General features: G+C 37.2%; 10 protein-coding genes and 2 long non-coding RNA genes across 19 annotated transcripts; 7 read left to right on the top strand and 5 right to left on the bottom strand.

The window, feature by feature from the left end:
- The first annotated feature begins 49,472 nt into the window (after positions 1–49,472).
- LOC110891536 (dihydrolipoyl dehydrogenase, mitochondrial) lies at positions 49,473–51,250 on the top strand. The gene is made up of 2 exons (XM_022139245.2): positions 49,473–49,810; positions 49,880–51,250. Exons 1-2 carry the CDS (start codon positions 49,577–49,579, stop codon positions 51,140–51,142), a joined length of 1,497 nt encoding a protein of 498 aa, XP_021994937.1. The 5' UTR covers positions 49,473–49,576; the 3' UTR covers positions 51,143–51,250.
- Positions 51,251–53,404: 2,154 nt separating this feature from the next.
- Positions 53,405–55,526, top strand: LOC110891535 (30S ribosomal protein S1, chloroplastic). The gene is made up of 6 exons (XM_022139244.2): positions 53,405–53,853; positions 54,063–54,419; positions 54,490–54,771; positions 54,850–54,960; positions 55,055–55,141; positions 55,218–55,526. Exons 1-6 carry the CDS (start codon positions 53,440–53,442, stop codon positions 55,323–55,325), a joined length of 1,359 nt encoding a protein of 452 aa, XP_021994936.2. The 5' UTR covers positions 53,405–53,439; the 3' UTR covers positions 55,326–55,526.
- A 4,438-nt stretch (positions 55,527–59,964) lies between these two features.
- Positions 59,965–65,446, bottom strand: LOC110891534 (nuclear export mediator factor Nemf). Of its 6 annotated transcripts, none has more exons than XM_022139239.2 (15): positions 65,293–65,446; positions 64,922–65,087; positions 64,738–64,850; positions 64,241–64,337; positions 64,038–64,162; positions 63,427–63,961; positions 63,140–63,325; positions 62,767–63,060; positions 62,509–62,661; positions 62,266–62,420; positions 62,072–62,177; positions 61,048–61,998; positions 60,891–60,978; positions 60,504–60,812; positions 59,965–60,419 (listed from the first exon to the last, which is right to left on the bottom strand). In XM_022139239.2, the coding sequence occupies exons 2-15, from the start codon at positions 65,024–65,026 to the stop codon at positions 60,226–60,228; spliced, it is 3,411 nt and encodes a 1,136-aa protein (XP_021994931.1). In that variant the 5' UTR covers positions 65,027–65,087; positions 65,293–65,446; the 3' UTR covers positions 59,965–60,225. The 6 variants fall into 6 exon arrangements, with proteins under 6 accessions (XP_021994931.1, XP_021994935.1, XP_021994934.1 ...); XM_022139243.2 differs by having other exon boundaries at positions 60,894–60,978; XM_022139242.2 differs by having other exon boundaries at positions 64,922–65,084; positions 65,293–65,405.
- Positions 65,447–67,761: 2,315 nt separating this feature from the next.
- On the top strand, positions 67,762–71,248 carry LOC118484366. The gene is made up of 2 exons (XR_004873457.1): positions 67,762–67,832; positions 71,105–71,248. It is a non-coding gene; the product is annotated as an uncharacterized LOC118484366 (long non-coding RNA).
- A 1,769-nt stretch (positions 71,249–73,017) lies between these two features.
- On the top strand, positions 73,018–74,914 carry LOC118484365. The gene is made up of 2 exons (XM_035980408.1): positions 73,018–73,786; positions 73,933–74,914. The coding sequence occupies exons 1-2, from the start codon at positions 73,129–73,131 to the stop codon at positions 74,781–74,783; spliced, it is 1,509 nt and encodes a 502-aa protein (XP_035836301.1). The 5' UTR covers positions 73,018–73,128; the 3' UTR covers positions 74,784–74,914.
- A 231-nt stretch (positions 74,915–75,145) lies between these two features.
- Positions 75,146–76,573, top strand: LOC110891533 (F-box protein At5g49610). The gene has a single exon (XM_022139237.2). The coding sequence runs from the start codon at positions 75,250–75,252 to the stop codon at positions 76,342–76,344; it is 1,095 nt and encodes a 364-aa protein (XP_021994929.1). The 5' UTR covers positions 75,146–75,249; the 3' UTR covers positions 76,345–76,573.
- Positions 76,574–82,715: 6,142 nt separating this feature from the next.
- Positions 82,716–84,059, top strand: LOC110891532 (desiccation-related protein PCC13-62). The gene is made up of 3 exons (XM_022139236.2): positions 82,716–83,036; positions 83,187–83,412; positions 83,548–84,059. Exons 1-3 carry the CDS (start codon positions 82,738–82,740, stop codon positions 83,923–83,925), a joined length of 903 nt encoding a protein of 300 aa, XP_021994928.1. The 5' UTR covers positions 82,716–82,737; the 3' UTR covers positions 83,926–84,059.
- A 201-nt stretch (positions 84,060–84,260) lies between these two features.
- On the bottom strand, positions 84,261–89,153 carry LOC110891530 (protein REDUCED WALL ACETYLATION 2). Of its 2 annotated transcripts, none has more exons than XM_022139234.2 (16): positions 88,781–89,153; positions 87,683–87,774; positions 87,286–87,429; positions 87,137–87,193; positions 86,966–87,038; positions 86,643–86,801; positions 86,407–86,556; positions 86,068–86,323; positions 85,863–85,978; positions 85,681–85,767; positions 85,516–85,604; positions 85,345–85,407; positions 85,186–85,242; positions 84,999–85,095; positions 84,756–84,914; positions 84,261–84,551 (listed from the first exon to the last, which is right to left on the bottom strand). In XM_022139234.2, the coding sequence occupies exons 1-16, from the start codon at positions 88,811–88,813 to the stop codon at positions 84,546–84,548; spliced, it is 1,638 nt and encodes a 545-aa protein (XP_021994926.1). In that variant the 5' UTR covers positions 88,814–89,153; the 3' UTR covers positions 84,261–84,545. The 2 variants fall into 2 exon arrangements, with proteins under 2 accessions (XP_021994926.1, XP_021994927.1); XM_022139235.2 differs by having other exon boundaries at positions 87,286–87,423; positions 88,781–88,974.
- Positions 89,154–92,663: 3,510 nt separating this feature from the next.
- LOC110891529 (calcium-binding protein CP1) lies at positions 92,664–93,351 on the bottom strand. The gene has a single exon (XM_022139233.2). It carries the CDS (start codon positions 93,284–93,286, stop codon positions 92,831–92,833), a length of 456 nt encoding a protein of 151 aa, XP_021994925.1. The 5' UTR covers positions 93,287–93,351; the 3' UTR covers positions 92,664–92,830.
- Positions 93,352–99,875: 6,524 nt separating this feature from the next.
- Positions 99,876–105,966, bottom strand: LOC110891528. Of its 2 annotated transcripts, none has more exons than XM_022139232.2 (16): positions 105,656–105,965; positions 103,573–103,767; positions 103,341–103,415; positions 103,098–103,265; positions 102,745–102,911; positions 102,454–102,669; positions 102,180–102,306; positions 101,884–102,072; positions 101,697–101,783; positions 101,472–101,608; positions 101,149–101,268; positions 100,834–101,059; positions 100,657–100,716; positions 100,397–100,570; positions 100,179–100,288; positions 99,876–100,106 (listed from the first exon to the last, which is right to left on the bottom strand). In XM_022139232.2, exons 1-16 carry the CDS (start codon positions 105,830–105,832, stop codon positions 99,935–99,937), a joined length of 2,400 nt encoding a protein of 799 aa, XP_021994924.1. In that variant the 5' UTR covers positions 105,833–105,965; the 3' UTR covers positions 99,876–99,934. The 2 variants fall into 2 exon arrangements, with proteins under 2 accessions (XP_021994924.1, XP_035836300.1); XM_035980407.1 differs by having other exon boundaries at positions 99,879–100,106; positions 103,341–103,406; positions 105,656–105,966.
- Positions 105,967–107,839: 1,873 nt separating this feature from the next.
- LOC110891527 (probable protein phosphatase 2C 42) lies at positions 107,840–112,383 on the bottom strand. Its single transcript, XM_022139231.2, has 4 exons — positions 111,643–112,383; positions 110,149–110,519; positions 109,228–109,464; positions 107,840–108,274 (listed from the first exon to the last, which is right to left on the bottom strand). The coding sequence occupies exons 1-4, from the start codon at positions 111,959–111,961 to the stop codon at positions 108,056–108,058; spliced, it is 1,146 nt and encodes a 381-aa protein (XP_021994923.1). The 5' UTR covers positions 111,962–112,383; the 3' UTR covers positions 107,840–108,055.
- A 13,113-nt stretch (positions 112,384–125,496) lies between these two features.
- Positions 125,497–133,104, top strand: LOC110887515. The gene is made up of 3 exons (XR_004873456.1): positions 125,497–125,624; positions 126,150–126,203; positions 133,046–133,104. It is a non-coding gene; the product is annotated as an uncharacterized LOC110887515 (long non-coding RNA).
- The last annotated feature ends 11,075 nt before the right edge of the window (positions 133,105–144,179 follow it).

The following is a 144,179-nucleotide window of genomic DNA, read 5'->3' as shown; positions in this document are numbered from 1 at the left end:
TTGTCGGTTCGCTAAAACACTTGATCATCGCTACAAACTAATAACAAGAGTAATTGAAGGACCAAATCGGTAAATGATCTGAACATTTAAGTTTGGGTCAAACAGCCTCACCGGCTGCAAAAGCCCACTGGGCTGGTATTAAGCGGACCACCAGGCCCAACAGCAGCAGCGAAACAGCATCTGCTGTATTCGTGTTGCGAGAAAATGAAGACAAGGACCGAAAGCAGCATTTCAGCAAACTTTTTGAGCTGGGCCACCTCGGACGCGGGCCGCGTAAGCCAGGCCTGAGGCCTACGCGGGCCACCAGCGACTGGATCTGCAACTTTCATTTTTTTTATTTGTTTCTTGTTGTATTCCATTCATAATCAAACCCATGTGCTCTTATCTCAACTCTAGGGGCTGCCAACTATTTTTAAAGATGGTATTACACTTGTGATGATCTGGTTATCCTCCCCCAACACTTGTTGATCATCCATCAGCCTTCCAAATTTATAAATAGGCCAAGATTTCTTCATTTCACTTGCATATCATTCTTGAAATCTGGCTCTCTCTCAAATTCAAGAGGATCCTGGGTATTAGGGAACCTCCTCTGAGTTGATTTCAGTCCATTGGACCCTTTTTAAGTGTCCTTTCGTGACAAGTTAATATTATTTGGCCTAAAAAGTCGAAAAGTCAAGCGTTTGCGATAAACGCCTTGACTTTTAAACGGTCGAGCCATCGTTCGCAACGAACATGGCTACGTGATCGTAATTAGGTAGGTATTAAACCCTCAGAAGGGCACTTCCTAATTATCACGTTTGCTTAGTTAAATGTCGGGTCAAAGTAATTAAAACAAAAGTCAAACGAATCGATTTTTAAATAAAATTCATAACTAATGATGTAAAGGCAATAAAATCAGTTTTTTCACTTTAATAACTTGGTAAATATTAAATGAACATGTCTAGGCATATTCAACCCGACAATTCTGAGTTTAGGATCGGTTCGTAACCGAAAGTCGCAAAAGTTGACTTTTTCTTTGACTTTTAATTCTGTCCCGATTTAGCTTGTTTTAGATATGCCTTAAGGTTTCTTTAGGACCATATTATAAGATAGTAAAACCCTCTGAGGTTATACTACATGGTTCCTTATTTATCCGACTTATTTGCATGTTTCCGTTAATTGTAGCCATTTGTTGAGTGTTTTTTTTTTGGTTTCTAATCCGCATATATATCACCATTGCCGTTGATTTTCTTGACTGTATATCTCTTAAATGTCAACATATACACGTGTGATTTAGTTTACGCAGATTTTTCAATGCCGAGAACCTCGATCAGAGAGTAAAAAAGGCGTAAGATTCACAATGGTGTAAAATTAAAATGGGATATACCGGGCTAGGATTCGAGTTACAGGAATAAGGGCAAAACCAACCACCCAAGAATGGAATCGTCGAGCGAAAACACTTGACAACCTCCTAGAAGCAGCTTTTCTTGCCACGAGACCTTTCTCCATCAATTCGGAATCTGATTCCGTCACTAAACACATTCGTTAGATTGTAGCCATTTATTCAATGTTTTTTTTGTGTCTAATCCGCATATATATCACCATTGCCCTTAAATTTTCTTGACTGTATATCTCTTAAATGTCAACATATACACGTGTGTAGTTTACGAAGATTTTTCAATGCCGAGAACCTCGATCAGAGAGTAAAAAAGGCGTAAGGTTCACAATGGTGTAAAATTAAAATGTGATATACCAGGATAGGATTCGAGTTCCAGGAACAAGGGCCAAACCAACCAACCAAAAATGGAATCGTCGAGCGAAAACACTTGACAACCTCCTAGAAGAAGCTTTTCTTGCCACCAGACCTTTCTCCATCAATTAGGAATCTGATGCCGTCACTAAACACATTCCTTAAATTGTATCCATTTGTTGAGTGTTTTTTTTTGTTTCTAATCCGCATATATATCACCATTGCCCTAGATTTTCTTGACTGTATATCTCTTAAATGTCAATATATACACGTGTGATTTAGTTTACGCAGATTTTTCAATGCCGAGAACCTCGATCAGAGAGTAAAAAAGGCGTAAGATTCACAATGGTGTAAAATTAAAATGGGATATACCATGCTAGGATTCGAGTTACAGGAACAAGGGCCAAACCAACCTCCTAGAAGCAGCTTTTCTTGCCACCAGACCTTTCTCCATCAATTAGGAATCTTATGTCGTCACTAAACACATTCCTTAAATTGTAGCCATTTGTTGAGTGTTTTTTTTAGTGTCTAATCCGCATATACATCACCATTGCCCTTGATTTTCTTGACTGTATATCTCTTGAATGTCAACATATACACTTGTGATTTAGTCTACGAAGATTTTTCAGTGCCGAGAACCTCGATTAGAGAGTAAAAAAGGCGTAAGGTTCATAATGGTGTAAAATTAAAATGGGATATACCAGACTAGAATTCGAGTTACAGGAACAAGGGCCAAACCAACCACCCATGAATGGAATCGTCGAGCGAAAACACTTGACAACCTCCTAGAATAAGCTTTTCTTGCCACCAAACCTGTCTCCATCAATTAAGAATCTGATGTCGTCACTAAACACATTCCTTAAATTGTAGCCATTTGTTGAGTGTTTTTTTTTTTTGTGTCTAATCCACATATATATCACCATTGCCCTTGATTTTCTGGACTGTATATCTCTTAAATGTCAAAATATACATGTGTGATTTTGTTTACGCAGATTTTTCAATTCCGGGAACCTCGATCAGAGAGTAAATAAGTCGTAATGTTCACAAAGGTGTAAAATTAAAATGGGATATACCGGGCTAGGATTCGAGTTACAGAAATAAGGGCTAAACCAACCACCCAAGAATGGAATCGTCAAGCGAAAACACTTGACAACCTCCTAAAAGCAGCTTTTCTTGCCACGAGACCTTTCTCCATCAATAAGGAATCTGATTCCGTCACTAAACACATTCGTTAAATTGTAGCCATTTATTCAATGTTTTTTTTGTGTCTAATCCGCATATATCACCATTGCCCTTGATTTTCTTGACTGTATATCTCTTAAATATCAACATATACACGTGTGATTTAGTTTACGAAGATTTTTCAATGCCGAGAACCTCGATCAGAGAGTAAAAAAGGCGTAAGGTTCTCAATGGTGTAAAATTAAAATGGGATATACTGGGCTAGGATTCGAGTTACAGGAAAAAGGGCCAAACCAACCACCCAAGAATGTAATCGTCGAGAGAAAACATTTGACAACCTCCTAGAAGCAGCTTTTCTTGCCACCAGACCTTTCTCCATCAATTAGGAGTCTAATGCCGTCACTAAACACATTCCCTAAATTGTAGCCATTTGTTGGGTGTTTTTTTTTGTGTCTAATCCGCATATATATCACCATTCCCCTTCATTTTCTTGACTGTATATCTCTTAAATGTCAACATATACACGTGTGATTTAGTTTACAAAGATTTTTCAGTGCCGAGAACCTCGATCAGAGAGTTAAAAACGCGTAAGGTTCACAATGGTGTAAAATTAAAATGTGATATACCAGGATAGGATTCGAGTTACAGGAACAAGGGCCAAACCAACCAACCAAAAATGGAATCGTCGAGCGAAAACACTTGACAACCTTCTAGAAGAAGCTTTTCTTGCCACCAGACCTTTCTCCATCAATTAGGAATCTGATGCCGTCACTAAACACATTCCTTAAATTGTATCCATTTGTTGAGTGTTTTTTTTTTTGTTTCTAATCCACATATATATCACCATTGCCCTTGATTTTCTTGACTGTATATCTCATAAATGTCAACATATACACGTGTGATTTAGTTTACGCAGATTTTTCAAAGCCGAGAACCTCGATCAGAGAGTAAAAAAGGCGTAAGATTCACAATGGTGTAAAATTAAAATGGGATATACCAAGCTAGGATTCGAGTTACAGGAACAAGGGCCAAACCAACCTCCTAGAAGCAGCTTTTCTTGCCACCAGACCTTTCTCCATCAGTTAGGAATCTTATGTCGTCACTAAACACATTCCTTAAATTGTAGCCATTTGTTGAGTGTTTTTTTTAGTGTCTAATCCGCATATATATCACCATTGCCCTTGATTTTCTTGACTGTATATCTCTTGAATGTCAACATATACACTTATGATTTAGTCTAAGATGATTTTTCAGTGCCGAGAACCTCGATTAGAGAGTAAAAAAGGCGTAAGGTTCATAATGGTGTAAAATTAAAATGGGATATACCGGACAAGGATTCGGGTTACAGGAACAAGGGCCAAACCAACCACCCAAGAATGGAATCGTCGAGCGAAAACACTTGACAACCTCCTAGAATAAGCTTTTCTTGCCACCAAACCTTTCTCCATCAATTAAGGATCTGATGTCGTCACTAAACACATTCCTTAAATTGTAGCCATTTGTTGAGTGTTTTTTTTTTGTGTCTAAACCGCATATATATCACCATTGCCTTTGATTTTCTTGACTGTATATCTCTTAAATGTCAACATATATACGTATGATATAGTTTATGCAGATTTTTCAATGCCGAGAACCTCGATCAGAGAGTAAAAAAGGCGTAAGGTTCACAATGGTGTAAAATTAAAATGTGATATACCAGGATAGGATTCGAGTTACAGGAACAAGGGCCAAACCAACCACCCGAGAATGGAATCGTCGAGCGAAAACACTTGACAACCTCCTAGAAGCAGCTTTTCTTGCCACCAGACCTTTCTCCATCAATTAGGAATCTCATGCCGTCACTAAACGCATTCCTTAAATTGTAGCCATTTGTTGAGTGTTTTTATTTTTGGTGTCTAATCCGCATATATATCACCATTGTCCATGATTTTCTTGACTATATATCTCTTAAATGTCAACATATACACGTGTGATTTAGTTTACGAAGATTTTTCAATGCCGAGAACCTCGATCAGAGAGATAAAAAGGCGTAAGGTTCACAATGGTGTAAAATTAAAATGGGATATACCGGGCTAGGATTCGAGTTAGAGGAACAAGGGCCAAACCAACCACCCAAGAATGGAATCGTCGAGCGAAAACACTTGACACCCTCCTAAAAGCGGCTTTTCTTGCCACCAGACCTTTCTCCATCAATTAGGAATCTGATGCCGTCACTAAACACATTCCTGAAATTGTAGCCATTTGTTGAGTGTTTTTTTTTGTGTCTAATCCGCATATATATCACCATTGCCCTTGATTTTCTTGACAGAATATCTCTTAAATGTCAAAATATACACGTGTGATTTAGTTTACGCAGATTTTTCAATGCCGAGAACCTCGATCAGAGAGTAAAAAAGGCGTAAGGTTCACAATGGTGTAAAATTAAAATGGGATATACCGGGCAAGGATTGGAGTTACAAGAACAAGGGCCAAACAAACCGCCCAAGAACGGAATCGTCGAGTGAAAACACTTGACAACCTCCTAGAAGCAACTTTTCTTGCCCCCAGACCTTTCTCAATCAATTAGGAATCTTATACCGTCACCAAACACATTCCTTAAATTGTAGCCATTTGTTGAGTGTTTTTTGTTTGTGTCTAATCCTCATATATAGCACCATTGCCCTTGATTTTCTTGACTGTATATCTCTTAAATGTCAACATATACGCATGTGATTTAGTTTACGAAGATTTTTCAGAGCCGAGAACCTCGATCAGAGAGTAAAAAAGGCATAAGTTTCACAATGGTGTAAAATTAAAATGGGATATATCGGGCTAGGATTCGAGTTAGAGGAACAAGGGCCAAACCAACCACCCAAGAATGGAATCGGCGAGCGAAAACACTTGACAACCTCCTAGAAGCAGCTTTACTTGCCACCAGACCTTTCTCCATCAATTAGGAATCTCATGCCGTCACTAAACACATTCCTTAAATTGTAGCCATTTGTTGAGTGTTTTTTTTTTGTGTCTAATCCGCATATATATCACCATTTCCCTTGATTTTCTTGACTGTATATCTCTTAAATGTCAACACATACACGTGTGATTCAGTCTACGAAGATTTTTCAGTGCCGAGAACCTCGATCAGAGAGTAAAAAGGCGTAAGGAGCAAAATGGTGTAATATTAAAATGTGATATACCAGGATAGGATTCGAGTTACAGGAACAAGGGCCAAACCAACCACCTAAGAATGGAATCGCCGAGCGAAAACACTTGACAAACTCCTAAAAGCGGCTTTTCTTGCCACCAGACCTTTCTCCGTCAATTAGGAATCTAATGTCGTCACTAAACACATTCCTTAAATTGTAGCCATTTGTTGAGTGTTTTTTGTCTAATCCGCATATATATCACCATTGCCCTTGATTTTCTTGACTGTATATCTCTTAAATGTCAACATATACACGTGTGACCTAGTTTACGAAGATTTTTCAGCGCCAAGAACCTCGAGCAAAGAGTAAAAAAGGCGTAAGGTTCACAATGGTGTAAACTTAAAATGTGATATACCAGGATTGGATTCGAGTTACAGGAACAAGGGCCAAATCAACCACCCAAGAATAGAATCGTCGCGCGAAAACACTTGACAACCTCCTAAAAGCTGCTTTTCTTGCCACCAGACCTTTCTCCATCAATTAGAAATTTAATGTCATCACTAAACACATTCCTTAAATTGTAGCCATTTGTTGAGTGTTTTTTTTTTTGTGTCTAATCCGCATATATATCACCATTGCCCTTGATTTTCTTAACTGTATATCTCTTAAATGTCAACATATACACGTGTGACTTAGTTTACGAAGATTTTTCAGCGCCGAGAAACTCGATCAGAGAGTAAAAAAGGCGTAAGGTTCACAATGGTGTAAAATTAAAATGTGATATACCAGGATAGGATTCGAGTTACAGGAAAGAGGGCCAAACCAACCACCCAAGAATGGAATCGTCGAGCGAAAACACTTGACAACCTCCTAGAAGCAGCTTTTCTTGCCACCAGACCTTTGTCCATCAATTAGGAATCTCATGCCGTCACTAAACACATTCCTTAAATTGTAGCCATTTGTTGAGTGTTTTTATTTTTTGGTGTCTAATCCGCAAACATATCACCATTGTCCATGATTTTCTTGACTATATATCTCTGAAGTGTCTACATATACACGTGTGATTTAGTTTACAAAGATTTTTTAATGCCGAGAACCTCGATCAGAGAGTTAAAAAGGCGTAAGGTTCACAATGGTGTAAAATTAAAATGGGATATACCGGGCTACGATTCGAGTTAGAGGAACAAGGGCCAAACCAACCACCCAAGAATGGAATCGTCGAGCGAAAACACTTGACACCCTCCGAAAAGCGGCTTTTCTTGCCACCAGACATTTCTCCATCAATTAGGAATCTAATGCCGCACATTCCTTAAATTGTAGCCATTTGTTGAGTGTTTTTTTGTGTGTCTAATCCGCATATATATCACTATTGCCCTTGATTTTCTTGACAGTATATCTCTTAAATGTCAACATATACAAGTGTGACTTAGTTTACGAAGATTTTTCAGCGCCGAGAACCCCGATCAGAGAGTAAAAAGGCGTAAGGTTCACAATGGTGTAAAATTAAAATGTGATATACCAGGATAGGATTTGAGTTACAGGAACAAGGGCCAAACCAACCACCCAAGAATGGAATCGTCGAGCGAAAACACTCGGCACCCTCCTAAAAGCGGCTTTTCTTGCCACCAGACCTTTCTCCATCAATTAGGAATCTCATGCCGTCACTAAACGCATTCCTTAAATTGTAGCCATTTGTTGAGTGTTTTTATTTTTTGGTGTCTAATCCGCATATATATCACCATTGTCCATAATTTTCTTGACTATATATCTCTTAAATGTCAACATATACACGTGTGATTTTGTTTACGAAGATTTTTCAATGCCGAGAACCTCGATCAGAGAGTTGAACAGGCGTAAGGTTCACAATGGTGTAAAATTAAAATGGGATATACCGGGCTAGGATTCGAGTTAGAGGAACAAGGGCCAAACCAACCACCCAAGAATGGAATCGTCGAGTGAAAACACTTGACACTCTCCTAAAAGCGGCTTTTCTTGCCACCAGACCTTTCTCCATCAATTAGGAATCTGATGCCGTCACTAAACACATTCCTTTAATTATAGCCATTTGTTGAGTGTTTTTTTGTGTCTAATCCGCATATATATCACCGTTGCCCTTTATTTTCTTGACAATATATCTCTTAAATGTCAAAATATACACGTGTGATTTAGTTTACGCAGATTTTTCAATGCCGAGAACCTCGATCAGAGAGTAAAAAAGGCGTAAGGTTCACAATGGTGTAAAATTAAAATGGTGACGATGGATTTCATCACCAAATTACCAAAGACAAAGAAGGGAAACGATACAATATGGGTCATAGTTGATAGACTGACCAAGTCAGCACATTTCCTACCCATAAAGGAGACTCATAGCTCCGATGTATTAGCCCAGTTATTTGTAGACAAGATTGTAGCCCTTCATGGAGTGCCTGTGTCTATCATCCCTGATAGAGATACCAGATACACATCACACTTCTGGTGAAGCTTCCAACAATCTTTGGGTTCACGTTTGAATTTCAGTACGGCTTACCACCCTCAGACAGATGGACAGAGTGAGCGTACAATCCAAACGTTAGAAGACATGCTTCGTGCATGTGCAATCGACTTAGGTGGTAGTTGGGATAACCACCTACCATTGGTCGAATTCTCCTATAACAACAGCTGCCATACAAGCATTAAGGCTACACCTTTTGAAGCTCTATATGGTAGAAAATGTAGAACGCCCGTTTGTTGGGCAGAAGTTGGAGATGTCCAGATGACAGGACCTGATATAATATTTGAAACAACGGACAAGATTGTCCAAATTCGCGATCGATTGAAAGCTGCCCGAGACAGGCAGAAGAGCTACGCAGATTTGAAGCGTAAGCCTTTCAATTTCGAAGTAGGCGACAAGGTATTACTTAAGGTGTCACCCTGGAAGGGGGTGATGCGATTCGGTAAGAAAGGCAAACTAAGCCCGAGATATATTGGACCTTTCGAGGTAATCGAACGTGTCGGATCGGTTGCCTACAAATTAAACTTACCGGAAGAGCTCAGTGGTATCCATAATGTGTTCCACATCTGTAACCTGAAGAAGTGTTTCGCTGACGAATCATTGGTTATACCGCATACGGATGTACACATCGACGAGAGCTTAAAATTCGTTGAGAAACCTGTGTCGATCGAGGATCGACAGGTTAAGAAGCTTCGCAGGAAGTATATACCAATAGTAAAGGTAAAATGGGATGCCCGAAGAGGTCCCGAGTACACATGGGAGGTAGAGTCCATGATGAAAGAAAAGTACCCTTATTTATTTCAATAAATCTCGAGGTCGAGATTTCTTTTAAGGGGGTGAGGATGTAACACCTCGAAATTTTTGCGTCCAATGAATAAACGACACGTGTCACTTACGACAAAAGTATGGTAAACCCGGATCAAATTAAAAGATGTGTGGTAGGATTTTTAGACACGTCAACATGTTAATTTACACCTCTGAGCGACTTCATTATAAATCCCAAGACCCTAACATGAATAATGAACATCTAATATGCCTTAATCCGGTAATTACTAAAAATGATGGATGCCAAATTTGTAAGTATGGATCCTATGGAAATAATGTACATTTAATCTTCATTCATGAATCTTTACCATTATTCAAACAAATGATACATGATGGAGTAGACATAACTGGTACAAGCATGGGTTAAAGGTATTGTGCTGAAAAATTAAACTAGAAATCATGCGTTGCAAGTTGTCCATTCAAATCATGAAAGTTTTTTCTTTTTTTTTTTGCCTCTGACAAGGGCTTACGGACCGCAAGGGTCCTGCCTTACGGTCCGTAAGGTGCGAAAGGGTAAAACATTTTTCTGTCAAAGGCTTACGGACCGCAAGGGTCCTGCCTTACGGTCCGTAAGGGGTGCCCAGCGACAGTAGCTTGGCTGTTGGCTGTTACAAACGTTAAACCGACTTACCAAGATATTTTCAGCAACATGGGCGACCCCTAACAGTTAGTAGGCACTAGTAAACACTTGTAAATGATCTGGACACAATCATAGACCTAGTTGTCATGATCTAATTCATCCAAGAGTGCTATAAAAGGCCATTCATGTTGTAACAATTGTCCACACCTCATTTCTTCACTCCTGGAGCTTTCTGGAGCACAACAATCCTCTCTAAGCATCTCTGGTCATTCACTAGACTTTTGTAAGTATGTTTAACCCTTTGTGGTTTAGTTTTTGCTTAGTTATAGCTTAAAAGTCAATCTGTCGTAACTAACGATTGACTTAACGGTTAATCACAAATGGTCCAGTGATTAATCAAAACAAAGGTAGTTATATGTTGGTAATAATGTGGGCATTAAACCCCTAAAAGGGCACCCTCTGATTTCCACTCTAACTGGTCCGAATGTCGAGTCAAACTTGCTTAGAAAAGTCAACAGAATGTTATTTTGCGATTTTATGCATAATCAGTAATGTAGATGGCGTGTAACCTGTTTTAACACTCATATAACATGATAATAAGTATATTAACTAGTCTAAGCTTGTTTGATCCGACCATTTACTGTTTTGACCCGGTTCGGAACCGAAAGTCGCAAAACTTTGACTTTTGCTTTGACTTCAGTTCTGACCCGTTAAGGTATAATTTAGATATGCCTTAGGACTCTCCTAGGACCAGGTTACATGATGGTATAACCCTCTGTGACCGGTTCGTTGTTTGTCCGAGTCTTTAGCACATTTCCGCTAGATGCTTAAAAGTTGACCGTAACGCCCTTTTTACTTTAAAACGAGAATTTTGGACACGTGAAAGGACAATAACCTTAGTTATTGATTTCTAAGCATGTCCCTAAAATTTCACGTCAATCCGAGGTCCAGAATAGGAGTTATGCTAAATAGCGCACTTACGGAAACTTTAGTAATTAAATGGCGCAATTAGCATAACGCCTATCTAAACCCAAATTTCGACACCAAACCTTTTACACACTGATGTAAAATAATATTTTGGGATTTTTAAAGATTTTTAATTATTTTTAACCTGCTCATAACCTGCGGTTATGGCATCGGTTCGGTAAATACCGAATATACCATTTTCGGACATAACTTGAGTTCTTCATGGTCTTTTGACCCGATTCCAGTTGCTACTGATTTTAAATAATAAATAGAGTATTTTGGACTTTATAAACTGTTCTGGAAACTCAGATTTCCTGTAGAACTCAGAAACCTCTTTTATAATCTTTAAAATAACCGAAATACCCCTACGGGGCATATAATGGATTTAAACTCGTTACGGGCATTATGGAAGGTATCCTACTGATACCACAACCTCTTTAAAGCGCATTGACTTAGGAAACTTGTGTAGGACTCTTACGGTTACCCGTTACGCCTTTTGCGCGCACGGTTCGGCTTATGTAACTAGTTTACATAAACTAGCCGAAACGGGTCAAACCTTATCATTTTTACTTCAAAATCCAGAGTGTAGTTATATTACCCATATAAAACAAGTATTCAAACTTGTTGGGTCCAAACCACATTCCATTCCCGGTTTTCGCCTTTCACGCGATTAAACCGTAATTATCCTTTGAAAACTAACCGGTCTAAGCTAAGGCTAAATTAAAGACCCGTTAGGATTCTAATAGGTTGTTTAAACCTTCATTCCAGAGTAGGAGACCAGTAAAAGAAACTTACATTTTGTTTATTAAGGATTATTACTTGCTCAGGTAAATACTTTTAACTTATTTTCTGTTATACGGGCTTGGGTTATGGTGTATAAATTACCGCTTGTTCGGGCATTAAATCTTCCATCATATGGTGGTTAATTGAATAATTTAATAGGCCCGTTTAAATACGTTTTGTTGGCTTTACGCCTTTGGGAGCTTAATGACCATGTCCCGGATATCCTTGGTATCAATTTACGAAATGGCCATGACCCCGACACACGGGTGTAGGCGTACACCCGTAATGTGTCTATATTATTATAGTTATAACCGTTGGTTTTCCCGCCACGGCTTTGTGCTTTGTGGCGTGTCTATTAACCTTAAACCCGGCACGACCCGGGCGACCGAACGCATAGTAAACATGTAATTCTTTTACAAGATTTAATTATAAATTATCCCAAGTTATAAAGAGTTTGTGCCATGTGCATTCAAATCAATTTTATTAAACATTTTACAAAAGTGTCGGTTGAATGTATTTACCAGTGTAAACTGACGTATTTTCCCCAAAAAGATTAATGCAGGTTCTACTCGTAATAGGCTGGCCACTCCTTAGCATCGCTAGAGTCTCGCAAGCTTGGGATGCCAATATCTGTTGAACAATTATTTTTCTATCTTATTTTGATCCCCTGTGGATTATATTTCGATGATTGTGATACTTGGATATTACATTCAATAGTTGAAATATATTTATCTTTATGCTTCCGCTGTGCATTCATATATTGTGTGGTTTGACTATATTGTTGCCAACTACGTCACGGTACTCCCCCACCGGGCCCACCGGTGAAACACGTGGAAATCGGGGTGTGACAGGTTGGTATCAGAGCCAACATTGAGTGAATTAAACACTATCCTTATGTGTTTAATCTCAATGACACAATTGCACATACTTGAGTCTAGACAAGAACATAGGACAAATTCGAATTGTAATTCCAATTTGTCTTTTATTGTTATTGTGATTTAAAGATATGTTAAGCAGGAAATATGCCACTAGCAATTAGAAGAGGAGGAAGAGGCAAAGGGCCGATCACTACTCATAATGATCACGAGGCCGGACCTTTGAACATGCGAGCTCCTTCCAGCACAAGGAGCGAAGAACCTCAGAGACGTAGAAGAAACCTCTTTGAGCCAGCAAGACGGTCTACCTCACACAGTTCGACACCTTCATACCGTCATTCCTTAGGACCAGATTCGGAGAACAATCCCAGTAACCCTCAACCTTCGTTTATACCTCTCCAGCGATCTGCTTCGCACCGTTCCTATGGAGATCCTACTCCCTTCTTTCAAGGCCGATTTAACCCGGCTGATTATGTCCAAGAGCCAATAGGCTATAACTCTTTAGGACCTGAAGACCATTTCTCCGAAGATAATGCGGTAGATATGGATGAAGACACTGATCCCATAGAACCTGCAAGGGGAACTCCCAACCACTCTATCGAGATCTCTGATGGGTCATCCTTCCATGGAACACCCTATCAAGGTCCCGACAGTTTCCAGACGAGGTTCAACCAGTGTGATTGGTACTTCACACCTTCTCATCACTTCTCGCCTCATGAGCAGCAGCAGCAACAGGATCCTTCCGAGGATTCACGTTTCGTGGCAGTTACGCCACCGCCTCCTCCGCCACCAGTTCAGCAAGCACCTCCAGATCCGCCAAGGCGAAGAAGATCAGGCGCGCGGATGTCTACCCGAGGAGGGGAATTCACTTTAGCACCCCTCGCCACTTGAGTGCAAGTCACTTTCCGCCAGTGCCTGAAGAATCACAATTGGGTGAACCTTCGAACCACCCTGCAGAGGTGAATTCTGCACCAGTTGCACCACCTCCGCCACCATTCAGATATGACAATCCGATACCAGCGTACGCCGGTTCCACTGCGTACAACCCGTTTGAGCAGCCGACTCACACGCACTACAACTATAATTACGATGCCGACCCATACGTGGTAGCGGCTAATTACAATGCCCTCCATCCCGACAGAGCTTATGGAAACCTTTGGGGAACAGATTACTCAGCTCATGGGTATCCAGTGCCTCCTAGACCTCCGGTTCAACAACCGTCGCAGCAGCCACGTTTTTCTCCACTGGAGCAAGAAGAAATCCTCCACCGTTTAAACCGAGTGGAATGAGACTTTGAGCAAGAACGTAAAAGTAATCATGGATTCCTTAAAGGCCTAGCATACCTACTAAAAGGGAGGAAGAAACGAGATCATTAGTCTCTTCATGTACTATAGTATTTACTATTACAATCATGTCCCTGTGAGGACATTTGCCTTAAGTATTTTAGTCCCTGCGAGGACATTTATCGTGTTTAGTCCCTGCGTGGACAATTGCATTTCAGTCCCTGCGTGGACTTATCTTTTAGTCCCTGTGAGGACATCTATCTATGTATTTGGTCCCTGCGTGGACTTGTTTTCTGTAAACCTCTGCGTAGGTATTTATCTATTTAAAAGTCCCGTTTAGGGCAGTGTGTCACCATTATTATGATTAATGGAATATATGTTATAAATTTCATTTTTGTTATTATATACATTATTATATGAAATGGATCAAAGATCATTCCTTTTTTAAATTAATCTGCCTAAATAAAGAATCTTAATAGTGAAACCTAGCCTGGTGTCATTATAAGACCCGGCCAAGATGGTAAGACTTAATTAAAAGATTCAGATTCCAGTTAACCTCTGTAAACATGTTAACATCCTTGGCAGATGTGATTCATTAAAATCACACGCGTCATTCTTATATACGAATCCATTAAGGGATTCCAAAACCCAAATTAATGATTGGTAAATCATGGGTTAAATCGTCAATAAAGATGATCATTTATTTAAAACATCCATTAGTGATGAAGTGCCTACGGGCCATACTTATTGTCATATAAGACAAAAGACAATTGTAGTCTATAACTCCCTGTCAGAAAAGGTAAAAGGACTATGGTTCAAACCTTCATGCCTTGATTCTCTGTAATCCCGGCCTATGTTATAAAAACGTCCTTGTGACTAGGCTTTGTGCCACTAACTATATTATTTGTAAATAGGATAAGTTATATTCAAATCCTAAATAACAGTGAGTAACAAATTAACCCAATATGGTCTATGTTTACCATGGTTAATGAATTGCCATAAAAGACAATTCCATAATAAACTCCTAAATAAATCTTTGTCATTATCTTCTGTAGCAGATTCGAGTTACAATGGCTGAACCAAGTGGAGTTCATAGTCATTCGAAGGAGGATGACAATGATAACGCCCAGATTCATTTAACGGGCGCTGAATTGAAAGCTCTAGTAGACGGCGCTGTTAAGGCAGCCTTGGATCGGCAGTATGAAGAATACACCGAGTCCCGAAGCAGAACCCTATCTACACCACACTCAAAGCCAAAAACCCACTCTAAATCTCACAGCAAACCACCCTCAACTCCGACTAAGCCTAAGAAGGACGACGATAGGCACTCATCCAATGAGAATAGTGTCCACCCTAAGAAGAAAGTGGTCGATGATGCACCTCGCGCCAAGGGTTGCACGTATAAGTATTTCGTTTCCTGCAAACCCCGAGATTTTACTGGGGAAAAGGGTGCGGTGGATTGTATGACCTGGTTAGATGAGATGGATACTGTTGTAGACATCAGTGGTTGTGCTGAGAAAGACTTGGTGAAGTTTGTTTCACAGTCGTTCAAGTGTGAAGCCCTAGCATGGTGGAGATCCTTAGTTCAGGCCTCAGGGAAGGCTGTTTTGTATAGCATGACATGGGAGGAATTTATGGCTCTTATCAAGGAAAATTACTGCCCTCAGCACGAGGTTGAGAAGATAGAGTTTAACTTCTTATCGTTGGTCATGAAGAACCTGGATTGCCAGGCATATCTCACGACTTTCAACACTCTGTCGAGATTGGTTCCGTACCTTGTTACACCGGAACCCAAACGGATTGCGCGCTTCATTGGGGGTTTGGCCCCAGAAATAAAAGCTAGCGTAAAGGCTTCTAGACCTGCTACCTTTAGGTCCATGGCAGATATATCTCTGTCTCTCACGCTAGATGCAGTGAGGCAGAGATCGTTGAGAAATGCCGAAAGCGAAAAGAGGAAACGTGAGGATGATGATTCACGTAGATCCAGCAAGAAGCATCGGGGCAATCGTGACCACAAGAGGGGGTCAGAGAACAAGAAAAATGACCGACAGTCGGGCGACAAGCCCTTGTGCAAGGTTTGTCAGAAGCACCACTTTGGAAGGTGCAGGTTTGAAAAGAAATCCCCACCGAAGGCGTGTGGGATATGCAAGTCCTCTGAGCATAGGACTCTTGAGTGCAAGAAACTCAAGGATGCAACTTGTTACAGTTGCAATGAAAGGGGGCATATCAAGACGAACTGCCGGAAGATAGAAAAAAGGGCTGAAGATGGGAAGAAGACCAATGCGAGGGTCTTTCAGATGGATGTTAAAGAGGCCATCCAGAACGACAACGTTATAACCGGTACGTTTGTTATCAATGATGTATTCGCAAGAGTATTGTTTAATTCTGGAGCAGATAAATCCTTTGTTGATGATAAGTTCTACGAGTTGTTAAAATTGCCTGTTAAAACCTTGAATGTAAAATATGAAGTAGAACTAGCTGATGGGACTATGGGGACAGTTTCAACTGTTTTAGAGGGATGTGTTATATCCATTAGGAATCACTCATTTCCTTTATCCATGTTACCCTTTAAACTAGCTGGTTTCGACGTAGTGTTGGGTATGGATTGGTTATCGCATAACCAAGCCCAAATCGTGTGCAACCAGAAACAAGTGGTAATCAAGACTCCGTCTAGAGAACCACTTACCATCCAGGGAGATACTCGACATGGATTGCCTGCACATGTATCTATGCTAAAGGCATCCAGAAGTTTGAAGAAAGGATGTGTCATTTATATGGCACAGGTAACCATCGGTGAGGAGAAACCCAGAATTGAAGACATTCCAGTCATCTCCGACTATCCTGAAGTTTTCCCAGAAGAACTGCCTGGTTTGCCACCAGACAGACAAGTGGAATTCAGTATCGACATCATTCCAGGAGCTGCACCTGTCGCGAGAGCGCCTTATAGATTGGCACCCATGGAAATGAAAGAATTGAGGACGCAGCTAGATGATCTGCTGGCCAAAGGTTTTGTTAGACCAAGTTCATCTCCTTGGGGAGCGCCAATCCTGTTCGTCAAGAAGAAAGATGGTTCGATGCGTCTATGCATCGATTACCGTGAGCTGAACAAAGTGACGATCAAGAATAGGTATCCTTTGCCCAGGATCGACGACCTGTTCGATCAATTGCAAGGAGCGAGCTATTTCTCCAAGATTGACCTACGGTCAGGGTACCATCAATTGAAGGTCAAGGACGAAGACGTGCACAAAACCGCGTTTAGGACTCCATATGGTCCTTTCGAGTTCCTAGTGATGCCTTTTGGGCTCACCAATGCACCTGCCGCATTCATGGATCTCATGAATCGCGTTTGCAAGCCTTATTTGGATAAATTTGTCATTGTCTTCATCGATGACATCCTTACCTACTCAAAGAGTCAAGCTGACCACGAAAAGCATCTTCGATGTATTCTTAAACTGCTTCATCAAGAGAAGCTTTATGCCAAGTTCTCTAAATGTGACTTTTGGCTACGAGAAGTCGAGTTCCTTGGGCATGTAGTCAGCGAGCGTGGTATCCAGGTGGATCCTGCTAAAGTTGAAGCCGTCATGAACTGGCAGGAGCCGAAGACACCTACGGAAATTCGCAGTTTCCTAGGTCTAGCAGGATACTACAGACGCTTCATCGAAAACTTTTCAAGAATTGCTGCACCCCTAACTTCTTTAACTAGAAAGAAAATAAAGTTCAATTGGAGCCCTAAGCAGCAAGAAGCTTTTGATATCCTCAAACAAAAGCTGAGCAATGCTCCAGTGTTGACATTGCCAGACGGAATGGAAGAATTTGTCGTATATTGTGATGCATCGCACACCAGTATGGGTTGTGTGCTTATGCAGAGGGGCAAGGTGATTGCCTATGCTTCGCGACAATTGAAAGTGCATGAAAAGAACTACACCACCCATGACTTGGAGTTGGGTGTCGTTGTATTTGCACTAAAGTTATGGAGGCATTACCTTTATGGCATTAAATTTGTGATCTATTCTGATCACAAAAGCCTTCAGCATCTGTTCAATCAAAAAGATCTGAATATGAGGCAGAGACGTTGGATGGAAACTCTGAACGACTATGACTGTGAAATAAGATACCATCTAGGCAAGGCCAATGTAGTCGCAGATGCCTTAAGCAGGAAAGAAAGAGTGAAGCCGATAAGGATCAATGCCAAAAGCATTGAAATCAAGAACAGTCTGAACGATCGATTGTTAGCTGCACAGAAAGAAGCTGTGTTAGAAGCTAACTATCCAAACGAAAAGCTAGGGGTAACTGAGGAGCAGTTATCCTGTCGCAAAGACGGAATTCTGAGATTGAATGGGAGGATATGGGTTCCTGTTTATGGAGGTCTTCGTGACGTTATCCTCCAGGAAGCCCATAGTTCCCGATATTCCGTTCATCCTGGTGCTGATAAAATGTACTAGGACTTAAAGGCAAATTTCTGGTGGATAGGCTTGAAGAAGTCTATAGCCACCTATGTAGCAAAGTGCTTGACTTGTGCACAAGTAAAAGCCGAGCATCAAAAGCCGTCAGGCTTGCTACAACAGCCTGAACTTCCCGAGTGGAAATGGGAAATGGTGAAGATGGATTTCATCACCAAATTACCAAAGACAAAGAAGGGAAACGATACAATATGGGTAATAGTTGATAGACTGACCAAGTCAGCACCTTTCCTACCCATAAAGGAGACTCATAGCTCTGATTTATTAGCCCAGTTATTTGTAGACAAGATTGTAGCCCTTCATGGAGTGCCTGTGTCTATCATCTCTGATAGAGATACCAGATACACATCACACTTCTGGTGAAGCTTCCAACAATCTTTGGGTTCACGTTTGAATTTCAGTACGGCTTACCACCCTCAGACAGATGGACAGAGTGAGCGTACAATCCAAACGTTAGAAGACATGCTTCGTGCATGTGCAATCGACTTAGGTGGTAGTTGGGATAACCACCTACCATTGGTCGAATTCTCCTATAACAACAGCTACCATACAAGCATTAAGGCTGCACCTTTTGAAGCTCTATATGGTAGAAAATGTAGAACGCCCGTTTGTTGGGCAGAAGTTGGAGATGTCCAGATGACAGGACCTGATATAATATTTGAAACAACGGAAAAGATTGTCCAAATTCGCGATCGATTGAAAGCTGCCCGAGACAGGCAGAAGAGCTACGCAGATTTGAAGCGTAAGCCTTTCAATTTCGAAGTAGGCGACAAGGTATTACTTAAGGTGTCACCCTGGAAGGGGGTGATGCGATTCGGTAAGAAAGGCAAACTAAGCCCGAGATACATTGGACCTTTCGAGGTAATCGAACGTGTCGGATCGGTTGCCTACAAATTAAACTTACCAGAAGAGCTCAGTTGTATCCACAATGTGTTCCACATCTGTAACCTGAAGAAGTGTTTCGCTGACGAATCACTGGTTATACCGCATACGGATGTACACATCGACGAGAGCTTAAAATTCGTTGAGAAACCTGTGTCGATCGAGGATCGACAGGTTAAGAAGCTTCGCAGGAAGTATATACCAATAGTAAAGGTAAAATGGGATGCCCGTAGAGGTCCCGAGTACACGTGGGAGGTAGAGTCCATGATGAAAGAAAAGTACCCTTATTTATTTCAGTAAATCTCGAGGTCGAGATTTCTTTTAAGGGGGTGAGGATGTAACACCTCGAAATTTTTGCGTCCAATGAATAAACGACACGTGTCACTTACGACAAAAGTATGGTAAACCCGGATCAAATTAAAAGATGTGTGGTAGGATTTTTAGACACGTCGACATGTTAATTTACACCTCTGAGCGACTTCCTTATAAATCCCAAGACCCTAACATGAATAATGAACATCTAATATGCCTTAATCCGGTAATTACTAAAAATGATGGATGCCAAATTTGTAAGTATGGATCCTATGGAAATAATGTACATTTAATCTTCATTCATGAATCTTTACCATTATTCAAACAAATGATACATGATGGAGTAGACATAACTGGTACAAGCATGGGTTAAAGGCATTGTGCTGAAAAATTAAACCAGAAATCATGCGTTGCAAGTTGTCCATTCAAATCATGAAAGTTTTTTTTTTTTTTTGCCTCTGACAAGGGCTTACGGACCGCAAGGGTCCTGCCTTATGGTCCGTAAGGTGCGAAAGGGTAAAACATTTTTCTGTCAATGGCATCCGGACCGCAAGGGTCCTGCCTTACGGTCCGTAAGGGGTGCCCAGCGACAGCAGCTTGGCTGTTGGCTGTTACAAACGTTAAACCGACTTACCAAGATATTTTCAGCAACATGGGCGACCCCTAACAGTTAGTAGGCACTAGTAAACACTTGTAAATGATCTGGACACAATCATAGACCTAGTTGTCATGATCTAATTCATCCAAGAGTGCTATAAAAGGCCATTCATGTTGTAACAATTGTCCACACCTCATTTCTTCACTCCTGGAGCTTTCTGGAGCACAACAACCCTCTCTAAGCATCTCTGGTCATTCACTAGACTTTTGTAAGTATGTTTAACCCTTTGTGGTTTAGTTTTTGCTTAGTTATAGCTTAAAAGTCAATCCGTCGTAACTAACGATTGACTTAACGGTTAATCACAAATGGTCCAGTGATTAATCGAAACAAAGGTAGTTATATGTTGGTAATCATGTGGGCATTAAACCCCTAAAAGAGCACCCTCTGATTCCCACTCTAACTAGTCCGAATGTCGAGTCAAACTTGCTTAGAAAAAGTCAACAAAATGCTATTTTGCGATTTTATGCATAATCAGTAATGTAGATGGCGTGTAACCTGTTTTAACACTCATATAACATGATAATAAGTATATTAACTAGTCTAAGGTTGTTTAATCCGATCATTTACTGTTTTGACCCGGTTCGGAACCGAAAGTCGCAAAACTTTGACTTTTGCTTTGACTTCAGTTCTGACCCATTATAGTATGATTTAGATATGCCTTAGGACTCTCCTAGGACCAGGTTACATGATGGTATAACCCTCTGTGACCGGTTCGTTGTTTGTCCGAGTCTTTAGCACATTTCCGCTAGATGCTTAAAAGTTGACCGTAACGCCTTTTTTTACTTTAAAACGAGAATTTTGGACACGTGAAAGGACAATAACCTTAGTTACTGATTTCTAAGCATGTCCCTAAAATTTCACGTCAATCCGAAGTCCAGAATAGGAGTTATGCTAAATAGCGCAATTACGGAAACTTTAGTAATTAAATGGCGCAATTAGCATAACGCCTATCTAAACCCAAATTTCGACACCAAACCTTTTACACACTGATGTAAAAAAATATTTAGGGATTTTTAAAGATTTTTAATTATTTTTAACCTGCGGTTATGGCATCGGTTCGGTAAATACCGAATATACCCTTTTCGGACATAACTTGAGTTCTACATGGTCTTTTGACCCGATTCCAGTTGCTACTGATTTTAAATAATAAATAGAGTATTTTGGACTTTATAAACTGTTCTGGAAACTCAGATTTCCTGTAGAAATTAGAAACCTCTTTTATAATCTTTAAAATGACCGAAATACCCCTACGGGGCATATAATGGATTTAAACTCGTTACGGGCATTACGGAAGGTATCCTACTTATACCACAACCTCTTTAAAGCTCATTGACTTAGGAAAGTTGTGTAGGACTCTTACAGTTACCCGTTACGCCTTTTGCGCGCACGGTTCGGCTTATTTAACTAGTTTACATAAACTAGCCGAAACGGGTCAAACCTTATCATTTTTACTTCAAAATCCAGAGTGTGGTTATATTACCCATATAAAACAAGTCTTCAAACTTGTTGGGTCCAAACCACATTCCATTCCCGGTTTTCGCCTTTCACGCGATTAAACCGTAATTATCCTTTGAAAACTGCCCGGTCTAAGCTAAGGCTAAATTAAAGACCCGTTAGGATTCTAATAGGTTGTTTAAGCCTTCGTTCCAGAGTAGGAGACCAGTAAAAGAAACTTTCATTTTGTTCATTAAGGATTATTACTTGCTCAGGTAAATACTTTTAACTTATTTTCCGTTATACGGGCTTGGGTTATGGTATATAAATTATCGCTTGTTCGGGCATTAAATCTTCCATATGGTGGTTAATTGAATAATTTAATAGGCCCGTTTAAATACGTTTTGTTGGCTTACGCCTTTGGGAGCTTAATGACTATGTCCCGTATATCCTTGGCATCATTTTACGAAATTGCCACGACCCCGACACACGGGTGTAGGCGTACACCCGTAATGTGTCTATATTATTAAAGGTATAACCGTTGGTTTTCCCGCCACAGCTTTATGCTTTGTGGCGTGTCTATTAACCTTAAACCCGGCACGACCCGGGTGACCGAACGCATAGTAAACATGTAATTCTTTTACAAGATTTAATTATAAATTTTCCCAAGTTATAAAGAGTTTGTGCCATGTGCATTCAAATCAATTTTATTAAACATTTTACAAAAGTGTCGGTTGAATGTATTTACCAGTGTAAACTGACGTATTTTCCCCAAAAAGATTAATGTAGGTTCTACTCGTAATAGGCTGGCCACTCCTTAGCATCGCTACAGTCTCGCAAGCTTGGGATGCCAATATCTGTTGAACAATTATTTTCTATCTTATTTTGATCCCCTGTGGATTATAAGTCGACGATTGTGATACTTGGATATTACATTCAATAGTTGAAATATATTTATCTTTATGCTTCCGCTGTGCATTCATATATTGTGTGGTTTGACTATATTGTTGCCAACTACGTCACGGTAATCCCCCACCGGGCCCACCGGTGAAACACGTAGAAATCGGGGTGTGACACAAACCACCCAAGAATGGAATCGTCGAGCGAAAACACTTGACAACCTCCTAGAAGCAACTTTTCTTGCCCCCAGACCTTTCTCCATCAATTAGGAATCTTATACCATCACCAAACACATCCCTTAAATTGTAGCCATTTGTTGAGTGTTTTTTGTTTGGTGTCTAATCCTCATATATAGCACCATTGCCCTTGATTTTCTTTGTGATTTAGTTTACGAAGATTTTTCAATGTCGAGAACCTCGATCAGAGAGTAAAAAAGGCGTAAGGTTCACAATGGTGTAAAATTAAAATGGGATATGTCGGGTTAGGATTCGAGTTAGAGGAACAAGGGCCAAACCAACCACCCAAGAATGGAATCGGCGAGCGAAAACACTTGACAACCTCCTAGAAGCAGCTTTACTTGCCACCAGACCTTTCTCCATCAATTAGGAATCTCATGCCGTCACTAAACACATTCCTTAAATTCTAGCCATTTGTTGAGTGTTTTTTTGTGTCTAATCCGCATATATATCATCATTGCCCTTGATTTTCTTGACAGTATATCTCTTAAATGTCAAAATATACACGTGTGATTTAGTTTACGCAGAATTTTCAATGCCGAGAACCTCGATCAGAGAGTAAAAAAGGCGTAAGGTTCACAATGATGTAAAATTAAAATGGGATATACCGGGCTAGGATTCGAGTTACAAGAACAAGGGCCAAACAAACCACTCAAGAATGGAATCGTCTAGCGAAAACACTTGACAACCTCCTAGAAGCAACTTTTCTTGCCACCAGACCTTTCTCCATCAATTAGGAATCTTATTCCATCACCAAACACATTCCGTAAATTGTAGCCATTTGTTGAGTGTTTTTTGTTTGCTGTCTAATCCGCATATATAGAACCATTTCCCTTGATTTTCTTGACTGTATATCCATTAAATGTCAACATATACACATGTGATTTAGTTTACGAAGATTTTTCAAAGCTGAGAACCTCGATCAGAGAGTAAAAAAGGCGTAAGGTTCACAATGGTGTAAAATTAAAATGGGATATATCGGGCTAGGATTCGAGTTAGAGGAACAAGGGCCAAACCAACCACCCAAGAATGGAATCGTCGAGCGAAAACACTTGACAACCTCCTAGAAGCAGCTTTTCTTGCCACTAGACCTTTCTCCATCAATTATTAATCTTATACCGTCACCAAACACATTCCTTAAATTGTAGCCATTTGTTTGTTGAGTGTTTTTTGTTTGGTGTCTAATCCGCATATATAGCACCATTTCCCTTGATTTTTTTGACTGTATATCTCTTAAATGTCAACATATACACATGTGATTTAGTTTACGAAGATTTTTCAATGTCGAGAACCTCGATCAGAGAAAAAAAGGCGTAACGTTCACAATGATGTAAAATTAAAATGGGATATATCGGGCTAGGATTCGAGTTAGAAGAACAAGGGCCAAACCAACCATCCAAGAATGGAATCGTCGAGCGAAAACACTTGACAACCTCCTAGAAGCAGCTTTACTTGTCACCAGACCTTTCTCCATCAACTATGAATCTAATGTCGTCACTAAACACATTCCTTAAACTATAGCCATTTGTTGAGTGTTTTTTTTTGTCTAATCCACATATATATCACCATTGCCCTTGATTTTCTTGACTGTATATCTCTTAAATGTCAACATATACACGTGTGATTCAGTCTACGAAGATTTTTCAGTGCCGAGAACCTCGATCAGAGAGTAAAAAGGCGTAAGGTTCAAAATGGTGTAATATTAAAATGTAACATACCAGGATAGGATTCGAGTTACAGGAACAAGGGCCAAACCAACCACCAAAGAATGGAATCGTCGAGCGAAAACACTTGACAACCTCCTAGAAGAAGCTTTTCTTGCCACCAGACCTTTCTCCATCAATTAGAAATCTGATGCCGTCACTAAACACATTCCTTAAATTGTAGCCATTTGTTGAGTGTTTTTTTTTGTGTCTAATCCGCATATATATCACCATTGCCCTTGATTTTCTTGACTGTATATCTCTTAAATGTCAACATATACACGTGTGATTTAGTTTACGAAGATTTTGCAATGCCGAGAACCTAGATCTGAGAGTAAAAAAGGCGTAAGGTTCACAATAGTGTAAAATTAAAATGGGATATACCGGGCTAGGATTCGAGTTACAGGAACAAGGGCCAAACCAACCACCCAAGAATGGAATCGTCGAGCGAAAACACTTGACAACCTCCTAGAAGCAGCTTTTCTTGCCACCAGACCTTTCTCCATCAATTAGGAATCTGATGCCGTCACTAAACACATTCCTTAAATTGTAGCCATTTGTTGAGTGTTTTTTTTGTGTCTAATCCGCATATATATCACCATTGCCCTTGATTTTCTTGACTATATATCTCTTAAATGTCAACATATACACGTGTGATTTAGTTTACGAATATTTTTCAATGCCGAGAACCTCGATCAGAGAGTTAAAAAGGCGTAAGGTTCACAATGGTGTAAAATTAAAATGGGATATACCGGGCTAGGATTCGATTTAGAGGAACAAGGGGCAAACCAACCACCCAAGAATGGAATCGTCGAGCGAAAACACTTGACAACCTCCTAAAAGCGGTTTTTCTTGCCACCAGACCTTTCTCCATCAATTAGGAATCTAATGCCGTCACTAAACACATTCCTTAAGTTGTAGCCATTTGTTGAGTGTTTTTTTTAGTCTAATCCGCATATATATCACCATTGTCCTTGATTTTCTTAACTGTATATCTCTTAAATGTCAACATATACACGTGTGACTTAGTTTACGAAGATTTTCAGCGCCGAAAACCTCGATCAGAGAGTAAAAAAGGCGTAAGGTTCACAATGGTGTAAAATTAAAATGTGATGTACCAGGATAGGATTCGAGTTACAGGAACAAGGGCCAAACCAACCACCCAAGAATGGAATCGTCGAGCGAAAACACTTGACAACCTCCTAAAAGCGGCTTTTCTTGCCACCAGACCTTTCTCCATCAATTAGGAATCTAATGCCGTCACTAAACACATTCCTTAATTGTAGCCATTTGTTGACTGTTTTTTTTTGTCTAATCCGCATATATATCACCATTGCCATTGATTTTCTTAACTGTATATCTCTTAAATGTCAACATATACACGTGTGACCTAGTTTACGAAGATTTTTCAGCGCCGAGAACCTCGATCAGAGAGTAAAGAAGGCGTAAAGTTCACAATGGTGTAAAATTAAAATGTGATGTACCAGGATAGGATTCGAGTTACAGGAACAAGGGCCAAACCAACCACCCAAGAATGGAATCGTCGAGCGAAAACACTTGACAACCTCCTAAAAGCGGCCTTTCTTGCCACCAGACCTTTCACCATCAATTAGGAATCTAATGCCGTCACTAAACACATTCCTTAAATTGTAGCCATTTGTTGAGTGTTTTTTTGTGTGTCTAATCCGCATATATATCACCATTGCCCTTGATTTTCTTGACTATATATCTCTTAAATGTCAATAAATACACGTGTGACTTAGTTTACGAAGATTTTTCGGCGCCGAGAACCTCGATCAGAGAGTAAAAAAGGCGTAAGGTTCACAATGGTGTAAAATTAAAATGTGATATACCAGGATAGGATTCGAGTTACAGGAACATGGGCCAAACCAACCACCCAAGAATGGAATCGTCGAGCGAAAACACTTGACAACCTCCTAGAAGCAGCTTTTCTTGCCACCAGACCTTTCTCCATCAATTATTAATCTTATACCGTCACCAAACACATTCCTTAAATTGTAGCCATTTGTTTGTTGAGTGTTTTTTGTTTGGTGTCTAATCCGCATATATAGCACCATTGCCCTTGATTTTCTTGACTGTATATCTCTTAAATGTCAACATATACACATGTGATTTAGTTTACGAAGATTTTTCAATGTCGAGAACCTCGATCAGAGAAAAAAAGGCGTAACGTTCACAATGATGTAAAATTAAAATGGGATATATCGGACTAGGATTCGAGTTAGAAGAACAAGGGCCAAACCAACCACCCAAGAATGGAATCGTCGAGCGAAAACACTTGACAACCTCCTAGAAGCAGCTTTACTTGTCACCAGACCTTTCTCTATCAACTATGAATCTAATGTCGTCACTAGACACATTCCTTCAACTGTAGCCATTTGTTGAGTGTTTTTTTTTGTCTAATCCGCATATATATCACCATTGCCCTTGATTTTCTTGACTGTATATCTCTTAAATGTCAACATATACACGTGTGATTCAGTCTACGAAGATTTTTCAGTGCCGAGAACCTCGATCAGAGAGTAAAAAGGCGTAAGGTTCAAAATGGTGTAATATTAAAATGTGATATACCAGGATAGGATTCGAGTTACAGGAACAAGGGCCAAACCAACCACCAAAGATTGGAATCGTCGAGCGAAAACACTTGACAACCTCCTAGAAGAAGCTTTTCTTGCCACCAGACCTTTCTCCATCAATTAGAAATCTGATGCCATCACTAAACACATTCCTTAAATTGTAGCCATTTGTTGAGTGTTTTTTTTTGTGTCTAATCCGCATATATATCACCATTGCCCTTAATTTTCTTGACTGTATATCTCTTAAATGTCAACATATACACGTGTGATTTAGTTTACGCAGATTTTGCAATGCCGAGAACCTAGATCATAGAGTAAAAAAGGCGTCAGGTTCACAATAGTGTAAAATTAAAATGGGATATACCGGGCTAGGATTCGAGTTACAGGAACAATGGCCAAACCAACCACCCAAGAATGGAATCGTCGAGCAAAAACACTTGACAACCTCCTAGAAGCAGCTTTTCTTGCCACCAGACCTTTCTCCATCAATTAGGAATCTGATGCCGTCACTAAACACATTCCTTAAATTGTAGCCATTTGTTGACTGTTTTTTTTTTTTGTCTAATCCGCATATATATCACCATTGCCCTTGATTTTCTTAACTGTATATCTCTTAAATGTCAACATATACACGTGTGACCTAGTTTACAAAGATTTTTCCGCGCCGAGAACCTCGATCAGAGAGTAAAGAAGGCGTAAGGTTCACAATGGTGTAAAATTAAAATGGGATATACCGGGCTAGGATTCGATTTAGAGGAACAAGGGGCAAACCAACCACCCAAGAATGGAATCGTCGAGCGAAAACACTTGACAACCTCCTAAAAGCGGCTTTTCTTGCCACCAGACCTTTCTCCATCAATTAGGAATCTAATGCCGTCACTAAACACATTCCTTAAGTTGTAGCCATTTGTTGAGTGTTTTTTTAGTCTAATCCGCATATATATCACCATTGTCCTTGATTTTCTTAACTGTATATCTCTTAAATGTCAACATACACACGTGTGACCTAGTTTACGAAGATTTCTCAGCGCCGAAAACCTCGATCAGAGAGTAAAGAAGGCGTAAGTTTCACAATGGTGTAAAATTAAAATGTGATGTACCAGGATAGGATTCGAGTTACAGGAACAAGGGCCAAACCAACCACCCAAGAATGGAATCGTCGAGCGAAAACACTTGACAACCTCCTAAAAGCGGCTTTTCTTGCCACCAGACCTTTCTCCATCAATTAGGAATCTAATGCCGTCACTAAACACATTCCTTAAATTGTAGCCATTTGTTGACTGTTTTTTTTTGTCTAATCCGCATATATATCACCATTGCCCTTGATTTTCTTAACTGTATATCTCTTAAATGTCAACATATACACGTGTGACCTAGTTTACGAAGATTTTTCAGCGCCGAGAACCTCGATCAGAGAGTAAAGAAGGCGTAAGGTTCACAATGGTGTAAAATTAAAATGTGATGTACCAAGATAGGATTCGAGTTACAGGAACAAGGGCCAAACCAACCACCCAAGAATGGAATCGTCGAGCGAAAACACTTGACAACCTCCTAAAAGCGGCCTTTCTTGCCACCAGACCTTTCTCCATCAATTAGGAATCTAATGCCGTCACTAAACACATTCCTTAAATTGTAGCCATTTGTTGAGTGTTTTTTTGTGTGTCTAATCCGCATATATATCACCATTGCCCTTGATTTTCTTGACTATATATCTCTTAAATGTCAATATATACACGTGTGACTTAGTTTACGAAGACTTTTCGGCGCCGAGAACCTCGATCAGAGAGTAAAAAAGGCGTAAGGTTCACAATGGTGTAAAATTAAAATGTGATATACCAGGATAGGATTCGAGTTACAGGAACATGGGCCAAACCAACCACCCAAGAATGGAATCGTCGAGCGAAAACACTTGACAACCTCCTAGAAGCAGCTTTTCTTGCCACCAGACCTTTCTCCATCAATTATTAATCTTATACCGTCACCAAACACATTCCTTAAATTGTAGCCATTTGTTTGTTCAGTGTTGTTTGTTTGGTGTCTAATCCGCATATATAGCACCATTGCCCTTGATTTTCTTGACTGTATATCTCTTAAATGTCAACATATACACATGTGATTTAGTTTACGAAGATTTTTCAATGTCGAGAACCTCGATCAGAGAAAAAAAGGCGTAACGTTCATAATGATGTAAAATTAAAATGGGATATATCGGACTAGGATTCGAGTTAGAAGAACAAGGGCCAAACCAACCACCCAAGAATGGAATCGTCGAGCGAAAACACTTGACAACCTCCTCGAAGCAGCTTTACTTGTCACCAGACCTTTCTCCATCAACTATGAATCTAATGTCGTCACTAAACACATTCCTTAAACTGTAGCCATTTGTTGAGTGTTTTTTTTGTCTAATCCGCATATATATCACCATTGCCCTTGATTTTCTTGACTGTATATCTCTTAAATGTCAACATATACACGTGTGATTCAGTCTACGAAGATTTTTCAGTGCCGAGAACCTCGATCAGAGAGTAAAAAGGCGTAAGGTTCAAAATGGTGTAATATTAAAATGTGATATACCAGGATAGGATTCGATTTACAGGAACAAGGGCCAAACCAACCACCAAAGAATGGAATCGTCGAGCGAAAACACTTGACAACCTCCTAGAAGAAGCTTTTCTTGCCACCAGACCTTTCTCCATCAATTAGAAATCTGATGCCGTCACTAAACACATTCCTTAAATTGTAGCCATTTGTTGAGTGTTTTTTTTTTGTGTCTAATCCGCATATATATCACCATTGCCCTTAATTTTCTTGACTGTATATCTTTTAAATGTCAACATATACACGTGTGATTTAGTTTACGCAGATTTTGCAATGCCGAGAACCTAGATCATAGAGTAAAAAAGGCGTCAGGTTCACAATAGTGTAAAATTAAAATGGGATATACCGGGCTAGGATTCGAGTTACAGGAACAATGCCAAACCAACCACCCAAGAATGGAATCGTCGAGCAATAACACTTGAGAACCTCCTAGAAGCAGCTTTTCTTGCCACCAGACCTTTCTCCATCAATTAGGAATCTCATGCCGTCACTAAACACATTCCTTAAATTTTAGCCATTTGTTGAGTGTTTTTTTTATGTCTAATCCGCATATGTATCACCATCGCCCATGATTTTCTTGACTATATATCTCTTAAATGTCAACATATACACGTGTGATTTAGTTTACGAAGATTTTTCAATGCCGAGAACCTCGATCAGAGAGTTAAAAAGGCGTAAGGTTCACAATGGTGTAAAATTAAAATGGGATATACCGGGCTAGGATTCGATTTAGAGGAACAAGGGGCAAACCAACCACCCAAGAATAGAATCGTCGAGCGAAAACACTTGACAACCTCCTAAAAGCGGCTTTTCTTGCCACCAGAACTTTCTCCATCAATTAGGAATCTAATGCCGTCACTAAACACATTCCTTAAGTTGTAGCCATTTGTTGAGTGTTTTTTTTAGTCTAATCCGCATATATATCACCATTGCCCTTGATTTTCTTAACTGTATATCTCTTAAATGTTAACATATACACGTGTGACCTAGTTTACGAAGATTTCTCAGCGCCGAAAACCTCGATCAGAGAGTAAAGAAGGCGTAAGGTTCACAATGGTGTAAAATTAAAATGTGATGTACCAGGATAGGATTCGAGTTACAGGAACAAGGGCCAAACCAACCACCCAAGAATGGAATCGTCGAGCGAAAACACTTGACAACCTCCTAAAAGCGGCTTTTCTTGCCACCAGACCTTTCTCCATCAATTAGGAATCTAATGCCGTCACTAAACACATTCCTTAAATTGTAGCCATTTGTTGACTGTTTTTTTTGTGTAATCCGCATATATATCACCATTGCCCTTGATTTTCTTAACTGTATATCTCTTAAATGTCAACATATACACGTGTGACCTAGTTTACGAAGATATTTCAGCGCCGAGAACCTCGATCAGAGAGTAAAGAAGGCGTAAGGTTCACAATGGTGTAAAATTAAAATGTGATGTACCAGGATAGGATTCGAGTTACAGGAACAAGGGCCAAACCAACCACCCAAGAATGGAATCGTCGAGCGAAAACACTTGACAACCTCCTAAAAGCGGCCTTTCTTGCCACCAGACCTTTCTCCATCAATTAGGAATCTAATGCCGTCACTAAACACATTCCTTAAATTGTGGCCATTTGTTGAGTGTTTTTTTGTGTGTCTAATCCGCTTATATATCACCATTGCCCTTGATTTTCTTGACTATATATCTCTTAAATGTCAATATATACACGTGTGACTTAGTTTATGAAGATTTTTCGGCGCCGAGAACCTCGATCAGAGAGTAAAAAAGGCGTAAGGTTCACAATGGTGTAAAATTAAAATGTGATATACCAGGATAGGATTCGAGTTACAGGAACATGGGCCAAACCAACCACCCAAGAATGGAATCGTCGAGCGAAAACACTTGACAACCTCCTAGAAGCAGCTTTTCTTGCCACCAGACCTTTCTCCATCAATTATTAATCTTATACCGTCACCAAACACATTCCTTAAATTGTAGCCATTTGTTTGTTGAGTGTTTTTTGTTTGGTGTCTAATCCGCATATATAGCACCATTGCCCTTGATTTTCTTGACTGTATATCTCTTAAATGTCAACATATACACAGGTGATTTAGTTTACGAAGATTTTTCAATGTCGAGAACCTCGATCAGAGAAAAAAAGGCGTAACGTTCACAATGATGTAAAATTAAAATGGGATATATCGGACTAGGATTCGAGTTAGAAGAACAAGGGCCAAACCAACCACCCAAGAATGGAATCGTCGAGCGAAAACACTTGACAATCTCCTAGAAGCAGTTTTACTTGTCACCAGACCTTTCTCCATCAACTATGAATCTAATGTCGTCACTAAACACATTCCTTAAACTGTAGCCATTTGTTGAGTGTCTTTTTGTCTAATCCGCATATATATCACCATTGCCCTTGATTTTCTTGACTGTATATCTCTTAAATGTCAACATATACACGTGTGATTCAGTCTACGAAAATTTTTCAGTGCCGAGAACCTCGATCAGAGAGTAAAAAGGCGTAAGGTTCAAAATGGTGTAATATTAAAATGTGATATACCAGGATAGGATTCGAGTTACAGGAACAAGGGCCAAACCAACCACCAAAGAATGGAATCGTCGAGCGAAAACACTTGACAACCTCCTAGAAGAAGCTTTTCTTCCCACCAGACCTTTCTCCATCAATTAGAAATCTGATGCCGTCACTAAACACATTCCTTAAATTGTAGCCATTTGTTGAGTGTTTTTTTTGTGTCTAATCCGCATATATATCACCATTGCCCTTAATTTTCTTGACTGTATATCTCTTAAATGTCAACATATACACGTGTGATTTAGTTTACGCGGATTTTGCAATGCCGAGAACCTAGATCATAGAGTAAAAAAGGCGTCAGGTTCACAATAGTGTAAAATTAAAATGGGATATACCGGGCTAGGATTCGAGTTACAGGAACAATGGCCAAACCAACCACCCAAGAATGGAATCGTCGAGCAAAAACACTTGACAACCTCCTAGAAGCAGCTTTTCTTGCCACCAGAACTTTCTCCATCAAATAGGAATCTCATGCCGTCACTAAACACATTCCTTAAATTTTAGCCATTTGTTAAGTGTTTTTTTTATGTCTAATCCGCATATGTATCACCATCGCCCATGATTTTCTTGACTATATGTCTCTTAAATGTCAACATATACACGTGTGATTTAGTTTACAAAGATTTTTCAATGCCGAGAACCTCGATCAGAGAGTTAAAAAGGCGTAAGGTTCACAATGGTGTAAAATTAAAATGGGATATACCGGGCTAGGATTCGATTTAGAGGAACAAGGGGCAAACCAACCACCCAAGAATGGAATCGTCGAGCGAAAACACTTGACAACCTCCTAAAAGCGGCTTTTCTTGCCACCAGACCTTTCTCCATCAATTAGGAATCTAATGCCGTCACTAAACACATTCCTTAAGTTGTAGCCATTTGTTGAGTGTTTTTTTTAGTCTAATCCGCATATATATCACCATTGCCCTTGATTTTCTTAACTGTATATCTCTTAAATGTCAACATACACACGTGTGACCTAGTTTACGAAGATTTCTCAGCGCCGAAAACCTCGATCAGAGAGTAAAGAAGGCGTAAGGTTCACAATGGTGTAAAATTAAAATGTGATGTACCAGGATAGGATTCGAGTTACAGGAACACGGGCCAAACCAACCACCCAAGAATGGAATCGTCGAGCGAAAACACTTGACAACCTCCTAAAAGCGGCTTTTCTTGCCACCAGACCTTTCTCCATCAATTAGGAATCTAATGCCGTCACTAAACACATTCTTTAAATTGTAGCCATTTGTTGACTGTTTTTTTTTTTTTGTCTAATCCGCATATATATCACCATTGCCCTTGATTTTCTTGACTGTATATCTCTTAAATGTCAACATATACACGTGTGATTCAGTCTACGAAAATTTTTCAGTGCCGAGACCCTCGATCAGAGAGTAAAAAGGCGTAAGGTTCAAAATGGTGTAATATTAAAATGTGATATACCAGGATAGGATTCGAGTTACAAGAACAAGGGCCAAACCAACCACCAAAGAATGGAATCGTCGAGCGAAAACACTTGACAACCTCCTAGAAGAAGCTTTTCTTGCCACCAGACCTTTCTCCATCAATTAGAAATCTGATGCCGTCACTAAACACATTCCTTAAATTGTAGCCATTTGTTGAGTGTTTTTTTGTGTGTCTAATCCATATATATCACCATTGCCCTTGATTTTCTTGACTGTATATCTCTTAAATGTCAATATATACACGTGTGACTTAGTTTACGAAGATTTTTCGGCGCCGAGAACCTCGATCAGAGAGTAAAAAAGGCGTAAGGTTCACAATGGTGTAAAATTAAAATGTGATATACCAGGATAGGATTCGAGTTACAGGAACATGGGCCAAACCAACCACCCAAGAATGGAATCGTCGAGCGAAAACACTTGACAACCTCCTAGAAGCAGCTTTTCTTGCCAGCAGACCTTTCTCGATCAATTGGGAATCTCATGCCGTCACTAAACACATTCCTTAAATTGTAGCCATTTGTTGAGTGTTTTTTTGGTGTCTAAACCGCATATATATATCACCATTGCCCATGATTTTCTTGACTCTATATCTCTTAAATGTCAACATATACACGTGTGATTTAGTTTACGAAGATTTTTCAATGCCGAGAACCTTGATCAGAGAGTTAAAAAGGCGTAAGGTTCACAATGGTGTAAAATTAAAATGAGATATAACGGGCTAGGATTCGAGTTAGAGGAACAAGGGCCAGACCAACCACCCAAGAATGGAATCGTCGAGCGAAAACACTTGACAACCTCCTAAAAGCGACTTTTCTTGCCACCAGACCTTTCTCCGCATATATATCACCAGTGCCCTTGATTTTCTTGACTATATGTCTCTTAAATGTCAACATATACACATGTGATTTAGTTTACGAAGATTTTTCAATGTCGAGAACCTCGATCAGAGAGTAAAAAAGGCGTATGGTTCACAATGGTGTAAAATTATAATGGGATATACCGGGCTAGGATTCGAGTTACAGGAACAAGGGCCAAACCAACCACCCAAGAATGGAATCGTCGAGCGAAAACACTTGACAACCTCCAAGAATGGTTTGACTATAAAGTATAGGTTTATGTTTTAACGAAAAATTGGGCAGAGTTTCCTCTGTTTTTGGACGATCTCGATAACCCAAGTTGTCGATGTTATTTTCCAAAATTCAATAAAAAATAAACGAAAAAATATATTTATACGAGTTATATAACGAAAATGTATATATTTGTATACAAAGAGTCGTTTAACGTACAAGTTCAAGTAGCTAATGTTTCACGATTAAAACCGTAACTACATATATAAAATTAATAATAATAAAAAAAAATTTGTGTCGTTTAAGATTTTTACCAAGTCTTGGTTCGACAGTTGACCAGCAGTTGACCGGTTGACTTTCGTTGACCGAGTTGACTGTTGTTGACTTATGTTGACCGAACCCGAAACGTACCCGAACCGAACATGAGCCGAAACTGAACGGAACCAAAACACCACGTTGACTCGCACTCTGAATCTGACCCTTACCGTGACGGAACACAAAACCCGAGTTGACCACGCCGCGAAGAGTGAACCGTACCGGAGCCTGACCTGAGAAGACTCGAAGAACCCATTGATGACCCGAAACGAATCTGAGCTAGCCGGACCCGAATCTCCCGAACCGGCGCTGACCCGACTGAACAATGACCACACGAACTGTCACCGCCACAGTCCGAAGGCCACTGTTGTCGTCGGTCATCACCATTACCGAAATCATCATCGTTGTTTATCCTCTTCACTGATCCCGAAACCAACCCAAGCCCGAGACCGGAACCCAAACCTAAACCAGATCGGAAACAAACTCAAAACAAGAAAAAAAACTCGAACCCAGAACCAGAATCAAATCGGAACCAAAGCAGAACCTGACTTGAATTTGACGCGTAACAGAAACACTAGAGCCGTCGATTTTCGGTTCACCGGAGAAACGGTCTGCCATCGTTCACCGCCGCCGATGTCGGCTATCTCCGCCGTCTCTCTCTCTCTCTCTCTCTCTCTCTCTCTCTCTCTTCGCGTCTTCTCTTTCTCTTCGCGCCGCTGTGTGTCACCACCAGAGCGGGGGTGGTCGGCGGTTCAATCGTGGTGAAAGGATGGGGGTTTTGGTGGTGGTTTGTAGCCGAGAGGAAGAGGGTGGTTGTGCCGGAAAAACGAGCGGCCGGAGGTACGAGGGGAAGAGAGGGTGTCTGAGTGGGTGTGGTGAGGTGAGGTGGTGTGTCGTGGTGTTGTTCCCGGTGTTGGACTCACGGCCGTAGTTACTCCGGTCGCCGGAGTTCTGAGGGAGAACAGGGACCAGTTTCATCTTGTGGGGGCTAGGTTTTTTTGTAACGTAAAGAAGATGGTGGTATTTAAAGTTCTAGGGTTTAGGTGTGTGTTAGGCCTAAAGCCCGTTAGCGGCCCAATTACGTTTCTGGACCCGTTTTCGCTCACGAGCTTCTTAAAATGGCGTGTAATATTATTTTAAACTTTAAATACGTGAAATAATGTCGGTGTTCGATATTAGTCGCGTTCACTTGTCGGTCGCGTTAAAAGTGCGTAAGATGCATGGTTTTCCGTTTTTAAACCGTTTTTCGATCAGATTTCAACTGGGTTTCTAAAAATAGGAAACGAACTCGTATTTTCTAAAAACATGGAAATACGGAAATACGAGATGTTACATTTCAGCTTCCCAGCATGTGCAGCACGGGGTCGTGCCCAGCTCAACACGCCCCGTGCCTGGAGCTCTAGAGAAAAATCCTTGGTCAGGTAACTGACCACGGGCCATGCCCAGTGGACACGCCCCATGGTCAACATTCTGTTCAATTTTGATATTGGCACTCTGACCACGGGGTCGTGCCTGGACCACACGGGGTCGTGGCCAGATGCCCAGTAACACAAAAACTTGTTTTTAAACACACTTTTACACATTCAAAACAACATAAAAACTTATTTTTGGGCACATTGAGGACAATGTGTAATTTAAGTATGGAGGGAAGCTAAAACCTTGAATCTTGCAAGTCCTAATAACAAGCCTTACACAAAACTCGTATTGGAACCGCTAATCACCCCAAATCTTTTAAAAAAATTTCATTTTTTTACTTGTCTTGGTTTAATTTGGAAATTACAAGCTCTAAAAAGGTTATGTTTTTACAAATTTACAACCGATAGCATCGTGATAAAAAGAACCAAATAACAAATTATAAAAAGGCATGACAAATTTTTTTTTTTGAATTTGATTATATATACTTATTCACATCATAAACTCATTCCCACAATAAGTGAGTTTTGAGCCTTTATTGAGCATACATGCATACATCTATAAACTAAATGCTCATTTTTCGTTTCTTGTGTGAATAGCCGCTTGGTTCTTACGACTCTAGAATTAGTCAAGACGATACATTCGCGGTCCTTACCAACTTGAACCCATGTAAGTAGATGATGGAGGCATTAGGACTAACCCTTTTTTATTTCAAAACCATTGTTTTCTTCTTTTTTCTCTCCTACCAAAAATCTCCCTAGTTAACCCCTTTGAGCCTAAACCTTTCGTTTCAAAACCCGTAAAACAAACACCCATTACCCACCAAAACCTTTTTTCTTTCAAACCCATTTGTTTTAGTAAAAAGCTCGGTTATCTTGTGACATGAATATATATATAGAGAGAGTTTTGCAATAACCAAACAAGTTCCTCAAAAAAATCTTGTTTGAATATGCTTAGTGTGAATAAATGTCACAAAAACAAAAAGTTTTACGACAACCGACGCTTTTTACGTTTTTCGCCATTTCACTGACTACTAACCCAAAAACCACCTACCCTTAGCCCAAGCCTAACCCTTCCCAAAGTTCTCTTGATATTTACAAAGGCTTATAGTTAAAAAAACAGGATGTTTGATCACTTGACAAGCATATGGTAGAAGTGAGTCCCATGCCGGTATCGAGTGTTTCACAAAAATACACTTTGGCCGAGTGTTGAGTGATCTCCTGTGATGTATGTGAACTTGTATATAAATAGAATTTTAAAGAGGCATGTTATGCTCAAGTAAATAATTTTTCTTAATAAGTTGTTCTAAATAAATCATGACGAATAAGATTGTAAATAAAATAAAAACAAAATTTAATAAAGATCTTGGATTCCCGACACTCAAGATAAGCCATAAACTTCTTATCTACCTATACTATTTGGGTGTGTAAGCCACATTTAAAGAGTTTTGCTAGAGGACAAGCAAATATTCAAGTGTAAGGGTATTTGATGTGTACAAAATGCAACATATAAATTACATCAATAGAGGCATAAAACCGACCCTTTTAGTACTAATGTTGGAAAAAGCGCGTTTCTTTCTTCCTTTTAAATTTACAGGACCAAATGAGCTTAAAAGAACAAAAGGAACAAATAAGCATCCAAAAACAAACATAAATACAAGAAGAAGGAATAACGTGACATGCCCGACCCCTCGGCAGCACCTCCCAAGACAAAAACAAGAAACAGAAGCTGACCACGGGGTCGTGCCCAGCCAGGCATGGGGTGTGGTCAGCCCTGACACAAGAAGACAAAGCTTGCAGAAGCTTCTACGCCTACCACGGGGCCGTACCCAGCTCACCATGGGGCGTGGTTGTGACAACCTGTAATTAACGGCCTTCTAATTACGCGATTAACAAATGTTTAGGCGATAACAAGTAGTGTTTAAGACATAGATTAACTTAATTAGGCTCCTGGTATGCCTAGGAACGCTTATCGGCTGTTACAGTGCGCGTGTGAGGATTTTCGGGAAATCTGCTCAGCGTTAAGCAATAACGAACTAACACCAGACAAAATACTGACCATGCCGACAAATAAGAAGTTTATATGTATAACTTATACATGTGAATGTGGTTTTGCGGAAATAACATGCTTTCAGACGCCACAAAACGCGACCGTGGGAGCGCGCCGACAACGAAACGGACGCATCAGACTCGTGTATCAACTTCAAAATTGAAATATTATGACATATTTTGTTCGTAATCGAACTTTAATATCCGTACATCGTTTAAACATGATTGCATTGAGTTCATACGTGTTAAACTTAAATTTATATAATTTATATAATTGGGTTATCACATGTCTAGAAAAATTCCATACATCTGCAAGGATACATTTCATGCATTGGCGATTTTAGAAACCACTATAGGATGCGTATATGATTTGACGAACACAAACGTCGATGACATATAAATCAAAATGCTAGAGAAGCATTTTTAAGCATTATGAATATATATATATATATATATATATGAATATATATATATATATCCACACGCCAGATATTTCATATTTGTATTTCTGGGGTTTCATTTTATAAAACAAACCCATAGAGAAACCAAATTACTAAAATGGTTAAACCTCACATGTAATTAATTGCGAAAATTCCTGTACTAAAGCATCCTTTAAATAAATAGATTAACCTACAAGCCTATTTTTTTTCTTTAATGGCTATCAATACCCTACAACTAGCATGTATATATTATTTTCCAAATCATAAGAACTCATTTATTAGTTAAATTGAAAAAGCCATACTTTTATAATATGACTACACTTGTTTAAACAAAACTATTCCTTGACTTTTGTATAAAACGATTGAAGCATGCTCCAAATTCACCAACTTCTGTCCTTTGATACAAAATTACACTCCATCTAAGGTGAATGATTTCTTTTGTACAAAACCCATACCTCCTAGTTCTCTTATACAAACTTTTAACCAATCCACACCAAAACCCTTGAAGATCTCGGCTCTCACCCTCCCAAAACAGAAAATCCAAACAAGAAGCACACAACTCTTATTATTGGATAATTTCACAAGTTCATGCACCACCCTCCTAGCCTTCCAGCTTAACAAACTTGGTATGATTTAGTTTACTATCTCTAGTAATTTAACGTCATTTTATAGTTATTTCATACATCCAACATATGTGTATATTTACATATTTGATTAAACACAAATATACACTAGTTTATACTTTGGCTTTTTCCTAAATAAAAAGCATGATGTACTCTGTTTTGCTAAGCAAATTTACTAAAATGTCATAATTCAAGACTTACACAAAATTAGTTTGTTCAAGTTTACTAGATCTTAAAAAAAAAAAAAGAAAAGAAAAGCATGCCCTTCGATATTTAAAAACAAATCAGTGATTGTTGAAAGACAACATTATTTTAAAGCTTTAAATCTTGTAAACTAGAATATTGGTATTTTATACCATCTGGTGTATTTATTTTATAAATAAATATAAGAACATGAATGACAAGGTTTTGCAAAGATAATATGTACATATGAATATATAAGGTTTTACAAGAGCTTTTACTAGTTTGTGTGACGTTATATTTTTAGTAATATACTTGTTAGTTTGATATTTTGTGAACTAAATTATATTTAGATATTATTAAACATGCTCAGACAAAGAAACTCCCATGGATCTATACTTAAATATACGATCAAAACTTGTTGGAAGTTATGATATATTTTCTAGTTTTTTTGCTAATAACTTACTTGTTAAGAAGTGTTGGAAAAATTATTTGACTTTGGTTTCAAATAGTAGTATTTTCTTGTGCAAAAAAAAAAAGATGGATCTAGACCCTACTTATATTTATGGTGAAACGAATATGTATGTTAAAAGTTACATAATATTTGTTAGACAAACTAGTCATATTATATATTTTTGATAAAATATATGGCTTTAATATAGATATATGCACTTTTACCTAAAAATGGTTTTAAATATATAATTAGAATTATTGTGGAAAATGGTTATACTAAGATATATAAGTTTATGATGTTTTCGACAAACTAGTAGAGTTATATATTTCGAAGAAATATATAATTTTTTATCACAAGTTTGACTTTGGATACAAATAGTCTTTAATGGACTAGAATATATATTATGGGAGTTTAGTTTAAAAAAAAAGCAGATATAAATATGTACATCTTAAATCACTCGGAAACTAAGTCGTTTCCGAGACTTAATGTGTATCCCGATCATACATTGGATCAAATAACCATAGTTTGGTTATTTCAAATCAAGATAATAACACCTTCGTAGAGTCGTTTAGTTAACGACTCGGTAGAGCTCGGACACGTAGTTTAACTAAGTTGTTTTATTAGAAACTTATAAGTATTCCTTTGTAGGAATGTCGTAGTTGCACGCTAGCTAAATACACATTCTTGGAATGACACTACGGAATCACACTAAGCTAGCTTTGCACAGGAATGTCAAGGTGAGTTCATAACCCCCACCTTTTCTAGTTTTACATTTTTACAAATGTTTTCGGGGGTGGAAAGACATGCAAGTTTTTGCAAAAACAAACAACTTTTCGATGAACGAAAACTCATACTTTTAAATCGTTTTACGAATGGATTTCAAGGAACTTAAACGGTTTACTAACGCTTTATACTAAACATACCGGTTTTACAAAACACACGCGTATCTACGAAACGTGCATGATTTTCATGTCTAGAGACGGGAATGTCCTAGCTACAACAACGAGACTGGGTTTGTCTGCGTACGCAAAACGAGACCACCCAGTGAGTTCATGTTCCCCTTTTCTTTTAAACGTTTTCGGTTTTATAACTCTCGGGGGAAATACATGTTACTATGGTATGGTTAAGCAACAAAATGAATTAGTAGATCACGTGCGAATAGGCTGATACTTAAAGCACCATTAATCTTGTTTAAGACCACGGAACAAAGGGGGTAGATCTATCGGGTACAGGGCGAGCCCCACTCACGAGTCCTTGTGTGACCACATGGAGTTTCCTTTGTTACCCTCGCCGGGTGGACCGGTACTAAATCGCTTACGGGTTGGTGGCTTCCTATGTCGGCACACATATTAATGTCCTAGCTACACATTAATGATCAACATATTCATTTACGCTTTACATATCGGATTTCGACAGCTAAACTTTCAAATGTCTTTAAGATTCATTTGACACAAACTCACAAATACATGGATTTACAAACATTGGTAACGTTTTCAACTTATGTACAAGTAAGAGGACGAGTTGGTCCTACTTACAAAGACTCTCATGGGCTAGACTCAAAACTTTCATATATCATGTCAAGAAAATAATTTTACTATATTTTCTCAACAACTTTGAAACCGGTTATCAAAAAGATTTATTTTAAATCTTTTCAAAACAAACTATGAACTCGCTCAACTTTATGTTGACTTTTTCGCATGTTCTTTCTCAGGTAGCATTATCAAAACTATGGAACGGTTGGAATAGGAGAACCCATGGAAATTCGAGTACCTAGCAGGCGTTCACTGTTTAGAAGTCTTAACCTTTGGCTTCCGCTGTGCAATGAAGATACCGGTCCAGTCACGCCATGCTCTGATATTTCGGGGTGTGACAGATTGGTATCAGAGCATTAGGTTTCAGCGAATTAGGTTTCTGTAGAGATACCTAGGCTTTAACCTTACTTCCTCTGGGAACTTAGATTATTAAGACTTGGACACATACAGAACGCCTAGGGCTGAATATGGGTTTCCAACCGTTGCCGAAAACAATGAGTCAACACTTTTGGTTTTAAACATACACACGCGTTGTGTTGGATACACGGTACATGAAACGATTACATATAGTAAGCAAAACTTTGAGAGTTTTGGATAACATGCATTTAGGACCTTTGGAAACTTATGTCGAAACTCATTAAAGGTCCTTCCTTAGAAACCGTGACTACTCGAGCAAATACCATTATATTATGCCTTCTATGCTATTTCACTTACCCGAGCAGGTAACCTACGTGGAACGAAACGCTAGTGCACGATGATACATGAAACTCAAACTATACGTCAACGGATGTCGGAGCACATCACATTCTACGCGGAACGAAACGCTGGTGCGCGAATATACGTGAAACTTAAACTATACGTCAGCGGACGTCGAAGTACATCACACACGACTTTCGAGGCAAGGCCTTGGGGAAAACACAAATGGGCACGACAACAACGATGCTAATTCCCGTCAGTGGGAGAACTCCTAATCAAAAAGCGGCCATTTGCCACGTGATCCTGCAAATGACACGAATCATGCTGAGGTACTCTTAAACAAGATTTCATATCGATTGATGCTTAGTCTAAAGAGACTCACAACTATTGGCGCTGCAAAAGAAGTCACATGTCTTCGCATTCCCCCTACCTCATTTATTGCTATTAGGCTATGTTCGATATTCCATGGTAATGTCATTCAACAACCAGTCATCGCACGAAATTCCAGGTAAAGTCCTTACATTTCTTTTGTTGAAATTTCGACTTCTTGCATATAGTGAGTAGATTTTTGCATTTCTACTCCCCCATCATGATCATTGCATCACAAATATTTTCTTTCGTAATAGCGAATGCTCATTTGCTTCATTCTTGATGAATTCATATTTATACATGCGTTTTTTGTTACGCATGTGACTTTACTTGAAATTGTTGCTTTATCAAGTTCAAATATTATTTCGCTATACTCACTCCTTGCATTGTGATCTAGATAAACCATATTATTGCATAATGTTGACTCTTTGATACCGAGTCAACGTAACTCGTTGAAACTCCTTTCTTTTTAGCCACATACATGGTTTTCGTTGTAACCATGTCGAAATCTTCTTGTTGATACACGCAATCATTGTTGGATTGTGTTTCTACCAAGTTCAATTGGTTGAACTTGCTCGTAATATATATTCTATTCAAGGTCCCATATGATGGATTGAGGCCATCATATTCGAAATAATTCCAACAAGCACATCATTTGTTTTGAACCACAACATGCTTGTTTGGTCTTCGACTTCATTGAAACGTTTCTTTGATCACGATCACCTTGTGGTGGCGTTTTTCACAAGTTTGAAGCTTGCGCCAAAATCATTGCTCACATCATGTACGGATTTAATTATTTATTTATTTGTTTAATTATATTAAATCCGCCTTGTTGATTTATCGTATTAAATCAGTCTTAATACAATTGTGTGTTAAGACAATGGTACACAAGTTCATGTCATATTTCGGTGTGCCTCTTAACGGTTCTTTCAGCATCGATCAAACATTTTGTGATATTTATTGCTCTTTCATCTTCGCTCGAAAACATTGTTTATTTGTTTCATTATCAATTGAAAATCCTCTGATATTTGTTGGAACGAGCATTCAAAATTAACTTCGTTGAGCCTTCATTTGATTGCAAACGCGATGATACTTGTTCGGTCACCGCTATTATTGAATTATTCCATTCACTACGACACCTTGTGGCGTCGATATAAACTTGTAGCTTGCGCTAATTTTGATAAATCGTTTCCTGCGAAATTACATATGCTTTTCGTTCGACTCACCATTTAAACAGTCTTAATGCAACTATGTATTAAGACGATGATACACCAGGTTCGGTTGTATTTCATTTCGGTGTATCCTTGCAACACGTTGATTTTATTCATTTAACGGTTCGATTGTTGACAAATTATTTTTATGATTCTACTTATTTGAGTTTGTTGAATTCGAGTTTCACTTATGCAACAACCAACGCTAGATTCCGTTGGTAGTAAATTCTATCGTTTCAAAAAAATTGACTTGCAGTTAGTGAACGTTCATTTGGAATTCCACTGGTTGAATTTCCTCTTTTATTGAACCGAGTAAACCTAGTCACATTGGTGATAGTATCACAACATCTCATTCACTTGACATCGATTTCTAGAACAAAATCAGTTAAATCATTGGGTTCCTATTGATGCAAAATGTTCTTGCAATCACGTAATCTGAACAAGTTTTGGTTCGATTACACGGTCATTCACTTTGGTGTTATTCGGACTTACCTAGGAACGACACAACTCTGAGGAGATAACATAGACTAAATTTCGAGGACGAAATTTCTGCAACAGGGGGAGATTGTGACAACATGTAATTAACAGCCTTCTAATTACGCGATTAACAAATGTTTAGGCGATAACAAGTAGTGTTTAAGACATAGATTAACTTAATTAGGCTCCCGGTATGCCTAGGAACGCTTATCGGCTGTTACAGTGCGCGTATGAGGATTTTCGGGAAATCTGCTCAGCGTTAAGCAATAACGAACTAACACCGGACAAAATACTGACCATGCCGACAAATAAGAAGTTTATATGTATAACTTATACATGTGAATGTGGTTTTGCGGAAATAACATGCTTTCAGACGCCACAAAACGCGACCGTGGGAGCGCGCCGACAATGAAACAGACGCATCAGACTCGTGTATCAACTTCAAAATTGAAATATTATGACATATTTTGTTCGTAATCGAACTTTAATATCCGTACATCGTTTAAACATGATTGCATTGAGTTCATACGTGTTAAACTTAAATTTATATAATTTATATAATTGGGTTATCACATGTCTAGAAAAATTCCATACATCTGCAACATCTGCAAGGATACATTTCATGCATTGGCGATTTTAGAAACCACTATAGGATGCGTATATGATTTGACGAACACAAACGTCGATGACATATAAATCAAAATGCTAGAGAAGCATTTTTAAGCATTATGAATATATATATATATATATATATGAATATATATATATATATCCACACGCCAGATATTTCATATTTGTATTTCTGGGGTTTCATTTTATAAAACAAACCCATAGAGAAACCAAATTACTAAAATGGTTAAACCTCACATGTAATTAATTGCGAAAATTCCTGTACTAAAGCATCCTTTAAATAAATAGATTAACCTACAAGCCTATTTTTTTTCTTTAATGGCTATCAATACCCTACAACTAGCATGTATATATTATTTTCCAAATCATAAGAACTCATTTATTAGTTAAATTGAAAAAGCCATACTTTTATAATATGACTACACTTGTTTAAACAAAACTATTCCTTGACTTTTGTATAAAACGATTGAAGCATGCTCCAAATTCACCAACTTCTGTCCTTTGATACAAAATTACACTCCATCTAAGGTGAATGATTTCTTTTGTACAAAACCCATACCTCCTAGTTCTCTTATACAAACTTTTAACCAATCCACACCAAAACCCTTGAAGATCTCGGCTCTCACCCTCCCAAAACAGAAAATCCAAACAAGAAGCACACAACTCTTATTATTGGATAATTTCACAAGTTCATGCACCACCCTCCTAGCCTTCCAGCTTAACAAACTTGGTATGATTTAGTTTACTATCTCTAGTAATTTAACGTCATTTTATAGTTATTTCATACATCCAACATATGTGTATATTTACATATTTGATTAAACACAAATATACACTAGTTTATACTTTGGCTTTTTCCTAAATAAAAAGCATGATGTACTCTGTTTTGCTAAGCAAATTTACTAAAATGTCATAATTCAAGACTTACACAAAATTAGTTTGTTCAAGTTTACTAGATCTTAAAAAAAAAAAAAGAAAAGAAAAGCATGCCCTTCGATATTTAAAAACAAATCAGTGATTGTTGAAAGACAACATTATTTTAAAGCTTTAAATCTTGTAAACTAGAATATTGGTATTTTATACCATCTGGTGTATTTATTTTATAAATAAATATAAGAACATGAATGACAAGGTTTTGCAAAGATAATATGTACATATGAATATATAAGGTTTTACAAGAGCTTTTACTAGTTTGTGTGACGTTATATTTTTAGTAATATACTTGTTAGTTTGATATTTTGTGAACTAAATTATATTTAGATATTATTAAACATGCTCAGACAAAGAAACTCCCATGGATCTATACTTAAATATACGATCAAAACTTGTTGGAAGTTATGATATATTTTCTAGTTTTTTTGCTAATAACTTACTTGTTAAGAAGTGTTGGAAAAATTATTTGACTTTGGTTTCAAATAGTAGTATTTTCTTGTGCAAAAAAAAAAAAAGATGGATCTAGACCCTACTTATATTTATGGTGAAACGAATATGTATGTTAAAAGTTACATAATATTTGTTAGACAAACTAGTCATATTATATATTTTTGATAAAATATATGGCTTTAATATAGATATATGCACTTTTACCTAAAAATGGTTTTAAATATATAATTAGAATTATTGTGGAAAATGGTTATACTAAGATATATAAGTTTATGATGTTTTCGACAAACTAGTAGAGTTATATATTTCGAAGAAATATATAATTTTTTATCACAAGTTTGACTTTGGATACAAATAGTCTTTAATGGACTAGAATATATATTATGGGAGTTTAGTTTAAAAAAAAAGCAGATATAAATATGTACATCTTAAATCACTCGGAAACTAAGTCGTTTCCGAGACTTAATGTGTATCCCGATCATACATTGGATCAAATAACCATAGTTTGGTTATTTCAAATCAAGATAATAACACCTTCGTAGAGTCGTTTAGTTAACGACTCGGTAGAGCTCGGACACGTAGTTTAACTAAGTTGTTTTATTAGAAACTTATAAGTATTCCTTTGTAGGAATGTCGTAGTTGCACGCTAGCTAAATACACATTCTTGGAATGACACTACGGAATCACACTAAGCTAGCTTTGCACAGGAATGTCAAGGTGAGTTCATAACCCCCACCTTTTCTAGTTTTACATTTTTACAAATGTTTTCGGGGGTGGAAAGACATGCAAGTTTTTGCAAAAACAAACAACTTTTCGATGAACGAAAACTCATACTTTTAAATCGTTTTACGAATGGATTTCAAGGAACTTAAACGGTTTACTAACGCTTTATACTAAACATACCGGTTTTACAAAACACACGCGTATCTACGAAACGTGCATGATTTTCATGTCTAGAGACGGGAATGTCCTAGCTACAACAACGAGACTGGGTTTGTCTGCGTACGCAAAACGAGACCACCCAGTGAGTTCATGTTCCCCTTTTCTTTTAAACGTTTTCGGTTTTATAACTCTCAGGGGGAAATACATGTTACTATGGTATGGTTAAGCAACAAAATGAATTAGTAGATCACGTGCGAATAGGCTGATACTTAAAGCACCATTAATCTTGTTTAAGACCACGGAACAAAGGGGGTAGATCTATCGGGTACAGGGCGAGCCCCACTCACGAGTCCTTGTGTGACCACATGGAGTTTCCTTTGTTACCCTCGCCGGGTGGACCGGTACTAAATCGCTTACGGGTTGGTGGCTTCCTATGTCGGCACACATATTAATGTCCTAGCTACACATTAGTGATCAACATATTCATTTACGCTTTACATATCGGATTTCGACAGCTAAACTTTCAAATGTCTTTAAGATTCATTTGACACAAACTCACAAATACATGGATTTACAAACATTGGTAACGTTTTCAACTTATGTACAAGTAAGAGGACGAGTTGGTCCTACTTACAAAGACTCTCATGGGCTAGACTCAAAACTTTCATATATCATGTCAAGAAAATAATTTTACTATATTTTCTCAACAACTTTGAAACCGGTTATCAAAAAGATTTATTTTAAATCTTTTCAAAACAAACTATGAACTCGCTCAACTTTATGTTGACTTTTTCGCATGTTCTTTCTCAGGTAGCATTATCAAAACTATGGAACGGTTGGAATAGGAGAACCCATGGAAATTCGAGTACCTAGCAGGCGTTCACTGTTTAGAAGTCTTAACCTTTGGCTTCCGCTGTGCAATGAAGATACCGGTCCAGTCACGCCATGCTCTGATATTTCGGGGTGTGACAGTGGTCAACTCTTAGATTTGCATAATCTTGATAGTACAACAAAGAGTTGACCACGGGGCCGTGTCAAGAAGCCACGGGGTTGTGTGAGGCCCTCTGCTGACAGATGCAATTAATGAAGGAAGAGAAGAAGATGGCCACGGGTCGTGCCCAGTGGACACGGGGCCGTGGCCGGGCTCTGTTCTGACTATAAATAGGGGTGCTTGGTTCACTTCAAATGCATCCTTTGGCAAACCACTTCTCTCCCACTTTGCCACCACTCCACCACCACTATAACACCAACACCCACCACCATCATCCATCGTTCATCTTTAGAGTGTGTAGTAGTCTCGGGATCCAAGATTGAACGTAAGAGTTCTTGTCAATCAAAGGCCATGTTTGGCTAATCTCTTACATCACTTGGTGAAGACAAGTCTTTAACAATGATTAGCAAGTTATAGTGTCGTCCAATAGGACGGAGACACGTGGATGGTTTTAACTGGAAGGCATCTAGAAGACGTCTGTAGACTACTCGGCCCTGGGAGATGTCTGTAGACTCCTGGGAAACGTTTGGGAGACTTATCAAGACAACAAACAACCACGTGTCATGTTTGTATTGGATGACAGTACAACTTAATAATTATTCTTAAAATGACACTTCCTGTGCACCTGGATCAATAAAGCGTCTCTTCCAAAACTTGAGATGTGACGATTTTAGAAAGAAGCCATTTTCAAGATTTTCCTAATATTTTTTATAGTATGAAGAAAAGAAATTTGAAAAACAAAAATATGGGAATGGGAGTTCCAAGCCATATGGAAAATCAAGAAGAACTGAAGAAGTACCTTTTTTCTTCTCTTTCGTCCCTGTTTTTTTTTTAGAACTGGCTTCTACGTTTGTTCAAGTAGGTGGAAATGAATGGAAGTTAGGACTTCTAGACCCTCTCCCTCAATTGAGTCAATCCTACGTCATTATTATTATTATTATCATTTTAAAAAAGAAAAAACGTGAAGTTTATTTCAGTTATAACATTGACCAAAAAGGACATCGCGCGGATCCTAGGCTCCCCGTCAGCATGCAAATTAAGGGAGGGAGGAACAATATTAATATAAAAAGGGAGAAACTGGCTGGCTGGCTGCTCATCAACATCTTTGGTTTTTTTATTATATAAAATAAAATAAAACAAAGGGAATTAAACATAGACATTTAACACCCACCACCATCTTCTTCTTCTTAAGTTGACTATGGCGATGGCGAATTTGTTCAGGAGAAAGGCGACGAGAGATGTGTTGAGGTATTCGTTGTACAGAGGATTCGCCTCGGAATCTGAGGTAAACGACGTCGTTGTAATCGGAGGAGGCCCCGGTGGATACGTTGCGGCGATCAAGGCTGCTCAGCTGGGCCTCAAAACCACCTGTATTGAGAAACGTGGCGCCCTTGGTGGTACTTGCCTCAACGTCGGCTGCATCCCTTCCAAGGTAGTAATTTATTATAATCAAAATTTCATTATTACTAGTCTCATCTCATCTGATTGGTTGTTTGTTTAGGCACTTCTTCATTCTTCTCACTTGTACCACGAAGCCAAAACTAAGTTTGCAAACCATGGCGTAAAGTGTAGTGATGTTCAAGTAGATCTCCCTGCCATGATGGCCCAGAAGGACAAAGCCGTATTCAACCTGACAAAAGGTGTCGAAGCCCTTTTCAAGAAGAACAAAGTTAACTATGTCAAAGGCGCCGCCACCTTCCTGTCGCCTTCCCAGATCTCTGTTGAAGAAGAAGAAGAACAAGGGGAGAAGAAGACTGTTGTTGGCAAAAACATTATAATTGCAACCGGTTCTGATGTCAAAGGGCTACCCGGGATAACCATCGATGAGAAGCGGATCGTGTCGTCCACAGGTGCTCTGGCTTTAACACAAATACCCAACAAGCTTATAGTTATTGGAGCTGGTTATATAGGGTTGGAGATGGGCTCTGTGTGGGCCCGCCTTGGTTCGGAAGTTACTGTTGTCGAGTTTGCTCCGGTAATTGTCCCTACGATGGATGGTGAGATCCGGAGGCAGTTTCAACGCTCTTTGGAGAAGCAGAAGATGAAATTCATGCTTAATACTAAAGTGATGGGTGTTGACACTAGTAGCAGTGATGTGGTCAAGTTGACCCTTGAGCCTTCAGCGGGTGGTGGTGATCAGACGGTGCTGGAAGCGGATGTGGTTCTTGTTTCTGCTGGGAGAACTCCGTATACAGCTGGACTAGGGTTGGAGAACATAGGAGTGGAAACTGACAAGATAGGGCGAATCCCTGTGGACAGAAAGTTTTCTACGAATGTGAAAGGGGTTTACGCGATTGGGGATGTTATTCCTGGGCCTATGCTGGCTCACAGGGCAGAGGATGATGGTATTGCAGTGGCTGAGTTCATTGCTGGAAAGGAAGGGCACGTGGATTATGACAAGGTTCCAGGCGTTGTGTACACGCATCCTGAGGTGGCGTCTGTGGGGAAGACGGAGGAGCAGGTGAAGGAGTCGGGGGTGGCTTACAGGGTAGGGAAGTTCCCCATGATGGGAAACAGCAGGGCCAAGTCCATTGATGATGCGGAAGGGCTGGTGAAAGTGATAGCTGAAAAAGAAACGGACAAGATTCTTGGGGTTCATATCATGGCATCCAACGCTGGAGAGTTGATCCACGAGGCTGCTTTGGCGATAAGTTATGATGCATCGAGTGAGGATATTGCGCGCACATGCCATGCTCATCCTACATTGAGTGAGGCTTTGAAGGAGGCTGCCATGGCCACTTATGATAAACCCATTAACATCTGATACCAACCATTTTTTTTTCTTTTGCTTAATTAATCATCATGTATTTAAGATTGTTGTGTCTGTGTTTGTTTTTGTATCCAAAATAAAATCATATTCTTGCTGGTTGCAGCATCGTTTAAGGAGGTGGGAATGAACTGATGTTGAGAGGACATTGGTTTTGAGCTTCAGTTTACACCCACCATTCAATTCAGATTGTGCTTTGGGTTTGTGGTTAAACTTATGGGGTTTTAAGCATTTCAAGCAAATAGAAATCGTAAAAACTAGTCCCTCATAACTCTTAAGAATTTTGGAGGCCCATGGGAGAGTGAGCCCAGGGCCCTTCCATGAATCGGCCCCGGTAAAAACTCAAATATATGGTAATTTAGAGCATTCACAATGGAACCCTTATATTTATGTGAGTGAGGTAATTATATTTACGAAGAATGGTTGTGAGTAGTTTTGAGTGGTCGTGAGTGGAAGAGAGAGAATATATGGGAATATAAGTTATATAACTGTTTATCTGTAAAATACATGAGAAACATTGTTCATCCCTTATAATTTTTTTAATATTTCTAAAGGTGGTTGTGAGTAGAGTAGAGTAGAGAGCAAATGTAATGATAAAGGTATAAAATAGTATTTAATTAAAAAGAAGAAACAAAAAAAGTAATAATTTTTAGTATAGTTATATGAAATATAGATAAGGAATCTAATGTAAATACTCTTAGTACAAGAGAAACAAAGTATTTTGGTGTTGAAAATAACATTCTGGTTACTATTAGATATAGGCCTAATTCGTGAAATTTTGAATGGTAAAAAAACCTCTTTTAAAGGTTCCTTGTTAACAGTGGTGGCTTTGATGGTGTGTAAGAAGGACCTTCGTACAAGGCCCGTGATTTTGAAGGGCACGTGATTTTTAAGAAAAAAACCGATGTATATATGTTATTTTTTTAATAGTAAACACATACCAATTCCAATATAGGCCCATTTGCAAATCATTTTTTATGGTTTAAAATTTAGCCCACTTGACATTAGGTTTATTGAACCCAATACTAAATTGATTTTTTTTTTTAAATAATAGTAAAACATTACGGAATGACACATTTTTTCAAGCTCGAGCGAGATACGTGAATTCTCAGAGACGCCTCTACTTGTTAACCACCAATCAAACGGTCAAGAACCTTGAAACCATCATATTTTGACAACCACAGCCCTCAATATGTGTAACTAAGCTAAACTAGGGGGGGTTATTGCACGGACCTCCCGGCCGCTGGAGTGATCCCACTCCACAAGCTAGCAACGTCCCAATGCTGTCTGGCGGTGAATACCCCATCCCGAGCTGAGTCTGTTTCCCTCTGGGAAGAAGGTGGCAGAATACCCCCTACCTGGACTCGAACCCGGGTCTCTGTGAAGAGTAGAGGTGGGACTGGCCAACTGGGACACCCCAGTTGGTTGTAACTAAGCTAAACTAGAGCGTTACGTGAAACTAACCAAACTTTTATGAACCAATTCTATACTTTGGGTCTAAGTCTTGCAAAACGGGTGAGTCAAGTTGGGTGTCGGAATGAGTGTTTGGCTTGGACTAGGTTCGACTGAAAAATGAGTTCAAGTAAAAATGAGTTCGGGCTAAAAAGGCTGTTAAAAAAAGTATTAAAACGGGTCCACCCACTATATCATCGTAAGATATTTTACATATTCCAAACAATTTGGTGATGATAATATATATGTACATTTATCATATTTCAATTAGTTATAGTTGTTAGATCATAAAATAAAAGTTAGGATGTTAGGCTGTGTGCTGTGGGCTTGGTTGAGGGCGCGAACCGTGCCCCTTTGCAGGGTGTGGGTAGTGAACACCGTCACGAAGGGGCACTTGAGTAGGCTCGCGTGCTTAGGGCCGCTGAGATAATGAACAGGGGGAAACTTATGAACACGAACAAGAAATTTCGTTCAACGAACATGAACAGATGTTGTGCTGGTTCATTTATGCTCGTGAATGTTCGGTAACACTTTCGTTTATGTTCGTTTACGTTCAATAGTTCATTAGGGTTTTCAATTTGAATATTATTCAAATAATTAAAAGTTTCAAGTAATAATATATTTAATAAATATTAGTGTATTATATAACCTTTTAATATATGTTTGTTTGTGTTCATGAACGTTAGTGTTGGTTACCTAAAAGCTAAAATTAACGAACGAATAGATATCTCGTTTGGTAAGTGTTGATAAAGATGGGCGGGATAATAAATAAGGTGTAAAAGTAAATATAGGGTTTGACTGAGATGTAAAGGTAGGGTGTGGGTTGGATAACACCATAGCTGATGAGAAGTCACATAAATGAGTTGTGGTGGATTTACCGGACATACCAACCTACCTTATCTGACGACCCCAATCAATCCTCCCTCATCTCTTTCACCACACAAGCACAAGCACAAGCCATGGTGTCGTTGGCGCAGCAGATTGGTGGACTGAGGTGCCCATCTCTCTCCGACACACGCCTCTCAAGAGCAGCAGCATCCTTCAACAACAACCACAACCTGAAGAGAGCCTTCACAACCAAGGCTGCTGTTGCTGTCTCAAACGCACAGACCAGAGAGCGAATGAAACTCAAAGAGATGTTCGAAGAGGCTTACGAGCGCTGCCGCACCTCCCCCTACGAAGGCGTTGCTTTCACCGTTGAAGACTTTCACGCTGCCATCGAAAAGTATGACTACAATTCTGAAATCGGCACCAAGGTACTCACTCCCTTTCCTTTCTTAGGTTAGGTTAACATTAACTGGTGGTTATCAATAATATTTTTTCTTTTTCAACTATTTATTATTTCTTGTAATCTCAAATTAGACTCTTGCTTGCTTGCTTGCTGTGGGAAATCAATCAAACACTTAAGCCTAGAAACATTCATTCATTCATTCTTAAAGAAAGGAGATGCTCTTCATTGTTGTAGGTCAAAGGAACTGTTTTCAGTGTAGATGCCAACGGTGCAGTTGTTGATCTAACTGCCAAGTCATCCGCATTCTTGCCTATTAGGGAAGCCTGCATTCATGGCATTAAGCATGTACAAGAAGCAGGCATTGTCCCAGGTTTACGCGAGGAATTTGTTATTATCGGTGAAAATGAACATGATGACAGTTTAATTTTGAGTTTACGCCAAATTCAGTATGACTTGGCCTGGGAACGCTGCAGGCAGCTGCAAGCTGAAGATGTTGTAGTTACCGGCAAGGTCGTTGGTGCCAATAAAGGTGGAATTGTAGCTGTTGTTGAAGGCCTTCGCGGATTCGTTCCCTTCTCTCAAATTTCCTCAGTCAGTAATTTACTTTGTATAATACTCAGTTTCTTGACTGCCAACCTTTATCTAACAACATTTACTTCAGAAATCAAGTGCAGAAGAGCTGCTTGAGAAGGATCTGCCACTCAAGTTTGTGGAAGTAGATGAAGAACAATCAAGACTTGTTCTAAGCAACCGGAAGGCCATGGCTGATAGCCAAGCACAGCTTGGAATCGGCTCCGTTGTCACTGGAAGTGTTCAGAGCTTGAAACCGTACGGGGCTTTCATTGATATTGGTGGAATCAACGGTCTTCTCCATGTCAGTCAAATCAGCCATGATCGTGTATCTGACATCGCAACCGTCCTACAACCCGGTGATACCCTCAAGGTAGGTGTTGCAGTTATCTTATCTTAACACAGATCAGATAGTATGGTTTATATGTAATGGAACTTTATTTTTTGTTAGGTCATGATATTAAGCCATGACCGTGAGCGAGGCCGAGTTAGTCTATCTACTAAGAAACTGGAACCGACTCCAGGGGACATGATTCGTAACCCCAAATTGGTTTTTGAGAAGGTAGCAGCTTCTTTCTTTAGCTTCATCAGTATATCATATGTATAAAGGACTCGTGGTTAATTTGAGATGCATGTATGTTATTGTTATGTTACAGGCAGAAGAGATGGCTCAGACATTCAGGCAAAGAATCGCTCAAGCAGAAGCCATGGCACGCGCGGACATGCTTAGGTTCCAGCCGGAGGTAAGTATGGTTTTACAGAATTAAGTTTAACGTGATTCATAGAATAACTAAGAAGCATATTTTGTTTGCATTGCAGAGTGGGTTGACACTGAACTCAGACGGCATATTGGGTCCGCTGACCACAGACTTGCCCGCTGAGGGCCTGGATTTCAATGAAATTCCCCCAGTTGAAGATGAAGAATGAATAGTCTTGGCTTGACTTTATGATGTCATTCTGTATTTTGTGTCTAAATTTAATGAGAGATATAAAGAAAAGTACAGAGAGATGATCCGGTCACTAGGACATTCTTTGTTAATGAAACCAAATTCTTGCTTCAACTTGCTTTTTTTCTCGGTGAATCAGATTCAAATGGGATAGATAGACACTAATGCATGCAAAATTCTATTAAGTTATTGTTGTAATGGTATATTTTACTAGTTTATAAAAATAAGAGTAAACTGCCATTTTGGTACCTGAGGTTTGGTCACTTTTGCTATTTTAGTCTAAATTATATAATATAACAAATAGCAACTTGAGTCACCTTATACCTTCAACCGATGCGACCAACCATCACAACGGTTCATTGTTTTAATTGATAAAATGATATTGTAGTTTACAATTATGTTGAAACTGGCGCATCACCAAAAAACGCGCCCTCATATAACAATGACACCACCGTTTGAATTGATAAAATGATATTATAATGTACATTCAAATAAAATGGAGTGTAATTTTTCAATAACTGCCACCGCTCCCGCCGAAACGAAATACTGAATCGCCATCATCGTTAACTTCCCCAAATTCCTTCCTAAATAATCTCAATACCTTCCCCCAATTTAGATTGACAACAACGGTAAATTGATCTGTTCCATATCAGTGATTTCTGCAAGTGTCTGTTAGTTTCTTACATCACTGTTTAATTTCAAATCAATGTCGTTTACGTTGCCATACGGAACTGGTTTCTAATTCTTTATGGGCAATCGTCATTTATTGGGAGGAAATTGATTTAATCTTTGTTTCTGTTAGTTTTTGTATGGTTTATGCCATTCTGCAAGTGATTATTAGGGTGTATTTGCACAATATCTTATGAAGCGAGATTGTGTCTTTTTAGTGTAAAATTTACATTTGTTCATCTTTTTATACTTATGTTCATGATAACGTGATTCTTTATGAACTTTTTAATTCATCTTCTTATACTTATGTTCATGATAACATGTGTTTCTATATGAACTTTTTTATTAGATCTTCTGATTTATTCTGTTCTTCTTTGGTTCTACATCGTAGAAATCCATTTTAAGACTACGATTTTAGACTTTGGTTCGTTCGATTTTGCTTCATTCGCTTTGGCTTCAGGCGACGGTTAAATGATTTCGGTGTAGACGAACGTTTTCGATTTGGTACGTTCGGTGTAGACGTGGTTTGGATTTTGGTTCATTACGTGTGAAAGATGTTTGGTACCTCGATTATTCAGGTTTTATATGTTCATTTTTTATTTTGAATTTATGTTGCTTATCACTCAGATTTGGTTTGCTAATGATGAAAAAAATCGTCCGCATAAGAATTACTATAACCAATTGAGGAAACAAAAAATTTAGCCTCATGATGGTTTTATTGGAATAAGCCATTATCTGTTTCGTTTAATTTGAACAATAGAAATCACCGTAACCTGTGTATTATGCTTTATTGGTATAACATGATTCTTCTTCTTTATTTTTTATTCACTGTGAACAATCATAACCTGTTTTGTCAAGAGATTTATTATCTTTTATGTGAAAAAAAAAAAAAACAATCACCATATCTAACGTGCCATGATAAGTATATGATTTTTGATTACATGTGTTTTTATGTTAGTTTTTATTTTGATTACAATAAGATAAATAGGATTAACACAATATCAAACATGACTTAAAATAGGGAATTGTAAACGGTGTGGTCATAATCGAGCAATATGGTCTTCTAAACCTAGAAGAATGGATACATTGGTCGATTGAGTTTAGCGATTATTTTTAGTTTATTAAAATATGTAAACAGTGTGGTCGTAATCGAGCATCTCATATAGCGTTATAAAAAACATTCATAATCAAAATCCCGCTGCAATGCGCGGGTTGGCGTTAACTCGTTTGAAACATTTTGCATCTGGGTCCCTATGGTTTCATTTTTTTGTCATTTTGGTCCAAAAATGAAATTAGCTCATATTTCTCAAATTCGATCCTGGTATTTTGTTCTTTTCCTCAGGGGCAAAATGGTCATCATAATTTTATGAGCAAATTGCCATTTTGGTTCCCGTGGTTTGGTCAATTTTGCCTCTTTAGTCCAAATCTCAAACTTTTTGCAATTGGGTCTTTGTGGTTTCAGTTTTGTTGCCATTTTGGTCCAAAAATGAAAACAGACCAGATTTCCCTAATTAAACCCTCAACTTTTGTCCTTTTCCTCAAGGGTATTTTAGTCATTTACGTTTTATTATAACTGATTATCAATTAAAATTAATAAAACTAAATTATAAAAACTGAAACTCTCTCTCTCTCTCTCTCTCTCTCTCTCTCTCTCTCTCTCTCTCTCTCTCTCTCTCTCTCTCTCTCTCTCTCTCTCTCTCTCTCTCTCTCTCTCTCTCTCTCTCTCTCTCTCTCTCTCTCTCTCTCTCTCTCTCTCTCTCTCTCTCTCTCTCTCTCTCTCTCTCTCTCTCTCTCTCTCTCAGAACTTAATCACATACGGACTGATTCGATCAAGTTTCGATTTGACTCAGTGTGTTTCGGTGTGTTTTTGATCAGTTCGGTGTGATTTTAACAAGTTTAATCATGTTTCTTTGATTTTAAGCATGTTTCAATTTGTTTTGGTAAATGTGTTTCCTTGAATTTCATTGATAAACACATCTCAACTCATTGAAATCCAAGTACAATGAAACTGTTTTGAGGGTTTTTTTTTTTTTTTCATTTCAAATCTGAATTGTAGCTTCAATCTCAGGCACTATTAAATCTCGGAGATTTCGAGAAAAAAAAAACGAATTTAGATTTAGTTTTTGTTGTTAAATTGTAGAAGCTTTTCGAGTAGAAAATAAATGTAAAAGAAGATCGCTTTTTTTGTTAAGCGATTGAGGTTGTTGTTATTGGAGAAGAAGTCAGAGTGGGTGATAGAAAGAAAATTGCGACCGTAAATGTTCATTTGTTAGAAGAGAGTCGTCGTGGTGGCGGCGGCGGAGGCGGTGGCGGCGGCGGTGGCGGTGAAGGTGACGGTGGTGGTGGCCGGAACAAACTCGTGGGTTAGGGGCGGGTGGCCGTGGGAGGTGGGTGGTGGTAAAGCATGGTGGGTGTGGCGGAGAATGGGGTGGAGAAGATGATGGTTGCAGAGAATTGGGGTTTGGATTAGGGTTTGCTTGTGACTCATTTGGGGAAGATGAAGATTTTTTTTATTTAGTTTTATTATTAATTAATAATCATTTATAAAAAATGATAATGACCAATTTACCCCTGAAGATAAGGACAAAAAAACAAGGATTTAATTTGAGGAATATGAGCTGAATTCACTTTTGGACCAAAATGGCACAAAACTGAAACCACAGGACCAAAATGAAAGTTTTGGACTAAAGTGGCAAAACTGCCTAAACCTAAGAGACCAAAATGACAGTTTACTCTAATTTTATTATAACAGATTATTAATTAAAATTATAAAATTAATTAATCCTTTTGACCTTATAAAAGAAGCATAGACTTATCATCCCCCAAAAACCAAAACCCAAACCCTAATTCATCCTCTCCTCCAAACCCTATTCTCCTGCAAGTGAAGATCGACAATGGTGGTATGCACATGTGGAGCCCCAACCACTGAGAACAAAAGCAACAGAATTCCACACAACAACAACAAATCTTCGAATCAAAAGCAACAGAGACAATCAGAACAATAGATCAAACGAAATGATTACCGATCGTAGAGAGATTGCGATAAAACCGATCCAGAATAGGAAAAGCAGCAGTCCGGATCTGAGAACTCAACGAAGCTGGAGACTTCCAATCAACGTCGTGGCTCCACCGCGAGCGAACGGAGCGGAAAGCGGCCGATGCGGCGGTGTGAGAGCGGAACTGCAACGCGACTAGCGATAGTGACGGTGACGGAGACGACGGCGGCGGCGGAGGAGATTTAGCGGAGTAGCTCCGGCGGCCTGTTGGATGTTCAACACGATATGAATGCTTTGAAACATTTTGATGGTAAGTACTGGCGCACATTGTTTGACTACGTGTCGGTCGGAGCACGTGGCCGTATGGCTCCGGTGTATGGTCGAAAAAAGAGTGGGTGTTGCCGGAAATTGATAACGATGATATTATAAACTGCTTTGAAGGTAACTCGAATCTGTTTTGGGCTGAACACTATGAAAAAGAATGAATCTCAATGGAGAATGTGGTTTGGGTCTGAGGGAAGATGAAGTCTGTGCTTTTATATGGTCAAAAGGGGATTATTTAATTTTATTATTTTAATTGATAATGTGTTATAATAAAATTATAATGACCATTTTGCCCCTATAGAAAAGGACAAAATACCAAGATTTAATTTGAGAAATATGAGCTGATTTCATTTTTGGACCAAAATGGCAAAAAAAAAAAAACCACAGGAATCCAGATGCAAAAAGTTTCAAATTTGGACTAAAGTGGCAAAAATGACCAAACATCAGGGACCAAAATGGCAGTTTACTCTAAAAATAATTTGTAACTATATGGTATAGGTTGGACTAACAAAAGTAGTATCATCTTTACCTCTTTAAGGGTTATAAGAATAATCATTTTCTTATTGGAAGTATGAGAACAGTTTTGAGTTTATATACATCAGATTGCAAAAAAAAAAGGAAAGAAAGAAAGAAAGAAAGAAAGACCAAACATTAAACCAAAACCGGTATGAGGTGAGTAGCATATAGTCAATCAGTAACTGGCTTTCGAAAACAGAACATTATAATAGCAAAATGCTTTTGGCGTCGAAAACAGAACGTTATAATAGCAAAACACTTTTGGCGGAATGATTACTCGCAACTATACCATAAAGATTACTTTTTGCTCATCTGCATTGCCAAAATTTTAGTGTCGTGTATGTATGTTTACATTCTCCTCTCCTATCGGTAAACTTAGCTTTGTTTACTGGCTGCTTTCTTTCCTTTCTTTTGTTTCTGCTTAAGCTGAGTCAGTCCTGCTGCAGATATCTTGACGTTCCCAATAATCGCAGCCATCAACTCCGGGTCTGTACATGCCTTCATCAACTCTTTCTCTCGTTGGCTTGCTTCCGGCATGTGACCAAACAAATTCATCGCCATTTTTGCAGCTACAAACCCAAACATCATCATCATACTCCAAAAAGTAGAACAAAACAATATTCAAATTTCAAATTTTCTTTGTTGAAATTTACCTTTTCCTTTCTTTGCTGTTCCAGGGATTATCTTCACACGATATTTATATGATTGTACAGCAGCATAAGGAGCACAAACAGGCACCGCATACAAAAGAATGTCGTTTGGTAAAGGAACCCCTGTCAGATAATCCACATCATTCAATTTCTCTTTCTCGTCTTCACCAATCTCTTTTATATCATCTTCTTCCATTGCCATCCTCTCAGCTTCATTAAGCTGCGCAACTCCATTTGCGTCTTCTCGACAATCTTTAGCCAGATGCCCAACCTTTTTACACTTGTAGCATCTTTTTATAGCATCTTCATTGCCTGCATTCTCATTGAATCTCATCATATTAATCACACACTTTATATTTTCAAGGAATAATATGTATTAGTGATACATACCGCCGCCGCCTACAGGTTTCAACTCTTTGCTTGTAGCTATTGCTTCGCTTTGCGCTTCTTGTTCATAAGATTTAGCTCTTCCAGCAGACTGCAGTATTTTCACGGTTAGCCTAGTGTAAATTAATACAATATAATACAACAAATTGTTAACACTCACGGCAAGTAAAGCCATTCTGATTTTCCGTTCTTCCTCATCTTGATCCCCGTATTTTTCTTTCATCTTCTTAAGTTTACCCTTCTGACCACGACTGACCTTTCCACCACCGTCCACCATTATATTCTCAATGTTTTTCTGTTCAGCTTTATTCTTCTTTTTCTCTGCATGACCACCATCTCCGCCTTCACTAAGCTTCTTTTTCTCCACGTGACCACCATTTCCACCTTCACTATGCGTTTGTCCTTTCTTGAGCTTTCTTCTTTCCGCTTTGGAAATATAAGGCTTCTCCCTACTCACTGTTTCTTTCTTCTCCTCATTACCGTTATTATTAATATCAGATTCAGTTTGTGAGGACGGAATGAGCCCGTACTTTTTAGCAGCCGATCCAAGTTCAAGGGCTCTATCTAATAGATCCTCAAGTTCAGGGGACGCAGTTGCAGCAGACGTCTTCTCTTCAACAGAAACCTGTGCCGAATCAGAGCTAACTTCACGATTGCAGTCAACTTCAGAGGAAACATTTCCCAAGTTTTGGTTATCTGTCGATAAATCGCGATTGCAGTCAACTTCAGATGAAACATTTCCCAATTTTTGGTTATCTGTTGATAAATCAGAAACGTGCACTGGGTTTTCAGCATCTGGTGCTTCATTCTCAGAACCGGTATCCGACAGTTCTTTAAAAGGCTCGGTGTCTTCAGTCTCGTTAAGTCCTTCATCTTCACCCCTTACTCTCCTTTCGTTCAGGTGGGACCCCAATGAAGTCTCGTCTAAACGGAATAATATTCCAAAGCCCATGATTAACGGATGAGGTGGAAGAAAGTTTTTCTTTCCTCTGATCATAAAACTGCCGACCGTAAGATATTCTCCCGTAGGAGCGGTTTTGCTCACTTGGTGAGGGTATACCCACCATGCACTCGTAACGATCTTCGAGTTCCAAGCTTGGCTATGACAGACCTGCATCACAATCGTTTTTTATATACACACAGAACTTTTGTCAAATGTCAAGAAATGAATAGTTTTTACTTACAGTAAAAGATCCGGCTTGATTCAGTGTAAGGGGGGGTACAGGACTATCAGGCTTGTGATTCTTAATCACTGTGCTCGAAGCTCCGTGTAATTCTGCATGGACATACCTGTTTATCAACAAACATTGATATCAGCATAAAAAAATTCACCAAATAGCATAGATAACACCGTCAATAAATAGCAATATGCACTCACAGATCTCCTTTTGACATGTAACGCTTGACTATCATCTCATTTTGTTGAGCATCCCGTCCACTGATAACCAAATAATTCTCACTGCTGATGAACCAATTAAACTTTTCAAACCAGTGCACTTTTCGTATATGTGAAATGGCAGCAACGGATTTTTCCTGATAATTATTTCAACATAAGCATAGTTAGTAAATCTGGCACCACAGAAGCTACACATTCAGATAAAAGTGTTTAGTGTAAAATTACCTGAGAGAGTTGCTGACGTGTCTTCTTTTCAGCAGCCTTGAAGGCCTTTGCATGAGCTGTAAGAGTCTTTTCTTGTTTGCTCTCTTGTTTTTTCTTTTGCTCATACCACCGTCGAGCATTGGCATGAGCAGAAAGTGATAGATCAACTTCCACCTAAATGAAATTCACGCATATACGTCATGAGGGCTATTAATAATCAGTAGCTACTTAAGTAATAATAGAAAAGAATATGTGGATGATAGAAATTTCAAGTAAAACCTTTTCCACGGGTTGAGTAATTTCATCATCGTCCATTTCATCAAGATTGTTACTCAAAAGCAGACTCATGGAATTTCTTTCAAGATGTAATTTGTCAATAAGGCCTGCAACGGGATTTCCAGATTTCTTCTCCTCTTTGACCATCCGGGTTAAATCATCCCAATTCATACCATTTGCAAGAGCTACTCTAACAGCCAAGATAGCCGCATCCACATCTTCTAAATTGTATTCTATAAGTTCTGCCATTGTAACAGCTCGATCTACTTCTTTCTTCAGTATTTGCACACGGTTTTCCTATAACAAAAACTTAAAATTAGCTTAATTAGTAGCACTTGTGAGATTGTTTAACGAATAAATTATAATATATTAGGACCTGGTCATTGCGAATTTTGGAAAGCTTTTGCATTGCAGAACTCTCTTTTGCTTGTTGTTGCTGTTCAGCTCGCTGGCTCTCAATTTTACTGTAGAATTCATCCAATGCAGCATCAAAGGTCTCAAATTTCACAGACACCCTCAATCTGAACTGATTTAACAATAACGGGCAGAACTCATCATAAATCTGAAAAGGAGATCAAAACATGTCAATACTAACAATATGATTTGCACACGGTTTTCCTGTGATAAAATTAGTACAAACAATGACTAAAGACGAAACGTAACCTGATCAGTGCCAGATGATTCAACAGGGATGTGATCCTTTCCTATTTTCTTTTCTTGCATTAAGATGTATCCTTCGGGAATTTTGGCACCTGATATAACATCCTCCAGCCAGTCCTCAAACCTCTTAACACCTTCAGTAAGAGCCTGAATGCTACTATCCTCTAACTTCACATCCTTGGAAACTTTCAAGTTTGGAGTTAAGCTAGCATCTAATATAATATGTTCTGATAATGCCGGTCCATAACCCAAAGCTTCCCCAAGAACAACCTTCAACGTAGCTTGTTTGCCATGGGTATTATCCTTCTTTTTACTAGCATCACCTGACTTAACAGCCTTTCGATTTCCCTTTTTAGCTTGTGGTGCACCAGGTGTCTCATTTACACCTAAACCATCTTCCACATGTTCCTCAATTTGATGATTGTTGAAGGATGTTAGCGTTGACTCTAGCTTTGCACCATCAGTTCTCTCAAAGACTCTACAATTTTCAATCGGATAAGGATGCCGTGCCATGATTGCAAATCCCTTATCATCATCCCTAAATAAAGTTAGTTAGTAACCCATTGAAATATAACAAAAGGCAAGACAAAAAAGTATGATTCAGGAGTTTAAACCTGTGTGACCGCAGAAGAGTTAAAACCATGTATTCGGAATCGGTGAGTATTATGTTTCCTTGCGCATATAACTCCAATATAATGTAGTAAGCATTAGCACCAACCCCAAATTGAAAGAGAACTATCTGCTCAGACAAAATAGTAAATGAGAAGCGAACTAAGAGCGTAATCCAACAATCAATGAAGTGTAAAAAAGGCATTACCCGATCATATCCAAGCTGCCTTACATCCTCAAGCCTTCTAGTCCTTATGTGTTTTCGTAATTTAAGGGTAAACCCAGAAGGAGTATTACTTTTATCCCTGCAAACATCACCGAAACCGAATATACACTGTAGAACATTTATTCAATAAAACATTTATCCACTTACAACAACTAATGAGCTGCTCTTATATGCACACAAACATAATTATCTCTCTCCTTCCCTTGGCTAACTTAAATCGTTTGGTTTACAGAACATGGTCTATCAAAATGACTGATCATTATAGGACATGCAGCTACAGTAGTGTAACTCATAAGGTATCCGTAAAGCGCGCATCAGTTTCATACCAATTATCTAGAGTTTTGATGATGTTATACAAGGAAGGTGCCACTATACAGGGCACCGTATTTACCCTACCTAGCACGAAGACCTTGACCTTGAAGGTTTGGAAGATTGCACAGTGAGTTTACAGAATTGATCTAGAAGAAAGGAAAGGTTACCTAAGATATGCAGTGGTATGCAAGCGGACGCCGCTTTCCATGAGCAACAAAACCTTCTCACTCTCTCCAGATTCGGTAATTCCACTGCTATTCATCAACTTGAATACATATGTCTGCAGCAACAATTAATTAATTAATTACTAGCTCTGATGAATATAATCAAACAGTTAGGGTTTAGGGTGACCTTAGGAGAGAGGTCGTAGACATTAGAACAGCGCATCCCGATTAGCCGGCGTAAGCATTTCACCTCGGCGGCGACGTCCGCCGTATTCATCCGAACCTTCACCATCTCTCACGTTTGTTTGTTTGTTTGTTTGTTTGTTTGTTTTGGCACACACACCAAACGACTACTGAATATCAAGGCAAATTTGTTACTTTAATTTATCAAAAAACAATTCAATTGAAATAACTAGCTACTTGCTATTCTTCAAGACTATACAAAAACAACCTGCAAATAGATCATAAAACGAGCTGTATAAGTTACGCAATCTTAACAGGTTAGAGTGCGACGAAGGTAGAGACGATCTAATCGAAGAGCAGAGAAGGGGGCGGTACCTTGTAGGGCAGGGCAGAATGAGGAAGAAGGTGCTATTAAGGAAAAGGGGTAGTAGAATAGAAGACCTTCCTTGTCTATTTTTTCATTCAGCGACAACGATTCAGAGGGTGTTTGGGTTAGCTTACCTTGGCTTCGCTCGCTCAACTGTTCAGAAAATACCCGTTCGATTTGATACTCGGTTGTAAACGAGCCGCTCTACTCGATTCGGTTTGTAAATGAGCCAAGCATGAGTGAAGGTCTGTTCGGCTCGTTTTGGCTCGAATTATTATTTTTTTAATTAGTATATATATACACAGGGTAGGGATAGTATACAAAGTGTCTAAAGTGTGAGAAGTGTTTTAAACCATTAGATCTTTGATCTAATGGTTAAGATCAATAGGGACCAAATTATAAATTGTGTTTTACCCCTTGTACTGTTACTCAATTTTTACACCCGCCCAACTTTACAAAAATTGCAATTGTAACCCGTAGACTACAACCTATACTTTTGCAAATGCCAATGCATTGTGTTTTACATTTTTTGTAATTGTCTTTTACGCACTGCGTTTTACGAATCGTGTTTTGTCTTACTATATGTTTCCAACAGTCAAAAGACAAAGTCGGTGGAAACCCCACCAGTTTTGCCTCCCCATACTTTCACGATGTTGCAATTTTAGCCCCTTGACTTTGGTACCTTAAAAGTTTTATAAAATGGCAAATTTAGTCTCTAAACTACTACTCCATTTTACAAATAGTTTGCTTTTGACACCCCAACTTTGTGGTAGTTTCCTTTTCAGCTCCAACTTTGTTATAGTTTCCTTCTTACCCCAAAACTTTATCAAATTTTATCTTTACCCTTTCTTGAGCCCTTAAGTTTAGGAAATGCAATTTTTAACCACTTATCTTTTTATGAACTTTGTAAATGCCACTTTGACCCCTCGAGAGTTTTTGGCTTGACGATATAAATTCGAGTAAGTTGGGTCGCGTATAATACGTTATGATTGTACGATATAAATTTGATTTACGTTACGCTTTAATCCAATCGCAATGCAACTATAGGATACATTGACTTAAATCGGATATGTCAAAATGTGCGTTTTCATATGGTTAACACATCACATAACACTTGGACTAATCCGTTCGATATTTGCGAAGTACTCGCGCCGCAACACGCGCAAGTCTTATTATTATTATTATTATTATTATTATTATTATTATTATTATTATTATTATTATTATTATATATGGAACCCATTAAGTCTAACTGCTTTTTGAGTTAATCTTGACCATTCAAACTCTTTAACTTTTAATCCTGATCGTTTAAACTCACATTTTTTCTTCTAGAAGGAGCAGTCTGCAGAGGTTATACAATGCAGTTGTTTACGGTTCTGGTCATACCAAATTTTGGGTGGACAACTGCTTCTACACCCCACGTCCCTCCCCTTAATTTCGCAAAAAAAAATGCACCGCCCCTGTTATAAACTCCCCACCATCACCACCGCTCTCCCTAATTGCCATTCACTTCCCCGTCGTCATCATCAACGCCGAGTTCCGAGTCGGTGGCAAGAGTTGCTTTGGTTCACCACAGGTTGATGGAAGACAAACCTATTTGTTTTATCATTTTCCTAATGCAATTGCTACTATAAGAAGATGAAATCGAGATGGAAGACAAACCTAAAGAGGAACAGGTAACCGAGATGGATAGAAATCAGCCGGGGACAACAGATAAGAGGGTCCTGTTTATATTCTCCGACCTCTCTCTTTGTTCTTCTGACTAAAATTTTAAATTATTTGTTTTACTGAAATTGGATTCATGTGTTTTGTTGAATGAGTCCTATTCAGTGGGGAGAAAATTGAAATATATGAAACAAAAAAAGACCATGAAGAACCAACAAGCTTCAAGAAACATTATATCTAAAAGATCCACGCTTTTCTTGTGTATCTGTAGTTTTGTGTTGGATTACTCTTCACCAAAAGGTACATACACGGTCTTAGTGCTTTATATTACAAGTTTGATTCTTTTGTTTTTAAATATTAAAGAGATGCATACCAACTGTTTGATTTTATTCCTCTGAGAAAAAAATGCAGGGAAATTGGATTTGCTAGAGTTACAATTGTGATTTATGCTTAATGGGCTTTCTTTATACAACTCTTTTTGGATGCATTTCAGTCAAGAATCCCATTCCTTGTAACAATTTTGCTGATCAAATTTATGATGTCTAGTATAGTAGTTTTTTAAGTGTGACATGATTATTAGGGTGTTACAACATAGGATGGAAGGTAAAAAGTATTTGTGAGAAAGTACAAATTTCCCAACAGTTAAGTAACTTAAATGATATGAGAGGAAAACTTAGTCATTTTGCTATTCAACAAAATTCCTTGTAACACTATCACTATGCACTTTGGTAATATTATTTATCTTATTGATTTGTTAATTGTTCTCACCCTTACCTTCTGTCTCCGACTCATATTTTCATCATGTTTTATTTCTCATCAGATGGAAAAGAATCAAAGGTTGAGGTCTGAGCTTCAAAAGAGGGATCAGGAACTCGAAGACTATGTACGTGTTCTCTCTTTTCTTTTAGCATACAGCCTCATTATTTTTGCCAGTTGTATTTTTTTAATATTAAGGTCGACTTCTTTAAATTGTAACACAACACTATCAAAGCTATCAAATTTATGATATACATTTTTCCTCACACATTAGTTTGGTAATTAAGTCCTGTTTGAATTAGAATCCAGATTTGTTATGAACTTGTAATTTCGACTTATTAGTAATTAAATGCCATTATTCTATTTTCTAGGAACTTTAAGGACATAATTTCCTGTTACCGTTGCTATGCATATTGACGTCATTCCTTGTCATTAGATTGAACTTATGATTGTCATGGGTGTGACCTTGAGCTTTAATAATTTGAATAGGAAAATGGGCCTACAGTTACCTTTCTTTATTTTTTTGTTACCGGTATTATTACCATTCTGAAAGTTGTATTCTTCATCAACATCACTTTTACAAAGAATACCAGAATTAGTTGTATACTAAGATCGGTAAGAGGATTGGTATTTTATACAAATGTAAAACATTAGTAAGTCTAATCTCAATACTTGAGGCATAGAAAATGAAGAAAAAATTACGTTGATGGGTCATTTTCCATTTGTAAATTTATCTTCATACTTTCATACTGACTTATTCGAATATATATAAAATCTGCATAACAACATTTAAGAAACAAAATATAAACACGTGCTTAAGTTTTTTTTACTTAAGGCATGCAGATGGTAAGCAGGTATAAATGGACAACTAGTCACAAGTTTTTTTGTTAAACTGCCCTTTTCCACATCCATAATAATCATTAGAAAGTATTAATAGCACCAATCATAGATATCTGAAAAAAAATTTGCCTTTTTGCGTGTTAATAATCATTACATAATATTAGCAGCACCGGTTGCAGTCTGCTAGGGTTTCTTTTAGTGTAAACCGTATTTTATGCTAAGTAACTTCATTCAAGTATGAACACTGCTTATAATGATACGATTGTTCATACTTGAATGAAGTTACTTAGCATAAAATACGGTTTACACTAAAGGAAACCCTAGCAGACTGCAACCGGTGCTGCTAATATTATGTAATGATTATTAACACGCAAAAAGGCAATTTTTTTTTCAGATATCTATGATTGGTGCTATTAATACTTTCTAATGATTATTATGGATGTGGAAAAGGGCAATTTAACAAAAAAACTTGTGACTAGTTGTCCATTTATACCTGCTTACCATCTGCATGCCTTAAGTAAAAAAAACTTAAGCACGTGTTTATATTTTGTTTCTTAAATGTTGTTATGCAGATTTTATATATATTCGAATAAGTCAGTATTAAATGCCATTATTCTATTTTCTAGGAACTTTAAGGACATAATTTCCTGTTACCGTTGCTATGCATATTGACGTCATTCCTTGTCATTAGATTGAACTTATGATTGTCATGGGTGTGACCTTGAGCTTTAATAATTTGAATAGGAAAATGGGCCTACAGTTACCTTTCTTTATTTTTTTGTTACCGGTATTATTACCATTCTGAAAGTTGTATTCTTCATCAACATCACTTTTACAAAGAATACCAGAATTAGTTGTATGCTAAGATCGGTAAGAGGATTGGTATTTTATACAAATGTAAAACATTAGTAAGTCTAATCTCAATACTTGAGGCATAGAAAATGAAGAAAAATTTACGTTGATGGGTCATTTTCCATTTGTAAATTTATCTTCATACTTTCATACTGACTTATTCGAATATATATAAAATCTGCATAACAACATTTAAGAAACAAAATATAAACACGTGCTTAAGTTTTTTTTACTTAAGGCATGCAGATGGTAAGCAGGTATAAATGGACAAGTAGTCACAAGTTTTTTTGTTAAACTGCCCTTTTCCACATCCATAATAATCATTAGAAAGTATTAATAGCACCAATCATAGATATCTGAAAAAAAATTGCCTTTTTGCGTGTTAATAATCGTTACATAATATTAGCAGCACCGGTTGCAGTCTGCTAGGGTTTCCTTTAGTGTAAACCGTATTTTATGCTAAGTAACTTCATTCAAGTATGAACACTGCTTATAATGATACGATTGTTCATACTTGAATGAAGTTACTTAGCATAAAATACGGTTTACACTAAAGGAAACCCTAGCAGACTGCAACCGGTGCTGCTAATATTATGTAATGATTATTAACACGCAAAAAGGCAATTTTTTTTTCAGATATCTATGATTGGTGCTATTAATACTTTCTAATGATTATTATGGATGTGGAAAAGGGCAATTTAACAAAAAAACTTGTGACTAGTTGTCCATTTATACCTGCTTACCATCTGCATGCCTTAAGTAAAAAAACTTAAGCACGTGTTTATATTTTGTTTCTTAAATGTTGTTATGCAGATTTTATATATATTCGAATAAGTCAGTATTAAATGCCATTATTCTATTTTCTAGGAACTTTAAGGACATAATTTCCTGTTACCGTTGCTATGCATATTGACGTCATTCCTTGTCATTAGATTGAACTTATGATTGTCATGGGTGTGACCTTGAGCTTTAATAATTTGAATAGGAAAATGGGCCTACAGTTACCTTTCTTTATTTTTTTGTTACCGGTATTATTACCATTCTGAAAGTTGTATTCTTCATCAACATCACTTTTACAAAGAATACCAGAATTTGTTGTATGCTAAGATCGGTAAGAGGATTGGTATTTTATACAAATGTAAAACATTAGTAAGTCTAATCTCAATACTTGAGGCATAGAAAATGAAGAAAAATTTACGTTGATGGGTCATTTTCCATTCGTAAATTTATCTTCATACTTTCATACTGACTTATTCGAATATATATAAAATCTGCATAACAACATTTAAGAAACAAAATATAAACATGTGCTTAAGTTTTTTTTTACTTAAGGCATGCAGATGGTAAGCAGGTATAAATGGACAACTAGTCACAAGTTTTTTTGTTAAAGTGCCCTTTTCCACATCCATAATAATCATTAGAAAGTATTAATAGCACCAATCATAGATATCTGAAAAAAAAAATGCCTTTTTGCGTGTTAATAATCATTACATAATATTAGCAGCACCGGTTGCAGTCTGCTAGGGTTTCCTTTAGTGTAAACCGTATTTTATGCTAAGTAACTTCATTCAAGTATGAACACTGCTTATAATGATACGATTTTCTACATGTACTGTTGAATCCGGATATATGGGGTGCCATACTGCATACTTTTGAGCTCTGCCAATTCTTTTTCTTGTAGACGAATGAGTGTTAATTTTATGGTAGAAATCCAGAGAATTAAAGGCTGAAAATAGTCACCCCGCTGGTCATTGGAATGATAATAGCTATTTACCTCCAACAAAGAGTCCAATAGTCCTCAATAAAGATTTCAGAGAGACCCAAAAGGTTAAGGAAGCAGTTACGATGGTTCCTAGCGGTCACACAATGACAAATAATGGGGGCATGTTCTCTTCGGCATCCACATCATCATTTTCTCCTTTAAGGTATTTTAGGTTTCGGACATAAATCAACGGATCGAGTATAAGATGTCATATAATTTACCTATATCCAAACTAAGGAATTCTTCACACACACACACACACTGTAGGTATCAACCAGCACGAGAATATGATCCCCAGTTCAATGTGTCTGGACATGGGCTTGTGTCAACTTCTGAGGTACCGAATGCTGACATCCCCTTAAACCATCTATTTAGTACTGTTTTTTTAAAAGTTTTTTTTAAATAAAAACTCTTTTAGTTATAAAGTATGTCCGCAATATATATTTGCAAAGGTTGTAATTGACACTCGAGATCAGGAGCAAGAGACTTTACTGTTGAGAAAGCGTGTTGCTGACTATTCAGTCAAGGTAGGGACACTTTCGTATGCTCTTGTAGGTTTGTAGCAAATTTTATGTTAGTGTGAAACTTGAGTATTGATATTCTATTATTTCAACATTAATATAACATTTTGTTAGTAAAACTTATTTTTTGCTGTTTAGACTTGGGTATCCATCTAGATCAGGTAAAGTGGTTGGGTTGGGTAACAAGTAAAAAAGAGAGCACGGGATGGGGCGGGTAATTTGACACATTTTTGCCAAACTTATTTGTTTGTCTACAAGTAATTAGTGTCCCGATTGGATCACTAAGATTATATTATTTCAACATTAATATAATTTTTGAATAAATTATATAGGATAATTTTACATTAGAAATACAGTTTGCTTAGTGATTGACCCAACTGACCTTTCTCAAAGATGCTTCTGATGTGTACATTCATAATTGTGGTGATGTGGATTGCAGTATAGTACATTTTTTTGCGTTGCAATTCTGAAGTGTTTCTTGAGGTAGTCGTACCTGTCTAATCAAGTAAGTAATCAGATTTGGAGGCTTGGATAGTGTTGTAACCTTCAAGCATGTTGTAAATGAACATTTCAGTTGGTCTCAGAGATGTTTTGGGTCAACAGGGTTATAAGGTTTGATTGGATGATCGTTGATCCACCATTAGGCAATGTCATGATTGGAGTATTGGAGTTCAACCGTTACCATCAGAGAAGGAGATTCACTCAAAATTAGAATGGTAGGTAGGTCTGAATGGATGATCGTTGATCCACCATTAAGCAATGTCATGATTTTAGTGAAGGTAGTTCCAACTTTTATTTAAATATTTACTCAGGAGAAAAGTGTAAAAGTAGTCACTACATATATTTTGTGCACCAAGAGGTAGCTGTGTAAGTATGGAATACATTTTCACTTTTATACGAGGTTGGTTCTGTTTTATATAAGTTTTTTTGGGTTACCATATATATGATTTTTAGTAGCTGGTGTTTTTTTTTTTTTTTTGGAAAAGATGGAGTATTTGCTAATTATTAAAATCTCAATAATTTGTATAACAGGAAACTAAGCACCGTAAGTACTTGCTAATTGCATATGAACATAAACATATTAAATGGAGTCTATTAATGACAACAATAAATTTTGGTTATATTTTATTTTAAACGGGTCACTTTGGGTTGTGTTCTATTTCAGACGGGTCAATTCGGGTTGCGTTTTACTTCAAACGGGTCAATTCATGTTGCGTTTTATTTCAAACGGGTGTTATAAAAAAATTAGTTAAAAGGGGAATGGATTGAGAGTCATAATGCATGACATTAATCTAGATCCCCACTACATGGGGCGTTTTTTTAAAAAAAAAAATCAAAAAAAAAACGCCGGAAAACGCCTAGATCCCCACTACATAGGGCGTTTCCGGGCGTTTTTTTTTGAAAAAATTTTACTCCGGCGTGTTTATTAAAACGCTGAACGATTTTGAATGCCCAATCCCAACTCTCAAACGGCTAGTTTTTTCAAACGGCTAGTTTTATTTTTTTTTTTTTTTATTTCATTTCCCCCCTATATATATATACTCATTCATTTTCAACCAAAAAAATCACAAAAACCCTCTAAAAAATACAACCATTTTATAAAACACTTGATGGATTCTCCTAGTTCCATGCTAAACTATTGCTACCACGAGTTTTTTGCGGATGGCGATGGTTCAACCGATGAGGAGGTTGAGCAAGAGGCGGTTACGGGTGCTTGTAAACTAGCGATGAGATATGTCGAGCATTGTCGTCGCCCCCAAGCAAAAAAAGGTAAAAGAGGTTATATTGAACGAGACCGACGCGGGGCACACGATCGTTTGATGAAAGATTATTTTGATGAGGAGCCGACATATTCGAACGAAATGTTTAGGCGTCGTTTCCGAATGAGTAAGCGGTTATTTCTACGCATAGTCCACGACTTGGAAGCCAACTACGATTATTTTAAACAAAAAGCGGATGCGAGAGGGGAACTTGGATTTACCGGTATCCAAAAGTGTACCTCGGCGTTACGAATCCTTGCTTATGGAAACACTACCGACATCAATGACGAGTATCTAAAAATGGCGGAGAAAACAACGAGAGATAGCTTGGAGCATTTTTGTCGCGGTAAAATTCCTATACTTTACTTTTTTTTTAAACATCGAGTATGTTTACAATTTATTTTTTTAACATCGAGTATACTTTTCATTTTTTTTGTCTATGTTTACAATTCCTATAATTTATTTTTTTTTTGTCTATGTTTTTTTATAAAGGTATAATTGATGTGTACGGTGCGCGTTATCTTAGAACGCCCACATGGGACGACCTTCAAAAGATCTACGAGGTACATAATGCTGAGCATGGTTTGCCTGGTATGATCGGGAGCATAGATTGCATGCATTGGCGTTGGAATAACTGCCCGACTGCATGGCGAGGCCAACACACACGGGGTGACCAAAAAGGACCCACTATTATTCTTCAGGCGGTTGCTTCACAGGACCTTTGGGTTTGGTCGGCTTACTTTGGCGTGGTCGGGTCATGCAATGATATCAATGTTTTTGAACAATCTCCGCTGTTAGAGGAGTGGATTTCTGGCAAAGCTCCTAAAGCGTCGTTTTACGCAAATGGAAACTACTACCCTCATGGATATTATTTGAGCGACGGAATATATCCTAGGTATTCGATTTTCGTGAAGACGTATGGTGATCCTTTTGATGAAAAAAGAGCATACTTTAAAAAGGTTCAAGAGTCTTCACGAAAAGACATTGAGAGATGCTTTGGGGTTCTTAAACAACGCTGGCATTATTTGAGAAATCCTTGTCGTGCATGGAGCAAGCAAAAAATGAGAGATGCTATGTACGCGTGTATAATCATGCACAACATGATTTTGGAAGACGAAGGAAAGGCAATATGCCAGAATTATGTGCCAGAAGCCGTTCAAGAGGAGCATCCACAGGCGTCAATGGAAGAAAGAGTGAATAATGCGCGAGAGTTGCGTTACGAACCGTACCATTCCCAGTTAATGGTTGATTTGCTACACCACGCATGGTCGGTTCGGTATGTACCACCTGAGGGAGAGGAAGAAACGGAGGACGAGGGTGAAGAAAGCGAAGATGAAAACTAGTGTTTTTTTTTTTAATTCAGATTTTAATTTTTTTTATTTGTAGTATTGTATTTTTTTTATTTAACCGGATTTTATTTTTTTTATTTCTAGTATTGTATTTTTTTTATTTAATAAAGTATTTAAAGTTTAAAAAAAATAATTGGGAAATGATTGCATGGGCATTATTTGAATAATGCCCAGTATAATGCTCCTTGCTGACTAGGCTGTCACATGACACAAAACGCCCCATGGTGGGGGCATTATATTGTTTAACCACTACATGGTCTTTACATATATATAAATAGGCCCGACCCGACCCGACCCATACCTCGGTCTCCATGTTTAGGCAGTGGATAGAAAATGAATATATAACGATGGACGATGTTGTCCGTCCTTACAGCAAGCAACCAACCGAATCACAAACACCTTCCTTCCTTCCATTCACATCATCCAATTCCAATTCCCCCCTCCTATCATATCAAATGAAATGGAAACAAATCATACCTATTTCGTAGACGAAATCATCCTCGAAATCCTAGCAAGATTACCCATCAAATCCCTCATCAGAACCAAGTGCGTTTGCAAACTCTGGTACAATTTAGCCTCCCACAAATCTTTCACCCAACTCTACAATCATCTCTCTCTCAAAAACGCCATGCTTCTTCTTCAAGTCACCGATTCATCTACAGACTCCACTTCCAGTATGATCCTCCTTATCGATCACAAAAGGGGCGTTTCAGAATCCTCTTTGGATTTCATCAAAGACAGAGTCAAAATTAGGGCTTCTTGCAATGGCCTATTATGTTGTTCAAGTGTCCCTGATAAGGGTGTTTATTATGTTTGTAATCCCATGACCAGGGAGTTTAAGTTGCTTCCCAGGAGTCGGGAAAGACCCGTTACTCGCTTTTATCCCGACGGTGAAGCCACCCTTGTGGGTCTAACATGTGATTTGTTGAGTAACAGATATAACGTTGTTTTGGCTGGTTATCATAGGATGTTTGGACATAGGCCTGAGGGGAAGCTTATATGTTCCGTTTATGACTCGGGGACCAACAAGTGGCGCAAGTATGTATCCGATCAGGATGATCATGGCTTTACTCATATGAACCGAAACCAAGTTGTGTTTGTGAATGGTTCGCTTCATTGGATGACGCAGAGTTTTGCCTATATTCTTGTTCTTGATTTGAGCCTGGATTCGTGGAGAAGGATACTGTTGCCGGAGGAAATGGGATGTGGGAATGGTAGCGGGAATCGGGTTTACTTGCTGGAGTTTGATGGGAAGCTTTCAGTTATTCAGATATCGAGTGTTTGGATGAACATATGGGTGTTGCAAGATTACGGAAAGGGGAAATGGGATTTGATTGACCGGGTGAGTTTGCGATGTATTCGTGGAATGGTTCCTGGGATTTTTCCGATAAGTCAAGGGGGCGATTACGTGTTTCTTGCTGGACATAAGCAGGTTTTGGTTTATCAGAGGAAAACAAGAAGTTGGAAGGAAATGTATTCCGTGAAAAACAACTCTACGATGCCCTTGTGGTTCTCTGCACATTCCTTCCGTGGCACCATCTTTTCGTGTCGTTAAGGTGTGTTATGACTCTCTTGCTTACAGTTTATGCTGCTTTTTATGATAAATAGTAAGTGGACTTTGTTTGTTTGTAAGTTGAAGAAAATGTTTACTTTTGTAAGTAAGTTATTTGTATTGGACTACTACTTGTTTAAATCTCTCTTCACTTCAGAAGAGATGCGCCCAACTCCAAGTATGTTCGATTTTTATCGATATATGATTCAGTCTAAAATAGTGATGTAGTCAAGCGTTTTGTTATAGGATTATAAAGTTTATCATAAATGAAAGGTTTTTGGTATAAAACTCCATCCCATAGAAGATACCCACTTCCCAGTCAAAATGTCATACTCCGAATCAAACGAGCTCATGTGCCGCGGTTGGTTAGGCGGGTTGGATAATACCTCTGGAAGCAAAGCATATTTTTCTGTCAACTATTTGTTGAATTTTAAAATAGGTAATATATTAAATATGATTGAAGACTGTTACCAGAATAAAGATGCATTTTTCTCTCTCTTGTAGTTGTAATAAGACAATATGAAATGACTGAACAAAACTTAAGAGTAAATGATAAGAACTTACGAGAATATAAACTTAACTGTAGCACATGAGTCTATAAAAGACATCGGTGGTATTAAACGACCGAAGAAACATGTAAAAGAGAATAGATTATTGAAATAAAAATAAGAAACCAGGATCACTGGATCAGCAGGTTTGAAGTGGGTTAAAGGCCCCCTTTTGACCCTGTGAAATTGCAGACTTGACCGTGTCCTTCCCCCTCCCGACCTTTTTCTTATTTCTATGCCAGGATATCCATCGTTCCCATAGATGGTTGGTCTCTCTCGACCTGCCTGTACTTGGCTGTGAACCACCGCTGTTGCGATGAAGGTTCAGCGACTTTGTACTACCTCTCATCAGCTTATGCTGGCACTTGAGTGATCATTTTGTATGCCTTGTAGATTTATATCACATTGAAATGAAGAAGAACCAAGTAAAACATTAGACATACTCTGACACCACACACACGGTGAGACAGTTTGATTAAGCCACCAGCAACCCTCACACAGCCTATTATTTTTTTGGTGTTTTTGAAACTGAAATAGAATTAGGCTACAAAAGAAGACTTAAATCAGTCTGCTGAATGAGGGTTCTTGCTGCACTATTCCCTTTTGACCCACATATATCCTGAAGTAACTAGCCACCACCGTCAAATTGTACTAGTTAAAATTCAATAAGAATTAATCTTTATTTTATTAAAAGGGAGCTGATATGAATCCTTTGAGATATGTTAGGTGATAGGGTCCTGGGGCCATGGCGTGAGGTGGGAGGCGAAGCCCACATTGTCACTAAATTCTGTCAAGTTACTTATATGGCACAACTAGGTGGGAGTAGTGTTAGGATTGTGGCCTCCTAGGAAGTATCTACCCCGACAAATAAAAAATGGAACAATGAGCATACAAAACGGATAATATTGATGGTACCATGGGTCAAATAGTACAATTATATATTTTGTTGCAGGTTATCATACCATAGAGGCTTATACTATTTTATTAAAAATAAAAGAATGTTTTTTATCCATCAAACTCTTGGTTTTGAACTCTCATGTTACTCTATTAAATAGTCCATGTGGTTTTCCAAAACTTTGGATTTGGTCCCTAGCTTTCCAAAGATGGTCCTGGTGGTTTACACTTTGTGACGCATTTAGTCCCCAACTTTTGACAAAAGTACATGGATGCATAGTTGTTAATAGCGGCTATAGCGCACGCTATGTAGCCATGCGACCAAGTGTCGCTATATGGGTCTTAGCGATCAATAGCGAACTTAGCGACAGTTAGGTATTTTTTTATTTTATTTTTTATTTTTTGATGTTAATATCAATTAGATATAGCTATAAAATAGCTGGATTTATAGGTTTTTGTTAAATATACATGTAAAATAGCATATATACAAGGGTTTTTGATGTAATATACATATAAAAATTTTCAAAATTCTTTTTCTAGTGTAATCGCTATTTATAAAATAGCCGTCGCTATTTGTCGCTATTCGCTACGTAGCCTATGGGTGCCTTGTCGCTATTTGTCGCTATTCGCTATCGACAACTATGCATGGATGGTCATGTGTTTGTACTTTGTAACGCATTTAGTCTCTACTTTGGACCTCCTAAAACCTTTAGGTTTGTTGGTTGGGGACTAAATGCGTTGCAAAGTGCAAACCACAACAGCCATCCATGTACTTTTAGAAAGCTAGGGACCAAATCCAAAATTTTGGAAAACCATAGGGACTATCAGTGTACTTTACTCTAATAAATATGAACTAACAAAGACATGAGCTATCACAAATAAAGGATCTTATGTTTTCGTAAGGATAACGTGTCTATACAGCTATGAGCTTAAGTTTATGGTTGAACATTCCATCTCATAAATATGATTGAAGACTGTCACCAGAAAAAAGATATATTTTTTTCTCCCTTTGTAGTTGTAATAAGACAATATGAAGTAAACATAAGAGCTAATGATAAGAACTTATGAAAATGTAAACTAAATTGTAGCACATGAGTCTATAAAAGACATCATTGTTATTAAATGACAAAAGAAACATATAAAAGAAAATAGAAAACAATAAGCAAAAATAAAATAAAATAAGAGACCAGGATTCGCGTGTTTGAAGTGAGTCAAAGACCATATTGACCCTGTGAAATTGCAGACCTGACCAAGTCCTTCACCCCTCCCAACCTTTTTCCTCGTTTACCACCGGTGAATCCCAATTGAAGATTGTGCTTGGCTGTGAACCACCACCGCGGTTCAGGGATTCTGTACTACCTTTAATGAGACTGTGTTGGCACTTGAGTGTTCATTTAGTATGCCTTATAGGTTTCTATCACGTTGAATTGTATGAAGAAGAAGAAGAAGCAAGTAAAACATAAGACATAAGGTGAGACAAGGCGCTAGGGGTTTGAACCACCCTCACACCGGCTATTATTTTTTCGGTGTATGTGAAACTGCAATAGAAATTAGGCTACAAAGAAGATTTAAATCAGTCTGCTGAATGAGGGGTTCTTGCTGCACTTATTCCTTTTGACCCACATTGTCACTAAATTCTTTGAAGTTACTTGTATAGCATAATTAGTTCAAATTAAAAAATAAGTGTTCACAATCCAAAATATAAATAAAAAAGCGATATGAAATAACATATATTCAAATTTTAATATAACTATTTTCTCGCTATCAAAAAATTTGTAACTATTAAATAAAATATACAAGCGTATAATATTAACACGCTATACAATGTATATTATATAATAACGTACATATTTAAATAAAAATATCAAATCATAAAATGCATTCATGACCCATGTCCTATTGGTCTAGTGACTAGTGGTATGATGTCTCTCCTTACAAATGTGAGGTTGTGGGTTCAAATCCTTGCAAATGCAAGATAAAGGCGAAATTAAGGTGTTTAAAAAGTTTCTGTTCAATAGTAATTGTAATAGTAATAGTAAAATGCAGTTATGGTTCATTCAAGAAGTAGTTGAAAGTGAGCGAAAATTTTCGACACGATCCAATATATGACACGAAAATGATTATTTGAAAGAGAGATGTTGGGCCTAAGAAATACCTCGCTTCAAATATCACCAATATATTTGGAGAATGATGGTTGTGGATGAGAGAAGAACTTCACACTTTTATGTGCTTGGGTGGGAGTCGTGTCAGGATATGTGCCGCGCCAAATAAAAAGTAATTCAATGGACGGACAAAACGGGTAATATTCATGGTATGAGAGGTCGGATGGTATAATTATAAGTTTTATTGGTGGTTATAATACCATAGAGGCTTGTAGTTGTGTTCAAAATATCCGAAAACTTATATTCGGATATCCGAAACTATCCGGATCCGAATATAAAAAATAATAAAAAATAAAAATTAAACAAAAAATTGGATATTCGGATATCCGATTCACTATCCAATCAGATATCCGGTTTTGAACACCCCTACAGTATTTTATTAAAAGAGAAGAAATGTTTTTTTTTTTTTTTTTTTTATCTATCAAACTCTTAGTTTTAAACTCACATAAGTTGATAAATATGAAGGTGTCGCTTAAGTGGTGAAACAATACACCTGGTTTTGAGTATTATGCTGCTTGAGCATATGGCCACACATGGGTCATGTTTGTTCGGTCAATTTACTCTCATACGTGCTTTTGTTTTCTTTCGTGCCATATATTTATTTTTGGGAGGGGGGAGGGGTTAAATCAGTTTTGGACTTGATCACAATTATGTATTTCTTTTGTAGAAAAGTGGATTAGAGGATCCATACGGTTCAATCATTCATATGAGTAGAGAGAGAAGTTAATATTGATGGTGAACCGTCCCTTCCGGTTTGGAGAAACATAGGCGGTCGTTGTTGTGACCTCTACCATTTAGAGATATATATGTACAACAGTTTTGTCTACCAGTAGTTTAAAGAGAAGAACAAGTTTCAAAAGTTGCAATAGTCTAAATAATGCATTACAACTTTGAACTTCCTATAAGCTAATATTGATGGATGCCCAAATTGCTTAATATTATAACTTAACAACTTCATATCCTAGAAAACACTACAACTGAGATTCTAAACAATACAATTTACTTTAATAATACATAAAGCATATAGTAATTTTGAAATTGACCGTCATTTTTCTCGGTGGATATAAAGACCAATGAACCATCTATGCTCAATACTATAAAGGACAAACGTGACGCACGAGGCTCCCGCATGCGCGGTGTCCATGTGTGCCGGGCCGGACAACTTGTTACAACGCTTCTACTTAGTCATAATAGCCTTAACTGCATTAAATGATTCATTAAAACATAAAATTTTCAATAAGTTAAAGTCGATGGATTCTCAAATCGCATACATCAAATTAACACACATTAGAACCCTCTATCCTCCACTGAATAGTTCTACTTACGTCACAATAGCCTCAACAACGATAAATATTTACTAATAACCACGGAAACATGACATCATTTACACACATTAAATCCTTATCAATAGTGATTCAAATGCATAAATGGAAGGAAATATGAAACAACCATACAAAATAGGGACAAAACCAAGGAGCGTCAAGACTGTGTGTTGACTCTCCGGTCACTAGAAATTGTTGAATTTTTTTAAATAAATTCTGAGGATTTTCTTTGTTTAATATATCACAAGACCCTTGTGAGTTGGACCCCTAATTATAACCGTTTAAGAAGAAAACTTTATGAAGACCATCAATTAAAAAGTTTTGATTCTATCACTGATACAAGGATGTAGAACTAGAAAGCCATCAATATATATATATATATATATATATATATATATATATAGAATAAGGATCATGTGAGAATTAGTAGGCTAATTGAGAAACTTGAGAAGTATTCTGGACCACACATTTTCTTTAAGCTTTTCGTAATATACACATATGTATAGTTTATAATTGACTATATACATATGTGTATAATTCAATATACATATATGTATATAGTCAATTTTAAACTATACATATGTGTATATTACGAAAAGCTTAGAAAAATGTGTGGTCCAGAATGCTTCTCAAGTTTCTCATATAGGGTGGACTTCTCTTAGGATCCCTACCCTATATATATATATATATATATATATGTATATATATATATGGTAAATGTAAATGGAAAGTAAAGTCCTAAAAGAAGATAACCACCAGTCTCTTGTCTGGTTGATGTATGTAATTTGTTGAAGAGAAACAAACATCTTAACAACAACCACCAGTTTTTATTAACACCAAAAGAGAAATGAAAAAGACGACTTAATTGTCTAATCAATAGTCAAAATACAACTTAAACATTGTTGAAAAATGACTATTCATGATTCCATCAACAAAGCAAACCTTTTCTTTTCTTGAAGATGAAGAAAGGTTTAATCTAGCTTTTAATGAATTTTTCTTTTGAAATGATGAAACATTTTCTAAAGTGATTCATTGAATCACCTAATACTATATATAGTCAAGTCAGTCACAAAACTACAAGTTAGTTTCATATATCACTCACAAATATACAATTGATAAGATTAAGGAATAGTCGTATCTTGGTGCCCCTCTTTTCTATATATCTTATATCGAATTAAGTAAATCCCAGCTTGTGCTAGCTGGCATGTGGCATTCAAAAGGTTTGGGTAGGAAACTGGTGGAAACCAAGATTCGAACGTGGGTAAAACAAGAAATGAAAGTTGAGTAACTTTATAGAGACAAAAAAAAAAAAAAAAAAACTGTATGAGTAACATGTTACCTTTACGTAGAGTTTTCGTATGTGGGGACCAATTGTTTTGATATCAATTAGCATCTTACTAAATGCCAAGTGGCACGTATAAACGCCTATATAAATGATGCAAATTGCAGAGTGAATTAAATAAGTAAATCATGGCAGCAACATCCGTTGGCAGCCTGATGGTAATTACATGCATGAGCATCCTCCTTTTGGCACCTGCAGCATCCAAACTACCTAAGCCTGACATACATCTTTTAGAGTTTCCTTTGAACTTAGAGTACTTGGAAGCTGAGTTCTACTTATATGGATCCATGGGTATGGGTATGGATCAGATCCAACCCAATCTTACTGGAGGCGGACCGCCACCCGTGGGTGTAAGGAGGGCTAATCTTAGTCCTCTAGTCCGAGATATAATTGCTCAATTCGGTTACCAAGAAGTTGGCCATGTCAGGTCACCTTCAATTCAATTCCTTGTAATTTTATGTGTTACTTTCTTAAATGAAATAAATTATAATATGTATGTTTCTCAAAATAAACAATGTGTCATGAATGAAGTTGATCTCTTAATCCAGAAATGCATGTTTGTATGTATGTATCACAGAGCAATAAAAAGCACAGTGGCTGGATTTGCTAGGCCGCTGATGAATCTAAGTGCAGCGTCATTTGCAAATGTTATGAACAATGCATTCGGAAGGCCCTTACATCCACCCTTCGATCCCTATGCCAACGATATAAATTATCTGATTGCGTCCTACGTCATCCCTTATGTTGGCCTCACAGGTTATGTTGGTTCAGCTCCACTGCTCCAAACTCCTACTGCAAAAAAGGTATATGTGTATTTTTAATCAATTTGTCTTCTAAAAAATATTTTATATTAAGAAACCCATGTTTAGAAATACTCATTTTGACATAAACTTTGAATGAATCATTAACATATATGTGTTTTCTCTTCTTATTGGCAGCTTGTAGCCGGTCTTTTGGGAATAGAATCAGGGCAAGACGCGGTTCTTAGAACTCTTCTTTACCAACGGGCAAAAGAAAGGGTGATTCCATATGGTGTGACAGTAGGTGAAGTTACCGACAGGATTTCAGAGCTACGAAACAAGTTAGGTGACGCTGGCCTAAAAGATGAAGGACTCACCATCTTAGACATAGGAGGGAAGATAAGAGGAAACATTTTGTCTGCTACTAATACATACTCACTGTCATATGCTCGAACACCAGAGGAAGTATTGCGTATCGTGTATCAAACTGGAAAAGAACAACTTCCTGGAGGTTTTTTTCCTTACGGCGCTAATGGGACAATTGCTAGACAATATCTCAAGTCACCCAAAATCTGAACTTATTTTTATTATTAATTTCTCTTAATATTTGAAATAAAACATATCATATTAATGCATACTTTATAACTTACATGAGTATTGTTTCTTTTTTCTATCTCAATGAAAAACCATCTTTCTTTTTATTTCATACCCATGAAATTGCATGATGTGAAATTTATAGGCTGGAACTAAAAGAACCTTGAGATCAGTTAAGAACAGAATCCTTTGTTGTCACCGACAGTAAGCTAAAGCATTTGCTGTAGCCGATATCACCCAACAACTTGCATAATATGAGCTTTTGCAGTCGGTAAAAAAATATGGTCAATTTTCTTTTCATATATTGAAACACAAAATTTATGAAAAACAATACAATATCATGAATGCAATTGGTACTCATTGTCTTGCTCAACGACAGAACCCTAAACTTAATACACAAGTGATATGGCGACTAAAATTTCTTACTGAATAGGCATGGCACAAGGTGTTTGTTACATATATAACGGACAAACCTCGCTCACTATTTGTAGTTGAATTTCTTATCAATTACACATTCCACCTGGTCTATACAATATCATATGTCCTCTGACCCTCGATCTTCACAGTGTGATGCGGAAGCTGGTGCACTTGCAGGATCAAATTCACACCTGGTGATAGAAAATGAATCAGTTGATGATAACCCATTTGTTTCATTCATTTCTTCATGAAAATGAACAATTAAGTAAAGTCTAACTAAGTATACAATTATTTACTAATTCAAGTTAGCGAGCACGTATTCTTCTAATACTTTAATCAAATGGCTAGGCAAAAAAACTAAATTAATTGAATATTCTTTTCAGAAAGGTTGTTACCATTGCCTGAGGCAACTTCAGAAGTATAAACGATAAGGTGTAGATGACAGTCGATAAGACTACAGCTGTTATCACGTTGTACATGAGCCGCTTATCGTCTTTACCAGGTACAAAAGCAATCTTCAAAGTGTTTGTCAGTTCAAACAGCCTGTATGACACCTGCAACCAAATTCCCCCAAACCAGCTCAATATTTTACCTCACTTTAATATACATTTTCTCTAAAAACTATATAACTTATTTACCGCAACATATATAGAAGTTGTAAGCATAAAATTCAACATCGGGTAGTCAGGAATCAGAGACAGCAACAGTTTTGGCTGACCATCTGGCACTCCGGATCTGCAAAAACAACAAATAACATAATTACTCAATATTAAAAGGTAAAACTTGCTAAGATATTAAGCATCACTAAGGTGTTAGTTTACATACCTTAGCCATATGTGAATCTGAGAGATGTAGGTTTCCAAAGTGATTTTTCCCAGCCATCTAATGAATAAGGAAAACTCACGTTAAAGCTCAAGTAATAATATACTTGTTTATTAAGACGACTGGACAAAGAATTATAAAATTGGAAGAATCAGTACTTACGCCAAAAGTGTCAGGCTGTAACTACGGAAACGTTGGGTGACATTCCGAAGGGTTATATACACACTATAAGCACACAAAAAAAAAGAATCAGAACCGTAAGAAGTATAAAAAGTAAATACTATCTGAAGCCATTTGGATAACACCGATAGAGCATTTGACGAGTATACGTACGTGATGGGGATCCAGGAGGTATAAGGATGGTACTTATTGTATGTGATTTTGGGAAGCTTGTATATATATTCCAGCCACAGATAACCAACCTAAGATAAATATACAAAATTTAAGAATTTTTAATAAAGAAACAAATTATGGACACAACAATAAAGAAAGAAATACCGTCACGGATATTATCACAACAAAGGCTTTGATTGATATTCTGCGTTTGACCTCTGCTTCCTCCAGCTTTTCCATCCACCTCTCAACCTATGGTAGCAGTTAAGCAGAGTCACACACAAATATATATACGTAAGTATACACACACACACACACATATACAAGTATATATACATGGCCCTTACAGTTGGGTGGTAGTAAGCATACAGCATTCCTATAATCCATATGTAGCGATCAAGGCCAGACCGGAAATGCCATTCATGCATAACAGGGAGGTTTGGCTTTGAAGGGTCGGTGTATCCTAGTATACATACATATATACATATGTGTCAATCACTTCACTTTACAAATTTTTTTGTAATAAGAATCTGGAAACAGTAAAGCATGTACCAACAAGAAAAGTGAACGGGGCCCAAAGAAATTCAAACACTCCAGGTACCTCCCATATCAGAATGACTGTGAAAAAACAAGCTACAAATTTTGCAGCAATGACTTTTCCGTTGTCGTTGTATTTGTTGAATATACCAAGTGCCCCATAAACCAGGAGGGTGAAAAGAGTATGCATGGGGCATATGTAGTACAGCATATAACTGTTGTTAAGAACAACACAACAGAACAACACTAGAAAGTTGAGCCGCCACATCATCTGTCAAACAGTAAACATATAGCACGCTTAATTACTGCGCACACAAAAGTTTAAACAAGATAATGCAGATATGAAACATGTACCTGAGCAAACCTTGCAAGGCTGAAATCTTTGCGGATGTAATAATAAGAGAAGTTGCCGAACCCAGTCATCCAGACATATGCAGCAATAAAAATGCGAATGGCGTTGTATATTTCTGTTGCTGCGAAGTAGTGGTATAGTAAAAACAAAACCTGTAGTTAAACGATCAACAGTCAGATAACATCAATAGGTATACGCGCGCGTGTGTGTGTTATTTATATATTATATGATGAGTAACCTGCATCCAGCCTTTCCATTCCTCGGTTTGATGTCTGTTAAGATATTGAATGGATTTCCCAGAGAAAGGTGACTTATCATTATGTATCTTGAAAGAGGTAATTGCTGATACAATGATGAGAAGGAAGTACAGAAACAAGAAAAGATCCCGGTTGTAACTCTGCAAACACAAATAACGCTCAGGAAACAAGAACAAAACTAGAAATTGGTAGTGATGGATTATTAAGAAAAACAAAAACACTCTCCCAGCTTTGAATATTATTTATCAACTAACATAGAAGCTAACTAATAGTCTAATACTAATGCAATTTCATTAACTAACACCTTTTTGGAATCGCCAAAGAAGTTTGTCCGGTCACATAAGTAGAAGTAGAACATTATGATCGCAAACTCCGATCTGGAGAAAGAGAACAAAAAAGAGCATCACAATTTAGCATCTAACTTGAAACAAAAGTTAAAAAAAATGAAAACTGAAGCATAAAAATAATCACATACATAGCTCTCAATGTCAAACGATTCTCTAGCAAGAAAGACTCGTCCATAGTAATCAGCCTGTTGGAAAAAAGATTGCAATATTGCATAAGTATGAGACCATAACAAATTGATATTCAAAAGAAATAACGAGAACATGAGGGCCAAGAAACCTGACAACTGGAGATGCTATAGATGAACTATGGCTTCTAAAAGAAGCCGACTGGAGACCACCTCCTTCCAGTAAAACAGCTCTATCATCTTCTTTGACAGTGTTATTTCCCAACTCAACTAAGTTGATATCAGAATCTCTGCCACTAAAAATTAGTTATTAAATAAAAAACAAAACTACTATAGATTCCTAGGACATCAAAACTATAGCCTAGATCAATTTAAGGTACAGGATAAAAAAAAACTTTGTTATACAGCAATCTCATGCTAAATTATCGATTTCATCGCATGATCCTCATGAACAAAAACAACTCGCTACACTGTCACAGAAGCTCTTTATCACTTTATGTGACAGAACACGAGACAGAAAACAATAGGGGTTTAAAGTTTTTAGCTCACGTTTTTAAGGATGCTGCAGTTTTCTTGTGTTCCAGGAACTCTGAATATAACCAAGCTACACAAACTGGGATAACTCCAAGTAAAAATGACACCTGCAATATTCAAAACCAGAACATGGAAACGTAAATTCTTAAAACGAACCTATTTGAGCATGGATGAAAGTGTCACTCAATAATGTGTAGTAAATTCTAAAGAAGTTCAAAAGAGATGCATAACGAGTCATTCTTTACTCATAACAAGGTAATGGTCAACTATTTAGGATGGATTAATTGCCAACTCACAATTAAGTCAGCTAACAAACTTATTATATTTTAACTTAACTAAACACCTTCTGAGTTTTGAAGCAAATCAATTTGAATATCAAAACTCGTAACTAGAAATTTAATCATTCTCTAGAAACCACAAAGACCATAATCACTTGTGTTATTCAATTGACAAAGAACATGGTTCTCCCTTACACTAACACTATAGTTCATTCAAACTTGCATCAACCATGGTTTAAAAAAAAGGTCGGGGCATGCACCTTGAGTAAGAAAACGTGTATGAGGCGGCACCTCATGGGGTTATGTTTGTACGTACACCTCTGAGGGCCGAGGCGAGGCGGTAAGGAAGTTCTTTGAATGATGTTTAGTATTTTATTTTATATTTATTTTTTAATTCGGCCTAAAGGCTAGTGCCTAGTGAGGGGAAGGGAAAATGCCTAGAGGATCGATACCTTTGTTTTAAACCTGGCATCAACAATCATAGTGTAAATTCAGCAGCACACACTTGGGTAGTAGCATGTTTAAAATCCATCATCAATTATATAAACCCTAAATAAATCTACATTCCATGAGTTTTAGCAATCACATCTTGATCTATAATTACATCCTTTCTGGATCCAAAAATAAACTAATGAATGAGCCTTTGCAATAAACAGACTAAATTGAAGTCGAAGGGACTACTCATCAAACAAACAAACAAACAGACGGAAAATTCTAAATACTTGAAGCAAACGTAAAGCAATAAAACTAAAGTCAGAAGCACGGAAGGAAATACACACACTCAACCGACAAGTGAATAAGCAAATGCGTGTATTGAAATGACTGACTGACTGACCTGACCAGGCGTCAAAGGGGCACCAATCACCATTACAGATATCGGAGGATCTAGAGGGATGATGATGAACAACAATGCATTCCAAGTGTTGGCTGAAATGCCACCGACACTAAAATAGATCTGGGAGGGAGGGAGGGTTATCTACGCGGCGGATCTGATGGTTGAGTCGTTATATTAGCAGCTATTAAAAGGGTGGACATCACTTACCTAGCTACGGTCCATATGAATTATTTAGGTGAAAATCAGTATACGCCTTCATATTCCCACTTTTCACCTCTTCTAGAGTCTAATTTTTTTTTTTTTTTTTTTCTTTAAAGCAGGCTATCCGATGTATAAAATCGAAAAAAAAAAAAGAAAAAAAAAATTACTTTGCTGACAAAGTTGTGCTACTCTTGCTTCCTTCATAGATTCGCCCATGAATTGTGACTCGCACAAGATCATATGGACATAATAATGTGTCAATAGTGTTTCTTTAACCGGCCCGATAAAAATACCAAATTTCTTTATCATTAATATTTCACTTAATTTGAATATGCCACTCCACTTGCCGATTGCCATAGAAATTGGAATATTTTTCCATCCAAATTATAATCATAAAAAACATTTACAATACATTATTTCTCTACTTTTACTACTTACCTATCTATAAAATAAGATACAACGTTAATCACTCATCACCTTATCACATAACATGCTCATTTATTTTAGAGTAAATTACGTTTTTAACCCCTGTGGTTATATCATTTTTACTATATTAGCCTAAAATAAGATTTTTTAACATATTTACTCCTATGGTCTCTATAAGTAACCAATTTGGCCACTAAGTCTAGCCAAACCCCCAACTCTGGTTAATTAATTGACACATGAGTTGCACATGATGTCTAAAAATGTAATTTCCCCTCTCCCCCTTTTATGACTATAAATAAAACCCTAGATTATTTTTTTTCACTTCATCTTCTTCCTTAATTCATGGATCTTTGATGTCGGTTTTGTTAATTTTCAGATTAGCGGATTTATTTTCATGGATTTATGTGTGAATGTTTCTAGCTGCAGTTGATATAGTTTGATGATTTAGTGTTTTTGCTGTTGTCTGCTTTTGAAGTTTGTATGAATAAATGTATGCAAAACTGTGGAGGCGTATGTTTCTGTTAATGGTTTAGTTTGCATAGAGCCACAACTACCGTCAGATATGACAATCATGCGTTCATTGGTGGAGGCCGCCTTGGCTCATTTATAGTAGTGGAAATGTGTCATGGTTTGGTTCAACTGGTTTGAGCCGTACAAGATTGGCCAAATTGATCTCAGTGAGATTGATTATAAAACCGTTTAGTGGTTTGCTCAGAATTATGGTCAACCGCATCAAATTGTTTCGATTTAACTGGTTTAGCTGTTTTAAAACCAATAATAACAGCTCTAGATAAGCATATTGATATCTTCTTAATGGAATAACTGGTAAAGGTTGTTTTCAAGTGGTGATTGTTTCAGCAAATTAATTCATATGGAATCCTGAAGAAAAGTTTTTTGGGTTGAAATTAGGGTTTTGAAAGAAATCACAAAGAAGATGAATTAAGGAAGAATATGAAGTGGAAAAAAAAATAATCTAGGGTTTTATTAATAGTCATAAAAGGGGGGAGGGGAAATTACATTTTTAGACATCATGTGCAAGTCATGTGCCAATTAATTAACCAAAGTTGGGGGTTTGTTAGACTTAGGGGCCAAAATGGTTACTTATAGAGACCATGGAGGCAGATCTGTTAAAAATTCTTATTTGGGGCTAATATAATAAAAGTGATATAACCACATGGGCTAAAAACGTAATTTACTCTTTATTTTAACTAGTGGGATTCCTCACACTACGCGACGCAAACTCAGTTAGTACCAACACTCACTATAACAATCAACAGATAAAGCCCAAAAATTAAAGTCGTGATATGTCCACACATGTGTTACACCAATTGAAAACAATAAAAACGAATAGTGGTACCGGTTTCGAAAATATTGTTTCGGTAGCTATGTTGTTCGGTCAAAATTTGTTGAGTTTGTCATTGTATTGTTTTACAATGTCAAAAACTACTTTATTTTAAATGCAACTTTCTATTTTTACTGTCAAGGAAAATAAAGTAAACAAAGTTATGTATTTAGATTTTTAGAAAAAGTTACAAAATACAACAAGAATTAGAAAAAGTTAGAAAAAATACAACAAGAAATAAAAGATACTAAATAGATTTGAAGTTGTTTAGATAATGCTAAAATACTCATGTGACATGATTATTAGTTACGGTTTCACTTTTATGTATGAATATAAATGTCTAACCTTTAAATCCTGTTAGCTAAGGAAAATTTTTATACAAAACTTTCTAAAAAAGTTCAGCGAAAAAAAAAGGAAAGAAAAGTCAAAGTCGGTCCGGTTCCGTGTATGAACTTTGGTGTGACAATAATGCGATTTACTCAACATAAAAGTATATGAACTTTTCAAATTTGGTATTATACCATAACCACATATTTACAGGTCACAGACTCACTCCATGTCCAACGACTCAAAAGTGCATGGGTTACGGCCCTTTTCAACCATCAGTCTAAGGCTATAGGGTGTGGTCATGACCCATATGACCACCATGACCCTCCATATCATCACCATATCACCCACATCTAATTCACCATCTAAAACCACTACACTAAGGGTGTGGTCATGACCCAAACACTATCCCCTTATTTATTTTATAATTAATTTGTCTAAAGAAAAAGGAAAGTAAATCATGAAAAATAGAAACTAGGACCATGGTTGTCATGGTTTAATCTATGGAAACCATGGTGGATCAAGCAAGGGGGTGGTGTATTATTTTATTCATGTTCCTACATGGCAAATCATGTTCCAACCATGACCCTCACACCCTTTAGCCTAATGGAATATCATCAAGTTTCAAGACTTGTTCTTTTTTTGTGGAAACTTTTTTCTCTTTCGGTGACTCAATTTTTTAATTTCTTTCTCTATGAGTTTCTTTCTTTTTTAACGTCATAAATGCTATGGTGTTTGGTTTATGTTTTATTCATTTTTGGTTTCGGAATTTTTAGTGGCAGTATCAACTTTTTTTGTTAGAACATTTCGATATACATTTTATTAGTAACAAAGTTAACTCAAAATAAAGTATTTTTTTCAGTTTTGTAAATTATTACCAAGTATTTTTTCGGTTTATACACCAATTCAGGAATAAATCCAATAAATCTGAGAAAAACTCCTTGTGGAAATCGAACCCAAGACCTAATGGTCCTTAAATCTTATCTCACTCTTAAAATGCCACTAGACTATAATATTATGGACAATTATTACCGAGTACTGGTAGTTGGTATTTTAACGAACAGACTTGATGCCGAGCAAACAGCATTGATATCAATATTCTTTTGAGAAACAAGTTTTGCAAATAAATATTACCCCTGTTATAAATAAACTTTTTTCTTTTATTATACATAATGTTTCCTGCTAGATCTTGATTTCCACTAGTTATGTAAACAGTTAGTAATAGATTGTCCACGGACCGTTAAAAAAATAATTGTCCATGAAAAGTATATAAGTTGGTACAAGAAAAAATGATATTAGTGAAGATCATTTCTAATAAACTAACCTTACATATTTCAAATATTACAGAAAAAAAAAACACAAATACGTGGGGAATGGATTCATGATTCATATAATAATAATAACTGGGTTGATTATACAATGACTACATGTTTTATATTTGTTAGTTTAATAATTGAATTGAAATAAAATAAGTAACAGAAAAAAATATTTTAAGTTCCAATTCAATGATATTGAACGGCATGGCCCATGAACATTCATTTAGCAACAACAAATACATGTTTGAAATCAAAATAAACACAAAACAAAGAAGAAAACGAAAGCAAATCATTTATTTATATTAATTTCCGAATCACAAAAACAAAATGGGAGCTGACCTGACCTGAATTCTACATCACAATCAAAAAAATATTTTGCAAAACCTCATCCCAAATTTAGGGGATACAAAATCAAAACAATAAGTAGAGAAGAGGCATTCAAACTGCAGCCAATAATAATATTCTGAGAAATCCTTCAAACGTGACACCATCATCAGTATCTCCTCCTCCTCCGCTGCCTAAACGAACCATTGCCTTGATATCATCGTCGTTGACTTGGATTCCAGCCGAGCTAAGATAACTCCTCAGGTCTTCATGCCCTACCTTTCCGTCACCGTCTCTATCCATATCATTAAACACATCCTCCATCACACCGCCCTCCCTATTATTCTCCTTCACAACCTTCTCGAACTCCTCGTATTCTACGTAACCGTTCTTGTTCGAATCGGCCACCGTCATCATCGTGCCGATTACGTCATCGCTTGCGTCTGTGTAAAATGTCTTCAGATCCTCGTGGCTGATTTTTCCGTCATGGTCCACGTCTAAGATCTCAAATGCGGATCGTAAATCGGCCGCTTTCGTAGCCGGAGAGAGGGAGGTTCCCGTCGGACACATACCGGTTGTTTTTTGGCGGTTGAAAAAGAAGAATGAAAGGAAATTGCGCGCCAGAAATTTGGGTGGCCTGGTTGACTATTTATAATACGCAAGTCACGTGACTGATTTGATTCAATCAAACGTATTCAGCAAGTTTTATAGTTGTCCCGTTTTGGTCCATAAAGTTTTTGCAAGTTTGCAGTTGTTCCCTCGGGGTTATTTTGTTTGAATAATGGAAGGGAATTTTTCAACAGCTCTATCATTGTATTTGGCGTTGAAACTAATTGGCAGATGATGTCTGGGTCTAGTAACTTTTTTGTTTTTGTTTTTATCATCTAAAAAAACCCTAAAAATTTTAAGTAACTCAAAGCTCCCGACTTTTTTTTTTTTTTGAAAAAAATAACACATGTAATATACATATTTTTAAGAGTTTTGGGCAAAAAAAAACAAAAAAAGCGCCGAGTACTTTTTTTAAAAAAAATTAACAAGTTTCAGCAACTTCGGTGACTAACATGTGTTAGGCAAAAAATGTTGAAAGTTGCTGAAATTTGTTTTTTTTTTTTAAAAAAAAACCCTTCGGCGCTTTTTTGATTTTTTTGGCCCAAAACTCTTAAAAACATGTATATTACATGTGTTATTTTTTTCAAAAAAAAAAAAGTCGGGAGCTTTGAGTTTCTCGGGTTTCTTAAATTTTTAGGGTTTTCTATATAGTCCAACCCTATATATATATATATTAAGGAAAAGATCAAATAATATGTTTGTTTTGGCTAGAAATGATAGAAAGCAATAGGATTATGATATGTGGCAAATTTTAAAATAAAGAGAAAGGGTATTTTAGTCAATGTCAATCCTTTCTTCTTCCTTCTTCTCCCCAGTTACTTCAAAACCCACCATCTCCAACCTTTTCTTCACTTACTATCTCAATAATCACTAAATTATAGTGCGCTTTTCGTTATCAATCAATGATTCAAACACCCGATCAACGTGTTCTTCAGTTTTTTTTGAAGAAAACCCAGTTTAATTTCATTCAAAATCTCGATTTTTCCCGTGATTTCGGCGGTATTTCTCGATCTGTTCGATTCAATCGTTGATAAGTGTTTCTATCATTCAAATTTCGTCAACCGATAAAGAAATCGGCTTCGATCCATGTAAGAAATTCTTTAGTTTCATTTTCACGATCTGGGTTTTTGATTTAGTCATTGCGTTTTACGATCTTGGCGGGAGTCCGGGGGCGGCAGCCCCTGGTAGCAGGGTCCCAGGGGCGGCAGCTCGAATTTTTTTTTTCGATTAAATTGCTGTGATAAAAATGCATCAGAAAAATTAATTTTCTGTAAATTGCCTCTGAAAAACTGCATTCGTAAACTGCATTGGTTCAGACAATTCACAGCTCAGACAATTCACAGCACAGACAAAACTATTGTCATGGTTCAATGCGTTTTAAAGAGAACACTTTCTTTGGTGTTTTTAGGCAATTGAATTTTAGAACTAAAACATTTTTATGTGTTTTCTGGCCATTGCATTTTAGAAAAACACATTTTTGAAGTGTTTTTAGTCATTGCGTTTTAGGTAAAACACATTTTTAAGTGTTTTCAGTCCATTGCGTTTTACAGAGAACACTTTCTTTTGTTTTTTTAGGCAATTGCGTTTTAGAAATGAGACATTTTTAAGTGTTTTATGGCCATTGCATTTTATAAATAAGACATTTATTTTTGTTTTTGGTGCATTACGTTTTAGGTAAAACACATTTTTATGTGTTTTCAGTCAATTGCGTTTTAGAAAACAGGCATTTTAAGTGTTTTCTGGCCATTGCGTTTTAGAAATAAGACATGTGTTTGTGTTTTTGGTGCATTGCGTTCTAGGTAAAACACATTTTTTTGTGTTTTCAGTCCATTGCGTTTTAGAAACTACACTTTCTTTTAAGTTTTTAGGCTATTGCGTTTTAGAAATAACACATTTCTTTGTGTTTTCTGGTCATTGCGTTTTACAAATAAGACATTTCTTTGTGTTTTTTGTGCATTGCGTTTTAGAAAAATGTCATTTTTTAGTTTTTTTTTTCATTGCGTTTTACGCAACTGGGTTTTTTACATTGCGTTTTACGCAACTGGGTTTTCAAAAAAAATTTCGATAATATAGCAATAGTATACTCGTTTTAAAGATAAAAAACGCTCGTTTTTTGGTGTAATTTTTATAAAAAATAATGTCGTATGAAAGAATTATTAACGTTTAAAAATGAGGAGGAATTGGAGGAGAGAGAAACTATTGCCTTGGATTGACTAGAATGCCCCTAAACAAACTCACGCCCCTCTTTTCTTTCCTTCAATTTCCATCATTTAATCTTAACCCTTGATTAACTAAATGGATTATTAAGATCATTTCCTAACCTTCTTAACCAAATAAACTTCCTATTGTATCTCCACCCTATATATTAACTCAAAATTGTTACAAAACATAAGTGAGATTATGGTGTGTTTGTTTCAGTGTTTTAACTTAAAGCAATTGTTGCATATTCGAAACAAGGAAGCCGTTTTTTTAGTTTTTATTTTCTTTTCTGTGGTTTAATAGTAATATGAAGAAAAAGAAGAAGAAGATACTGATACCAATTTTAATGAATTCTTGTCATTTTTTAGCAAAGTGTCAGTTTAATCTCACTAGTTCCTCTAAAATTTTATCTCTTTTCTTCTAAGGTGAGGGTATATATATGTAACTTATTTGCAGGTAATGAAATTTTTATTTGTTCATGAGAAAATAATCTACAAGTTGTGGACGTCTGGACGACCCCCGTTGACAAAGGATTCAAACTTTGACTTTATATTAGACTAGGTTATAACCCCGTGTATTACACGAGTCGAATAAATAAATTTTATATACTAAATAATAAAAAAAATATATCTTTAAAAACCTTCTTTATTACACGGGTTGAATAAATATAATTTCACATATTAAATAATAAAAAGTTATATCTATAAGAACCATATTGTACGGGTTGAATAAATGTAATTTTATATACCAAATAAAAAAGTTATATCTTTAAAACCACATGAATTACATGAGTTGAATAAATGTAATATTTTTTACTAAAGAATAAGATAATACTTCTTAAAAAAACCTCATTTATTACATGGGTTGAATAAATGTGATTTTATATACCAAATAATAAAAAATTACATCTTAACAAATATGCGTATTACACGATTTGAATAAATGTAATTTTCTGTACGAAATAAGAAAAAATATATATACTTAAAAAACCCCGTGTATTGTACGAATTGAATAAATCTAACTTTATATATCAAATAATAAAAAGTTATATCTTAAAACACCTCATGTATTACATAGGTCGAGTAAATATAATTTTGTATAGTGAAAATAAAAATATTTAATATATTAATACAAAGTTTGGTTTTCATGATGAAAATAGATTATTATGTTATTGCAAAATTTGTTAACGAAGTCTCAATAAATGTAACCCTTTATTTAAAACTCCGTAAATATATAAATGAAAAATAATATTAGTTAATTTTATTTCAAGTTTCGTAAAATCTATTTGATACCAAACTAAACAAAACGTTCAAATATATAGTTAAGATCAAATTAGATAACTAAGTTTGAATTTGAAGTAAATAGATAAATATAAAAGTAATAATTAATTGAGTTAATTACTGTTTTCGTCCTTGTGGTTTGTCAAAAATCACTATTTCAGTCCATTAGTTTAAAAATTATGATTTCAGTCCCTGTGGTTTCACTTTCGTAACCATTTCTGTCCCCATGGTTTCAATTTCGTAACAATTTCAATCCATTATTCTGTTAATTACAGGGACTGAAATGGTTACGACATGGACTGAAATAGTGACGAAAGTGAAACCATAGTGACTAAAATCGTAATTTTTAAACTAATTGACTGAATAGTGATTTTTGACAAATCACAGGAACGAAAACAGTAATTAACTCTAGTTAATTTAAATAAATAATATTATAAATGAGAAGAAGATTAAACTAAATACTAATTATCTATAACTTATTAAACTAAATAATAGTTAATATGAGGATTATCTATAATTAACTAGAAGAGATTAAACTAAAATAATAATTATCTATAAGAGATGGCCTAATATGATGACAAGTGTCCTCAAAGTGATTTCTTTTATTATATAGTATATAGATATAGATATAGATTATTAATTTTCCCCTAAAATATGGTATTTTGTAAGTAAAGGGGGTGACATTGTAAACTGTAGATGGATAAAGGGAGTAGTTTGGATCTATATGGAAGCATGACATATGGGATGACGAACATGTATCTGTCCACAGCTCCATTCGTCACTCCCTACGAAAACTTGTTTACGGAATATTATGTCGGTATTGTTTTTATTTGGATTTTGCAGTAGATTTTTTTTATTTTAGACAAAAAAAAAACATAATGAAATTCTTTGATTCACAAACTTCTTTTTTTAATTTTAATTAAATCAGCAAAGAAAAAAACATACAATTTGAGGAATTAGATTGAAAATATATTTAAAAATTGAAATTTGAATATGAGCAATGAAATGAAAATATTTTGTTTCTTATTATTTGGATTTTTGCACTAGATTATTTTTAATTGAAAAAAAAAACATAATAAAATTGTTTGATTCACAAACTTCTTTTTTAGTTTTAATTAAAATCAGCAAAGAAAAAAATTACTACAATTTGAGGAATTAGATTGAAAATATATTTAAAAAAATTGAAATTTGAATATGAGGAATGAAATGAAAAATTATATTTTATTGAAAAAATAATTATACTTTGTTTATTAAGCTGCTAAAATACGATGAAAGTAGAGGGGGCAATCTTGACCCAAAGCCTTCCAAGTGGGTCAGTTTGGGTTGCTTTTAAAATTATATGAGTTGGTTTAGGTAAGATATTTTAACTAAATGGGTCACAATGGGTCACTTAAAATTCCACCTTATTATTTTCGGGTTAAAGCGAGTCGACAACATTAAATAAATGGGTCGATGTGGGTTAGTGTCTTAAAGAAACAGGGAAGGTTTCGGATCGGAATGGGTTTCGAGCCGGCACAAGTATCTGCACGAGACGGGTTACGACACGAAACGAGTTTTAGATCGGAACGGGTTCAGTTCAAATTGAGTTTTGGGCCGAGACGGGTTTCGGCACGACACAGGTTTTGGATCGGAACGGGGTCAGTTCGGTCGGGTTTCGGGCCGACACGGGTTTCTACACGGGACGGGTTTCGGATCGCAATTTCCGCACGAGACGAGTTTCGGGTCGGGACGAGTTTCGTACTGTTTCGAATCGAACCGTTTCGACGTGAACTGTTTCGACTAGTAATGTTTCGAATCAAACCGTTTCGACGCGAACCGTTTCGACCAGTACCATTTCGACCCGTACCGTTTCGAATCAAACCGTTTCGACCCAAACCGTTTCGACGCGTACCGTACGTAATACGTATGCGTATAATACGGTTCCAATTCGCGAATTCGCTCCATCAATTCAGCGCATCATGCTATTCAATTCTGTGAATTTCCTGCATCAATTCATTGAATTTCCTTTTTCAATTCACTGAATTTCGTTCGCCATAATAGCGAATTTTTAGGGTCAATACGTACATGGGTGTTGGTAAGAAATTCTTGTTGACGTTCTCTTCTTTCATAATCATTAGTTCATTTAGTTAAAATATAAAACAGAAACAGTTGATAGTTTTGTTACCGATCATGAACTTCATTACTACATATGCTGTTAGTTCTTATTATAAAGCTGCTGAAGTGCTGATCATGATCTTCATTACTACGCTACTAGTTGTTGTTAATAGCAAAAGTTAAAAAACTGAAATAGTGTAGATGCTGGTAAAAAAACAGATCTTTTGACTTCTTATTATAAAGTTGTTGATCATGAATTACTACATCTTTGTTATACAGTCAGTCTATGTATCATTTCTATGTATTAGTATAAAAAAAACTAACAGCTTTGAAACAGTCTATGTATTATAAAAACAACTGTATAACAACTGTACAATCTCTCTTTTTTTTTTTAAAGAAAGCAATTTTTAACCAACCCGACACGACCCGAAACCCGTTCTGACCCGACAAAATTGCCCCTGATGTACAATCTCTCTTTTTTTTAAAAGAAAGCAATTTTTAACTGACCCGACCCGAAACCCGTTCCGACCCGGACCCGTTTCGACCCGAACCAAAACAACCCTTTTTTGTAATTGACCCGTTTTGACCCATGACTCGAACCGACCCGTTTGCCAGGTCTAGATGAGAGGAATGGTGAGTTGGTGACAACAACACCATAGTGTGATGGTTAGAACTTAGAAGAGTTGGGTTTGGTTTTGTTTTCTCTACATTCACAATGGTTAGAACAATGGTGTTTCGTATCATCTTGTTGGTATGCCTGCCCGGTGACCAAACAAAAACATCATCATTTTTCTTCTTATAAAAACAGAATGCATCAGTTTTGATTTTGCTCATGAATTGGCATGGCATTGCATTGCATTGCAGATACCCCCCCTCCAACATTAATTTCTTTTCTTTAGTCTTTTAGCCAGAATGTCAACTTCCATAGGAAGCAGGACAAAAACATAGGCACTACACAAACACATATACTATGATCATTCATCACAACACAACCACCCATGCATCAAATTTTATTAAACTGTTGGGGTGTAATCGATCACTTGACAAGACATGAAAAGAAAATGACAACAAAATACGCAAAGAAACCTGCAAGAAGAATCACTGCATAAAACAGACTTTGATTAGACGACGACATTGTTGTTTGAATATACTCGATACTGCAACATTTCATCCGTTCCCTTTCATTCTCCAGTACATGATCAACATACCTGCACATGCATGTTTATATTATATTATATTCCCACATTAATAAAAACAACTCATATATCCAACAAACTTACTGCTGTGTCAGAATCGAGGTTTCAAGAATATCGCTACTGTTCATGTATGCCTCTTGTAGCCGATGATCATACAAAAGAGAAGATAAATCTACAAGCTCTTCTTCAAGGCTCTGTCATTCATTCAACAACAAAATTACAAAGTATACGTATGTTACTTTCTAATTTGTATCTATGGTAGGTATTACATGATATTATTAATATATTATTATGTAACTCACATCCAAGTATGTCTCAAGACGGTCAACTAGCTCATGAGGAAAAGGTTCAGGTAAATTGGTTTCTTTTTTGTACAACTTTTCGAGCCATAGTTGAGCGCTCGTCTTGTTCTTCTTACCCTTCACTGGTTCCCCAAGAGGGGTTCTAAGAAACTCCCCAGCAAAAGCTTCAACAGACTACAAGCAATCAGATTAAATAATTAAGCATCTTGCAATAAAAAGGAAAAAAAAAGGCACCAACCAATGCATATTTAATTATTTACCTTTGATATCTCTCGAATCTTATGAAGAGCAGAATCTACACGTGCATATATTGTATTTCGCTGTTGCCAAACGTACCAAAGGATAAAGGCATAATTCTTATAGTTTACCATGAAATTTTAATGATAATCAGTCTATATATTCACATGGAATATGAGAAAATTAAGTTAGTCTATTACCAATGCAGCATCCCGAAGTAGTTGACTAAGCTTGGAAACGTTAGAAAATGGTCCAAATGGATGGCAACCAGCTGCAAGGAGCCAATTTACGACAGGTCTTTCATGAATATGAGAAACCCTTTCATATGGTGCACTCAATCCACCCACAACAGAAGCTAATCCCGCCACTATTTGACGCTGCACTTCTGATGGAAAAACATGTATTTTTTCTGTTTCTGAGACGTAACTGTGCAATGAATTATTAAAATTATTATAACGAGTTGAAGGAAAACCGCCATAACAAGGTATCATTAATTCATTATATATATGCTTTACCTTAAAGGTATCTTTTCAGTTCCATGCTCAAGTACAATAACAACATCATTACTTGTCCACAAAAGGCTTTCGTCTTCCATCATAAGGTGTGGATCCACACCAGCTAATGATAAAACAAAGCTGCAAAACTAATTTATTTTTATGGATTTTATATACCAAAGGAAAAAAAATGAAGCAAACATCAATATGAAGGACGTCTTCTTGTGTAACATGCATGCTTCTTTTTTGTTTACGTACTAATTTCCAGTTATAATATGAAACATATATAGGAGATTCTATTTAATATGTAACAGAAAACATAATATTTTCAATTTTACACTTACACAGGAACCACTCTCGTTCCATAAGTCCGCTGCAGGTCCCCTAGTTTCTTCTGCACTTTTTTATTTTTCTGTCTCCTCGTTTTAGAGTTGTAAGGTTTGTGCTTCAGATATGAATCAGCTGGACCATCCATCCATGCCTGGGGAAAATAAAATTACTGTTTATTAGAAAATTAAATTACTGTTGAAAGCCCAAAGCATAAAGTATCTTAATTTAGAGTTAGTTACCTGGCGCATAAAAAATTTATTAGAAAGCGATGGATCCGAGACCTCAAGTAACCCAGCAGCTAGTACATCAGCAGATCTGTCCATTTCCTACCATGCATAATAACTCAAAATCAAGCAATGTACTTAAAACTTATTCTTCAGTTTTCTGTCACATGAAAAACGGCATGTGTAAGGAAATGAAATGGACCTCTTTAAGGATGGCACCATCCAAATACATCTTTGTGTGCACATGGAAACGTCCGTCCTTCTTGGTTTCCTGCAGGGAATGACCGCGCATGGCTTTCGAAACAGCAATTGCCAATTTTTCGTGAAGATGTAATGAATGTGAACCCGCTACAGTCACGACTTCTTCTCCCTTGTGCACCATGCTCTTAACCTGGAAAAGAACAACAGAAACCATAACACAAAACAAAATATATATAGTTGTAATACACCGGTCCATACGTAATGAATAAATTATTAACTTCTAGAGGAAAAACTCACCTCATCCTCAATGGCTTGAATATCTATACTGCAGTTGTGGCCTTTTTCCATGATGTTATAATGATTGTGATTTTGTAGGAAGATGATTGGTACAAGTAACCTCATTGCTAGATCTACAGTTACAAACCTGCTCAATCCACCAAATTATTAACAAAACTATTTCGTCAATATGTGCAAGTTCACTGTCAAACATTAACAAGGTAGGAGAGCCTATACGGTATCAACATATATAATCGACAAGTTAACAATATAAGTCTAGCATTTATATATAGACCTGACATCTGGAGAAACTAGATGCTGAGTTATGATCCCAATCAAGGCAGCAAGTTGGCCCACAAAGTTGTCACGTGTGGTAAACTTGTCAGCAGTGGAGCCTTTAGGATACAACACATTCCTCAAGCGTGGTATGGTTTTTGGACTAACACTTCCCTCTTCTGTTTCAAGTCTCCCGTATGTGCATGGGCCCGCTGAGATATCAACTACCACAAACCTGGATACAAGATCAAATCCGATTCAAAGGTCGATGGACAGAAGATATATGTGAAAATAAATTTAATTATTATACCTGCCAGAAGCAAGCCAAATTTGAGATGCTCCACCTCCATTATAACGGTAACGATAAATGTAACCACCCTCTTGTTTCTTAATATCTTCTTCAGTTAATCTACTAGCTGGTTTTCCATACATTAAACTATCAAGATCAATATCCTTGTTCCTAGGATCCATTCTAACCTGTAAATTAAACAAGAACAAAACATGGCATAATAATTAGATGAATATAGAAACAGCAGCAGGTGACAATGTACATTCATAACATAACTAAAAGGCATGGCCGAAATGAAGTATGAAGATGAGGGTAGCTAGAAGAAGTTGTATAAGATAAATAGTGCATAAAAAATGAAAGATAATCAGGGATACTTTATCAAAATTGGCGATAAATATTGCAGATGGAACAGGTCTGTCAATCTCTTGAGCAGAATATCCAAATTTCTCATAGTAAAACAGGTAGGAATATAACTTCTGAAATTCAGGCTCTACAGCTGCCGCGTCAATCTCGAATGCTGGTACTTCCCTTCCAAAATCAGCCTAAAACATGCAAATTAGTAGAAATTAATATTTGGCATAACGCACTATAAAACTCCAACAAGATTACTCACTTACCTCTCTGGCAGTACCAGCAGGAACCATGGCTGCTTTTAGAGCCTTTTCTAATGCTATCACGTCTGGCTGTGCAGCCTGTTAGTAAGTAGTAAAAAGAAAAACGCAACGATAACAAGATATACAGTAAAGAGGTCATTAATCACCTAACTTTCATGACATAATTTACAGAAATACATCATAATAAGTGTACATCCATCCCCTAGAAGCAATTAATTACGTAAAAAGAGCTTACTGGGACTGCATTAAACACCATGTGATGCTCAATATCTAGGGGCTCGCCGGTCTCCAAACACGAGGGCCTGTGAGTAGGGAAGCTAAGTTGAAGAAAGTCTTGCAACTTTTGAGAATCTAGTGAGTATCTATAGCCTCCATCTCCGCTAAAACCTATGAGGATAACATTTACTTCAAGCGGAACTTGAAAGGGAACCTGCATCAAAGTTCCAGAATAAGAGAATGAAAACGATGAAGGCGTCTGTTTACTATTAACTTTAGGAATGCATAGACCACACATATAGACCATAGTTATCGTAGAAAGTAGAATGGGAAGCATCAAAAATAAAGAAAAAAACAATATGTTTTGGCGCCTTTGATGTTGAACCTGATGCACATTCAATTCTCGGACACAATGAAATGTTGTGAAAACTGAACTGGGGAGTGAGGCTCCAATTGTTAACAGGTGATGTTTAGACACAGATTTTATCGTGTCTTAAAACATGTGGACCTGTTTAAGACACGAAACCTGTTAAGAAGGTGTCGTTTTGTGTCTGAAATTGCCAGCCTAGGCTCCATAAAGCACAAAAGAATACAAACTATTTTTCCAAATTATTGAATTTCTTGTTAGAAAAATAACCACTGCTTGAAAAACCACTGATTGGAAACCACTGATCAGTTTGATAAACTACTGATCAGTTTGTCTAACTACTGATGAACTTAACTACTGATCAGTTTCAGCACTGATCAGTCTAACCGCTGATCAACCACTGTCGGTTGAAGCAGTGGCAAGATGAAACAGAACCACTGATCAGAACAGTGGTTAGAAAGGTTGCAAAATTAGAAGTATAAAAGAAACAGTAAACGATTTAACCGGGCTTGTGTTTGACACAATTCCCTTAAACAGATTCGCCGTCTGTTCCCAGGGTACGCCGGTTCGAAACAGCACCGAGCGCTGCCGGACTTGAACACTTGCCTGAAAGAAAACTGGAGAATGCTGTAGAGAGAAAGATAAGAGACTGTTGATTTCGGTGTGTCTAAACTGAACGAAAAGGTTCGGTTTTATAGCCATAAAATTGTAACTGTGTTCTCAACATCATTGCAGCATATTAAAAGACCAGACTAATGGTCATTATTGCAATTATTGTATCAGTTTTAAAACTGAAACATAATGATCATTAAAAGAAATCATAACAGTCTAGAAACTGAAAAGAATGATCATAATTAAAAACGAGAATAACAGTTACGAGTCTGTGCAAAAACTGGCCTCACGCGGGCCCGGGTTTTCGGAGCTGCATTCGTGTCCGCAGGACGTGCGGGCACGCACGAGTTCAACCAAATTCCAGCTCCGAAACTCAAATTTTTTGCACCCCCCTTGCGCACGCGCGGGTAGGACTTGTGGTAAAACATGTCATAAGACTACAATTGCTTGGAGAAGCTTTTGCCTTATAAATTGCCTTTTCTTTTGTTCCCACACCAATGTGGGACAAGGTGGTTTTACCACTTGAGACTTTCCATTCACACCAAACTTCCAACATTTCTGGCCTCATGTATTTCATTCAGAGATTTTAACTTTTTTTTTGGACGGCTAACTAAATCACCGGATAAGCATCATGAGATGTGCCCTCAATCGAGCAAATGCATCCCCTCCTCCATAATGGTCAGAGTTGGATGCATACCCGATCCGCCAAGCCACTAGTTCCGGGAAAACCCGCCCGCCTGAAGGCCCACTGTGGTAAAACCCGGTTCGGCTCGGTTTTGAACTGGCGACCTCCAGAGAGGCCTAGTATTGTCACCACTAATGTAAGTGATGCTAGTGGGACCTCAAGGAAAGAAACCAAGTGATAGACCAACTTGTAAGGAGTTTTAATGAGAAGTAAAAATATGAATCTATGTAATGAGAGTGGAAAATATCTGATAAGATGCACATGATCTCTCTCCATATAGATTAATTAGTGACCTAAATAAATAAATAAAGGCCTCTTCTTTGTATGCATAGTGATATGATTCATAGAGACGTGCTATATATATATGGTTTGAATAAATGAATGTATTTATTAATTATTAACAATAGTGTACGTAGTGTGGTTAGTAATTATAATTACCTGGGCCCTCGAATGGAGCATATGATGAACATCAGATCGGACAATATCCTTGACATCTTGGAAAGCACTGTGGTGCCATTGAGGATGACCGGGATCTCTTCTGTAAGCTTTTGATGATGATTCTGAAACTCTCACTCTCAGAATTACACATAATAATAAGAAGAACGACGACCACATTATTTAAACCCTAATTATTATGATTCTTTCTTTCTGATTGATTTGAAACATCACTCGATCGGTCACCTGCATGGGAGTGAGTGAGTTAGTGATTCTTGCAACACTATTAGACCATGTGTAGTGGTAATGTGTTATAATGCCTCCACCATGGGGCATTATCCGACATGTGGCGTCCTAGTCAGCGAAGGGGCATTATAGCAAAAGTGGCGTAGTGGGGCATTATGCCAATAACCCTTTTCCAATCATTAAACAAGAAAAAAAAAAGACAAAAGTTGCTGCTGAATCAAAAAAGCAAACAGTCCCATTGGTTTAGTCAAAAAAGGTGGGTCATTATTCCAATGTCAGACACATGTGGGTAGCTCATTGGCGGGTCAACCATTCCTTAAACCAAATTGAGCGTTTTAAATAAAACGCCACCAACCAATTTTTCCAAAAAAAACGCCGGGTAACGCCCTATGTAGTGGGAGGAGGGGCGTTTTGGGGCGTTATTTTTCAATTTTTTTTAAAAATCACGCCCCACTACACATGGTCTTACTATTAATTTATTTATTTATTGTTATTATTTATAGAAATATTATAAATTGTATATAAACTACTGTCACGTTGCGGCTTGGGGGGGGGGGGATAGTGCACGGTCCTCCCAATCGCCGGAGTGATCCCACTCCGGGAGCCGCTACCCGACCAAGCTAGCTCCCCTTGCCGAGTTCTTACCCTGGGCGACATAGGCGCAAAACCATAAAAAAATAGGGTAATGGAAAAACATCAAAGGGGGCAGGCATTACATACATGACTTAATATAAAAAAGACGAAACCTTTGCGAACTTGTACCATTGCTGTGGCAAGGCCAGTTATAAATTCAAAAACTTATATCAGATATGAAACCATTAAAAAAGAATTAACATCGAAACGTTCATAAGAAAGGGTTTGGTGGAGTAGCGGTAGCATATGCTATAAGACTATGTGTTGTCAATTAACTAAACCACTACCACATCACCACCATGTAGGAAATTGATTGGTTAGATTGCAATGAGGTCCGCCTTCTCTCCCACTTTCTACCTCATTAGCATCGCCATAGGAATGGCAATAAATGTCAATGAAGCCCCACTAACAAGACGGCACGGTGTTTAACGCGCCCATGCTAACTTGGCATGAGGTGTTAATCGACAACACTCCATACACCCGAGTGAAATTTGAGTGGAAGCACCAGCTTTACATTTTATGATTATAATAATGTTGAAGGTAAGCTTGAGATATTAATTTTCTATATGGATATTTGACCTGAAATTTAAGGTTTGACGACTGATGTGCAGCAATAATATAGCTGTAACAAATAGGTAGTCCGGAACAATTTTGTAATTAGAAAACAAGTTTTTTTTTTTGGATTGGCGGTATTTTATTCAAAAAGTAGAGGACTCAAGCAAGATGCTCAAGCCATGTACAATATAGAGAGATTAAAAACACAAGGTACTGTTACATTGGAAAGCTACTAAAATTGGACTTTCATTTTTCCCAGCCGAGCTTTTGGCATCCAGCCCTTGTGACCCATAGAAAAGTCGCCGCCTTTATTTCTCCGATTGGTGCGAGCCCCCTTTTTCCTTTGAATATTGCTTTGTTCCTGATCATCCATATTGTCCAGCATGTGGCGACGAGTACTAGGTATACCACCCTTCTCGTTTGTTTAGATAAGTTGTAGATTTTGATATTGTTATGTATCAAAGTATTGAGCGAATTATAGAGAAGGCCAAAAGAGAAGAGGAAATTATCTCAAATCATCGCTACTCTTCTCATTCATCTACTGGTTACTTAAACTAGACATGTTCACAATAACCCCATATACTACTCTACAATTACACTTCAAGTCCCTCTATTATTTAACACCTAACAGGTATATTCCGCAGTTCAAAGACATGTAGTCCCGAATAATTTTGTAATTAGAATCATAAAAGTAACTATTACAAAGTCGTTCTACGTAGTATGCAATTGGCAAAAAAAGAAATTGCAGAATGATTTATGGTAAGATGATAATGATGAAGAAGATGATAACATAATGATATTACAAACAAGTTATGATTCAAGAACATTCATCCATCCATCAGATGTTTCGGTCTTTGTATTTATGGCCTCATTTAAATTAATGATAAAATAAAAACTCTATAGATAATAGAATAGAATAGAATCGAATCCTTGGTTGTCGAGTGAATCTGAATCTGAATCTGAGTGTGATTAGTGTTCCAGCGCGCTTCGAAGAGAGACATTCTGTGACGCGCCCCCGCCGCCTCCTTTACATATTTGATCATAATTTAGAAACAATACAATTACAGTTATATCATCGTGGAAGTGACGCCGCACGCGCTTGTCGATCTTCTTCAGATCAGAATATCTCATTTCTCGCTTTTTTGCAGCTTCCTGTAGAGCCGCTTTCACTAGCCTCTTTGCTATTCCCTGCAAACATCATCTCCATCAGTACGACCAACTACACACATGCAACTAATTCTATGAACCACATAACCATAAGCGTTTAACAACTACATGCTTCATGCAGAACAGGTTGCTGGTTCTAGCAGATAATCATGCCAATGCAGAGACGGTCAAACCACATGAGCAGGGAAACAAAATATACTTCTCTACTTGTATATAATGGCACTCACAAATAACACCCGTTGCGTAAAAGAGACTGTTGGACAATTGACAGTACCAGTACCAGTGCCTGTCCTAAATATATACTGCTCTAGTGGTAATACATCTTTGACCTTCATAGTCAAACTTGTATTTCCAAAGTTAGATGTATTCATTTTCGATATATCAAGTTCTTTTACAATTTTTTTAAAACGGATTCATTTTCTATTATGCTAATTGTACTTAATGATGTAGTTGCAAATTCAAGTGCTCTTGGAACTTATATGATATTAGAATTAAGATGATCATATCATATAGTATCCGTCATATATAGATATAAATTTAAACCAACAGTTTCAGTATACTGTATATTAGCCTAAAAGGTTTAATATACTTGAAACAAACCATATCCAGATGACAATGAATATAGCATTTTAGGTATCATGCACGATGAATACTTAAAACACTATTGACCAAAAGACAGCCAGACAAATGACATAACTGCCCTTGCTTGTTTCTTTAGCATGATACAAACGTGTGTTATATGTGTGTACATAAGAATTTAAGATAAGATGTGACGCGATAATTCTTATATTTGCATTACTTGTTTACTAAACATAGACCACATAACGTTACATGATCAGAAACACAACTAGTCGTACCAGTATCCTGTAAAATGCAGTTAATATGAATAATTACCCAAAACTGAAAAATATAACATAGCCAAAGAGTGTAAAAATAAAAACATAAAGGAGAAGAGAAAGGGAAGAATGTCTTACGGAGCGTGGATTATTGTGAACAATCTCCACAGCTTCTTCATTGCTCAAGTGTTCCCATAAACCATCAGAGGCAAATATAAGAAAAGAATCATTCGGGTGGATCTCATGAGTAAGGATTGTGGGAGTAGCAGACAAAATAGGCATAACCGTTGCTTCAGGAAGTCGAAACTTTTGTGCAATTGAGTCAGTATTGTATTCTGCATGTTTCATATAAACATCCCCAATGGACTTCGAAACCTGCACCACATCCAATTCTTCAATCAATATTCTACTCAATCTGTGTCGTATTTTATATAAACTCGCAACGGTTGTCACTATCTAAGCAATTAATGCGGTAAAAAATCGGATATCAGTCAACGACCGATATTTGAGATGTCGGTAATCGCGGTGGGATATCGGTAATTTTAATATCATGCAAAATTTATATATATAGCAATTTAACACTAACAATTCAGTATACTCTCCTACCATTAACAAATTAACCTTTTGCAACTTGCAAAACACTTACAGTTGTAGCAAGTAGGAACTGATTAAGACTTAAAACAAGTTAACAATTAAAACTTAAACCACTAATAGCAACAATAAGAAGAAAGACGAATTGTAGAACTAAGAAGAAAGGTACTGATATCAGGAAAATCGGTGATATATCGGTCAATATCGCCGATAATATCAGTACCGATATTTGGCACCGATATCTCACCAGGGGACCGATATATCCCAATATATCGGTGATATATCACGATATTAACTACATAGGTCACCATAAAAGATTTGGAGTCAATTAAGATTCCATTTAATTGTATACACATGCATCCCGACTTTGTATTTAGTTGAGCACAAAATCAAATCTTTATGAAAAAACCAAGAATACATACATACACTGATAACATGCATAATTCCAAAAAAAAAACTAGAAATAACCTGAATAATGCCTTTGACCCTCCAGACCCCATGCTTCATGGCAACGATATCTGGATCATGTGGGTGTAAATTTTTCAACTCATGTCTAACCTCCTCAAGATTTGCATTATGCTCTGACGACAGTTGAATAGCCGCCATACCACCCGTGCTACCAACTTTCTTACCAAGAACAGCACGAGAATCTCCAAGATTTGCAATAAAAAGAGTTTGCTGATATATTACTCCAACTAAGCAACACGATCCAACGGTTGCAATGCTAGGGCGTGTATTAAATGACTCAGATACAAGAGCAGTGAATCCATCCTCTGTTTGAAGAAACGCTCTTCTTATCGTCTCCGGGGTCACGACACCGTAATGCTCGGCAGATATTGCTGCATAAACACCAAACCTAAGAACAATGACATAAGAACTTTTACTTTTTTACACTCAAACCCTAGAGGCAGCAATTTCTACCTGTTTGCATGTAAAACTTAGCTAAAAATGGATTGTGCTGGTTAAAAAGATGAAAAATTAGTTAATGTGTACTCAAATAGTTATAACAAGCTTTATGTTTTATTTAGTAATGATACAGTTTTTAGTAACGTAGGTTCCGTGGTTGTTTTGAATACATTAAATAAAGAAATAGACAAAACGTGTTGGTGGGTCGGCTGGCTGACCTGTTATGACGTGCACATGAATAAATGTTCTGAACCAAACAGCCAAACCCGTTTAGAACCTTTACACATCCAGCCTGACCCGTCCATTTTGGCACATCTAATAAAACCCAACTTAAAGCCCCAATGTTCACTAGATTCTCGTGCTAGCTCAGTTTCTCGCCCGCCTCTCATAAAAAAAAGAATGTTCATTTGCAGTGTACTCGAACTAACAAAGCTTGTGTTATTTCAGTTGTCACATCACTGCTAACGGTAGTCATGCTTACTAATAAATATCAATATTTTGTAACGGTTGCTAATGGATAAATAAGTATATTCCAAAATCTTTGCATTTAAGAGTTAAATTTTAACAATTCAAACCGAATTAGTTACGTCAAAAAGCAGGCGTCATCTAACAACGCACACCTTCAAATCATATAAAACTTTTTCCTATATTTTGGGATAGAAAAAGACCAACTTTTCGACTCAATCACTCACCAAACATCCATACCTGCATCAACTTTCTGTATGTAGCTCATTAATAACTTCTTAGGGCAATGAATATATACTATAATCCAAACCAATATTCGCAGTTAAGAGGTGTTTGCATATAATTTTTTCTTTAAAACCAAACATACACTTAGTAGTGTTTGGCTAAGCTACTTGTGTTTATTAATGCTATCAAATGATCAGTTTTGAACAACCACTTTTATACTATCAAACTCAGATTATTAAATGTCATGGTATCATTTTCAAAATGCATATCAACCTCACAGATTGTGATCTTTGTTATATTCGTTAAAATTGTAGTCCAGGTGAATTATAACCAATATACCAACAAACAAACAAAGTAACTACAAACCTTGAAAATTCCTGAACAAATTATCGCAAACGTAACGAGCCACATCCGGCCCACCATGACCATCATAGACCCCAACAAATGTCCCGAAGGAACCCGACTCAATCTGGCTCTGGTCCTCAAGCACCTGGTTAGCCTGAACTACCGCCATAGAATACTCACCACCACCATATTTCCCAATATCTCTAAACCACAACAACCCATCTTTCTCAAAGTCAACGCCATCACCATTCCCAGCAGCAACAGCACCCGGGTTTTCGCTACTGTCGCCCTTGAATGGCTTCCAACACACAGAAAGCAGATTCATGAACCCTTCTGACATACCACATTGCTTGCACAAAATCCCCCAAAAGTTGACAACTTTTACCAAAATTAACAAATGGGTTTGCTCAAAGTATCAAACTTTTTCTCGATAATAAGAAAATACCCAAATAAAAAAGATTCAAAATTGAGCAATACCCGAATCAAAAGACGGGCTTTAATCTCCAAGAAAAAAAAAAAAGATATTAGATTCGTATGCAAATCTGGGTAACGAAAAATTGTGTTTGGGGATTGGGGAAAAGGGTTAATTGAAAAGAAAAGAAATTGAAATGAATATCATGGTGGAACCCTAATGATGATAATAAGAAAGGGGTGAGGAAGACGAATTGATTGAATTGTGTTTTGTGTGTGTTGTGTTGGGGGCGAAGTGAAGGGGGGTGGTGGTGGTTTCAATGTTTCTCCATCTTTCCGGTTTCCTGTTTACGCGTTTTTTTACGCACGACCATTAATTCTATTCAACTTCTTTGCACGTGGGGGGTTTTCTAGTCATTTCTCTAAACCTTAGGGTCTATTTATGTTCATCCTTTTTTCTCTCCTATATGAGAATGAGATGATGATTGTTTACTTTTACAAGCTACAATTTTCTTCTTTTTGGCAAAAATGTCACTTGATTTATTTATACATAAACAATCAAAACAATTTTTAACTGCAAATTTGGATCACTACGGGCACCACTAAAGTATCATTATGCCATCAGCTATCACATGATCATATCCATTTTCATTAGACTATGATGCTTATACATCAAGTCAAGAGGAAACCCAATAAATTTGAGAAAACTTTCATAGTGAGAATCTAACTCAAGACCTAATGGTCGCTAAGCCTTATTACACCCCTAAGATACCAGTAGCCTACAACACCATGGGCTAAATAAGCAAAACATGTATCGTAAAATCTCACTTATTGTAGATTTATTGATAGAATCTAAAAGTATGATGTGAACAAATATTTTTTCTACACAAGAGATAGAGATATTGTGTAGTTCTAATTTTTTTTCTTTTGATATGTATAGTATAGTAATCCAAAATATAAACCGTGGTTAATGGAATCAAAGTACTAACCCTATAAAAAATCATAATAATGATAGTGGTAACGAAAAAAGGTAGCTAAGTATAGTAGCAACAGATAAGAAATAAAAGAGAGACAACACTAAAGCAAAATTAAGGCTAACGAAAAATAACGATAAGGTAAATAAAAGTGTATAAGAAACTAAGACATCAAGACAAATATAAAACAAATCTATAGATATCATACACTCATAAAATCAAATCTAACATGAATTTGATTTATATATGTATGAGATAAAAAGTCAAAAAGAAGTTTTATGTAATTAAATATTAAGTGTTGTATTTGTAACAACTTATATAACGAACCAACACAGATGGCTTATCCTATCTAGCTTAACTTATAATCATGTGAGAACATATTAATTATTTGATGATTCTCCTTCGAAGTTGTCGATAACTTTTCTTACAGGCTAACTCACACACCCTCTATTCTATCACATTTGTTCACAATATATCACATTTTGTTACCGTTTCTATCACATTTGTTCACAATATATCACATCTTGTTACCGTTGGACCATAAGTCATCTAGTAGTTATAGTCTTGTAGATAAATACTTATAAATGTAGGATGAAACTGATTATGAGGTCAGCGAACACCGGTACATGGTTCATAACATTTTGCCTCGTCATGGGTTTGGGCGAAGATGGTTACCATTGGTCTTGATTTAGTGTTTCCAGTGGCCGGTAGCTGAGATATGGGAGAGAGTGTTTTTGCGCGACAGAGAAGTACAAATTACAGACACAAAGACTCATAGAGAGATTTGGAGATCGAGAGTGGTGTTGCCTTGCTAGCCCAATAACCTACATCACTCAGGGGTCGATAATGAACCCAGTTCTAGCCATCTTGCCAGCATCAAGCTCCTTGAGTACCTTTACATTGTTTTTGTATTGATTTATTGTTATTTTTATGTGAACGAAATGACTAAAATTATTTTTTAGAGTAGAAACAAGATGATTAAAATTATATAATTTTGATGAGGGAAAGATTCCACAAATTATTGTACCCAAAAATAGTAATATGTTTGAGACGCTTTCCATGAGAATTGGACCTTGCATCCTTCCATCTTGTGTCATTTGGTTGTGATTCTTTGTACATGTAGGGTCAAACGTTAGCTGGCAAATCTTCATATTAAAATGTTTTGTTATGAAATAAAAAAATGTAATTGATGAGAAAATAGACATTTTAATGCCTGGTGTCATATGTTGGCATCCGGGAATGGGGTCGCTAGTTAGCTACTCCTCCACACACGTACAACACAAGGAGGTCTAACAAGAAACATTTTTTGTTTCATGTCTTTCATCTACATAATTATAATAAGCTTATTAAGTTTCACTTGTTTTTGTCATGTTTTAACGTGATTCAATGAAGTTTTGTATCACCATTTATTTAGATAATCATCACATCAATGGATTAAAGTTTACAACTATAGCTTATGTCGTCTGCACCAACTAATAATATTTTAGAGGTAACTGTCATTTTTGTCCCTATAGTTTGTCCAATTTTGCCAGTTTTGGCCGAATTTCAAATTTGTATCATTTATATCCTTGACATTCTTGAAACATGTCAGTTCTGTCTAAAAAAAATATGAATTAACTGCTATTTTCATCCATGTGGTTTCTCCGGTTATTCGATTCAACCTTAGTTTTTTGGACGGAATTGGCATGTTTCAAGAATGTCAAGGATGGAAATGGTACAAATTTGAAATTTGGTCTGAATTAGTATAATTGAACAAAACACTAGGATGAAAATAACATTTAACTCAATATTTTAGTTACTTTTTAACAACTTTCATTTGGCTTTACTTTGTCTACTACTCTACTTGTTTTCTTTTATATTGTTTAAGCTCGTTATTTTAGTTTGTTAGTATTGAACATATAAATAAATGTGGAGCTGATTGCCAAAAGTTTGATGACAATAAATGTTTTTTCTATAATGATATAAATAAATTAGTGCTCTAGTGGTGACCACGAGTATTTAAGTTCCACCTATGGTGGGTCCGGGTGAGTTTCCCTATCTAGGTCTCAAGTTCGAGTCTGTGTGATAGGGGTTTCTTATTGAGGGGTTTAAATTGGAGATCTATTGTGCGAGGGGGCTCTCTAGCGCGGACCTGATTAAGACAACTTATGATAGACCTCCCGACATTCACAACTTATGATAGACCTCCCGACATTCACGAATAATTCACACCTTTCAAAAAAAAAACTAAATTTAAATACCGAAAATCTTTATTCTAATTAAGAAATATTACTAGTTTTGAGTTGTAGTGAATATTGATTTGGCAGCTGGGTACAACTTTTTGGCAGAGGTCAGGCTATAGGGTGTGATCATGACTCTCATGATCATCATGACTTTCACGATCATTATGACTCTCCACGTCAGTGTCATGCCACCCACCTCTAATCTACCATTCAAAACCACTACCCTAAGGGTGTGGTCATGACCCAAACCACCATCCCCTTATTATTATTTTTTTAATTTATATTTGTCTAAAGAAAAAGGAAATGATTTCTTAAAAAATGGAAAGGAGGACCATGGTTGCCATGGTTTAATCCATGCAAACCATGGTGGATCAGGCAAGGGGGTGGTATAGCCTTGCTTTCATGTTCCTATGTGACGAATCATGTCCTAACCATTACTCCACGCCATTTAGCCTCATATATCGGGGACGTGTTACAACTTTGGAAACATGTCTTCGAATAAGATTTAACTTAATTACATGTGTATGTATACATGTGTGTTTTTCTATAGTTATAAACTAATATCAAAATCAAGATTTCTCTATAACCACCTTCTTATTATTACCTTCTCATTTTCCCATTTCCTTAGTACGTACCCTAATTAGTCTTAGATTTTAAAAGACGAACTAGAAACAACACACCTAAGTAAAGAAAGGGTATTCGAATCTGTGAGAGAAAAGAGAGAATATGTTTATGTGTGGTTTGATTTGCTTCTCCAAAATAATCGATTATGTTATGATTATCTCATGTGTGGGAAAATGACTCGTGAGAAGTCATACCCCGATTACCGATCAATAGGGGCGAGATCAAGAGAATGATAAATCAAGTATCTGCATGAAGAGCGTTCGTCTAGCGATGAGGTAGCTCTAGATGGGCTTAAGGTAAATCAAGGGTGGAGAATGGTCATACCTTAGGGTCCAATCATCGTTAGAGACATCAATTTGTTGTCGCAGAAACTAGAGAGGGGTGTATGTTTTCTCAAAGTTTCGTTAATTGTAACACCTCGAAAATTTGTGTTCAATAAATAAACGACACGTGTCACATACGACAAAAGCATTATAAACCCGGATTTAGATAAAGATGTATGGCAGGATTTTTAAACACGTCGACATGTTAATTTATACCTCTGAACGACTTCATTATAAATCCCAAGACCCTAACATGATTAATAAACATCTAGTATACCTTTAATCCGGTGATTACTAATAATAATGGATGTCCAAATTTGCAAGAATGGATCCTATGAAAATGATGCTCAATAAAACCTTCGTTTGTGAATACTATCATTGTTCAACCCAATAATATTGCAAGATAGGTAGACACAACTGATCAAGCATGGGTAAAAAGGCCTCATACTGACATTTTCCTGGCTCAAAATAATGCTATGCAAGTTGCCTGTTCAATGCATGAAAGGTTGATTTTTTTCCTGGCTCAAAATAATGCTATGCAACTTGCCTGTTCAATGCATGAAAGGTTAATTTTTTTACCTTCTGGCAAAGGCTTACGGACCGTAAAGGTCCTGCCTTACGGTCCGTAAGGGGTGCCCAGCGACAGCAGCTTGGCTGTTGGCTGTTATAAACGTTTAACCGACTTAGTAAGATATTTTCAGCAACATGGGCGACCCCTAATAGTTCCTAGGCACTAGGAAACACTTGTAAATGATCTGGGATCAATGATAGACCTAATTGTCATGATATCAATGGATTAAGAACACTATATAAAGCCACATTGTTGCAACATTGTGTTCATTCCTTCCTTCCGCATTTGTGGAGCTTTCTGGAGCACAAGTGCCTTCTCTAAGCTTTCCTAATCGTGCATAGGACTTCAGTAAGTATGCTTGACCTTTCTTAGTTGAGTTTTTACTTAGTTTTAGCTTAAAAGTCAAACCGTCATAATTAACGGTTGACTTAACGATTAATCATTAATGGTCCAGTGATTAATCGAATCAAAGGTAGTTATAAGTTGGAAATTATGTGGGCATTAAACCCTCAAAAGGGCACCCTCTGATTCCCACTCTAACTAGATCAAATGTCGGGTCAAAGTTGTTTGGAAAAAGTCAACAGGAGCTTAATTTTTGAATTAACATGTAATTAACAATGTAGAAGGCTTGTAACCTATTTTATCACTCACATAACTTGATAATAAGTATAAGAACTGGTCTAAGCTTGTTTGATCCGACAATTTTCTGTTTTAACCCGGTTCGGAACCGAAAGTCGCAAAACTTTGACTTTTGCTTTGACTTCAGTTCTGACCCGATTTAGTATGACTTAGAAATGCCTTAGGACTCCCTTAGGACCAGGTTACATGATGGTATAACCCTCTATGGCTGGTTCGTTGTTTGTCCAAGTCATTTGCACATTTCTGTTAAATGCTTAAATGTTGACCATAATGCCCTTTTGATCACAAAACGAGAATTTTGGGAATGTGAGAGAGCAAAAATCTTTGTTACTGATTTATAAACATGTCCCTAAAGTTTCATAGCAGTTCGAGGTCCAGAATAGGAGTTATGCTAAATAGCGCAATTAAGAAACTTTTGTTAATTAAACGGCGCACTTAGCATAAAGCCTATCTGAAACCCAATTTTGACACCAAGCCTTTTACACACTGATGTAATATAATATTTTGAGATTTTTAAAGATTTTTAATTATTTTTAACCTGCTCATAACCTAAGGTTATGACCTTGATTCGGTAAATACCGAATATACCCTTTTCGGACATAAAATGAGTTCTACATAGTATTTTGACGCCAATCCAATTGATACTGATTATAAATAATAAATAAAGTATTTTGAACTATATAACCTGATCAGAAAACTCAGATTTCCTGTATAACCCGGAAATCGCTTAAAATAGCTTTTTACGCGTATTAAACGCCTAGTATAGCTTTAAAACCATTTTGTCATATAAAGACTTATTACCTACTGATGTAATTGGTTAAAGTAAGTGGTTTTACTGATTAGTTCAGACCCGAACATCAGAATTATAAATAATCTCGTTTATAGTCTTTAAAATGACCAAAATACCCCTACGGGGCTTGTATTAAGATTAAACTCGTTTTGGGCATAATGGAAGGTATCCTACTGATATCACAACCTATTTAGGGCATATTAGCTTAGGAAACCTGTAAATGACTCTCATGGTTACCCGTTACGCTTTCTGCGCGTTCGGTTCGGTTTATGTAACTAGTTTACATAAATTAGCCGAAATGGGTCAAACCTTATCGTTTTTATCTCAAAATCCAGAAGGTGTTTAGTTTACCCATATTATACAAGTCTTTAAACTTGTCGAGACTAAAACACATACTATTCCGGTCTTCGCCTAATCGTGCGTTCGAATCGTATCCTTCGTTAAAACTAACCGGTCTAAGCTTAGGCTTAATTAAAGACCCGTTAGGATTCTAATAGGTTATTATAAACCTTCGTTCCAGAATAGGAGACCCGGTAAAAGCTACCAGCACTTGCTATTTGTGATTGATACTTGCAAAGGTAAATACTTTTAACTTATTTTCCCTTATACGGGCTTGGGGTACGGTATATAGCATACCGCTTGGTCCGGCATTGAATCTTTAATCGAATAGAGATTAGATCATTGATATGCTTTGTTTTGAAATGTTTTGTTTGCTTAAAGCCATTGGGGGGTTAATGACCATGTCCCGGATATCCTTGGCATCATCTTACGAGATGGCCACGACCTGAGCACGGGGTGTAGGCGTACACCCGTCAGTGCATAAATAAATAAGTAATGTGGTGTGTCTATTGATCTTTAACCCGGACTATGGTACGGGCTACTGAACGCATAAGAAACATGAAATTCCTTTACAAGTATTATATTAAAATAATTATCCCAAGTTACAAAAGTTTGTGCCACGTGCATTCAAATCAATTTTATTAAACCTTTTTCAAAAGTGTCGGTTGAATGTATTTACCAGTGTAAACTGACGTATTGTCCCAAAAAGGTTAAGTGCAGGTACTATGCGAACTAGGCTGGATTTCTCCTAGCGTCCACAATAAGTCTCGCAAGCTTGGATGTCAACTGTTGAACAATATTTCCTATTTATTTTTGATCCCCTGTGGATTATTTTCAACTGTTTGTGATACATGATATTACAATAATATTCGGTTGAAATATATCTATCTTTTGTTTCCGCTGTGCATTTAAATATTGTGTTGTTTGACTGTAATGTTACCAACTACGTCACGATAATCCCCCACCGGGCCCACCGGTGAAACGTGTGAATATCGGGGTGTGACATTAATAATAATGCAAGTGATGTAAAGAGTTTAAGGGTTAGAATGACAATAACTTTTCATAGGATTCAAGTGGATGTTAACTAATCCACACCACTTGTTCTTCCCGATTCTCCAATCGAAAGTTGCTCTATTAAATGTTTCTCCTAAACATAAAAGATCACCATACACCAATCATTTCACTAAACAAATGTAAGGATCACCTCATATAACGTCTCACTAGATCAAAGTAGTGATTACCTTCTTCGTTTCACTAATCTCAAATTTTCAGTATGTAGTGATCACCTCTCTCTCTCACAAATCACTAATAAATGTAGTGATAATCATAGTGATCACCAAACAATTACAACACAAGAATGGAAAGATGAAATTTGCAGCACAAATCTTCTTTTTTGCTCGTTGATCTTTGATCTTCAATCTCTTTTCAATATAATGTTTGAATATCAAGAAAAATAGAGAGATAACTGTTAGATATCTATATAATATAATATATGAAAATGATTTGGAACACATGGCATGTTTTAGTGTAAGCTGTCACACCCGCTCGTCGCGGAAGCGCTGGGTGTGAGCTTAGATCAGTTCTCATTGCATTCGATAAAGTAAACATGCTATATGATTAAAGCAAACCAAGAATGTCATTGCCAAACATAGAATCAAACCACGTCACAAATTGTATGTATTGTTTACAAATCCCAAATGTATAAGTTTCACAAAATATATTTCATGAATATGTAGTTTTTCATGAATCGATGTTTTGGCTACTATATTTCCGCAAAGAGGCGACATATAGAGGGCAAATCCTCCAAAAGGTGGTATCCTTCTTGTTTTTACGATCCTTGTGTCCATGCTTGAACTTACTTTCCTGAAATATATGTAAGTTAAAAGGTCAACAAAAGTTGGTGAATTAATATGTTTTGTTTAATATCAAATGAATCTTTAAAACATTTGAAAATGCTTGTATTGAAAACCCGGTATTTGTTAATCATTAATATTTTTGCAAGGACATTAATATATGTGCCGACATAGGAAACAAGCAAACCTAGACGATGTATTGTCGATTCCCATCGACTTTGGACACAAAAGCACTTTTTAGGGTCTCACAGACCAAGAGTGGAGCTCGCCAAAACTCAATAGATCTACCACTTTTGTTCCTTGGTCTGTATCTGTGATTAATGGCTACTTGTGTATTCTAAACTATGCGCACATGATCTATGGTTATTTCATTGCCTAGCTTATCGTACCATTAGTAACCTATGCGTACTATAATGGTATTATAATAATTACACAAAAACTTAACAATTTTTTAACGGGAGTTAGTATTAGAACTCAAATTTATTATAAAATGAAAAACTTGTAAATCAAACGTACAACTTTCTAAGATTAGAAGATTGTAATTAAACTATACGAACTACTTGTATTAGTAATACTAATTATTTTTAATAATTATTAATGAAACATGGAAACAAAACCTTGATGGCCCCTATTGTTAAGTCGTAATTTCCCATTAAGTCAACAACAAAAATACTCATTTCAACTCATGACACTTAAGTCACTATTTCAATAAATTTGTTGATTCAAAATCAAGCAACTACTTAAATTTAAACTTGACTAAACTATAGGACGGCAAATGAATATATATAGAACTATTACATTAGGACAATAGTTTTTTTTTTTTTAGTGAAGGCATGACTGAGAGCCGTTTAAACAATAAAAAAAAAAGAAAAAAAATAGAACTTTGCAATCATAATACAATACTAAGAGAGTAAGAGTTATAACACTGACATTCTACCATTGTTTTGTAAAGTAATTTTGCTAAATTACATGTTAAAAACTAGTGATGCAATACGAGGTTACCTAAAAGGAGTGGTTCGATAGATTGACGGATGAGGATCCATTATTATTTGAGGTAGAAACAACAAAATGTGCAAGATACAAGAAAAAAAAGGAATTAATTAATTGTATAAATAAAGTTATAGTCTCATGCATGTGACTTTGCAAAAGTCTTATGGGCCAACATCTAGATATGGTGGACCGTGGAAGCTTCCATCGTCAGGCTGCCATATGATGGTAGTAGAGATTTTAGACGTCCCCATATCATCTTCACACAAGAAAGCGTTACAAGCAATATTCATGACCACATGTTGTCAATAGAATTCATAAAAAACAGTTATATTCATTAGCAAGACTATATCTATCTCAAAAACACGTGAAGAGATCAAGGAGATTGGTTTCCGTTTCCAATAGGGTGGGCGGAGTGGTAGCGGTGAGTCGGGCGGGGAGGGTAGTTTACCGAGGGGGGAGGTGTTGTCAGGGGTGGAGCGGTGATCGGGGATTGTCCAAGTCGGTGAATACTCACCGGGTGAGAAACCCAAAGAGAAAAGAAGTGATGGAGGAAAGAGAGAGGGTTAATGGTGGGCCCCAACCCTTTTTAACCAATAACATTTTTTTAAATTGTTTACCACTCTCTATTTTTAACCAATAACATTTTTTTAAATTGTTTACCACTCTCTATGTGTTTGACCATTGCTAGTGATTGAGTGCAAAATGAGGAGTAAAGTGCGGACTTGACATGACATAACATTATTAGTTAGAAAATTGTTTAAATACTCACCATTTGATGACCACTCCCTCCACCCTTAGGTTGGGATTTTTGTTTAATTAAGCTTTATACACAAATGAATTGTTGGTTCAGTTCTGTTTATACATGAAGGAAAACATTAAAACATGCCTGTTATAGCAGACAGTGCGTTGGAGAATCCAGTAATGGAGTTCGACATGCTTGTCATCGTGATCTGGTTCCTCCTTAGGGTGCTGACTAATGATGGGGACTTAGAAAACCGAAAAGGGACATCGGCTAGGAGATGAGGTCGAACGTAATGATGTTATGGCTAATGGGGTGTGTGTAATTGTGTAACTGAGTAACCCCTTAACCTCCACATAATTCTCCTTTTATAAGCACTCAGGAGGAAACCTAATTAGTTAATAAGGGTAATATGGTACATCAACAATTACCAACTAATTATCTTAATTGGTTATAATATATTTTGATCTCTATCATGTAAATGATTATAATGGCTATATATTAAATATTATTACATAATATATTTAATCCTTACATTCTCCCACTTAGCCGAGTAATCATTTACTATGAGTATTAGATAAGCTTGATCAGGAGTTAACACTCATTTTAGCCTTAAACAAGCACTATAGCAGAGAAATACAGCCGTTGAATCATTATGCGACTCAGGACCCCCATTAATCATACTATAGCCTTAATTTAAAACCTAATCGTCATGATCAAAATACGCGTAAGCCCTTTGTTTGACTTGTAACTTTATTTGTCTATATGCCATTATACCGGTTGAACATATTCTTATAGACATACAAAATCAAACTGAGGAAATTTCATTAACATAAAACATAAGCTAGTACAATATGCTCAAATAAGGTCTTTACTAAATCCCATATTCCGAACATGTTCTTCATAAACCTTAGGAGGGAGACGGAGACCTTTAGTCATCGGATCCGCAAGCATATCCTTAGTACTAATATACTCGATACAAAGATTATTTTCCTCAACTCGTTCACGTACAAATAGATATTTCGTATCGAGATATAAACCAGCTCCAGTCGAACTGTTACTGTTCGAGAAACTAACGGCAGCTGAATTATCACAGTAAAGCTTCAATGGTCTAGAAATGGAATTAATGATTTTAGGGTTGTAAACGAGCCGAGTCGAACCGAGCTCGACACGGCTCGAGCTCGGCTCGAACTCAATTCGAGCTGGCTCGGCTCGAGCTCGAATTTCAAATCGAGCTGAGATTTGAGGCTCGAGCTCGACTCGATTAAAATTCGAGCTAGCTCGGCTCGGCTCGATCTAGCTCGAATTAACAAAAAACCGCAAAATTTACTACTTAAAAAACCCTAAAAATGAATATTTTCATAGACTAAGGGCCATAATTGCAAATTATATTTAACCAAATGGCTAAATATGCAAGTATAAATACTTAAATCTCTTTGTACATTTTCCTTACCTTCTTTTATAGGGGAGATACTCACTTAGTTTTTGTCTTTTGAGCGATGTGGGACAAAAATATGAAGGATGTAAACCTTATCGAGCTGGCTCACGAGCTCGCGAGCCGAGCCAGGCCAAGCTCGAGCTCGACTCGCTTACAAACCGAGCCAAGCCGAGCTGGCTCGTTTACAACCGAGCCAATTTCGAGCCGAGCTCTTTTTGAACTTTTTTCGAGCGAGTTTCGAGCGAGCTGCGAGTCACGAGTTTTTTGAACACCCCTAAACGATTTTGAGTCCAGTGACCAGGTTTCTAAGCAACATTCCATGACAGGTTGCGTTATAAACAGCAATGTACTCTGCCATCATTGTGGAAGTTGTGGTCAACTGTTGTTTATGACTCTTCCAAGAGATAGGGCCGCCTGCTAACATAAAGATATAGCCCGAAGTGGATTTCTTGTCATCTTTGCATTTGGAAAAATCAGAATCAGAATAGCCCACCACTTCTAAATGATCACTTCTTCTATAAGTCAGTTTATAGTCTTTCGTCCCTTGCAGATATCGAAGTACTTTCTTAGCTGCTTTCCAGTGATCTAGGCCAGGATTACTCTGATAACGGCCTAGCATTCCAGCAATATAAGCGATATCTAGGCGAGTACAGACTTGAGCATACATCAAGCTCCCAACTACTGACGCGTAAGGTATCTGGCTCATTTGCTCCTTCTCAACCTCTGTTGTCGGACACTGGAATGAACCGAAAACATCTCCTTTAACTACTGGAGCGACAGAGGGTTTGCACTGTTGCATGTTGTAACGTGTAAGGACACGATCTATGTAAGCCCTCTGGGACAATCCTAAGATCCCTTTGTGTCTATCTCGGTGAATTTTGATGCCAATGACGTAAGAAGCATCTCCGAGATCCTTCATGTCGAAGTTATGCGAAAGTAACCGCTTCGACTCATGCAACATGTCTAAACTATTACTTGCCAATAGAATATCATCTACGTAAAGGACAAGTATAGTAAAGTTACTCCCACTCATCTTGAGGTAGGTGCATTGATCCACTTGATTCTTCATAAAACCTTGCTTCTTCATGACTTCATCAAACTTGAGGTACCACTGACGTGATGCTTGTTTCAACCCGTAAATGGATTTCTTCAACTTACAGACTAGATGCTCATGACCTTCAGGTTTAAAGCCTTCAGGTTGTTTCATGTAAACATCTTCGTCCAAATCTCCGTTAAGGAAAGCGGTTTTAACGTCCATCTGATGTAACTCCAAATCAAAATGAGCTACTAGGGCCATGACGATCCTTAATGAATCTTTACGAGAGACAGGTGAAAACGTCTCTTGATAATCAATTCCCTCTTTCTGAGTGTAGCCCTTTGCAACCAATCTCGCTTTGTAGCGTTCAACGTTCCCATTCGGATCCAGTTTTGTTTTGAACACCCATTTGCATCCTACGGGTTTGACTCCGTTGGGTAATTCTACCAAATCCTAAACGTTATTTTTCTTCATGGATTCAAGCTCATCAATCATCGCTTTATTCCATTCAGAAGACTGATCACTGCTAATGGCTTCATTGTAAGAGATAGGATCATTGAGCTTTCCGGGATCCATTTTAGTCAGGTAGGTAACATAATTATCCCAATTAGTAGGCCTTCTTTGCCTAGATGACCTCCTGAGTGGATTATCGGGTACAACGTTGTCTTGGTTATGAGCGTTTGATGTGCCTTCGTCATGAGGTGTAACATCCCATAATTTGTAAAATAGGATGCTCTAACATTTAAAAGTATTAAATAATTAGTTATGGTAATTGTATTAAAACCTAAAGAAAGTTTATAAAATAAGGAATGGGTTATAAGGGTTAATAAACCTAACTTGGGGGTTGGTAGTGTAACATTTAGAAATTAATGAGATAAAAAAATCAAAAACCCAGTATCTCTGGGTTATGTGGGTTGCGACCAGGAGGCAAGAACAAGGGGAGACCCTAATCTCATCAATTAACATCAAAATTCAGCAAGATTGTGAAGGATTCTAGTCATAAATCGAATGTTTGTGCTTAACTATTGTCTAATCCAAGAGTTTTGAGCATAAGGTAAGATAGAATCTCAAATTTTGATGCATGTTGATGAACTAAGGTTTATACCAATATGTAAATCAGTATGAAATTAAGTTGCATGCGAGTTAGAATCATTATGTAGAGGATGTATTGTACTAGAAATTTGATTTACTAAAGACTTGGGAAAAACTCACTTGTTCTAGCATGATGATGAGTGTGTATGTGATTAGTTGAGTAATTTTCAGGTATAATTGTATAATTGGTAGATTATATTGTGTAGAATGAACATTTGAGCAAAATTGGTTGAATGTGTGAAATATGATGTATTCTAGTGGATTTATGCATAAGCTATGTGTACATAAGGCTTAAGAAGTTGTACGCACATTAGGTGTTTGATGAAATGTCTCAATGATAATCTAAGTAGTCTTGAATAAATCATGAGTGAATGGTTTCGTATGTTGAAAGTAATGTATTGTCAATTGTTATATGAGTAGCATTGATACTTGAAAGTATGGTTATGAATGTAAGGACTATGATCTAAATAAGAACGAATACGTGTAGGATCGAAAGAAGAAGGAGCTAGTTCCGGATCACAAACAAAGGCACAAGATCGAGGTAAGTTCGTTACTTACATGTTTAGTTGTGAGTTTATTAATTTGTCCCTCTGATAATTGATTTTCAAATTAAAGTCATTGTTTCGATTGAGATAGTGAAGGAAGGAGTCCGTATCGGTCCATGTCGAATGGGTCGGTTCGGGTTCGAATGAGAATGAATTTAGGGGAAGTTTTCTCCATGATCCGTACTAAACGGGTTAATGGAAGTGAATGAGAAATAGTTATGTCAAATCGACTAGAATGAATTGGGAAAAAGAAATAAGAATGATTGGTAAGGTATCTAGTAGAACCGTGAATACGAATTGTAATGGAACGAAAATGCCATGTATCCTTCACTAATATAATTTGTTGGATGATTGTAGGTAAAGCACAAGTATAAAGTCATCGTGTCGCTCGGATACGAACACACCTTGATCACCCGTAATGCGCTTCCGCAACTTTTGTAGTAACCTTATTAGTTAAAAGCTCTTGTTAAAGTTAGTGGTGTTGAAGTTTTGAACTTTAACTAGATGTTTGTGAATATTTAAGTATCTTAAACTTGATGTTTTGAAACGGTAGTTTAAATGTTAAGGTCTTTCTTATGTTTTTCTAAAGGTGTCGTTATTTGAGTATTTTGATATATTATAAACAGGGAAATTGTTCAAAATGCGAACGGGTCATGCCCAAATTTTAAATTTTGGTGATTAAATTATGTGTCGTTTTTGTAACTTTCAAGCATGAAATTAGAGGGTGTCACAAGTTGGTATCAGAGCCTAGGTTTGAGGGATTCGAGTATCAAGTGCTCGAACTCAAACCGAAAGCTCATGTGATGTGGGTGTTCGATCCGCGACGCGAAACAAGTAAGTAATTTTAAGACTTTAAATTCTTGCATAATGAATAAAATGGTCGAGGATGTGATGAAATGTTACGGGACGGTTTCGGGAGGCTTAGGGGTTAATCCGGGTCATGATGGATAGATTGGGGATGGTTCGGGCTATAACGAAACCTGGAAAATGGTCAAATATGCAAAAAATAAATAAATCAGCGTCAGCAACACAGGAGGGGCGTCGCCGACGGCCCCTGAGGTTCCGACGGGCTAATTAACTGCCGACGGGTTAAACCAGTCGACGCAACTTTTTAAAGGGCGTCGCCGACGGCCCCATGTCCATCGCCGACGGCCTGCGTAAAAACAGAAACGCTGATTTCCTTGTTTTGTTTCGTGAGACGACCCGAACCTCCCGAAACCTGTTCGCCGACTCTTGGGGAGCCCCGGTAGACGACTAAAACTAATAAACGAAGTATGTGCGTGTAAATTTACCTAGTAAAAACGTATTAGGAATGAAACCTTCCGAAAGTATGAACAAGAATGAGTTAAAGAACAATGGTGTAAGTTGTGATTAACATATGAATGCTCCTTGAACATCTTAGAATGTGATATAAGAATGCATGAGAATGTGACTTATCTACAGATGATGAATGTTAATAAAAGAAAGAAATGCTTTATGTAGATGACGGATTCAAGTAATGTACATGATGCTGAAATAGCCCGACAAGAGGCACTCAATAATAAGATGATGGAAGCAGCAGAAAAAGTGATGAATGCTAACCTTCCCAAGTTAGCTCAAGAAGTCGAGAGCCGAGTCTTGGGGGTTGTTGATGAGATTATGGCCAGCAAGATTGAGGAGTTAAAGGAAATGATCGAAGGGTCCAGGACTAAAAGTAAGGAACGAAGGTGTACATATAAGGATTTTATGGCATGTAGTCCCTTTTAATATAATGGGGAGGTGGATCCGATAAAGTGTCAAAGATGGATAGCAAACATTGAAGCCGTATTTGTACGTAGTCGATGTGAGAAAGAAGATCAAGTAATGTTTGCTACGGGTCAGCTTCAGCAACAAGCTAAAGATTGGTGGGATACCAAATCTAAAGAAATAGGGGAAGCAAGACTCCAAACCTTAACATGGCAAGAATTCAAGGAGTTGTTCCTAAAACATCATTGCCCGCAATCGGCAATTGATAGAATACAAGATGAGTTCTTGCATCTTCGCCAACAGAATGAGTCTATTGATGAAATTACCAACATATTCTATGATAAGTTAAAGTTCTGTGATGATTTCGTCAAATCTGAAAGGATGAAGATAAATCGGTATTATGGAATGTTGAAGGCCGAGTATAGGGAGTTCATTACCCCTTCGAAGTGTGAAACTTTGGGTGAACTTATCAATTTAGCCCGGGATAGAGAGATAGAACTGAAGCGACAAGTGGAAAGAGGAGAGAAACGACCTGCTGAAAAGCCATCAACTACAAATCCATCCAAGAAGCCTAAGCAACACGACACTAGAAGTAAAGGAGGATCTAAAAGTAGTATTCCCCCATGCAAAACTAGCTTCACACTGGAGAATGTTTAATGGGAAAGAAGGGGTGTTACAACTGTGGTTAGGAGGGACATCCTTATTTTAAGTGCCCTAGTCCCGTAAGGACGTGTTTCAATTGCTTCACTCCTGGTCATGTAAAAGCTGAATGTCCGAAGCTTAAACAACAAGGGCAGAAAGATGAAAAGAAGAATGAAAATCAGAAGGCTCGGGGAAGAATGTTTCAGATTACTACCGAGGAAGCCAAGGTTTCACCGAATGTCGTATCAGGTATTTTCTTAATCAACCAAATACCCGTGAATGTGTTATTCGATTCCGGTGCTAGTGAATCTTTCGTATCAGATGAGCTTATGTGTTACCCCTCCTTTAGAAAGGAACGAATGCCTATACCTTTAGAAGTAGAAGTAGCGGATAGCAAAAGTTATTTGTTGTATGAAGTTTGTAAAAAATGTAAGATCACCATAGAAAGCGAAGAATTCGAAATAGATCTCATTCCAATGACTTTGGGGGAATTTAAAGTAGTAGTAGGGATGGATTGGTTATCCCGCTATCACGCGAAAATTCGATGCGAGGCGAAAGTCATTCATCTATTCTCACCTAGTGGGGCTCGAATAAGTATTCGTGGAGAAAGAAAGCTAGAGACAAAACTATGCACGATTGTCGAAGCGGTTAAGTACGCAAGAAATGAGGGTAGGGTCTACTTGGCTTATGTTGTGGATACAAGACAGAAGGTACCTGAATTTGGAGAAGTAGAAGTGGTGAATGAGTATGCGGATGTGTTTCCGGATGAATTACCGGGATTACCACCTGAGCGAGAGGTGGAATTCCGAATTGAATTAAACCCGGGTGCCAAGCCCATGGCTAAAGCTCCCTATAGGTTAGCTCCCACTGAGATGCGAGAGCTAATGACACAGATACAGGAATTACTCGATAAGGGTTTCGTACGCCCGAGTGTATCGCCTTGGGGAGCCCCGGTACTCTTTGTGAAAAAGAAAGACGGCACGATGCGCATGTGTATAGATTATCGAGATTTGAACAAGTTGACCGTGAAAAATAAATACCCTTTACCTCGAATAGATGATCTTTTTGACCAATTGCAAGGAGCAAGTTGGTTCTCAAAAATTGATTTGCGTTCGGGGTATCATCAACTTCGGGTACGAGAAGAAGATGTTGCGAAAACTGCGTTCAGGACCCGATATGGGCATTACGAGTTTTTAGTAATGCCATTCGGGCTGACTAACGCCCCGGCCGCTTTCATGGACCTGATGAATAGAGTATGTCGGCCCATGTTAGATAAGTCTGTTATAGTGTTTATAGATGACATCATGGTGTACTCTCGTAGTAGAGCCGAACATGCAAATCATTTGCGTGAAGTATTAGAGATTCTTCGGAAAGAGAAGCTTTATGCAAAATTTTCCAAATGTGCCTTCTGGCTTAGAGAGGTGCAATTTCTTGGCCACGTCATTAATAAGGATGGTGTCTTGGTAGACCCAACTAAAGTAGAGGCTGTTATGAACTGGGTTCCTCCTAAGAACCCGAGTGAAGTGAGGAGTTTTCTGGGTTTGGCTGGGTATTACCGAAGGTTTATACAGGATTTTTCCAAAATATCATTACCTTTAACCAAACTAACCAAGAAGAATGAGAAATTTGTGTGGGGAATTGAGCAAGAAAAAGCTTTCCAAACTTTAAAGAGTAAGCTGTCTGACGCCCCAATTCTAACCTTACCCGAGGGTTCAGAAGACTTGGTAGTATACACTGATGCTTCACATCAGGGCTTGGGGGCTGTTTTAATGCAACGGGGTAAAGTGATAGCTTACGCTTCAAGGCAGCTTAAACCACATGAAAGCAACTACCCAACACACGATCTAGAATTAGCCGCAGTAGTATTCGCGTTGAAACTGTGGCGACATTATTTGTACGGAATTAAATGCACCATATATTCGGACCACAAGAGTCTCAAGTATTTCTTCGATCAAAAAGACTTGAATATGAGACAACGAAGGTGGTTAGAATTAATTAAGGATTACGATTGTGAAATCCTTTATCATCCGGGGAAGGCCAATGTTGTAGCAGATGCGTTAAGCCGGAAGGAATACCCATCACCCATACAAGTCAAGTCAATGAAAATGACTGTCACCCCTAAACTTTTGGAGTCGATCAAAGAGGCCCAAACAAAATCCTTAAATGCTAGTGATCCGAAGAAGGAAAGAATGAAAGGCTTAATTGGAGAATTAAAAATGAATGCTGATGGTATCATGACCAGGTACGGCCGAATTTGGGTACCTTGGTTGTCCGAGGTGAAGTCACTATTGCTAGAGGAGGCTCACAAATCTCGCTATACGGTGCACCCTGGGGCAACAAAAATGTATCAAGATTTAAAGAAAGGATATTGGTGGCCTGGAATGAAACGTGACATTGTTAAGTACGTGGCTAAGTGCTTGACATGTTCCCAAGTGAAGGCGGAGCACCAAAAACCGTATGGTAAATTGCAATCTTTAGAGATACCAGTTTGGAAGTGGGAAGACATAACCATGGATCTCATTACAAAGCTTCCTAGAACGAAACGAGGTCACGACGCTATTTGGGTTATAGTCGACCGACTTACAAAGAGTGCTCACTTTTTACCCATACGAGAAACTATTTCATCCAAAAAGTTGGCAGAAATTTATATGAATGAAATAATTGCTCGTCACGGAGTACCCGTGTCTATTGTGTCGGATCGTGACACAAGATTCACGTCTCGTTTTTGGCGAAAATTTCACGAAGATGTGGGCACAAGCTTGCGACTAAGTACCGCATACCATCCGCAAACGGATGGACAGTCGGAAAGGACTATACAAACGTTAGTAGATATGTTGAGGGCTTGTGTCATAGATCTTGGGGGTAATTGGGACAACCATTTACCGTTGGTGGAGTTCGCGTACAACAACAGTTATCAAAGTAGTATCAAAATGGCGCCATATGAAATGTTGTACGGTAGAAAGTGTAGAACCCCTGTGTGTTGGGGGGAGATCGGGCAACGAGAACTTGCTCCTAAAGATGTTGTAGCAATAACAAATGAAAAGATTGATCAAGTACGGGCTCGTTTGAAGGCAGTGCAAGACAGACAAAAAGCTTATGCAGATAAGAGAAGGCGCCCTATTGAATTTCAAGAAGGGGATCGAGTGTTCCTAAAGGTCTCGCCATGGAAGGGTATAATACGGTTCCGAAAAAGAGGAAAATTGGGTCCCCGGTACATTGGACCGTTCAAAGTAATGGCCCGTGTTGGTAAAGTGGCATATCGGTTGGAATTACCCCCGGCTCTAAATGGAATCCATAACACGTTTCACGTGTCTCAACTAAGGAGATGCCTCGCGAACGACACAGCGCATGTGTCACTTGATGATATTGAATTGGATGATAAAATGAATTATATTGAAAAGCCGGTGGCTATCAAAGATTCCAAAATAACATATCTGCGAAACAGGCCATTCGACAAGTTTTAGTGCAATGGCAGCATTGGAAAGGATCGGATCTAACCTGGGAATCTGAAGATGAAATGCGAAAGCACTACCCGTCTCTTTTTGGTACGTATTAAGGTTTCGGGGACGAGACCTCTTTTAAGGGGGGTAGATTTGTAACATCCCATAATTTGTAAAATAGGATGCTCTAACATTTAAAAGTATTAAATAATTAGTTATGGTAATTGTATTAAAACCTAAAGAAAGTTTATAAAATAAGGAATGGGTTATAAGGGTTAATAAACCTAACTTGGGGGTTGGTAGTGTAACATTTAGAAAGTAATGAGATAAAAAAATCAAAAACCCAGTATCTCTGGGTTATGTGGGTCGCGACCAGGAGGCAAGAACAAGGGGAGACCCTAATCTCATCAATTAACATCAAAATTCAGCAAGATTGTGAAGGATTCTAGTCATAAATCGAATGTTTGTGCTTAACTATTGTCTAATCCAAGAGTTTTGAGCATAAGGTAAGATAGAATCTCAAATTTTGATGCATGTTGATGAACTAGGGTTTATACCAATCTGTAAATCAGTATGAAATTAAGTTGCATGCGAGTTAGAATCATTATGTAGAGGATGTATTGTACTAGAAATTTGATTTACTAAAGACTTGGGAAAAACCCACTTGTTCTAGCATGATGATGAGTGTGTATGTGATTAGTTGAGTAATTTTCAGGTATAATTGTATAATTGGTAGATTATATTGTGTAGAATGAACATTTGAGCAAAATTGGTTGAATGTGTGAAATATGATGTATTCTAGTGGATTTATGCATAAGCTATGTGTACATAAGGCTTAAGAAGTTGTACGCACATTAGGTGTTTGATGAAATGTCTCAATGATAATCTAAGTAGTCTTGAATAAATCATGAGTGAATGGTTTCGTATGTTGAAAGTAATGTATTGTCAATTGTTATATGAGTAGCATTGATACTTGAAAGTATGGTTATGAATGTAAGGACTATGATCTAAATAAGAACGAATACGTGTAGGATCGAAAGAAGAAGGAGCTAGTTCCGGATCACAAACAAAGGCACAAGATCGAGGTAAGTTCGTTACTTACATGTTTAGTTGTGAGTTTATTAAATTGTCCCTCTGATAATTGATTTTCAAATTAAAGTAATTGTTTCGATTGAGATAGTGAAGGAAGGAGTCCGTATCGGTCCATGTCGAATGGGTCGGTTCGGGTTCGAATGAGAATGAATTTAGGGGAAGTTTTCTCCATGATCCGTACTAAACGGGTTAATGGAAGTGAATGAGAAATAGTTATGCCAAATCGACTAGAATGAATTGGGAAAAAGAAATAAGAATGATTGGAAAGGTATCTAGTAGAACCGTGAATACGAATTGTAATGGAACGAAAATGCCATGTATTCTTCACTAATATAATTTGTTGGATGATTGTAGGTAAGGCACAAGTATAAAGTCATCGCGTCGCTCGGATACGAACACACCTTGATCACCCGTAATGCGCTTCCGCAACTTTTGTAGTAACCTTATTAGTTAAAAGCTCTTGTTAAAGTTAGTGGTGTTGAAGTTTTGAACTTTAACTAGATGTTTGTGAATATTTAAGTATCTTAAACTTGATGTTTTGAAACGGTAGTTTAAATGTTAAGGTCTTTCTTATGTTTTTCTGAAGGTGTCGTTATTTGAGTATTTTGATATATTATAAACAGGGAAATTGTTCAAAATGCGAACGGGTCATGCCCAAATTTTAAATTTTGGTGATTAAATTATGTGTCGTTTTTGTAACTTTCAAGCATGAAATTAGAGGGTGTCACATGAGGTATAATGGGTTCTGATTGTAGAGGTGAATTTGAAGTTGGTGCAGTAGCTTCAGGTGCAGTAGTTGCATTGGGTACAAGAGGAGTAATCGGAGTAATGGTAAGCGACGAGTCTCTCCCCCCGCGTCTTGTACTTCTTACAATTCTTCGTAAGGGTTGGTACTGCTCCCACTGACCCTGAAATCCTCCAGGAACGCGGCACGCTTGGTTTCAACAATACGGGTGACATGGGAAGGACAATAGAAACGATAACCCTTAGAGTTCTCAGGATACCCGATAAAGAAACAGGTAACTGTTTTAGGGTCAAGTTTCCTTAGAAAAGGATTGTAAAGTTTTGCTTCAGCAATGCAGCCCCATACTTTCATATATTTAAGACTCGGTTTCCTTCCTGTCCAAAGTTCATAAGGAGTTTTAGGGACAGACTTAGAAGGAACTCTATTGAGTATATGAACAGCTGCTTTTAACGCTTCAGTCCAGAGGAATAATGGTAAATTAGTGTTGGCTAACATACTACGCACCATGTTCATAAGAGTACGGTTTCTTCTTTCAGCGACACCGTTCTGCTGAGGTGTACCAGGCATGGTGTATTGGTTCACAATCCCCTGGCCCTTACAAAACTCATAAAATGGACCAGGAGCTTGACCCACATCAGTATGTCTTCCATAATACTCACCGCCTCTATCTGATCTCACAACTTTAATCTGACGATCTAATTGCTTTTCAACTTCAGCCTTATAATCTTTAAAAGTTGTAAGAGATTCAGATTTCTCCTTAATAAGATGCAAGTACATGTAACGAGAATAATCATCAATAAAAGTGATAAATGAAGTATGTCCTGTTATGCCAGCGATTTGGTAGGGACCACTAATGTCAGTGTGAATGAGTTCTAATAAATTAGAACTCCTAGTGGCACCTTTCTTATTCGCTAATGTCATTTTACCTTTAAGACACTTGACACATGTTCCAAAATCAGAGAAATCGAGAGGAGGTAAGACTTCATCCTTTACGAGACGATTTAATCGTTCTTTTGAAATGTGGCCTAAACGCTGATGCCACAACATGGACGAAGTCTCTAAGTCTCGTTTCTCTTCCATCTTTGTGAGTGATTTATTAATGTTATATGAAAACAAAGATTTGGAAAAGCCATCATCTAGTTCTAATTTATAGAGACCACCATCCAGAACACCAGTACCATAAAGAACAGAATCATAGAGGATAGAGAGTTTGCGATGACCATGGGAAACAATAAAACCGTCCATGTCTAACTTTGGTCCTGATACAAGGTTCCGAGTTACCTCAGGAACATATAAGGTATCATAAAGTTTAATACATAAACCAGTTTTCATAACTAATTGTAATGTTCCAATGGCCTTCACTTCTAATTCTCGATCATCCCCAACCTTAAGCGTTCTTTGGTTTCTTTCCAGCTTCCGGATTGAAAGGAATCCCTGAGTAGAATTGGTAACATGAACCATAGAACCAGAATCAAACCACCAAGAATTAGCAGGAACACTTAAATTATAGGACTCAAGTATCATAAAATAATCGTTACCTTTCTTAGCCAGCCACTACTTAAAGTCAGGGCATTCCTTCTGCATGTGTCCTGTCTTTTTACAGAACTTGCAGCGGATACTGCCTAAGGAGTTCTTAGAGCTGGAAGGTGCACTTGTATTAGGATTAGGATTAGGCCTTTGGACTTTTGAAGCATCCTTCCTCTGATAATTGTTCTTCCTTTTCTTAGAATTTGAGGTAGTGAAGTTTGCAACATCAGTATAGCGATCCATCCTCATACGCTCTTCCTCCTGTACGCACATAGCGACCAGTTCACTCATTGTCCATTTGTCCTTCTGAGTGTTGTAATTGATCTTGAATGCTTCAAAGGACGAAGGAAGCGAAGTAATGATGAAATGAACAAGGAAACCATCACTGATTTCCATTTCCAGCCCCTTCAGCTTATTGGCCATGTCATTCATCATCATGATGTGCTCGCGAATGCCGCTCCTCCCATCATACTTAGTTGTCACCAGCTTGAGAATAAGGGTACTAGCGTGTGCTTTAGACGTCCCCTTGAACTGCGCCTCCACAGAAGCCAAGTAGGTTTTAGCATCTTCAGAATCAGGAATAGCTCCCCTGATAGCATTGCTTATGGACTGCTTCATAAACATGAGACACATGCGGTTACACCTAGTCCACTTTTCATGAAGTATCTGCTCAGCAGCAGTACTCTGAGTGGTAAGGTCCGCTGGCTTAGTCTCCCTTAGAGCATAATCAAAATCCAGCAGCCCAAGCGTAAGCATGAGAGCATCCTTCCATGCAGCAAAGTTATCACCAGTCAAAGATGGAATCCCCTGATTTAGTGCTGATAGTGGAAATAAGATGAGCAAGTATGATACTAAGGAATAAGTCCTAATGTGATCTAAGGGCACGTTAAACTAAGGCAGGCATAAATAATGACCATTTTACATTATGAAGCTGTGATATTGTCTATTACTAACATCAAAATAATAGACTTAGTTAAAAATTCTACTTAAACGAAGACAAAACAGCTTTGGCCAGAAGTGTAATCATTTAAGCATATGTGCAAAGTGGTTGTAACAAATCAGCTTTGGCCAGAAATTGAGACAATCACTTTAGTTATGCACTTTTTAAGTATGCCATCTATGAAAGAATTAAATCAGCTTTGGCCAGATATTAAAACATTCATGCTTATGATGCACACTTAACATAGCTTTCGTAATACTTGAATGACAAGTAGATGTATCAAGTCAGCTTTGGCCAGAAATGATACATCAGAAGCTCATTCAAGTTAAGATATTTTGGTTTTGCAAAACATTATCTGATTCTGATTAATTAACTAAATAACTACAAAACCAATTATTTAATAGCAAACTACCCGTTAGCGCGGATCGAACTACCCGTTAGCGCGGATCGAACTGAGGTTTCGAGTCAGGTTTCAAGTCAGGTCTACCCGTTAGTTCACATTTAATAGCAAACTACCCGTTAGTTCACATTTAAACAGCCTAAAATAATGAGGTTTCGAGTCAGGTCTCGACTGAGTTATGAGATCTCGAGTCAGTTATGAGGTCTCGAGTCGCAACCTTGTTGTCACGAGTCGGAACCATGGTCTCGACTACTATATCTTATGAGATCTCGAGTCATGATGAGGTCTCGAGTCGCAATCACGGTCTCGAGTCGCAACCTTATGGTCTCGAGTTATGACGTTATGGTCTCGAGTCGCAACCTTTGTCTCGAGTTATGACGTTATGGTCTCGAGTTGTAGACCTTTGAGCCCTTATGATTTCGAGTCGAGACCTTATGGTCTCGAGTCGAGATCTGTTGGTCTCGAGTTGTGAAGGTTTAAGGACCTGATGATTTCGAGTCGAGACCTTATGGTCTCGAGTCGAGACTGATGGTCTCGAGTCGTAATCTGATGATCTCGAAGCTTCCTGTTAACAGCTGTTTATTGTGATAACATAACTGAAAATTCGAAATCTAAGGGATTATGAGATATTATTTCCTGTTTTAAGATGATCTAATTTTATCAACATATTTCGAAAAAATTGTAACTGTTTATCTAATAACAGTTTCGAATAAAGTTAAAAGATAAAATTGGATCAAACATGGAAAAAACACTCATTAATCCTAAAACATTCCAAAACATAACAGAATTATCGAATTTTCCCAAGAACATGATGAACCCTAAAAACATAAAACATAAATTCTGGAACCCGAAACCTGAATATTAATAGTTTTTCTAAACAGATTTCGGCTAAAACATAACCCAGTTGAATTTGAGTGAACATATAATTAATCTTTTTCCCGAAACAGAGATCTCAAGTCGATCTTCATGACTCGAAACGGCTGTTATAGTTTTAAAGTTACAAAAAATCCGTTTTCCAAGTTTCAATCCCAGAATTATGGATACGAAAACATAACTGACTAATCAACATATGCTCTGATACCACATGTTGGTTCAGTTCTGTTTATACATGAAGGAAAACATTAAAACATACATGTTATAGCAGACAGTGCGTTGAAGAATCCAGTAATGGAGTTCGACATGCTTGTCATCGTGATCTGGTTCCTCCTTAGGGTTCTGACTAATGATGGGGACTTAGAAAACCGAAAAGGGATATCGGCTAGGAGAGGAGGTCGAACGTAATGATGTTATGGCTAATGGGGTGTGTGTAATTGTGTAACTGAGTAACCCCTTAACCTCCACATAATTCTCCTTTTATAAGCACCCAGGAGGAAACCTAATTAGTTAATAAGGGTAATATGGTCCATCAACAATTACCAACTAATTATCTTAATAAGTTATAATATATTTTGATCTCTATCATGTAAATGATTATAATAGCTATAGATTAAATATTATTACATAATATATTTAATCTTACATGAATAGCTCAGGTACTATTTGTTTTAACTAAATTTATATTTTAGTCATTGTAAACAAACTTAACAGAAGTTAGTAATACAACTCAAACTTGTTATAGAATAAAAACATTGTAAATCAAGCATAAAACTTTTTAAACTTGGACTTTAAAGTTGTTATTAGAATCAAACCACATATTCTGCTTGTGTTATTAAAAGAGAAAAGAACTAATGACTTCACGTGGAAATAAGATCTTGATGGCTCCTATAGTTAAGTAGCAATTCCGATTAAGTCAACAACAAAAAACATCCATTTCAACTTATGCCACTTAAGTCACTATTTCATTAAATTTGTTCAGTCAAAAGCAAGCAACTCCCTTAATTTTAACATGACTAAATTATAGGACGAGCAAATGAATTTATAGAACTATTACATTTGGATGTTTAAACAATATATATATATATATATATATATATATATATATATATATATATATATATATATAGGGTAGGGATCCTAAGAGAAGTTCATCCTATTTGAGAAACTTGAGAAGCATTCTGAGCCACACATTTTCCTAAGCTTTTCGTAATATACACATATGTATAGTTTACATTTGACTATATACATATGTGTATAATTCAATATACATATATGTATATAGTTACTTTTAAACTATACATATGTGTATATTACGAAAAGCTTAGGGAAAATGTGTGGTCCAGAATGCTTCTCAAGTTTCTCAATTAGCCTAATGCTTCTCACATGATCCAAACCCTATATATATATATATATATAGGGTTAGGTTAACGTACAATAGCCCTTATCATACAATATGTATGCGATCATCTCAGCTGTCCGATCTGGTGCGAATTCACTTTCGATCATGCGATTTGTGCTGAAAAACCAACATGCGAAATTGCTTTATATACCAACATGCGATTTCATCATATTTACCAACATGCGAAATTGATATAAAAAAACAACATGTGATTTCATAAAAAATACCAACATGCGAAATTGCTTAAAAAAACCAACGTGCGATTTCACAATATTGTACGTATTGTACGTTAAGGGATATTGTATTTTACACTTTCACTATGTATATATATATATATATATATATATATATATATATATATAGGGTTAGGTTAACGTACAATGGCTCTTATCGTACAATATGTACGCGATCATCTCAGTCGTACGATCTAGTGCGAATTCACTCTTGAACATGCGATTTGTGCTAAAAAACCAACATGCGAAATTGCTTTATATACCAACATGCGATTTCATCATATTTACCAATATGCGAAATTGCTACAAAAAAAAAATCAACATGCGATTTCCAACATGCTCTTTTATAACATGCGATTTCACAATATCATACGAACGTACGATAAGCCCTAATTGTATGTTACATTTTTTCTATATATATATATAGTGAAAGTTTAAAATACAATATCTCTTAACGTACAATATGTACGAGATGAAATAATAATATGTGTGATTAGTTTTATAACATGCGTGATTAGGGTTTTACCCCATGCGTGATTTCTGATTTTGTACATGCGTGATTATGGTTTTCAACATGCGTGCAAATGTTTTTTCAACATGCGTGATTAGGGTTTTGAGTTTTGTAACGTGCGTAATTTCATCTCGTACCACGAGTTGTGAGAACCATGAGAACACCTACCTCTCGTGCGAGTTGGGCCACAATTTTTTGCACAAACATAGATGAAAATATTATAAACACATCTGTAAAAAAAGTAAAAAAAAAAAGTTGTCGAGTCGGTAGTTTTGCCTGATGTAAATTTTGTTTACGTGTTGATGTAAATTTTGTTACGACGATAATATTTTTTTGCACCTCATGTAAATTTATGTATGTTGCATTTTTTGATTTTTTTTTGTTGTTGAAACAAATGATTTTTTAAGTGTTTTGAGATTTTTTTTTTTTTGAAAAAATCTTTTGGATGGCTTAGCTCTCATGGTTCTCACAATTCAAGGTGATTCTCATATATATATATATATATATATATATATATATATATATATATATATATATATATATATATATATATATATAGTGGAGGGTTCAAATGAGAAGAATTTTTTTGTAAGAAGAAAAAAAGAAGAAGTTTCAACCAATAAGAATGCTTCATTTTACTTCATTTAATATTTGCATTTAATTTTAATATAAGGGTATATTGGTAAACTTACAAAAATCATTAATTTGTATTCTTCCACTTTAATAACTAACTAAATTAAATTTGTAACTCTTTTTCAAAATACATACTTTTTCCAATTAAAAAAATAAATTAATTTAAAGTGTACAATAAATTAATAGATGTGTAGGATAAATTACGAGTTGTGTAGGATATATTTCGAGGTGTGTAAGATAAATTTCAACTGTGTAAGATAAAATTCTATAATGTGTAGGGTATATGTAGGAAAAATTTTGATATGTGTAGGTTTTGTATATTATATGTAGGATAATTAATGGTTAGTTGACTAATTAATTAAAGAGTTAAAAATTAATAATATGAGTTATAAATGAAATAGTATTTTACTAATATGCGCTTTCTTCTTTTTCTTCTCATATTAAATTTCTTCTCAAATGAACCTTCCCCTATATATATATATATATATATATATATATATACATATATATATATATATAATGTAAGTATCTATAGAAAACCCACTTTAATTTAGAAAACCCGGGAAACTCAAAGCTCCCGATGTTTTTTTTTCTTGAAAAAATTTACACATGTTATATACATGTTTTTAAGGGTTTTGGGCAAAAAAAAATCAAAAAAGCGCCGAGTAGATATTTTTAAAAAAAATAAACAAGTTTTAGTGTAACACATGTTACAAATATGTCAGATGAATGTAACATGTGTTACACCAAAACTTGTTTATTTTTTTAAAAAATATCTACTCGGCGCTTTTTTGATTTTTATTGACCAAAACCCTTAAAAACATGTATATAACATGTGTAAATTTTTTCAAGAAAAAAAAACATCGGGAGCTTTGAGTTTCCCGGGTTTTCTAAATTAAAGTGGGTTTTCTATACATCCTTCCCCTATATATATATATATATATATATATATATATATATAGATAGATAGATAGATAGATAGATAGATAGATAGATAGATAGATAGATAGATAGATAGATAGATAGATAGATAGAGGATCCTGTAGAAAGTGCTCTGTGACAACCCGAAAACTAGAACTTTTCGTTGTGTCGTGATGTAACTTGTTTGTACATTATGTGACTAGTGACTGACTAAACTTAATGATAACGTGAATCTTTATGTGATATGTGCTTTGTTATGTGTGCATTGGTATGTATATATGTATGTGTTATATGTGAGCCGAGAACCCAACCCGAGAACAAGGAACCCGACTCGAGACCATGAGGTCTCGAGTGATTTGTGACCATGACTCGCAACCGGGCGGTTGCGAGTGGGCCTTTGGGCCGTAACCGGTTTGGGCCGAAACCCCAAGCCCAACCCGAAACATCCCTTGGTATATATACCCCATCTTTCCCCACTTTCCCTCATTTCATACACAACACACAAACACACTTCTCCTATTTCTCTCTCAACTAGAACACCCCAAAACAACATCCCAACCTTCTCCAACTTTCGGATTCAAGCAAGGGATCTCGGTCAAGAAAGCTCGGATCACTCGGACACTTCATCTTCTCTCATTTTCTTCCTTTCTTTCGGCTCATCCTCCTTCTTCACAACCGGTTAGTGTTGTTACTATGTGCATGAGATTTATGTATGCTTATGAACTAAGAAATGCTTGGATAGTAGTTTTTGTATAATTTTTAGGATGAATTGTGGAACTTGACTATATGTGAAAACCCTTGTGAACAAAGCTTGATAACATGTTTAAATGACTAACAAATGGTAGTTCAAGAATGATTATGACTAACCATACTATGCTTCTTTATTCCTTGCAAATAATGATGTTAAACTTAAGATTCGGATATATAATGTATGTTTTGCATGTTGATCTTGCTAAAACATGTGATTTTGGTTCATAAATATATGATTATGTTGATATGAAAACCCTAGAAAATGATGAACATAAGATGAACTTGTTTGAATATGACTTGAAGATGTAAAAATGGCAAAGTTTGATCTATTTTCATTGCTGGTCAGTTTAGGAAAAGTGTTAGTGAAACATTATTGGTTGTTTCCTAATCTGGGTCTGAATACATGGTACAATTTCGGACTGTTGCATCTGCATCATCACGTGTACGTGAAAGGGACAGCTTACGACTCGCAACCGCGTCGTTGCGACTCGCAACCAAGGCAAGACAACTCGAGACCACGTAGTTGCGACTCGCAACCACAGCATGACTACTCGAAACCGCGAGATTGCGACTCGAAATCACGTCGTTGCGACTCGCAACCAAAACATGATGACTCGAGACCACGGTTACGACTCGCAACCACAGCGTGACAAGCCGAGACCACCTGGTTGCGACTCGAGACCAGCTGGTTGCGAGTGGGCTGTCCATTCTGGTTATTGGGCCATTCTGTGTTAACTTGGGCTATCTGTTAAATGAACTATGTGTTGCTGTTGACTGCTTAATTATTTAGGCCGGCCCATTAACCCACTGTTTACTTATATGCTTGATACGTGTTAGTTATGTGTAAGTTTTACGTGAATGCTTGTATACCGAACCTGACCTATACCGGTAACCATGTTAGGACGTGGTGACCAACGTGATTGACAAGTAACCTAAACCTACCGAGCAACCCAAGGTGAGTTCACAACTTAAAAGCATGCGTCCCGGTGGTTTGGGACACGAGACTAACAACCCTATCCCCTGGTAAAAGGGGATACCATTTACATACTTTCCCTGGTTATTGGGAACAAAACTTACTTTTCCTTCCCTGGTATTGGGAAACCTTTTGGACAATCCTATCCCGTGGTAAAAGGGGATACCATTTACATACTTTCCCTGGTTATTGGGAACAAAACTTACTTTTCCTTCCCTGGTATTGGGAAACCTTTTGGACAATCCTATCCCCTGGTAAAAGGGGATACCATTTACATACTTTCCCTGGTTATTGGGAACACAACTTACTTTTCCTTCCCGGGTATTGGGAAACCTTTTGGTTAATTACTGTTTATACGGATTGCAACTAACGGCACTAAACGAAACTCTATCACTCAAGTCCCTACTACAAATACCGATTAGTCGCCGGGTTAGGCGAGCGGGTTATTAGTTGATAGCGCTATTTAGGTGTTTACCAGCCTCACACCGTGCCCTGGTTTGGGACGGGCGTGAACTAATAGACTCAGAAATCCGTCAATGATGATAGAACATTGACATCGGGGCATCCTGCGGATACGCAACGGTTACCTAGTGTTCGGTATTGGAAAAACAGTTTAGTCGCTAACTTTTGGGGTAGCTCCCCAGGGCATGTATAAACGGATAAATTAACCGGTGAAACAAAGTTTTTGGTAATTAAAACTGGACAACTAGTGAACTCACTCAGCATTATTGTTGACTCCTTACTGCATGCTTTGCAGGTAACCAACGATTCAGGAGCTGCTACTTGGGGAAGTGTAGTGTTCGTCAAACCCGTGTGTTGGGATAACTGTTTTGATCAATGAACTGTCTTTAAAACTATTTTGGTTTATGCTTCCGCTGTTTTGTTAAACTAATTACCGAATCTAAACTCTAATGTTGTTAATTACTTCGGATTTTAAATATTCCTACTATTAATTAAATGCTCAGTATAATTGGTGGCTGGATCCTGGTCAGTCACGCCCTCGAAGCGGGTGTTATCCGCAGGTGGATTTTGGGGGTGTGACAGATTGGTATCAGAGCCATTGGTTATAGTGAACTTGGTTTTAAAAAGGGGTAAATCTTTTTGGAGAAAACCAGACTATAACCCGTGACTCGTGACGACACTACACTCCAAGTACAAGGCTCAA

The sequence above is a fragment of the Helianthus annuus genome, chromosome 11, assembly GCF_002127325.2.
Source record: "Helianthus annuus cultivar XRQ/B chromosome 11, HanXRQr2.0-SUNRISE, whole genome shotgun sequence".
NCBI classification, from domain to species: Eukaryota; Viridiplantae; Streptophyta; class Magnoliopsida; order Asterales; family Asteraceae; genus Helianthus; species Helianthus annuus.
This window is presented reverse-complemented; position numbering and strand designations above follow the sequence as displayed.

What these genes read in the sequence shown, in the direction of transcription:
- LOC110891536 (XM_022139245.2), top strand. Translation starts at nt 49,577, where the DNA reads ATGGCGATGGCGAATTTGTTCAGGAGAAAGGCGACGAGAGATGTGTTG. An exon ending in TCGGCTGCATCCCTTCCAAG is followed by an intron (nt 49,811 to 49,879) that starts GTAGTAATTTAT and finishes TTGTTTGTTTAG; the next exon opens with GCACTTCTTCATTCTTCTCA.
- LOC110891535 (XM_022139244.2), top strand. Translation starts at nt 53,440, where the DNA reads ATGAGAAGTCACATAAATGAGTTGTGGTGGATTTACCGGACATACCAA. An exon ending in CCTTCTCTCAAATTTCCTCA is followed by an intron (nt 54,420 to 54,489) that starts GTCAGTAATTTA and finishes CATTTACTTCAG; the next exon opens with AAATCAAGTGCAGAAGAGCT. An exon ending in CCAAATTGGTTTTTGAGAAG is followed by an intron (nt 54,961 to 55,054) that starts GTAGCAGCTTCT and finishes GTTATGTTACAG; the next exon opens with GCAGAAGAGATGGCTCAGAC.
- LOC110891534 (XM_022139239.2), bottom strand. Translation starts at nt 65,026, where the DNA reads ATGGTGAAGGTTCGGATGAATACGGCGGACGTCGCCGCCGAGGTGAAA. An exon ending in GGCAGCTTGGATATGATCGG is followed by an intron (nt 64,163 to 64,240) that starts GTAATGCCTTTT and finishes TTGTCTGAGCAG; the next exon opens with ATAGTTCTCTTTCAATTTGG. An exon ending in GAAACCTGTAGGCGGCGGCG is followed by an intron (nt 60,813 to 60,890) that starts GTATGTATCACT and finishes ATGAGAATGCAG; the next exon opens with GCAATGAAGATGCTATAAAA.
- LOC118484365 (XM_035980408.1), top strand. Translation starts at nt 73,129, where the DNA reads ATGCCCAATCCCAACTCTCAAACGGCTAGTTTTTTCAAACGGCTAGTT. An exon ending in CTTGGAGCATTTTTGTCGCG is followed by an intron (nt 73,787 to 73,932) that starts GTAAAATTCCTA and finishes TTTTTTATAAAG; the next exon opens with GTATAATTGATGTGTACGGT.
- LOC110891533 (XM_022139237.2), top strand. Translation starts at nt 75,250, where the DNA reads ATGGAAACAAATCATACCTATTTCGTAGACGAAATCATCCTCGAAATC.
- LOC110891532 (XM_022139236.2), top strand. Translation starts at nt 82,738, where the DNA reads ATGGCAGCAACATCCGTTGGCAGCCTGATGGTAATTACATGCATGAGC. An exon ending in CAAGAAGTTGGCCATGTCAG is followed by an intron (nt 83,037 to 83,186) that starts GTCACCTTCAAT and finishes TATGTATCACAG; the next exon opens with AGCAATAAAAAGCACAGTGG. An exon ending in AAACTCCTACTGCAAAAAAG is followed by an intron (nt 83,413 to 83,547) that starts GTATATGTGTAT and finishes TCTTATTGGCAG; the next exon opens with CTTGTAGCCGGTCTTTTGGG.
- LOC110891530 (XM_022139234.2), bottom strand. Translation starts at nt 88,813, where the DNA reads ATGGTGATTGGTGCCCCTTTGACGCCTGGTCAG. An exon ending in AATGGAAAGGCTGGATGCAG is followed by an intron (nt 86,557 to 86,642) that starts GTTACTCATCAT and finishes GTTTAACTACAG; the next exon opens with GTTTTGTTTTTACTATACCA. An exon ending in CAGATTCACATATGGCTAAG is followed by an intron (nt 85,096 to 85,185) that starts GTATGTAAACTA and finishes TTGTTTTTGCAG; the next exon opens with ATCCGGAGTGCCAGATGGTC.
- LOC110891529 (XM_022139233.2), bottom strand. Translation starts at nt 93,286, where the DNA reads ATGTGTCCGACGGGAACCTCCCTCTCTCCGGCTACGAAAGCGGCCGAT.
- LOC110891528 (XM_022139232.2), bottom strand. Translation starts at nt 105,832, where the DNA reads ATGTGGTCGTCGTTCTTCTTATTATTATGTGTAATTCTGAGAGTGAGA. An exon ending in CTGCTGGTACTGCCAGAGAG is followed by an intron (nt 103,266 to 103,340) that starts GTAAGTGAGTAA and finishes TGCATGTTTTAG; the next exon opens with GCTGATTTTGGAAGGGAAGT. An exon ending in ATAAATTTTTTATGCGCCAG is followed by an intron (nt 101,609 to 101,696) that starts GTAACTAACTCT and finishes TATTTTCCCCAG; the next exon opens with GCATGGATGGATGGTCCAGC.
- LOC110891527 (XM_022139231.2), bottom strand. Translation starts at nt 111,961, where the DNA reads ATGTCAGAAGGGTTCATGAATCTGCTTTCTGTGTGTTGGAAGCCATTC. An exon ending in GGGTCAAAGGCATTATTCAG is followed by an intron (nt 109,465 to 110,148) that starts GTTATTTCTAGT and finishes GATGTGGTGCAG; the next exon opens with GTTTCGAAGTCCATTGGGGA. An exon ending in TTCACAATAATCCACGCTCC is followed by an intron (nt 108,275 to 109,227) that starts GTAAGACATTCT and finishes TGATGTTTGCAG; the next exon opens with GGAATAGCAAAGAGGCTAGT.